This window comes from Vanessa atalanta, chromosome 9 (genome assembly GCF_905147765.1).
Source record: "Vanessa atalanta chromosome 9, ilVanAtal1.2, whole genome shotgun sequence".
NCBI classification, from domain to species: domain Eukaryota; kingdom Metazoa; phylum Arthropoda; class Insecta; order Lepidoptera; family Nymphalidae; genus Vanessa; species Vanessa atalanta.
Genome location: NC_061879.1, coordinates 339,093 through 460,928, shown reverse-complemented (window position 1 = coordinate 460,928; position 121,836 = coordinate 339,093). Strand labels below are relative to the sequence as shown.

Sequence of the window (121,836 nt, the reverse complement as noted above, 5' to 3'; positions counted from 1 at the left end):
TTTGCTTTTTAAATTACGCTTTATTATAAAAGAGTTAAAGAGATAACAGAGTCAAAATTTCTACAGGGCGACGCTGTAGAAATTTTGATTTAACTATATTCAGTCAATAATATCGGGCGTGTTAGACGAATATACATCACGATTGTATTATAACACTCATTTTCCACGGAGCTGTGATGTTAAGGCCGCGCAAAAGTGCCGCATGGAGAAAATTTAAAATAAGAACATAAAATTACAATAATATCTTGTAAAGTGTGCGAATGAGTGTCGAGTCGGTATTTGTACGAAGCCGAACCCAATTTAAATGATTATATATGGTTGAGTATACTTTAACTAATTAAAATATTTCTGATAATGTCTAATGAGATAAATAACTGTAAATACATATGTATCAAAAGAAATTTAATAGTAGTTAAATTATCCGGAATTTAATTTATAAATATCTAATTGATATAAATAAAAATTAAAAATATATCTCAATGAAGTATAAAATTCAACAGTGGTGAGCAGACTTGCAATGGGCTACATGATGGTAAGTGGTACCACGCATAGACTGCTACTGTGAGAAGTATTAACTATCCGATTGTCAATGTGACACCAATCTGGGAACCTTAGGTTATGTCCCTTGTATTTACACCGGCTCACTCACCCTTCAAACCGGAACACAATACTACCGAGTAGGTATTGCTGTTTAGCGGTAGAATATGTGATGAGTGGTTAGTACACACAGATAGGATTTATAACATTACTTCCCCTTGAACTAAATATTAATCTTTGGATTGAACCTGCTACTCTTAATGCTGTTATACGCTTAAACTTTAAATACTATAATACCTAAATGACATGTGTTGATAGTGCATTTTAAATATTTTAATTAAATCACCTCACAAGTTCACTCTTAGCAACTTTTGACCCTCCGGGACGTGTCCGCGCATAATGTTTAGTATTTTACACGTTTTTTCAACTCGATTGGACATTACTCTGAATAACATGTGAAGGGGCGCGAACTAATGAAAACTAATCAGTAATCCCACATTATTATCAACATTATTAACATTTATATATAATAAGAAAATATAATCAAAGTACCAATTAACAAATTTAAAAAAAATATTAAGACTAAATTAATTAATTTTATTATTAATTAAAAGATTACTTTTAGTAAAAGTCGCTTGGATTTAGGTTCGGTTTACATCACAGGACTGATTGAACACTAATTGTGAATATCAGCATTGAAAATCTACTTATTTGAAAAGAACTACTATCCGAGTTTCTCATTAACAAACCTTGGAACCTTATTCCAGCCTAGTATTCATTGTTACACTGTTTGTATATTGTATTTAATTGAGGTAGTTATCCGTAGTGATTCTTTTATTTAAATTAGCATTAAAAACTTATCTTTGTCTTATCTTTTTTTTGTTTGTCTTTATCTCTAACGTATATATAAACTAAACAAGATAAGTGGTCACAATTGCCCCAAAATATTCGCCAAAAATTCGGTCAATATCAGTGCACCACAAACTTCGTATTAAGATATTATATTCCTTGCGCTTGTAGTTAAACTGGGTCATAAGATTAACAAATTCAAAGTATTGCTGCTTGGTAGGCCCTACTACGAAGTAAATATTTTCTTTTTTAATTATATTAAGGTAATGATCTGATGACGATCCATGATGATCGTCAATAGACCAATCGTTTACCTTTATAATGTTACCGTAGCAAAAAGCTCCAAGTCTCAATATAAAAGAGAAAATGAATCGCTTCATTCCGAATCCGTCTCGTGCTCGACTTTGCTAAGTTTGTTTGCATTAAGAAATTCCCAAGTCCTTTGAAACAATTTCCGATTATTTCATCAACTTACGGAATTCGAGAGGAATATTGCTGAGAATATAAAGAATGTTCTCGAAAGGGTCTACGTTTTATACTCTGTAAATATTAATAACGTCATATAAAAAGAAGTATCCAGACTTTCTGACTATCAACGTTTAGCCATTTAGATAGAATACATTGATTTAATAATGGAATGCACCTAAATTATTTTACAAATACATATTTTTAAGGGAGGAGATACCTCTGTACTTCCTTAACTTTTCACATCCTAACACGGTCAAGACGTCATTTGTTTTAGCACACAGTGACAAATATATATATATATATATATATATATAGTAATATAAAGCAGCTGTCTGTGCATGTTTCACTGTGAGGTATGAGAATGTTTGATGGTCATTTAACCAAGCCGCTCCAACGCGGGTTCATGGATGCATACGCAAGATCCCTCGTGATGTTTTCTTTCACCGCCAAACACGAGATGAAAAATAATCACAAATAGAACACGTGAAAATTCAGTAGCAATTCTCATTTCATTTGAACCTGCAATTATCGATTGAGATTTGCGTGACCTGACCACTGACATCTCGACTCAATATAGGTTTTAAAGAAATAAAATTCTCATAAATTTAGATGATTTAATAAACTCACTTGAAAATAAAGCATCCGTCCTAGCTGAATTTGTAAGCAGATTGATTTCGACGGCAAGGCCATTTTACCTATAAAATTTCAATATCGAAGTTAAATGGGATTCCAGAAATGGTATCCTCATTTCTAGTCAATGAAATTGCATCTAATTCCCTTTCAATCTCTCGTTCTCTTTGTTTCGGATGAGGGAAAGAGATAGATAATCAATTGAACGATAAATTGTGGCGAATTTTTTCTCATGAAACATAAATATTTCGAATAATTTTTATGGTGATTTTATGCCAATGTTATAAGGAAAATTAATTTGGTCTGTTTACTTCATAAAGTCACTATCACAGCATCTATTTGTTATCACGCGGATATGGACAATTGCAATGTGGCTTACTTGTAGTTCCCATCATTTACACTTTTCAAAATAATATGCTATTTTTTTAATATATTCCATATTAAAAAAATCTAAACATACTTATTACTTTTGTCTGTCCTTAAACTATAAGATTCCATAATGTAAAAGTTACGTATGAATCGGATTAGCAGTGTTTGCTTGAATAAAAAAAAAACAAACTAAAGCATTCTAACATCATTGACGACCGGTTTTCATGGGTACGCCAATCCGAGGTCCCGGGTTCGATTACCGGCCGAGTCGATGTAGAAAAAATTCATTAGTTTTCTATGTTGTCTTGCGTCTATGTGTTTGTGGTACCGACGTTAATTTTGATTTTCTATAACACAAGTGCTTTAGCTACTGATATTGAGATCAGAGTAATGTATGTTATGTTGTCCAATATTTATTTATTTATTTATAGTTGCAATATTTTTAATAATTAACGAAGAATGTTTTTTTACTAACAAAACATTCGTCGTACTGCACGATCTAAGAACAAATTTCATCAGACGTCCAGGCGCGGTTGAACGTTATTATGAAGTAAACATTAATACACACTCTTATTTATTATATGCCTACAATTTTTTTTTAGTATTATTTTCAACCAATAAATATTTAATTAATTACTATTCCATAATTATAAAAAATATTTGTCTTACCGCTTTAAAAAAACAATTAATAAACATTTAGGTATGTTAATGTGTAAAAATATAAGGAGGTAGGTACTAAATTTATTTTATACTCAACAAACATAAACAATCACAATATATGTATATATATATATATATGAAATGTATTAACTCAAAATCGTCACGCGTTTTTTATTGACATTTACAACTATTTGCTAACGATACAATTTTATAGCCCCATGTTGATTTTTAAACATAATAGAGCTTCGCTTATTGACAACCCTAAATAAATACAGGGATTTTATTTGCTATTGCGAATGGCAAACTGCTTTAATGTTACAAATTAAAAAGGGGTCTAAACCTCAGCGCAGGGCCCACGGAAGTGGCACGTTGAGTCGAGTGTTTCCGAGCGAAGTGCATGTCTCATACGTTTAATCACATGCTTCAGCTTTACTTTCATGTCGTGAAGGCTATGCGTTGAACGAATTAAATCGCCACTTTATTATATTTTAATTAATTCATCATTACTGAAAAAAACAATGTACGGCCATGTTTCTCCTATAATTTGGAGTATTGTGAAAGTCCATCTTATTACGTATAACATATATAACAAGCTCTTACACGTTTCTCCAACATGCAGTCCCACATACCACGGGGAGATGTTTCCAGGTGCCATTTTGCGGTGCCTAAAATGCCTGGTGGGCCATAGCACACAGGAATACCCACTAAACTGCAGTGCCCACCCTGTCTCTCAGCGGATCGCTTGCGCTTGCTACTGTGTGTACCTTCTCCTAACTATTAAGTGTAGTGTAGTGTAGTGTAGTGTAGTGTAGTGTAGTGTAGTGTAGTGTAGTGTAGTGTAGTGTAGTGTAGTGTAGTGTAGTGTAGTGTAGTGTAGTGTAGTGTCGTGTAGTGTAGTGTAGTGTCGTGTAGTGTAGTATAGTGGCTAGATGTATAAGGTCCCATAGTCCGAGGTTCTTAGTTCAAGCTCTATCGGGTTGAATCAAGTGGGTTTATAAACCCTTGAAATAACGCCGTGGTCGAAATTGGTAAGGATGACATTTCTATCAGCTGACTTGCTCAACTGCCTTCCAAAAATACTGAGTTATGTTTTACAATGATGCCATTTCTAATTTAATTTTCAATCTAGATTGCATAGATATGTCTAAGTAAAACAAATTTAACGAATGAGTGGTTACATTATCGATTTTGCTTTAACAGATTCAAAGTAAAACTGCAGTATCCGCGATATTGTGTAACTATGTGCAGATCTAGGAATATGTTTAGTTATAGTTTGGTGATAGAATGCATCCGTAATTTTATCACGAAACAATAATACTCGGTACGACTATATTCCAGTTGAATGATGAGTAAGCTAGTGTAATTAAAGCCACAAAGGCTGAACCACCTTTGGTTTCATAATTAGTAGTGGATTTAGGTACGGAGTAAGTAGTGGTTCATACGAACAGCATTGAACAATTGCGGGCACTTACCACCAAGTGATCATTTACCTTCCTTAAATAATAATAGATTATGATGCTATCAATAATATTTATCCATTGATTTCCAGTAATATTCGAAATAAACTTAAAAAATTAGGTCGAAACCCCAGATACACAAAATATGCTGAGGGATATTCTCTCAACAAGTACGTCGAATGTCCCCGAGGCCATTGCCGTGTAAAACATTTTGTAGGCCACGCTAGTCAGTGTTTATAGAAATGTCTCCCGAGGCGGTTTGCGATTAGTGCTATGAATATAATTACTTCGAGAGTGATGACGCGTAACCACCTTACAGGATATATTGGTAGGCATGTTGCACACACGACTACACTCGACAATGCCAAAAACCCGATCTATTACTCTCAGAAAAAAAATTATAAAAAAAATTCAATTCCATAAAAAATATAATATCCTTATTTTGTCATCTTCAGATGTGGTAATTTTTCTTTAAATTTAAATTGGACCACGAGGGAACCGTTCCATACAAAAAAAAAAAACAATTCGGTTCATAAATGACGGAGCTCTAAAATAGCAAACATTAAAAAAACTGCAATCGAATCAGAAGCGTCTTCGTTCCACTATTTTCTTTTTAAAAAACAATCCTTATTACTTGAATTAATTTTAATTTTATTAATTCAAGTTATTTGCTATAAAACAAGCCACTTTAATATTCTTCTCTCAATCATTTCAAGCATCTCAAACAACGAATTCATCCGGTATACACAAGCAGATTTTACAAACAAACAGAACAGTAAATAGTATTTCAGATTTGTTTTACATTTGTTTTCTGTTTTAAAAAACGCGGTAAAAACTACAAAGATGTGCGGTTCAACGACTGTAATGTTATTTTTACACCTGCATTGAGTTAGACTATGTGTAAACAAAATAGGGCTACAATAATCTCGGCGGCTATTGGAGTATCGATTATATGAAATAATTATCTTTAATATTTCGACGTTTCCTTAAGACGCTATTTCGGTTTTACTAACTTTAACGACTCTTCAGAAAGTAACAAACATTAGCAACATAGTATATTTTGTTTATATAAAATATACTTTATTCGAGTAGACTTTAACAAGCGCTTTTGAATCATACTTTTACAGAATTATATCAAACGTACAGCTACCAGTTCGTAATGTAGATTCTACCGCGAATAACCTAACTTAGTAGTTACCTTTTTACAACATTTAAAATACAAATGATATCAGTTAAATACAATAAAAGGTTTATAATATGTCCTTCCTGAACAAGCTGTAGTTCCATGCTTTTTATTCTCCACAAATCAATATAATTTTGTATTGTTTAATGTTTTGTTTAACAAGCGAAATTAATGAATTAGCAAAGTGAAAAATATGTATTATTTAAATATATTTGCTAACCTCTGTAATATTACAAAATAGCAGTACTCAGACTAAAAAAAATGAAATAGGCATCGTTAATTTTGTCATTTGTGAAGATTAATATATAATCAATTATTAAATAAGTTATTAATTTACATATAATAGATGAGACAGCCCTAGGTCTATGAAATCTGTTTATGCGCACACGCACCGATGTCGGTGCGCGATTGATGTACGGAATACAGCTGAAACGGAATCAACATGATTTACATCGGATAAACTCGAAAGTAATGCGCTCTGTGCATCTGATACATACAGGCTTTGTTTGATTCAATAATATAATTCCTGTAAGCCAAATAAATTTAGTTCCGCATATTGTGGATATACAGGATAAATAATTCTTTTTTTGCCAGTTCTTCTCGGTGAATTTAAAGTCTGAAACGATACCTTTAAATACCTGCTCGAAAAGATTATGAGTGCCGAATTAAATCTTTATCATTACTTGCCCTTAATCGATTTAGATGAATGCCTGACTTTCCTCTGGGAATCCTTTTCCCGGTGGATTGGTTTCCCGCGGTACGAGTAGTTAAACGCTCCGCTCGATTGATAGATATACGTCACGAATAGTCCTTTAGTTGGTTCTTACAAACAATTCTCATTGACTGAGGTGGCCGTTAATTTGATTAACAACGTACCACAAATACATTAACAAAATCTGATGGCTTTTTATAGAGTACACGCTGTATACCAAATGAGATATCACATCGGAAACTTCAGAATCCATCAATTTTTCTTAAGTATTAGAGCAAGGCAGGATTGCTTATGGACCAATTTTCAAATTTGGAATTTTAAAAATGACGAACTTCTCTATACAATTTCAACTACAACGTAATCCTCTAAATTGATAAATTTAAAAAAACCGTATATATTTTGCTCATAAACAGACCCATAATGACCAATTTATATATATCTAACTTCAAATATGGAGAACTTCCATACAAATTTCATCCCCATTTCCAACCTTTTAGTTGATTAAAAAACGTATAATAACTTTATTTTACTAATAAACAGAAGTCCAGTGTGGATTTTCCTATTTCTAACATCAAAATGGCAAACTTCCTTACAAACTTTTATGCTGAATTTCTTCGTCTTAAGGGATTAATTTAAAATATATATACGTCACAAAAAAAAAAAAAAACAATTTATATAACATTAAAATTTAAGAATTTCCATACGAACGTTTTTGTGTACACCCTATTATGTAACGAATACCGTACACGCCTAAATAGTGATTTTAATATTTTGACATTAAAACAAATTAAAAAGAAATAATTTCGAAAAATCCTTCCTTAATTCTCACCTACGCTTATTAAGAAAATCCTTCGCGATATTTCATCTCATTAGACCCACTGGTTTAGACTGTATGTCGTAAGGCGCTAAGTTATTTTAAAATATGAATAATAAAATGTATTAGTACAATAAATTGAAATAAAAACTATCATTTTAATTTAAAAATCAATAAATTTTAACCTCGTTAACTTAACTTTCAGTGTATTGACTTATTGTATGAAAACAATAACATCTATGTAAATTTTCAGTTGTAACTTTTACAAATAACAAAATATTCGTTAGGTATATTATAACACTAAAATATACTTTGCTCTTACAACGGTCGAGTGGGCTGTTAATCTGCTATAGTGTTAGCTTTTGCATTCAGAATCTGGAACAAGCGATACTCACACTAATTAATATGTACATTAAGGATGAAATCCCCTTTCACGTGTATTTTTAAAGCGTTTCGCTCATATTTACAATGACTCGTGGCGATGTTTCGCTGCACTTTAAATTGATTGGTTACACATAACTACATACAAATGTATCCTCAATTAATAGTAGCTATTCATGTACATGTGTGTACGTCTATATAAATGTAGGATTATCAATATCAAAATGATGTAAAAATAAATCCCAGATGGGGATGTAATCTAGAAAATTACATGTGGAATTTATTAAAAATATTATATTTTACAGTAACATTTAATATCTAGATACAAGTCGTGGTTCCGTTACCTTTTATTTCATTTTAGAAAGGCGAAGCAATTCTGTTTAGTAATAATTTTTACTCCCTACCACTGGTAATTATTGCATATTGCATTAATTATAAAACACTATGAAGCTTATATGAACCTTATTAAAACTCTATTTTACACGCACAAATTAAGGACAATAATGAAAAAGGTTATAACTAATAGCTGAGACGGTCCAGGACTATGATTGCGGATTCAAACCCCGGCAAGCTCCACTGAATTTGCTTTATTTATGTTTATAATTAACGTGCTCGGCGGTGAAGGAAAACTTCGTGAGGCAAACTTCTTGTGTCAAATTTCAATGAAATTTTGCGACATGTGTTCCAACTAACCCAACGTGTCGCCCAGCAGTGGGATATTTACAGGCTGTTACGTTAAGACAAACAGCAAGCAAGTACAATGACAGCTGTATAATGCAATCAATCAAATTTCTCAAGACACATAATTATTGTAATCAAAATACCTAATACTTAGAAATTTGGAACATGATAAACATCCAAGTGACCAAGATTACAGGCAATGCAGATGATACAAGTTACTAAATCGTACAAGAAGCAAGCGACTTTAAAGAGCACCAGTAAGGCAGAGACATGTAATCACTCAGAAAAAAGCACTCGCTACGTTTTTTAACGTCTGCTAGAGATCTGTGCCGTGATATCCGTGTAGGTCTTTCTCAGTCACGAGTACGCCATCGCTTGTGCCGATCATTTGTAAACATTACCCTAATCTAAGTTAATTGAACAGGTCGAAAGATGTTATTAATATTTGTAAAACCTATTTGTGAGAAAAAAATATAATTTTAATCGAAGATTGCGTGTCGCAAGGAAGCTCTAGTGATTTTTATGTGCTTAATTTGTGTTTTTTATAAGAAAATCATCGTTAACTTGCACGCGTCGGATGGAATTCTGCCACGTCTGTTATTCACGAATATGAATTTGGAATAAGATCCAAGACTTCTCTTAAGGAGAGGAGATCTTTTATTTCTGTTATTACATACCTATGTAAAGAAAGAGATAGTTTTTTTTTTAATTTTGTCATAATACTACAGATATTAGGATTGAGTATCGGTACCATTATCCTCAGTAAAAAAGACAAAAAATAAATAATAACCAAAATACACCTTTGAGTTCTCATGAGCACTGTTGGACGTTAAATTTTAAATTAGGGCTGCAGCTTCATTTATACCATTTCTATTGTGACGATTGTGACTCAATCAGATATTATTTTTATACATCTATCTTTGATTCAGTAAGTCCAGAGTTTGCGAGATGTTTTTGCAACTCTTGTCACAGATATATCAGTTAATGGAAGTGGTCGCTGCTACCTATAAACTTTGACGATGTAAGAAACATAAAGCATTCCTTGTATAACCGATGTGCTACCCACTTTGGGGCCTTAGAGGTCCTTAAATCTGCAGTTACACTGCATCACCTACCCATCGAATTGCGATACAACAATATTAGGTTTTGTTATTTAGCGGTAGAATGTAGAAGTAGGTAGTACTTACAAATACGGGCTTGCACAAAGCCGAACCACCGAGTATAACATTACACTTATTAAAAATATAAGTAATAAAAAAAGAGATTCAGTAACATACTCGTAATCTTCATTACAAAAGGCGGCTTTATTGCTTGCTAGAGATTTACTTTAGGGATGATGAACTTTAGAAGGTATTTGATAATTAAAATTAGGGTGAGTTCTGCCAGTGTTATACCTACTTACACAAAAATCGGAATATACGTTACAGATAATAATTTTTTTTAAAGTTACACCTATATATACAAGTTTCCGGCCGCGGCTTCCCTCACGTGTAAGGAGGGGTGTATACTTTTTTCCGGAATAAAAAGTAACCTATGTACTATTCAAGACTATAATCTACCTCTGTGCCAAATATCATTCAGATTCGTTCAGCCGATCTGGCGTGATTGAGAAACAAACATCCATTCATTCAAAATTTCGCATTTATAGTATCAGTATATATATTTTTTAAATATGATAAAATGACCAAGATTAGAATAAAATACATTGTACAGGGTGCATATTCGTTCCTAAACTTATGTCACGTGCACAAAATAGAATAAATATCATTTTCTAATGATCTTTGCTATAAATAAAACTTTATGTGATTAAGAACTCAGCTCCTCATGCAAATGTAGAAAACATTCGTATGTAATCCGCCCAACACAAACATTTCTTTAAAATACACGAGGAGCCATACAACCACGTAACGCACAGTATAAAAACAGAGAGAGAGTTTTATTATATTCTTTTCATATTAGCATGGAATTTGTGTGTAAATATGAATTAACATATTTGTCAAAGGAATTACAATAAATACCACGCGTCTCTGTAATTCACATCACGAAGGGTTATAACTGAGTTACGAAGATTTATAAAGATCTAAATTGGACATATTAAATATATATTTATAATTAAATTGTGTCGTTTTAAGTGTAAATAAGCACTATGGATACAACATCTTAGTTTCTACGGTTCGCGACGCATTTGTGACGTAAGGAATGGTTTAGATTTCTTACTTATATTATTAGTAGCACACTATAAACATTTTATTAAAAGTAGTAATAATAAATAAATGTATCAGATAATAAAATATTCTACATCACACCAGTAAATTGTTTGGATTTAAATTTCATAGCCGCGACAGCCGTGGAGCGTGGTTTTCACGAGTTTTGACGAAAAACGACCAAAAATTTAGCATAGCGTTCAAATACGCGTGCGATTCTACTGTTATTTTACACCGTTCCAGTTCAATATTTTTAACGTTTAACGAAAAATTTATCATGTCCCGTGGACACAGTCGGTCTGTTTGTTTCAGCTGCTTTTTGAAAGCTCTGTTACAAAGATAACTCTATTGGTTTCAGTTTGGTAGTTAAATTCGTTTTCTTTTTTTTTACACTTTGATTATAACTGACTTTGAGATCAAAGATCATTAACAGAATTCAACTGGTTTATATATTTCATGCACATTGCTGTAAATAAATGAAATCAGTATATTATTTATTCAAGTAGGCTCATTAAGACACTTTTGAATCGTCGTGTTTTCACTATTGAATTAAATGTAAAATAACCACCGGTTCAGAAAGTAGATTCTACCGAGAAGAACCGGCAAGAAACTCAGCACTCTTTTCCACGATTTTAATTACAGAGTATGTCAGTGAAGAACTATTAATTTTTTATATATCCTGCCTAGAAAGATACTTTAAGGTTAACTGAAATGAGATTTTAAAGCAATAATTGTTAAATATTGTTATTATTAATTGTTAGAGGGCGTGAGTTCAAATCCGAGAAAACATTTTTGATCTTCATGTGGTTTATTTGTGATAATAATTCATCTTATGTTTATAATATTGTTAGAAAACGTATCGAAAGCCCTTTTTCTTAAGGAGAAGGGAGGAGCGGAGACTTCGATCAACAGTGGGATATACGGGCCGTTTCTAACTTATAATTATCTTTTTGAAAAAAATATTTTTAACTAATAATTATTTATTTTAGTACCAACTTGATATTGAATAGTAAAAGACTTGTAAATACCGTATTATTAAAAAAAATCCTAGAAATTTTCTCCCTTAATATTTTCAGGCTTTAAATCTTATTTCACTAGTGCACTTAACACTATTCTTTGCGTACCTCCTTGTTCTAGATATTTACAAAGGCCTTACAAAAGATTTAAAAAAAAAAATACTCAGACAATTTAACCACAAACTTTACACCGTTTGCCAAATAGTTACCAACTTAACCTGAATTTCAGACGTAAGCGTAAACCAAAACAAATGCGCCTTAACGAGCGCATTCCGTTAACGAGAACCACAGGAAATACTGAATACATGTTAACATATTATGGCTCTTATGGTAATGGTTATAAGGGCTATGGTAAAGGCTATATATCTTACGTGTTGGATGGAGAGTTGCCTTACGTTTCAGTTTTGAAAGCCTGTGTATATATTTGTTTTTAACAATACTTTAGATTATATCATTACTAGTATTAATATGTTACTATATGTTGCATCGCTATGTCAGGTGTAAATTAGAACAAAAAAATATGTTAATTCCTATCCCGAGTAATTTAAATTTACATCAATTTGAAAGATTTTATATGTTAAGAGCATTGAAATACCAACGCATGATACTATGTGTATAAAAAATAAGATATAAATGATAAAGGCCTGTAGTACAAATGACATATTTATTTATTTGGGAAATAAATCATTAAATATAATTTAATATATATGTCACCGTAAAATTGTAAATACCGTTAGATTATAATCTATCTCGCGAGATTGTGAACTGTTGAATAATTGTGAACCGTATTATACTGCTTACAATTTAACGCATTACTTTTCGGTAGATTATAATCTAACTTCTAAATTGTACCGAAGCTAATTAAAGTTACATTATAAAAACTGTAACCTAACCTAATCGAAATGTTTTCAAATTGTTGACGTTTTATTTTGAGTTAAATCACCGTTCACACTATTTCGACAGCTTACAATCTCACGAGATAGATTACAATCTAACGGTATTTACAATTCTACGGTGATATATGTATATAAAAAAGAAAGTTGGGAGGTGTCAAGGGACACCCGGATGGAACGAAGTTCCTTTCGATTAATTAGTGAAGGAATTGTAATTTTTTTATTTTTTATTTATAATAATAATTATTTTTTATTATTTATTATGTACAAAAAACCTGTATACACTCAACAAAAATAATCGTCGCGACAGTACACTGTTCAATGCGAAATTGAAATGAAAATATCTGGCTTGCTTTCTATAAGAGAGAGAGAGAGAGAGAGAGACAGAGAATCATGCGCACATCGCACAGCTTACTATAGCAAAAAGTGTCGTTACACCTTTTCGTGTGATTTTTTTCCGTCTAGCCCCCACAACGCGCGATAAGGAACTTCGTTCCAAAATACATGAATTAAGATTGAAACTTACGTTGAATTTATCTTGGTACACACAATATATGGTTTGTCTGCAGGTCTACAAAAATATTTCAATACCAAAATGAACTTTATAAATAAAGCCATATGACTTAAATTCACATCGTCGGAATACATTTGGGGATGATGCTAAATGCTGACTGACAATATCCCTCACGCCCTTTCATGTGGCTAAAAGCCTAATCTCCATCTTAAATGTACTTACCAAAAACAGTAATTTAATGCACTAGCCATCGCCCCCTTTTTAAGTTTTTTCTTTAATGAATTAAGTATTCTTATACAATCAACTTCGAGGTAAGGCATCCTACCGTCCTATTAAGCCTTCATAAGAATCTAGACCGTCAGTGGACGCTAACTGTTAATTCACTTTAGTTCTATAGATACTATTCTACAGCTTAATCAGAATCAACACACACGAGGGTAGAACTAAGCATAAGTATAAGCAAAACGGACATAGCATCTTAGCTCCCAAGGTTGGTGACGCTTGGCAATGTTAGGAATGTTTGATATTTCTTACAGCGTCAATCTCTATGTGCAGTGCACAGTTGTGATAGTCCATTTTCCCGTTCGCCTACCTATAAATCTTTTAATATAAAAAAAAAAAACAAACGAAGTATTTATTTGTGCTATTCATCGGTTGTTAATAATAATAATATCGTAATAACAAAGAGAACCAATCGCTTTTTTGTATTACAATCTTTTGTTAAAGGGATCAAAGTAAAAAAAACTGTAATTACGAATTCGTAGAGCAGAATTGGTAGGTCTATAATCCTAACATTGAATTTCATCCGATCCTCGTAACACCCTTGATTCGAGTAGAAAATTCAATTACAATCGATTACATTAAACTTGCAACAATCGTGTACAAAGAAACTAATAAAAAATTCAAATATCGATTCAACAAGGATCCAATTTGAAATTTCTTTGTTTATTGAATGAGGGTGAAATTTTTGTTCTGAATACAACATAAGATAACACATTCACGGACGTGCCTGTGTGCGTGTGTTATTCGACCCTCGATGATTGAAGTATTAGCACGCCGGTGTACGTTAGAAGGGATCCTAAACTGTACATTATATTAATAATTAATTTTAAATTAGTCTCTAACGTTCTGGTGCTTTCGTTGTATTATATGACCTTTATCATAATTAAATAATGACGAAGAATATTTATTCAAATATAATACACTTAATTACGGGCTTTTTAATCTGTGGAATAAAGGAAATGATCTACTAAAATGTCCGCGATGGAATGTGTATTTCTTAGCGATAATCCTCAATAACCATTTTTTTTTATCGTTTTTACGAGAATTAAGGACTTATTTACGAAAAGATTTTAAACAGTACAGCATTAATCCTTATCCAATTAAGTACCTTAAATACATTGTGCATTTAATATAGATCAATATAACCATTTACTTTACAGCATGTGATTTAAATAAATATATTCGAAGATATTACAGATTTCAAATGCAGGACATAGCGGTTTGTATTGTCTAATGACAAAAAGCTGTAAACGTTGTGTATAAAGACATTCTGTAGTATATTTAGTATCAGCATTGCACCCGTGCGAAGCCGGGATGGATCGAATAATATATTTCAATGGAATATTTAGTTTCCACAGAAAAAATTGTCTATAAAAACTCGCAAATAAATATAAACCATTGTATCAATTTCGACACATAACTAACTATAGTTAGTTGAAACCTTACCCCGTTTTATTTTTATACAATAAACATCAATCAAAAAGTCGTTAAATCAACGAGTGCCATCGAATACATCCACTAGCTGTTCAAAACCAAGGTCCGTTTATTGATATGTCATTCCAAACGCGAGCCGTCAGAGTTTAGTATTCCTGAATTCCACAGTGTAAACAGCGTGACTATTGTTCGGACTTTTCAAATGTTTTTCAATGGTCTCATTGTGAATCAATGGACCAGACGCCACATACGACGATTGTCGACAGTGTATTGTAAATTATACGTATGCTTATATTATATTTTTATGGACGTTTATTTTAGCAGAAAACGAATTGGAAAGTTGAAATAGTAGGTAAATAGTTTCGAATATTTATTTCAGCCTTTTGAAGGCTTTGTGTAGAGTCGTTGACGTGAGATTAATACTTCATACTGCCTAGCTCGTAAAATAACAAGTCTAAGATTTTTCAGTTGTTGGCGGCAAATTTATATTATATGAGGTAGTACGTGGATTCAACGACACGATTGCGGTAGGTATTCAAAACATCTGCGCTTAAGATAGATATTCGGATTGAATATAATACAATATAGAAGAGAATATTAATTAGTATTCCTGCGACAGTATTACCATTCGATTGCCTCATCCCATTTGGGTAGGGCGAGTGCAGTGTTTTCCCTGACAATTAATTCTACTTAAGTAAAATCCACCGACACAGATAGTTGCATACGTAATGACACAAACACTTCAATATTTCGGTCGTTCTCTTATCTCGTCGCCTTCCACACGTCTGGCTCTCGTCATGTAATGTCATGATCGGGAAATTTTCAGTTTCCAGTGACGACACGATTTAATAGTTTCAAACGATTTTTATGTAATCTTTTCTTATTCTATCTATTTAATAATTAAATATTAAAGGCATCTTAGATCAGTTGAATTAAACACTGCAATTTCTTTCAATAATTGTAATATATTGTTTCACTTTGGAGCTAAGTCCTCGATGATCGCTCAAGCCAAAGTGCCCGTCGTTACCCCGCCGTGCTCAACTATGATTCAGTAGTTCTGAACGCTTCTGATTGGTTATCGCAGATTTAGTCAAATTAACATCCAATAATCGAAACATTAATTGATAGGGTAGAAATCAACTTAATTTATTAATAAACATTTTTAAATAATTCAAATAGTCTGCAACGTTTTATGTTTTATGCGGAATACAAAGCAATTTTAACAAATACATCTATTAAAACCTTACAATATGATATTAAAAATAAACCGATATGGCTCTGTGGTTAGAACACGTACCTACATATATCTTGAATGAAAATTTCTGGTTCAATTTTGGGCACCACTGAACTTTCATAAGCGTTATTGTAATACTTCATATTTCAATACAATAATTAAATTAAATTTTGTTTTTTTTTATAACATCACCAGTTAGCATTAGCAGCCCGTAAATGTCCCACTGCTGGGATAAAGGCCTCCTCTCCTTTGAGGAGAAGGTTTGGAGCATATTCCACCACGCTGCTCCAATGCGGGTTGGCGGAATACACATGTGGCAGAATTTCGTTGAAATTAGACACATGCAGGTTTCCTCACGATGTTTTCCTTCACCGCCGAGCACGAGATCAATTATAAACACAAATTAAGCACATGAAATTTCAGTGGTGCCTGCCATGGTTTGAACCCGAAATCATCGGTTAAGATGCACGCGTTCTAACCACTGGGCCATCTCGACTCACATCACCATTTAATCGAATTAAATTAAATTAAATCGAATTTAGTATAAGATAATGATAAGGAAAATATTAAATTGTAATTCTGTAAGCACTAATATTCATTTCGAGAGTGTTGGGTGTTGCAGTAATTATACAGCGTGTGTTAAAGATACATAAAAATAAGTAAAGTGCGCTCTGAAGTGTGCTCCAACCGGTTGAAAATATATTTTTCTTATTTCTAATGCGGAAAAATGTAAATAAAAGAGTAAATGTAATAAAATAGTCATAATGTAAATAGAGATTTTGTTTAAACAGAAAAGCAGCAGCCTGATAATCCTCCACGGCTGAGCTAATCTTCACTATTTTTGAGGAAAAGGAGCTTATTCGACACGCTGCTTTAAATCGTATTGGTGGATATAATTATGTTCACAAGCAGCAATTTTATTTTTTTAAATGGTTAAGTAGCAAATAGACGAGATTGTAAGTGGTCACCATCGCCCTCTATAAGAAATGTTAACCAAATCATATCAATATTTAATACAGAAGCATTACCTTTACTTATTAATTTATTGTCAAATTAAAACTACTATCGGTTCGAAATATAAAATACCCTGACCTGAGAAAAACCGGTGAAAGGAACTCAGCGGTTTTCCCGTACTACTAATAGGTAGGCTAGGTACCGAGTTCTTTGGTGGTAGAATATGTGAAGAATTGCTGGTATCTACCCAGACACGTTGGTATAAAGTTCTACCACAGAGCCATTCAGCACCATCATCCAAAATATTTAGTAAACATTTTAAAACCGTTCAAAATATGATTTAGCAATAAAAATTAAATACCAATTAAAAAATATACATATATATCTTATTTTCAATACTAGATAAAGATATATTAAAAATACATAGAATTCGTATTTCTTGATTTTCATTCGGAATGTATAAATGCAATTGTATATATGTATAGAGAACTTGTGACCCAACCCGGCTTCGCATGCAATTAAAAAATGATATGATGTAAATATAATTTATACCCTGTAAGCACTCAGAAATAACGCAGCTCTGTGCCAGTGATTTCTTTTTCTGAATCTGATCATTAATTGTTGATTTTATCCCTTACTAACAAACAAACATCACACCTTAACCACCTTAAAATATTAATATAGTGTAGTTTCTTTATAGAAAACGAGTATTCCATTCTACCAGTCCTTCGTGTCATAGTCATTGATACTGTAAGAAAAAATTATTATATTCCGAACGGATGTTAGCTTTGAGTGTTATTATTGTTACTGGTTAAATTTACATAACACTAGATACAAAAATTTTAAGAGCCCGAAGATATGTTTCCATTAATATTTTCTAACTTTATTTTGACATATGTGTGTGTAGTAAACACATGCGAACCTCATTGTGCGTATTAACAGCACAATGGGCCCGAAGTAAACGCTTAAAATACATCAGTCGCCAGTAAGAAATAACTTGAAACGTAAAATCAATTCGTTGCAGTGCTAACTAGTGTTCTGAACGACCATAACCGATGTTTTGTTACTGTTGTTGAATACAAAATATTTAAAAATATATGTTTAATTCATAAATACATCAAATATAAGTTATTCAATAAGTTTAGGCTCACTTTTATGAACACGTTTTAATCAAAATGAAGATTATGGTCAGCTTAGAGACGAGCCAACCTCGCAGGACATATTATAGTGCACAACTGTTTGGTAAATCCGGTACGATCTGAATGAGTTCAGGCGTAGGACCAACGGCTGTACGTACTTACTACCAAATTCGGCTCGACATGAGGCTTGAACCTAGAACCTCAGGCACTGCGGTTTTTTTCTTTGATTACTGAGTTATTGCGCTGTCAAACCCTATTGTAAATAAATAAATAAACAAATATTGGACAACATCACATACATTATTCTGATCCAAATGTAAGAAGCTAAAGCACTTGTGTAATAGAAAGTCAGAAGTAACGACGGTACCACAAACACCCAGACCCAAGACAACATCGACTCGACCGGGACCTCAGAGTGTCGTACCCATGAAAACCGGTGTACACACTACTCGACCACGGAGGTCGTCTTTTATTGTCATTTATTGTAAGTTTTGCATGTGTCCGTTATCCACACACATAGTTAAATAGTTTTATTTCTATTTGTTGTGAACAGTTACGGTACAGACCTCCTCTATAATGCGATTAAAATTATTCCCTAACATTGTAATACACATTGATAGATTAAACATGGGGAAGGAGCCCATCCCGCACAAGCAGATTTCCTTTGCATCTCAACTGCTAATGAGCAAAGTCAATCCCAGCTTAACGCGTTCCCAATTAACCGAAACCATAGTTAAACAAGAAGCATGCATCGTATATGATACGCAGCACGGGAATGAGCTAATCTTTACATTATGATAGAACTAATTTCTTATAAAACTGTCGCGGTAATCTTCTTTGAAACTAGACTTTGAAAGATGTCATGATTTTTTTATATTTTATTTAACGTTCGTACATTTATTTCTTCTTCCCAGTCGTTTCCTCATTACTGAGGGTCGTGACCACCATGCGTGTGGCTCTCCTGTACACTTTGCACCACCTTCCTCCAGGCATTCCTATTCTCTGCCATACGTAGGCAAGCCTGGGCACTGGATCCTGTAGACGCCTTTACTGTGCCTACATTTATTGATATTATATTAATAATTTATATTACAATTAATCCAGGCTGTCAGGGCAGGTACCACACTTTCGTCAAATGTTCTACCACCAAACAGCACCACTTAGTATTTACTATTGTCTTCCAATTTTAAGTTTTGAATGAGCTAATGTACAGGAACAAGGGACATGGCATCTTAGTTTCCAAGGTTGGTGACGCATTGGTGATATGAGCAATAAATAATTAATCTTACAGTACTAGTGTTTATGGACAGTGGTGACCACCAATCAGGTTTTCCATAAATATATATATATATATATATTTATTGTCTATAATATTTATTTTCAGTAGCTTTTATTTAATAAATATATATTTAAAATCAAATGAAATTGCACCTAAATTTTTTAGCTTTTATGAAGCATAATTATAAAGTATAGTAAATATTTTTGTGATACATATTTATTTTAGACAAACTAGGGACATTAAACAATTTATTTTCGTAGTCAAAATTGGACGGTATGTTACACACGCATTAACTAAAGTTTCCGTTAAAAACAAAAAAAGGAATGTTGTTTATGTGGTGAATAATAATAAAAAAATGCTGTCTTTATCAGTCGAATGTCAAACCAATGTTCACAAGAACAAAGAAACTTAACGCCAATTAACATGAGGCCATTAATCTTTCAACAGCGGTCCGACATGCTAAAATGTCAATTCGTTGATTGATTGTTGACACTCTTTACTTAATAAATACGATTTCCGTTCTTAAATCTACATGTTCTACACGACATTGACTTTTTTTCATATCGGTAGGCGGACGAGCAAATGGGCCACCTGATGGTAAGTGGTCATCACCGCCCATAGACAATGGCGTTGTAAGAAATATTAACCATTCCTCACATCACTAATGCGCCACCAACCTTGGGAACTAAGATGTTACGTCCCATGTGCCTGTAGTTACACTGGCTCACTCACCCTTCAAAGCGAAACACAACAATACTGAGTACTGCTGTTTGGCGGTAGAATATCTGATGAGTGGGTGATACCTACCCAGACGGGCTTGCACAAAGCCCTACCACCAAGTAAACTATTAATATTGTCCATTAGAACACCAAGATTAAACATCTGGTTACGTTTCTGGCTTTAGGGATAAAATGTCAACTTTCTGCAAGCGCAGCCGCCACGGGCAATGGTTGTTTAATATCAAATATGTAAAAAATATACAAGTGTATTACACTTTCAAACTAACGCGTACGTATCGCGTACAAGAGGGGTGTCTAACGCAATTTCTTAATGAGACATGTTCCCCCACACGCAGACATTCTGTTTTTTTGTCAGCATAATAAAATTAAATAGTAACCTCTGAGAACACTATTCATACGGTTGTTTGAAAAAAATCATAAAATCTGTTTAAAAAAAAAAAACAGGACTAGACTCTTAATACTCGCTTACGAAGTGTCATACAGGAATATATTTACGGATACAATAAAAAGTTATGTTTTTTTTTTTAATGTAAAGGGTAGGCAGGCGGGCAAATAGGCTACCTGTTAGTGCGTTATACGCCTACAGACATTGGAGCTGTGAGAAATATTTACCATTCCTTACATCACCAACTTGTCACCGACTTTGGGAACTAAGGTGTTAGGTTGCTTGTGATATAGTTACACTGATTTATTTACCATTTAAACCGGAACGAACAATACTTGTTACTGCTATTAAACGGTAGAAAATCTGATGAGTGGACTGTAGCTATTACACGGAATGTGTTATTATTAAATAATAATTATTATTACCAGTAAGAATGTGGCGATGAAAAATAATTTATCTCAGTACTTCGTTTAATATAATTATATAATTGTCCCTGTGTCAAGACACAAACGTGTCGCTTTGAAGAGTTCTCGTCGAGCTCCTTAGACGGCTCTCGCAGAACTCTTGTGCTAAGTTAATTAGGCAGAAATACTTGTACGCGTAATGCAATCAGACATTTTTTTAATGTTAAGTGTGAGACACATTTGAATGGTCTGCGGTAGCTCAAGATTATATTTTATTTAATTGGGCTACGCCGTCTTACCCGCTCGATTTTGCTTGCTACTTCTGTATAATCGACTGTATCGTTGGTCTAGTGGTTATCTATGAGTCTTCATATCCCTAGTTCAAATATTGGGTCGGACTATTAAAAATGTATTATTTTTTCTATTTTTAGAAAGTTTCAGTGTTAGACAGGAATTTTAGTAGTCGGAGTTTTACCACCCACTTATAATATAATCTTCGGCAAGCACCAATACTTAGAATTGTTGTGTTCCTGCTTGAAGGGAGAGTGAACCAGTGTAACTACAGGCACAAGGGACATATCATCTTAGTTCCCAAGGTTGGTGGCGCATTGGCGATGTAGGGGAGGATTAATATTTCTTACAGCGCTAATGATTATGGGCGGAAGTGATCACTTACCAAGCGCATCTCTTAAATATTGTATTTACAGACTGAGCTTTAAACTATTTAAGTTGTAAAGTATTATTCGGAAAGTTATTTATGAAATGATATTTCCAAGTCGAGGAAAATCGTAAACCGTCTTGTCCGAACATTTAACATTAAATACAAAAACCGGTATTTTACACTAAAAGGGTTTGAACATGCAAATCAGACATTAGCATTCGTCAAAGTAAAGCTACAATTTGTTAAAATAAACCTTCTACTCTACTAATAACAGCCATTCTTTGAATAGGAATAATTTTGACAGAGAGTTTTTTTTTGTATCCGCAAATTATTTTTAAAGATTGCCGTTATGTCTTAGTGGTTAGAATACGTGGAGATTAACCGAACATTCGAGAGCCGAGATGGCCCAGTGGCTAGAACGCGTGCATCTTAACCGCTGATTTCGGGTTCAAACCCAGGCAGGCACCACTGAAATTTCATGTGCTTAATTTGTGTTTATAATTCATCTCGTGCTCGGCGGTGAAGGAAAACATCGTGAGGAAACCTGCATGTGTCTAATTTCAACGAAATTCTGCCACATGTGTATTCCGCCAATTGGAGCATTGGAGCAGCGTGGTGGAATATGCTCCAAACCTTCTCCTCAAAGGGAGAGGAGGCCTTTATCCCAGCAGTGGGACATCTACGGGCTGCTAATGCTAAAAAACCGAACATTGCGGATGCGGCTTTAATGTATGTTTAAAATTCATCTCATGCAGTGAAAGAAAACACATTTTTTAAAGGCAGATAGACTGGCAAACTGGTCATCTGATGAGATATAAGCACCACATATAAGCATTGGGTTTGTTATAATAAACAAACGCCTACATCTTCAATGTGCCAGCAGCCCTTTGAACTAATATGTATCCCTTGCGGTAGTTACACTGGCTAACTCACCCTTCAAACCAGAACACAAAAATGTTGTAGAATATGTAGGAAATATCTCTGCCCAACAGTGGTACATGCATACGTCATTACTTCACTTTTTACAGCGTCATAGAGAAGTTAATAAAATGATTTTGGAGTCAAGAGAGCGTGCACACAAATTGCCAACCAGACGAGAACATTGTCCAATTAACGCATAATTAATATTGCGTGACAATTTCAATCTGCCGTGAATTCATTATTTGTGACATCAACAAGCGGAAAACTGTAACACGTTTGAATTGCTAATTTGCAAGCTGAAAATATATACGTAACACAATTAGAATCAGTAACAATTATTATCGGTACTGATTTCAACTCCGAAAAGGAGGTACTCTGTTCCTCTGTACATGCGTACGGGTTAACTTTTTTATCATCTGATCTTAATTAATCGTTTTGTGTTGGATTCAGTACAACTACACTTTTTACTTTATAGTTAGACAGACGGGCAAATAGACAACCTGATGGTAAGTGGTCACCACAGCCCAGACATTAGCGCTGTAAGAAATTTTCCTTACATCGCCATGCGCCACCGACCATAAGTTAAGGAAAATAAGATAAAATGCCCTTTAGTGTAGTTACTCATTGACTCACTCACCCTTCCAACCGGAGCACAACAATACTAGGTAGTGTTTGGCGGCAGAATACCTGATAAATGGGCGGTACCTACCCAGACGAACAAGTAATATTCATCAATTGTGTTTTTTTTTCTAACAAACTTCCTATGATTAGATGTTTAAACAATGATAATGGATTTAGTTCCAGCCTTTTTCAGACATGGGCCACTTCCATATTAATATAAGCTGAATTCGTAGTCAATCAATTTACGTCACACCGCGAATCCATCAATTTAAAAACTAAACAACAAACTCATTCATATTGTATACATTGACGTTATAGCAAGAGAGTTTTTACGTAACGGTTGAACAATTGGAGCAATGAAAGTTCTACTTCTAAACACATGTATGTCGGATGCGCTTCATTTTTCATCGACTCTTTCTTATGCCGTCATGCCGTCTCTCTGATAACTCTCTCCTCCATTACGTCGTATCGTAGCACGTTATATACATCGTAGCTATATATAATTATCATAATTAGAAAAATAATTTTATTTATTTCACTGCATATATATTACATGATGTCGCGCGCGGCTTCGCTCGCGTTTTTGGAGTTAGTTGTCATGTGTTAGGCAAAAAAGTAGTTTATGTCCTTCCTTGGCGTTCAAATTTGCTACATACAAAAATTTCATCAAATCCGTTCAATGGTTTGATAATGAAAGAGCGACAGACAGACAGAGTTACTTTCACATTTATAGTATTCATTAATAAATTAATAATAATAGTATAGATATAGACTCATTGGTTTCCTTTAATATTTTAATACAACACATCAATTACGAAGTTCAATTATTTTAAAGAATTAATAACATGTCTAAATATAATAAGTATTTTAAAATCTGTAAGAGTCTAACTTTACGTCCCTAAATAACGCCATTGTTAAAAACTTTAGGAATAATTCATATACTTACTGAAAAGTTGCACTAAACGTTCGTATTAATTTCACAACTTTAAAACTGTTCCAGTAACATTTTCACTTGTAAAATTTTTATTTTAAACATTGATATATATTTCCAATAGTCCACAATATACTGTTCTTACATATTTTTGTTCACGTAAGTGTTGAATGTTTGTTTTTAGAAAGAATTATTCTTAAAAGATTACTTGAAAATGTACACTTAATCAGTAATGATTTAAATACCATTCGGCATTACCACACTTATTTACTGTACAATACATTAGTTAAAATAATTGTGCTCATGATAAATTAATTATAACATGTATTAAAATAGAGATATATACTTAAATATTTGAAATTTTTCTTGAGAAAAGTATTCAAATTGATAAATTTTTTTGATAGTATGTCCGCGTACGGGTCAGTTGGCTCGCTGATCGTGGTCACCACGATTGTATTTAAGATGCAAGAAATATTATTCGACCGAACTTCGACCATTTTTATATTATTTTCGTATGTATTAAGAGGCCTTATATTGTCCTTTAAACTACGCTGATTCGAATATAAATATATATAATAATAATTGTATTTGTCTGTTTGTCTTTTTTTTTCATAAACAAAATTTGCTTATTTTACCTATATGAGTATCATATTTCATTTACTTTCGTTTTGTATATTCAGAGAAAGTAAATTGTTATAAATAGATAAACAGATGAGATAGATCCAATATTTTTTTCATTGGGATGACATTATACGAAATTGTTAGATATAGGACACATAAATGTGGATTAACTTCTTGACAAACAATAAAAATTCTTTGCTCCCCCCTACCCCTATGATATTATCATTTTATCCGTGACATATTTAGATTATACACGCTTATTATAATACTAGCGACTCAGCCCGGCTTCGCGCTGATGCAATTTGATATAAAATAAAATTATATCTATCGACAGGAATGATATAATTTCCTAGCAGTGATTGTTTTTTTAAATTGGGTAGGTCTGTATATTATCTCTACATACAAACAAACACATTTTACCTCTTTCTAATATTAGTATAGATATTACGGGTTAAGAGTTTCCAATATTAGATGCTGAAAAGTCAATGTCAATAACGATAAACTCCTTTACCAACTATGCTTGGTGGCAATTTCCCTATTCCAAGAGTTTGTAAGTCCCTCAGTAAATAGCATGATTGTTGATATTTTTTTTCCGATTAAATATATGCATACGTTCCGAAGAAAATTATGCAAATTGTAGATTTCTTGCGACCTTACTAATAAATCTAGTTTTCATTTAAATAATTCTCTGTTTTGTTTTAGTTTTTTATTATTTTCCATTTTGTCATTTTTTACTTTAATTCGCTTCAGTACTTTCACAGTGTATTTTCTTATAATTCACTACATTTGTATTTTATTATAATTAATCACTATATTCAGATATTTTAATGAACATTTTTTTTGTTACTAAATATTATGTTTTGGTGAATGTAGTTAGTAAACCAAACTATAATTATCAAATTTGTTTATTAGTTGCTAAGATTAGTTCGTTCAGATATTTGAACCCGCACCACAGGGACAGGGAGGGATTGGTTTTCAGTACCCTGGAAATCCCCCCTAGGAATTAGAGGCCCGCATGGGCGGGCCGACCTTCAGGGCGTAACGGTAACATGCGAAAGCGATCCTGCGAAAACACAAAGAGTATAGCGCTGGTATTTCAGTGGCGCACTAGGCGTCCTTGGCACCGGCGAGTCCCACATTTAATTCCAAAAAAAGAAAATTTTGGGCGTTCAAATATACAATTTCATTAGCTTTTTATTATAAAATAGCTGCCGCGAGCTGTTTTACCCGCGTCAAACATTACTACTCCGCCCCCATGAGTACCAGAGAGCTCGGATATAGTTTTTAACAAATAGTATATATAACACAAAATTAATCAAAATAATCTACGACTAGTCTACCACTGGTTCGGGATGTTGTTTCTAGCGAAAAACAATCAGCAAGAAACTCAAAGAAATATTTTTTTCGGTAAAAAAATGTACAATACATTTAATAATCAAATATATTAATATTTTATATTTATTTTGTCGCCATTTAATTTACTATATAAATTCACTTGGTGCGAATTTGGCAAGCTCGTTTTGACACGTGACCAGACCTGTAGCTTACTTCACATGATCGACAGACGCTGACTTAACTTATTTCTGTTCTTTATCGGAGAAAACGCTTGAAAACTCAGTTAATATCTCCCTCGACAAATGTAGAAAATTGACTTACGTTGATACGCTATTATTATCATTATCACATATCACATTTTGGCATTCTACGACCATGATCTGCGGTGAGTTTCGAGTTTGTTCGAACAGAAAGACTGTACACAATTACAATGTTTTAAAATGATTAACTTTAAAACATTATACTTATCTAGACAGAATATATTTGTCCAAGCGAGAGGTATTCGCATATTGTTACTGTTACAGACAGACGGTTATACGCTGGAATATATATTAGGAAGAAAATAATTGACAATTTTTTTTTGGATATCAATGAATCAATCAATCGAAATACACTTTATTTAAGAAGACTTTTACAAGCACTTTCGAGTCTTCGTTTTAAAAGATTAGATTACATTTAGAAAAGGCAAGAAAATCAGATTCAACCTGATCACAAAAACTCAAAATCGTTTTCCGTTTTCCAAGCGTTCAATGTTTTTGTTAGTGGTACATTTATAATGAATTAAAAAAAAAAAGTATTTCGTTCCCGAGATTCGCAGAAAAATGTTAATCTCTTTCGTTGGAATAAGAGGTTTTCCGTCTGTTGGACAGTAATAGGCTTATGTTAGGGCCGGATTATTTATATTGGTACTTCTCTCATTCGTAAATCTGTTTGTATCTGTGGAATATAGCCGCTATGTATATAATGTATTAATCACTTCATGCAAGAATACATATGATACTTTACATAATTCGAAAGGTATGTTACAAAAAAATATATAAATACGGCTTATTACACGTAGAAAAAATCAAAGTCGCTTTCCACGGTCATCAGTGCGCTTAGATCATTTAAACTATGCTGTTGTCATCAATAAAAACAGTGATTCAAGAGGAAAGTTTGAATGTAAAATATATGGCATATTATATTAGAGAAAAGCCGAGAATTTCAACTTTCCTGTTCAGAAAAATAACTTGTATAGCTACCCTGACTTTGTCCTTGTGAAGTCGGTACGGGTAGCTATCAATATCTTTAGATATTCTGGAAAAAAATCGTGTCTGAGACGGTTGAGGAGTTCTCTCGTCTATAACCAATCCTGGGTATATAATCAGTCCATGCTTATAATAAAAATGCATTCAATTGGAACTAAAGCAAAATGCATAATTTCAACTCCGTAGGCTAAGAGGAAACTATACTAATTCAATTTACAAGATTTGACCGAAACAATCGATGTATCTTTGCAAGTTGAATGAAAATTATTAATGATATTTATGTATATAGCTAATAATATATATACTGTGTATTTAATTTAAGGATTTTTTCAGAAATATCTAGACACGCGGTAGCGTGTCAGCCAAGTTCTAGTTTATATTTCATAGAAAAGGTTTTTTATAAAATAATTTTTTTTTACTCGCCAGTAGATGGAGTTGCAGCATATCATCATCTATATGTTTAACTTATAAATATTGTAACTCAAGTCATATAGGAGATTTGCTAGTTCATTATAAACTTGTAATAATTTAAAGTATTATTAAATACAATTCAACGTGACCTTCAACAACCTAAAATAGGGTGTACGAAAAGAATGCATTGGTTGGTACTTTAGGGCTCGGGGCTTGTTTTATTTATACGTGAGGGCGAGTGCATTTGACGGCCGTGAGCGAGGGTGGTACAGATCACTTTGTATATATAGTCGTAGCTATTTATTCTGGACGCGGCTTCATTCGCATGGGCTTGGAATGTATAATTCAAGACTCTGGACCACCTCTGGGAACTGTTTCATTTTCCCTGAAATAAAGTACTATTTATATGTTGGAATTTTACTGATCAATTAAATTGTGTTGTTAAAACAAAAGGCGGACTTTATGCCTGAAGGCATTCTCTACCAGTTAACCTTTAAGTATAACAGAAATTTATGGAGGCGGTACTATTGCATTTGACATTATAACAACAAAAAAATCTATACTAATATTATAAAAGCGAAAGTAATTCGTTCTTTACCTCTTCACACTCAAATCCCTGAACCGATTTAGTTGAAATTTGATATGGAGATAGTTGGAGTCCCGGGGAAGGACAGAGGCTACTTTTTAAATTACCCCTCGAGGAGTTATTATGTGGGATGGCGGTTTGTGCGCTATAGGTAAAGTTTTATAGATTTCGCACATGTAAATTCCTATGATTGATATTTTTATTACAAGCTAAAATAAAAAATATTTTTTTTTTTAAAAACATTATGTTAATTTTTAATTATAAACGAATGATATCGATATTCAAAAATGATATGAATAAAAAAAAATATTTTTTTAATTAAAATCAGTGCAGTGACTCTCAAACTGTGATTGCACAGAGTTACATAATATAATTAAAAGAAAAATAGACTTATAGCCTCTATCGCTTTCCTCGGTCGCTCATTACGATTTCTTCTTTTTTATCAATTGAAAAGGAACCAAGTGAAAACACTGACAAATAAAGATTCCGCAATTAATATATTATTCTTAATAAAGTCGCAGAGCCTGATATATCGTACCTGAGTAAATGTAAAAATCGCGGATTATACGTGCATGCTTAAAGTATTATTAGCAGCGGATGACTACATCGTAGGTGTTTTTTATATTAAAGCTAGGTGGACAAACAAGTTGCCCACTTGACTAATGTGATCATCGCCGCCTATAGACAATACGCCACCAACCTTGGGTACCACTAAGACTTGCCACCAAGTACTGTCTGTAGGTAGTCAAATCAGATCAAATCAAAAAATCCAATAATATAAAAATAATCTTTACTGAAGTAGGCCCATAAAAGCACTTATGTTACACAATATTAAATTAATTGTAAAGCTAAATATTAAAATCCATAGTCTAGCTATCGCGGTTCTTGAGATACAGCCTGGTGACAGACAGATGAACGGACAGACAGCAAAGTGTTAGTAATAGGGTCCCATTTTTACCCTTTGGGTACGGAACCCTAAAAATGACCTATAAAACGCTTATTTTTTGCAAATCCATAATTCATATCATAATTGTTAACTCCTTATTTTTTTTTTAATATTGTCACATTAAATACTATAGAGCCAGACTGAAAAAACAAACGCGACCGTGAATTAACGCCAGTAATTGACGTAATTGAGAACAATAATTATAACAAAAGATCACTCATTAAAGTAGCGTATCACCGTACGTCGGTTTTCCACATTTCACGTGATATACGAATAGCGACGCTGATTATTAAAAATATCGCAAGAATATCAATGCTGCGTCTACACATAAGGAAACTTCTTTACAATGTTGTATAAACGTCAGCGACTTTACGAAGAACAGAAATTACTAAATATTACTGTGTAAACGTACAATAAGACATCAGAAATTGAAAGAGAATAGGTCACCTGCATTTAACCTAAGATTGTGGGTTCAAACCCAGACAAGCGCCTCTAAATTTTTAAGTGAATAATTTGTGTTTAAAAAAATTTCGTGTTCGGCGAAGGAAACATTGTGAGGAAACCTTCATGTATTTGATGAAAATCCATCATTTATATGTGTATTTCAACAATCCGCATCGGAGCACCGCGGTGGAATAAGTTCCTAACCTTCTACTCCGACGGAGATACCTTAACCCTACAGTGGCATATTTAGAGACACAATCACAGGTTTTAAATCATTAATCATAATAATTTCAAATCAATAGTCTTATTAATAAAATATCTATTTACTAAATAAACTCCACGTATATAAAATTTAAGTATTTCTCCATAAAATTAAGCCGTCTAATAGATTTCTAATATTAAGCCCATCTTGCGTTACTACAAACAAAACACAACAAAATATTAATTTAATTATACGTTGTTAGTATAAAATTTTGCCATAAAAAATATCAATTACCAAAAAACTTTTTGATCGACACTCGACAAGTCTGGCTGTACACTTATTAATGTCTATGGTATAAGCGCTATCGTGTAATTGGGTTTATCAAGAAGTTTATTGTTTCATTACAAACAGTTTTAAGCCTAGCTTATAGAGAGGCTAATTTTAAATCCCCCGCACATTATCGAAATTGGCTTACAACGTGTGTTTTACGAAAATCATAGAGAATTACATAATGAGAGCAAAAGTAGGAACTACAGTTGCCCTCTCGGCGATACGACGATACGGAGCTCATTTTCTGACCCGGAAACTATTGATATAAAATAAATAGAATTATTAGCTATCATATATAATGTCAAAGAGCCGAGATGGCCCAGTGGTTAGAACGCGTGCATCTTAACCGATGATTGCGGGTTCAAACCCAGGCAGGCACCACTGAATTTTCATGTGCTTAATTTGAGTTTATAATTCATCTCGTGCTCGGCGGTGAAGGAAAACATCGTGAGGAAACCTGCATGTGTCTAATTTCAATGAAATTCTGCCACATTTGTATTCCTCCAAACCTTCTCCTCAAAGGGAGAGGAGGCCTTAGCCCAGCAGTGGGAAATTTACAGGCTGCTAATGAAAATAATATATAATATTAATATAAGATAATAATAGTGGTGACGATGATGTCAAGAGAGACCAACCGACTACGGGGACACATTGAACTGCGCAAGTGTGTGTGCAAGCACAGATGCACCATCTAATCCTATGGGACGGTAAGTCTGACACGAACGGTAAGATTTCAGGTGCGGATTGTTACTGAAAACTTTCTACAAAAAACCCATTAACTTGTTTGCCTGGGGGTTTGAATACAGGACCTCGAGATCTGCGGTCTTACATCTAGCCACTAGACTAACGAAACCATATTTTGAATAAATATATTGGCGGCAATACAAACTAGAGCGATAAATTCTATTTGTCCTCAAAGGTCCTCACAGAGCAGAACAGAGCAGAGCAAAACGAAAAATGCTCTTTAGTAATAATTATTCCATTCAAATCCAATAAGTTCGTCTCGTCATACAATTTCGTCCTACAGTAACAGCGTTTTGTCGTAAAATTTTGGGTGTTATGGAACCATGTTTAAAGCCAATACTTCCGTATATTTTATGAGAGAGTTTATGAGATATTATCTGTGGTATGCAGTTATTGCCAAGTTTTATTAGGATTCATTAATAACAAGCTTTTGCCCGCAGCGTTACTCGTATTGAATGTAAGGGTTCTTTTGATGAATCTCTTTGATCCGATAAATGGAATGTTATTACAAAATGTGTTTGAAATATAAATTACAAGCAAAACTGTGGGCAGACGCTGTACTGTTTGACCGTGTATACATATATATATCACCTCTCCCTCTCAATCCTCTCCGAAATTCGCTAAATTTTCAGTTACAAGTTTTAAGTATATTGGTTTTGTAATTTTTCAGTTAGGCATTATAAATAAAAATAATCCGAATTAAAGAGCCACGATGGCCCAGTGAAAAGTACACGGGGTTCCTGCGGGTTCAAATCTGAACAAGCACCATTAAGTTATTATGAAACTTATATTCAGTATTTATATTAAAGAATAAAGTAGTTGATCTAATACTATGTCGTCTTTAGTAGGATATATATATATATATATATAATTTAGAAATACTATTCTACTAGTTGTACACCACACATAAAAAATTTAGCGATCATAATTTCACGTATGATAATGCTATTTTTTTATAAACATAAGTAAAAAGTTTAATAAAACGAAAAAAATATATTTATAAATAATAATAAAGTAAGTTACATCATTTTTTAATACAAAATAATAATAAGCATAGTTTTTGTTTTAAATCCGTCTAATTGAATACTCAAAAAGATTGTTTACGATTGATACTCTATGATTTTTTTAAACAAAATTGAGTTCATTTGTCAAAGCAAAAAATACCTTTTTTTATAAGAAACAAACATGCTATTAACAGGGCCTGTGATACATTTATAATAATTTATAAAAATATTTAAAAAAAAGAATGCCTTAAATATAATTAATAGCAAGCCCTTACCAACGGAAATAACTGCCCGGAAACGAACTTTCAATCCATATCACACAAACACAATTAAATACTAAACATTGAAAAATCTATCGAAGTAAGTTCGAGAGCTGTCAAAGTCGGCGCGACGGACATGCGATCCCGACGGACTACGCGCGATTTCTGCTGGGACTCGGGAGTACCGTGAACGGGATGCAGGATTGTGAATGAACGAACCGCGTCGGGGTTCGAAATACAAAATTTATACTTTTTTTTTAACTGACGCAATGAAATTGTGCATGGCTTGAATAATTTTTAGCTTTCGGTTGTTTCAAAGGTAATTGGCGTATTCTAATTTTGAAATCAAAATTCATAGTTAAAAGGCAAAACGATAAATTATACAGCGTACTAAGGTCTTTTACGATTTCTATGAATTTGACATTTTATTGATCGCAGGATCGATCCTGACCCCTTGGGCTAGTTTCGTACCCATTCATAACACAAGTGTTAATTTCGGGCATTGTTAATATTCTTTTTAAACAAAAAAAAATACATGTAAATAAGTACATATGGAACTTAAAGTCTATACGTGGGATGTTTTTAAGCTATTATCTAAAATACCGTAGATCTTTCCTGAGCTCAAGATACGATGAAGTCATTACCGGTTACCGGTCTTCTTTTAAAAGCTGCATTCATGCCTCATAATTTCTGTTTTGTGGGTCACCTTCAGAAGCTATGATATTATGCAGGACATATTATTTGGTGCGGACGTACATGCAATCTCTATTTCTTTCACTCCTAAAAGGAATCAGGTGCAAGACCAACGGCCGAACATGCTTTCCGTACAGGAGTAACAACGGCCATCAACAAGACTCCTGCTGATACTCGTAATTTTTAAAACCCGGGTTCTTAAAGATTCAAAGAACCGAACGGAGGATCTCGGATTCACTGGTCACCCTATAATCTAGCCACTCGACTTGGAACATATAGTTTTTAAATTATAAAGCAAATACCTATAAGGTAAGTATTACATATAAAATAATCCTTTGTTTTTGACTTGAGTACATTATACTTTATTTGATAGTAGGGATTTGATCAAGCCCAACTGGGTAGGTAACACCCACTCATCATATATTTAACCAACAGGCAGCAATACTTAGTAATATTATGTACTGGTTTGAAGGGTGAGTGAGCGAGTTTACTGGCACAAGGGATATGACAACATAATATCTTAATTCGTAAAATGTCGAAAGTGGTTAATATTTCTTGCAGCACTAACGTCTATATGCAGAAGACTACTTTGATGAAATTACTCGTTAGTCTCATTTACTAAGGTAATGTACTATGCAATTATAATTTGACCTGTAAGAAAATATGGCTTAAACGATTCCATTTTACTTTGATTTTTTTTTCATGATTTTATGCCATCTAGCGGTGTATAGTTGAAACTTTATGAAACTCAACAACAACTATACGTCACAGTTTCACGTCGCATCACTAGATGGCGTTAGCTGTATAATTTATTACTTCATGAACTTTAAATTTTACATTGAGTAAATTAAAAATTCATACACAAATAGTAGTTCGATATGTAATTTTAAAGTTTTGAAAACGTTTTTCTTGCAATTATCCTCCATCCATACTTTATGACACGCAATGTGAGCTTTGAACTTGGCCAAATTTATAAAATATTGATAATATGTAATACCAATACCATGAAGATTTCTTGGTGGTAAGGCTTTGTGCAAGTCCGTCTGGGTAGGTACCACCCACTCATCAGATATTCTACCGCCAAACAGCATTACTCTGTATTGCTGTGTTCCGGTTTGAAGTGTAAGTGAGCCAGTGTAACTACAGGCACAAGGGACATAACATTTTAGTTCCCAAGGTCGATGACGCATACCAATACGATCACCAAGATGTAAGGAATGGTTAATATATTTTACAGCGCCATTGTCTATGGGCTGTGGTGACCACTTACCATCAGGCTTATCGGGCCCCTATGCTCGGCCGCCAACCTATACCATAATAAAGTAATTTTTAAATGTAGATTATATAGTCATGAAACAAAAAAAAAATAGATTAACTCAAAATCGTCTGCTTATTGTTTTTAACAGCAAGTGTATATTGGTTTCTTACTTAGTAATAGTGACAGCTCAGAGTAATTAAACTCTATTTAATTCTAGGATTCGTTAATAACATGATTTCATTCCCGAATTTTCTGTCGGTATACATTGTCCATTACACATTAAATTTTACTTTAAACGTACTTACATTTATTTTGTCCAAGTCACCGAAAATTTACGATTAAGCGGGAAAGATAAGTAAGAACATATTAAAATCAGCTTCTCAGTTTGTCAATTATTACGTACTAGCGCAATAATATTATATTTTTAATTCCAATTATTCAGTATTGTGGATTTCCCCAAATGCGAACCACTAACGCCAATATTACCAATAGCAGTTTTTTTTTGTTTATACAAATACATTATATGAATTACGGGTGGAATCTTGACGATAATGCTAGCAACCTTATTAATAAGTGTGTAACAAACGCCTTATCATAAATCACTTGATCTACCATTTATTTGGAGTCGAAGCAGTCTGTAGCTACATAGTATTAAACGAAGTCGCTTCCCGCCGTCTGTACGCTTAGATCTTTTAAACTACGTACTAATTTCAATGCTACTTTCATGAATAAACAAAGGCATTCAAGTGGACGTTTTATATGTAAAGTACATGCATGTTATATTAGGAAAAAGCCGAGAGTTTCAATTTTCCTGTATATAGATCGTTATTGTACCCGTGGGAAGGGTAGCTTGTAACTCATAAAATATTTCCTTCACGCCCACCTTCATTGGGAAGGTTTTTATTGGTATGTTAGTTTTCCGTATCATTAATAAGTTCTGGTAATATTTATAACAGATAGAACTGCCTACGGCAGCTACATTGTTTAAAACAAAGTAATACCGTTAATGCATATTAACTTACGGTTACGACATAATTTGTTATTAAACGTTTATAAAACTAAATACTAAATAGTATAAAAATCATTAAACTATAATAATTTTAATATAACCAAACGTAATTACAATATATTTTTAAAAATAACTCTTTAGATTCGTATCTTCAGTAGAATCCTCATTTATCTTCCGTGACGGGTAGACTCAGCTTCACAGCGTCCGCGGTTAAATAACTAATTGGGAAAGAGTACCGTAGAATTTTACAGGACTATTTTGCCCAGCACGTCACTTTTTAGAACTGTAGAGATATGTGGTATTCAACTAAAAAATAGTTGAATTTATTATGTCAACTGGGATAGAAAATTAAATTAAACAAATGTCACTTGAGTTGACAAAAAGTTTTAAGAAACTCTATTAACTCGCTTTTTAACTACCACAAATAACATTTAGAAATAAATTAACATAAAATATTGAAGGTCAAACCCCTTTCCATCTCGAAAATATGATAGTGGCCAATGCTTATCGTCTATTGGAACTAAAGAGGACGAATTCCAAACCACATTATCATTGATCGAAAGCTTGAATAATCTATGATATTAATTATTGATTTACAAAAAATCTGTTATCGAAACTTTGGAAATAAATTAAAGTTGATATAAGTCGATAATTGGAATAGTGTTATTTTATACATATTGAACCAAAACTGTTAATAGTGCATAATATAGCCGAGACTGACGAAGCCTATCTACGCAGACACCATCCATGTATTCTACGGCCAAACAGCATTACTTCGTATTTTTGTGTTCCAGTTTGAAGGATGATTAAGCCAGTAACTATAGGCACGAGGGACATAACATCTGAGCTCCCAAAGGTGATGGCGCATTGGCGATGTAAGATATGGTTAAAACTTCTAACCGCGCCAATTTCAATCAAATGTAGTGACCACTTACCAGATGGCAGTTTTAAAAATATGTTCCTGTTATATGTGTTACGAGTTAATTGTAATTTTTATTGTTTTCTTAAAGTTATATCTGGATTTCTTTCTAGTCTAGTCTAACCTAACTACTTAAATTCTTATCTACATTCGATGTTTTCGTTATTTTATTTGAATATTTGTATTTATAAATTACGAGAAGAACTTATATGATTAAGCATCGTAGCATAAATACGAATTTAATGATATGATATATTTTTAAATATTAAACACTAATTAAAAAAACTAAATAAGTTTGGGCAAAGTTGGTTTATCTGTTGCAACCAGCTTAATTAGTATTTTAATTAAAGGCCTAACCGTTCTACTAAGCGGCGCCTCTCTAAATGTTATTTGCCAGTAGATCTTCAGTTAATAGAATAGAGTAATAAGCTACAAAAACTAAAAAGTAATTAGAGAAAGATTAATTAGACAGAGGATGATCGCCTTTTTTTATCTTGGTCAACTGATTTCGCCTCTTCAATTTAAACTACGTTGCTTAAACTGCTGTATAGCAATTACCTAATCGTTTATGATTTCTATTTGATTCTTATGAAATACAATCTGTAATAAAGCAATGAATTAACCCGCTATCGCTGTTTTTTATGTAACAGGTAGGCGGACGGTCATATGAGCCATCTGTTGGTAAGTGGTCACCACCGCTAACCCTTTAAACTAGAACGTTACAATACTAAGTGTTGACTTTAGTAGGTAGAATGTATAAGTTGATGTTAGTCTTATTGTTGTCATTTAAATTAAGTTTTACTTCCTTTCACTTAAGTAGATTATCTAATTTAGGTCAATGAGTTTCACGCATGCCATTCTTGATGGTTACCTTCTATGCAATCGTTAACACGACCTGACACAAATCAAACAAGTCTTAATTTTGGTCTGGTCATGTTTGCGGAAGGTCTCCGCTGCACATCTGACTCCATTCTGACGTATAACTCTGACCGTGTTAGCCTACTCATATTATATATGAGAATGGATCTGGAACCCTGGCTCATCAAGTGAGCCAGGGTTGTTTGCTAAAACGTATACATTATTAAAGTATTATTGAAATACTATGTATTTCTTAACAGGTGAGATCGACGAGGTCATTCGTCACCCTTATTGACGACGAGCGGACAACACCAAAGTTCAGGATTACTTTCGAATTAATATTTTTGATAATTATGAAAACTTTTTAGATTGAACTAAATGAAAACATCGAGAATGTCTAATAATCAGAAAAAAAATAAACCAACCAAAACCAGTTTTTGTTACATTTAACCTTTTTTTGTTCACATTAAATGGTCCTTTCCAGTATACAAACATATACTTACTTATGGATATGACACTACGCTGTTATGACGTAATAAATACTTTACGTACATATTAGCGAACCAAACTATAACTTTCAATTAAAATTTGTATAAAACTAATACTTAATACTTGGTTAAAATGTTTATTTCAAAGGCGTCTTGAACATTGATGCAGTTATGGTCCGTCAGTGTATTAATTATACATAAAAAGACAGTGTTCTTTTAAATAATAAATTAAAGAAACAAATTGGACAGAACAATTCTCCAAATCGGTACAAAAGTGACGGTGTTAACAAAGATAAAATAAAAACGTTCAAATTGACAGTTATATAATTTGAAGTAGGCAAAAAAGTTTAAATAGAATTGAAGTAAGTACTTTAATCAACCTTTTTAAATATATAACATAACAGCTTCCCTATTATTATACGAAGGTATAGGCACAGGTCTACGTATCTCCAGATATGGCTCATGTAGTGGTGAACCGTATATGTGGCATGTTTTTCTAAACGAACGATTGTTGCAAGCTATAAGTTAGTGAACGCAAACCTCTTTCGAATCCAATCCTGAACTAGATCAGTAATAAAATCTGCAGCCATGCTCTAAAAATAGAGGTATTTCCCTAATAAAGTAATAATAATTATAGCAGCAATTGTGTCACGGCTAATTTTTGGGCGGGTCACACTTTCAGCTTTAGAAACTTCTTCGAAAGGTTATCCAAAAAGTACCAAATGTAACGTTTTTTTAACGTAACTTGTAAATTATCTGTATATAAATACATATTCACTTCCAGATTTATATATCTGTGTAAAATATACAGTTAGTTTTTACAAGTTTTTATTAAACTTGCAATATTTGTTCTAGGTCAAATAATTTAAAATACCTTTTTCTAGAATTTTCATAATATCCTACGGAGTTGACAAGTTACATTTTGATTCAATTCCACTGTTAATGTAATAAACATAACCTGATGCTACACCCAGACGAAGGAACTCCTCAATAGCCAGCAGCAGAAACAACAAATTTTGTTTTTAAAAAGGTAAATTTCAAATTAATTTATTAGCTGTCTATTCCAGAGCGAATTTTTTGTAGGCATGTTGCACATCTATTTATATGTGCACAACAGATAACAACAGACATTATATATTATTCAATATGTGGAACAGTATATTATCATTTTGTATATATTTTTAAATATAAACAAAAACACATACATATATAATAACTTGACAATTCATATTAATGTGATTTAAAATCAAAATAATTGCTTAAAACAGTCACAGTTATTTTAACAATGCGTTAAGATTTATTAAAAGAAACAAAACAATAATTTGAGTTTTAGTAAAAATAAGTATATTTTACTCTCTGCACTTTAAACTAGTTGTTTAAGAGGTTTGTATTATAAGATATTTTAATAAATAAAAGTAAAGTAACTCCGTTAATATACATTGTTAAGGAAAGGTGATTGCAATATTTGAAGCGTATTGCACTACACATCTTTAAATGTGGTTTGGTGTAGTATGGCAGAATTGCATCCGACTCTTGAAGGTTTCCTCAAGTTGTTTGTATGCCTTTGCAAACTCTTTTGATTATAGAGGACTATGATCTTTCAAACACATGAAAAGTTAAAAAAGGCAGTAAGATCACGAAACAGTAAAGTAACTATCACGATAGCCTCATGTGTGTCGCTTTACCTTTATTAATTAAGAATTTCCATGAAATTTAAACTTGAGATGTAAAGTAGCAAGTCGCTATTAAAATATAATATACTTAGCCACTTAAAAATTCTATAAAACTGAATATATGTATTTACACCTAGAAACGTTATTTCGTGCACTATGCGTACATTTAAGATTTTACAATAAAATGTATTTATTTAACAGAGATGCACAACCCTTCGCAATCGCTGAGAACACTTTCACTATCATCTGTAACGTTAAACGCTTATCAGGAACAAAAAACAATGCATTGTGACTCGTATCAGCAGCTACCCGGTGCAAGCTTGTTCTATTTCAGCGGGCGAGGGCCGATACGCGCATGACCGACAAACGCCGCCATTCGTAATCTGCCATCGGAGCCAGGCGCTTAGTCCGCACGCCGCAGCCGATAGCGCGGCCGCGCGCTGCTCGCGTCAGTTGAACGAACAACCGCGTAAAAATACGATCACGGTGTTAAGGATACTGTTTAAAATCGCGAGTGTTTAAGTGTTAAAATGCGGCGGAACGTGAAGATTGTTTTCGGTCTGGGCGCTGCCTGGATGTTCGCCCTGTTCTATTACATGCAGCCTGATACGACACAAACTAAGGTAATAAGTTGTTTATAGGAGATCAGCTGTTATCCGCAGTGCGCATGATCGAAACTAGATGCAGTATTTAATGTGATTTATATTAATTGATGTTTCCCTAATATTCATAATTTGATGTGACATCCATAAAAGTCATATATTTAGATAATGTATTCAATAAAAACGTAAAATATCGCTCACATTTAATTCAATGTACCTTGAATGAATTAGTTGTGTGAATGTTTTAAAAATAGTTTTGAGGTAAACAGTGACTATAGGCGAGCAATAATATAATTAAGTTTTTTATCAACGTTATATCAAAGGGTGGCGCCAATTATTATTCCGTTCTCTTTAATTGGCCATTTTAATTAATAAACTAGATGGAACAACTCATACTGACTTATATGTCTTTTTGCGTTACTTGGTACTGAGTTATTCGCATGAACTTAGAAATCTAATCAGGAATGTTTTTTTCATAAATTAAAGTTTATAGATCCAACTATCATTCAAATAAAACATTGTTGTCTGTATCATGTTTGTAATACAAATAAAAATAAGGAACAGTTTAGTGACAAACATCTTGAAACATTTTTCATATTCCTTTTACATTCGTACCTGTTGGTAGGGCTTTGGGCAGGCTCTGCTGGGTACCAACCACTCATGAGATATACCGCCAAACAGCAGTACTCAGTATTGCTGTGCACACAGGGCCATCTTAGTTCCCAAGGTAAGTGACGCATTGGCGATGTAAGGAATGGTTAATATTTCTAACAGTACCATTGTCTATGGCCTGTGGTGACCACTTACCATCAGGTGGTCCAGTTAGTCGTCCACCTACTTATATCATATAAATAATACCTAAAATATAAAATTCCACATAGTACATGCTACATAATATAACGACCACGACTCGAATAATTATTTTAAATATGATATATTCCGACATGACTTTGTAATTCTTAATAATGTACAACAGCATAATATGTAGGTAAATTCATATTTAAGTTATTTATATGCTAATTTTGATTATATTAAAACTACCGTGGAGATAGTTAAAGTGTTACATAAGAATATATCTTTTTTATTATAAGTAAGTTAGTTTACGGTTTAGTGTTTATATTTTTGTTTATTATCTTAATTTTAAAAATACGTACATATATCTGATAAAAAGAGTTATCAAGTTTTTTGACCTCAGATCTCAAGCAAATAGTCATTAAACAATATTACCAGAAAAAAATAATTAATGCACTAACTTAGATAACATTGAAGGCAACTGGATATTTAAAATAATAATAAAAAAATTACATACATCCCTTGGAAACGCATCTTCAAAGTTATAAAAAAATAAAACGGAAATTTTGATAACGGTTTTTTTTGTAGTAAATAAGGGTTAGTATATTGAATATACGTATAAATGTTACTGTAAAAGGTCAAAATACGATAAATCTTAAGATTATCAAGTAAAACCAAAGATTTACCGATTATGAATGGTAAATGTCCATAAAACTTTGGGATTCGAACTTTTACCATCATTCACTTGGTAAATCATGATTTACATGTTAGATTAGTTTAGGTTGGAATGGAAAAAGTCCGAAAAAGTCGTCCCTTTATAATAAATACTTACATTTACCAACTAATGTCGGTAAATCTTAGGTTTTACTGGAAAATCTTAAGATTTACCTTAGTTCGAACTTTTACAGAAACATATACCTATACCGCTGAGACTTTTAAACTCAACTATTAACTTATAGAAGCCCTTATTCTACTACTAGGGTACATTTCTCGTCTAATTTAAATGACACCATCCTCAAGGTGGTTAAGGTTTTATATATATTCTGTTTAATCAATTTTGTAGTCGTTAATTGTAGAGGTAAGGTGAAACGTACTAGATAAGCTATCAGAAACATTACCACCGAGGAAACCGGTTCATAATACATACATACATACATACACTTACTTAAATATTTTTTTACTTCTCTACTCGTATATAATTAGTAACTTTTCAAACCTTTCTAAAAATATCTTGTTTATGAAAATTGTTATCTAGAATTCTATTCGATGAATTTAATTTATATTACATACATTACATTAACAGCCTGTAAATTTCCTGTACTGTACTGCTGGGCTGAGGCCTCCACTCTCTTTAAGGAGAAGGTTTGGAGCATATACGCTGCTCCAATGCGAGTTGGTGGAATACAGATGTGGCAGAATTTCGTTTCAGAAATTAGACACATGCAGGTTTCCTCACGATGTATTCCTTCACCGCCGAGCACGAGATGAATTATAAATACAAATTAAGCACATGAAAATTCAGTGGCGCTTGCCTGGGTGGAACCCGAAATCATCGGTTAAGATGCACGCTTTCTAACCACTGGGCCATCTCGGCTCTTCTAATTTTTATTATGATATTATAAAGAGGTAAAATTTGTTTGTATATAATCTCTTGAACTAATATCAGCATTATTCCTGAGTGTTATAGAGGATAAATTAGAATTATATCATATCATTTTCTTCATTTATAATTGGCACCTGTGCGAATCTGAGGCGGGTCGCTAGTCACAAATACCCTTGTCACCTGCGTCCAGGTTTTTGCACCAGTTTAACAAAGGGCTCTCTATTTCTTTCTATTTCCACATATTTATTACATATTAAATTATTTGATGGAGTCATATTGTCTGTAATATTTGACTCTAGTTTCTGAAAGGTTGGTCAAAGTCAAATTTGGCTTCAATCTGAATCCTCATTAGATTTCTATTGCGTCATAGGCTGGCACCAACTAGTCCCCGTTAAAATAAAATTGAAATTAGTCAATTTCCTTTAATCAGCGTTTCAGATACTGTTGGCATGTTAAGTAAATGATCCAATTTCCCGAGGATTTCTGGAAATCTTAGCTTAACTTATCTGTTAATATGTCTGTGATTCTGAACTCACCAGGGTTACTTCCCTCCACCATACTAATTGCTGAGGTGTTAGTATTGTATTGCTTGAAAGAAAAACTCATTAATTCTTCTCAAAAATATTTATTTTACTAAAAGTTTGTCATTTGCATTCGCGTGAAGGCGAAATGTGTTTATTTTAATCTAAATCCAGTTTTGTATATCCTTGTTACAAGTTTCAAGGCGCCTCACATATTTTACACGAAGCACCAATACAAGCTACTTTCATTTTTATCGAAAACAACATTCAGCTCGTAATCGCTTATCACGCATGACACGTTGACACTCAAACGATCACGTAATAAGTCCATTCACTTTACGTATCGTCTTCCTTTTTTTAATAAAATTGAAAATCGAAACACGAAGGCAGAACGTTTACATACCTAATCCTACTCATTGCATTAAAAAAATATCATTATTTTTATCATATGGTCTATAATATAAAACTATCGTATTTTTTTTTTGGTTTTAGTTAAATTAAAAAAACACAGTTAATTAATGGCTTAGGAATAAGGATATTATTCAATTTTTATTTAATATATTAAATAAACTTCTTTCACATCAAACAGTTTTTCAGTGCTAATTGTTTTAGTTATAACTTGTGTCAATATAAGTATTATAAATGCGAAAGTAGCTTTGTAGCTATCTCAACACAATCAAACCATACAGTGATCGTAATGAAATTTGTTATAAAAATCGCCCTACACTTGAATAAACTATGGATTATTTGGATTATCACTATTCTTACGTCCTTTTTAAAAGAGCCCTTATAGCGATTTTCTTGTAAAGCATAACAATTGGTTCCTAGACTTTTTTACTTCAGACGAACTTGCCCAAAATCGTATCACCAAGTAAAGAAAATATCAATCATCATCCAGATAAAAACCAGTTCCAACCCCTGAATCGATATAGCAAATGCAGCATGCTTAACATTGAGCATTACATAAAAAAATACTTCAACCACGTTGCTCTTGGTCTACTGACTAACTCATAATGCTGTAGACCCGACATTTGAGTTCAAATTCCGTATCGGGTATTCAAAGTTCTTGGGGTTTTCTACCAAGAAATTTTTAGTAGTAGCTCAGATTTTCAAAGTAAAAAGCTTCTACGTTTGCCTCTCAAAGCCCATGAAGCCTTTGACATTTGATCTCTTCAGAGAGTGCACTAATTATGTGCACACACGTGTGTTTTTTAATATATTCTGCGTAGCTGATGAAATTGGACGGAATGACCGAAATTGGTTCACGATAATTTTATTACATTGCATAATGTATTAACATAACAAGCGAACATTCAAGCAGTAGACATAAATAGTCAGATTAACTACGTGCGTCATAAATCAAGAGCTGCACCAGATTTTATGCATAGAGATTGCTAATTGATGAAAATTATTCTATTTAATAAATTTGAAGCCGAATCAACTGTTTAGTAAATATATACCAAACGTATTATGAATGTCTGATACGCTTTCACAACCAACCCACTGAACTGAAATTAATGAAATTCCGTTTTAAGCGAGCTAGGAAGAAAGGACATTGGCTTTTATGACTAACGACTACCCTCTATGCCTATCTAATAAATTTTACACCCATAAAACGCCAGTGAATCTGCGGCCAACAACTAGTATAATACTTATTTACTATATGTACATCTTGTATATTTCTACCACCGTTTACAATGTTTAATAGATGAGTAATCGTGAATGTTATCCAGCAAGAATATCTATTCTTCTAGTAATACATTAGATATACAGAATACTATATCCAATGGTAGGCAAAAGCCTCCCTCATTTGAGAAAAGGCGCTTCCACCGCACGCTGTAATGTGGGTTGGTGGATACACTTGTGGCATATGCGGGTTTGTTCAAAACATTATTGGCGAGAGATGAACCAAATATAATCTCCGATATTCATTCATAAAAATATTCTCCGAGGCATATCATCGCTGCTTAATCTACGATACTGATATGCATTTAACATACTTTGCTTCCACAACATAGATAGTTTAAAGTGTGCTAACAGTTTACTGATTTAATTATGATATAATTTTTCATTGAACCGAACATATTGAAAGTGGCATAGAAGTTTTGTGTAAAAATAGTGTAATTAACCTTATGACACAGATGAATGATAATTTAGGTGACTTTAATTAACGTGCCTCGGAATAATTAGAAAAATATATCTCTTGAGGTTATTGTCGTTTCTTCTCGGTAGAAAAAATACTGGTGAAATTTAATTTAATTTTATAAAATGATGATTAAAACGAGCTTGTATTCGTTTTTTTATTATTTACATTCATCTTAACACGACATTTGAATACTTATAATGTTTCTAACGCAAAAACGTAGACGTATATTGCGTATACAGAGTTAAACGCGCTTCCATTTTTTTATACATTATTATCAATTATAGTATAATAAATAATATTTTTAACTGAATACTGGCCTAAATTAAACATAGCCTTAATAGTTGATGGATTACAATTGTGTTTAAACAGTACTACTCTACATATGTTGTTAGTTGGTGACAGGGCTTTATGCAATGCCGTCTAAGTAGATATCAACCTATCATCAGATGGTAATATCGATTTAATATCGTTGCGCTCTTAAGGTTAATGGGTAGCCATGAATGGTTAATATTTCTTAAATTGCCAATGTCTTTAAGTGATGTGACCTAAGTGGTCACCTTCACTTAAAGACATCAGATTTTTATTCAGAAGTCCATTTGTATGTCCGCTTATACCATAAAAAAAATTAATCTCTACCTGACAATGTGCAATAAATGTAATTCTATTTCTCTGGTAATTTCAAGAGCTACCAAAAGACAATGACCGTTAACTGCAGGTATTCACAAATACGAAATAATATCGTGTTATAAAAACATATTTTATTATGAATCATTTTTTATCCATGCTTGTAAGATTTCCATTAAAATTGCTGATCTGAATACATTGTAGGCACTATTTACAAAATCTATCTTATCTAAAACAGCAGCGTGTTCTACTTAAATGTCTGATAAGATACTTAGTCCTTAAGTTGATACATATGACATAAGTTAATAAACCGTGCTTAGATTAAGAAGATGCAAATAATTTTAATGAAAAAGCTTTTTTTTAAAATAGCTATGGTAGTCAGGAAATTTGTAACCTTATGGTAAGTGTATATTAACCATTTTTAAAATCTTTGATGCATCACCAACTTTGGTTTTATATAAGTAAAATTTGGCATTCCTTGTGTATCTAGTAACACAATACTTATGATTACTGTTAGGCGGTGTTAGTGTATGCTACGTGTGAGTGGTGCCTACCCAGACAGGCTTGCACAAAGCCCTACCGCTGCGTGAAGCGATGAATATTTGTTTTCATAAAAATGTCTTTTTAATTATTACATATTGTGATGTAGTTTGTAACGCTGATGACATTATTAATCTGTGTTAGTTTTGATGTCATAGATATAAGGATGTATACTGTTAAATTCTTTATTAAAAAAAATTGGCAAGTTTCCTTATCACTATAATGACACAAGGGGATGGTGATAAATGTTTTTCTAATTATCTAATTTATATATAGTGTGCAGGCACTTTTAGACGAGTACCACCCATTTTTTTTATGTAATCGGTAGGAGGATTCCCAAACGGGACACCTTGTCGTAAGTGGTCACCACCGCCCAACTACCTCCAGAGCTAAGATGTTGGGTGTCATATTCCAGCAGTTACACTGGCTCACTCACGTCTCTAACCGGAAGACAACAAAACTAAGTACTGCCTTATATCTGATGAGTGGATACCGACCCAGCCAGCACAAAACCCACTCAACAATCGTTCTACAACCGATCACTATAACACGTAGCAGTAAAGACATTTATAATAAAAATTAAAGAATATATCTAATAAAAACTAAATTCAACACACAAATAGTTCGTTAGTTTATCCTTCTTTCACGCAATAAACGATCGGTGTGATTATTTATTCATAGTATGTCTATTTATAGGCCGGTGATTAAATTTATATGTTTTTTATACCGTGTAATGTACGCAAGCTGTCTTTGTAGTTAAATAGTATAATATATAATAAAAAACACTAGTTAGTATATATGACTAGTTCTGATACCGCGAACATGTAAGACATTATCAAGTTTCACGTATTACCGAGTAACGATAGAACAATGAACTCTTTCAATATATTAATTTATTAATAATGTAAAGTAATATTGAACAAAAGCAATGTATCCCAGTGGATAAAAGGCGTAACTTCTAAGTTTAATATTAAACAATCGTGTGCTAATTATTTATAATGAAAAATGGATATTCTATCGAATGGAAGTTTGCTAATTGTGTATCGATCATTACATTAGTACAGCGTGGTGAAATCAGCTCATTGAAAGCACACTCGTTAGGAGGAGCGGAGTCAGTCACAGAAGCCTAATAACGAGCTGATTTTTTTTTATGAGCCGAGATGGCTCATTTGTCAGAACGCGTGCATCTTAACCGATGATTGCGGGTTCAAACCCAGGCAAGCACCACTGAATTTCATGTGCTTAATTCGTGTTTATAATTCATCTCGTGCTCAACGGTGAAGGAAAACATCGTGAGAAAACCTGCATGTGTCTAATTTCAACGAAATTCTGCCACATGTGAATCCACCAACCCGCACTGGAGCAGCGTGGTGGAATATGCCCCAAACCCAGCAGAGGGAAATTTACAGGCTGTGAATGTAATGTAATGTTATAAATAAAATATTTACCCATAAAGTCTCCATGTAAGTATTATTGTTAAAAAATAAAACATTAAATATCAAAATCTTAATAATTTCTTGCATTATCGCATTAATTATTAAAATTTTTCAAAGATAACCGACTTACTTTGTAGTATATTTTCAGGATCGGTGCAGATACGAAAGTAATTTCGATTATAATATATATTTTTTTTTTATATACTTATACAAAATTTAACAGTAATTTTTGGAGTTGCGAAAAAACATTTTTAAAAGATATTACGTCGTCTTATTGCCTCCACTGGTGACAGGACGGCTGGTTTATTTTTTGTCCAGAGGAACGGAATTGCGATTCAATAGGGAAATGCCGCTAGCATTTTTTCTACCGTTATACGCGGTCATGATTTGTATTGTACAACTTTTTATTTTGATTTGTAAATAACATAAATAATTCTTATGAAAATATATATAATTTAATCAATAGTAAAAAAATGTATAACATATATATATATTATACATACTAATTACAAAACCATATTATTAATATAAATGAATTTAAAAATTTGAGTGAGCCAGTGTATTTATAGGCGGGGTATATAATTTTAGTAACTATGGATATCGGTGCATTGATAAGTGTATACTTCTTACATATCTCCAATAGTGTCATAATCGTATGGCCGAAGGTCAACATACACATACCAATAATAGCACGTTATTGACGTCATGTGTTTTTTCTCTTAAAAATTCAAACCTGTACAAACAATAAATATTACGCATTTTACTCTATTGTATTTTTCAAACGATTGTCGCCCTACACTTTTCACCAACCGGTAATTCACCTATTCAAGATAGAAAAGGACAACATTATGGACGAAAAAGTGAAATAGATATAGATTCGATGTTCAATAAATTAGGGGCGAAAAAGAGAGGAATATGTTTTGAATGTTTCCGTACGAATTAATGACTGGAGCGATAGACCGTGGGGTGTTTGTTTGGGGTATAATTCATAAGTTGGAGATATAAATAGCCGGCGAGGTTTTGTTTTGGATCGAAACATATAATCCTTTCGGTTGTCTGAGATAGTGTCAGTTTGTACGTGGTTTTAATACCAAATATATCTGAATTGAATTACTAGACAACAGGTAGAGACCAATAAATGCACTCAAAAATTGTCATTAAGTAATCTGTCGTTATTATTTTAAGTTCGTCGCAGAGAAATAGTTAGCAAACTATTTATTGCGTTTATCGACTAAATATTCTAAGTATCTTTTCCAAAAAAACCGAAAACTTAGATCTTTCATTTAGTATCCATAATAATATACCAGATTTTTATAGACTGTTTTCACATCAAGCTATTCACCAACGGGAATGTAGCGGCGAAGCTTAATACAAGTTAAACCACGCAAATCAACTTACTATATTTATCTTGTAGTGTCATAGCTATTATCAAAGATAAATAAATTTATGGAGTAATTGACATTATTTCGAACAAGTATTTCATAGCCCGAGACTTGAGACTATCCAATTGCGTGGGAGATATTACACTTACAAATACTAATCTATAGTTTGATTCGACTATAGAGTAGTAAAAATAAAGAGTAGAAACAACGGCTCTTTAATACATGAAGACCACGGAGGTCGTCGTCGAGTATTGTGTAAACTGGTTTTCATGAGTACACTACTCCGAGGACCCGGGTTCGATTCCCGGTCGAGTCGATGTAGAAAAAGTTCAATAGTTTTCTACGTTGTCTTGGGTCTGGGTATTTCTGGTACCGTCGTTACTTCTGATTCTACATAACACAAGTGCTTTAGCTACTTACATACTACGTAAACTTCAGGCCCTCAGTAAAAATACATTAGTGAAAAAACCTAATAATTAATCCAGGCTTGGAATCAGGTACTTCGGTTTAACCCCACAAGCCAACGCTCTAGTTAGTTACTGTGTTATTGAAAAAGGAAAGCCTTTTTCAACGTATTAGGTTAGGTATGTTGAGGATATTTCACTTGGCAGTAAAGCTTTATGGAAATTCGTCTAGATAAAGACCGCCTTACCCATTAGATATTTTAATTAAATCAAATGTCTTTTGAATCAGTCAATATTTCAACTCTACCGATATTTCATCAAGTCTTTATCGTCTTTCCAAGTAACCAGATTAGTAATAATGTTAGTATTCACAATTGTTGCTATTAATCAGTTCTGTGTTTGAACTCGAACTTAAATCCAGGCTCCAGTAAGAACTAATTTTTATTGATTATTTTGTCGTTGCAAAATTATAAGTTTATAAACTTTAATTGATTATTATTTGTATATCATTCCCCAAAAGCGTTCTGTGTACAGCTTGCAAGCGAAAGCAGGGGTTACAAGTTTGTTTTTATATCTAGAATTAAAGGTATATATATATTTATCAACTTTTTTGGAATATTATTGTGTCATTTTCCTTATAAACATTCTTTCATTGATTCTACAGCCAAACAGGAATAATAAGTATTGTTGAATTATGATTTTAAAAGCGAGTGAGCCAGTGGAACTGCAGATACAAGGAACATTACATCTTACATTTCAAGCTTGTTGGCGCATGGACGATATATGGAATGTCTATCATCACTTATCATCAGCTGACCCATTTGCGCGTGTGCTCTAACAATATCATTATTCATTACATCGTATAAAACGAAGTCGCTTACCGCTGTCTGTCCTGTATGCTTAGATCTTTAAAATGACATAACGGATTTTTTATTAGATAGTTTAATTCAAGAGGAAGGTTTATATGTATAATACATGTATAATATAGTAGAGAAACGCTGATAATTTTAAAGGTTTCTAAAGTAATGTTGTAATTAAACACATTTTTTGCGCTTTCATTGCAAAGGTTGGCTGAACCCTACGAAATAGATCAACATAATGTACTACAGTATTGTACACCTTAAAAAGGTCTTCAAAAAAGTCCGCAATGGTTTATGTCTATCATAGGCATAAACTACAATATTTTTTTTTATAATTTTTTTTTTTTTTTTTTTTATATTTATATTTATTAAATAATGGCTTATTTTCGAAGCGATTTTAAGCAATACAAAAGTTGTGTCTTCTTCTTTCAAATTTCAAATCAATCATAACTGAAATCAAACTTAACTAAATACTGAACGTTGTCTGTAAGTAGGCGTCGGTTAATACCGACGCCTACTTACAAGCGTCTCAACGCGTTTCAAGTAAGGTAATCCTTACTTGAAACGCGTTGCTATTAAGATCAATCAAGCGTACCTCATGATTTAAATACTCAAGCCTTACATCTGCCTCACCGGCTTATTCCAGTCGAAGTATAAGTAAAGGTAAACAAACCTTAGATTTACCTAACCCATGCGATTTTGTAATTATTATTATTATTATTAATACAGCTTTATTTAATTCTATCAGCAAATCGCTAAATAAAGCGATTTGCTAATAGCTCAACTAAATTCAAAGTTCATGTATCTTTGCACATTCCGTATTAATAATTCATAATATGTCTCCTCGACTAAAAATCACGACTTGAGAATTGAGATACGGGACCTCTCAATTTATTATTTCGATTGTAAATTTAATGTAGATTGTTGTAAGTAAATAATGTATAAATGCATGGCGCGTCCTTTTCTGATTTTGTAGAAACCATTATTTTCCTAGACGTAATAAAATAACAATTATTTATTTTAAACTTGATACAGTGCGTCCGTTAAAACGTTTATGCGCCGCAACAGAACCGGTTGTAGCAGAACAATGGATTTATAAACAGTTTATGCCATGTTTAGAACCTATAAAAATTTAATTAATAGGAAAGTAAGGATATTAACTTTTAAAAGGCTCTTATTTTATGGGGATATTGGTAATAACTGTGATTACTATTCCTTACGTTATCGTCGTATCATGCTATTGTCTATGGCATTTTTAATGAATGGACTTTGACGTTAATGTAAATTATTCAATTGTTTCTGAGATTAACGCGTTATATGTTTCACATACAAACTTTTATATTTATATTTATTATATAAACGATTGTCCGGTAGAATGTATAGTAAACATTTCCGCTTAATGAATTAAAACAACGCAACATATCTCAGGAAAATATAAAATAAACGAAATATTTTTGAACACAGATAACATAGTCAACAAACCCAGGCAGGCACCACTGAAATTTCATGTGCTTAATTTGTGTTTATAATTCATCTCGTGCTCGGCGGTGAAGGAAAACATCGTGAGGAAACCTGCATGTGTCTAATTTCAACGAAATTCAGCCACATGTGTATTCCGCCAACCCGCATTGGAGCAGCGTGGTGGAATATGCTCAAACCTTCTCCTCAAAGGGAGAGGAGGCTTTTATCCCAGCAGTGGCACATTTACGGGCTGCTGTAATGTTAGATTGTTATAACATTGAATAGACTAAACTGCTTTTGATGTAACTAAATTAATTATTTTTAGCCATTATGAAGCAGACACTATTATAATTCTTGTACAATATCCATAAAAATACAGATTTTGAATTATTAATATGTTTAAAAATTACCGCTATTTTAGCAAATTCGCTCCACTTTACAGGGCAAGTTGTGAAACGCGGAATTCGGATTATGATTGGATTATCGGCCTTATATTCACAACACGATCGAGAAAGTACTTTAACGTCAACTTATATTCAAACCACGAGGACGTTTTGATTCATTTCGGTGCGTTTACATTTGAATCTGACCTTTATTGCATACAACTTAAGGGTTACAGTTTGAGGTATTTTATCTGTACTAGTATAGAGAATGTGTGAACCAGGAAATATATTTTGAAAGCCTGTTTGTTTTGAACTGGTTTGTAAGACATTGTCTTTAGTCTAGGTAAATTAAATTGAAGTTAAACTTTGAGAAAATTATACATGGTAGCCTATGTGATCGAAAATCATTATTTATATATGTTATATGTTTCACCTTTTATCTTAATCAATTTGATTTACAATGCAATACAGAGTATAGAAAATTTAAATAGGTAGAACTAAGTAACTATTGCGTTTCTTGTCGGTTCCAACGACAGTTTTTTTTTTTAAATATTTATTTTTGATTTTTTAATGATTTATTTGTTAAAGACTACATTTTTATTTTTACTTTATTTGGTTGGGTATTGTATGAAAAGTTTAACATTCAGTCAATGTTTTTTTAAACAATTTTATCTTGAGATCACTGGTCGAGAGTCTAGACGATACGGAACACCGATTGCATTACAAAGTCGCAAGTGACCGCTTTCGAGAAAAAATTACAAAAGCACTTCTAAAAGTATTCAAAATCTGTTTTTTTGCTCTAATACTTTTATCATTGTTAAATACATCAAGTCAACGACCGTTTATGTTCGCCCTATAATTGAAATAACAGAACCAAACTCTATCGAAATAGTATAGGACATAGTTCATTGACCCGATAGAATCTTTACTATATTTCCAAATATAAACATCTTTGTGTGCGCATATTAAAAAAAAAATCAAATTTAAGCGCAACACTACACTTGTAATATTTTAAAATAAAACGTTTCTAACGCATTTAAATTTTAAGTTTATCGATTGTATCAAAATCAAAATATATATTTATTCAAGTAGGCTTTTACATGTACTTTTGAATAGTCATTTAACAAACTATATTAAGTAAAGCTACCACCGGTTCGAAATGTAGATTCTGCTGAGAAGAACCGGCAAGACCCCTTAGCCTAAAGAAGATAATGGTTTCGGATTGTTTTAATCAAGACAGCCATTTAGTATATAACGGAAAATAGATAACCAGAGACTATAGGGATCAAGCGTGTGCGCAAAAATAGTTTTTAAGGACACCTTCTCAATCCAATGAGTTTGCTATTCGACACAGAGAGTTCAGTTTCGGTTACATCGATTATACGTTCTTTGAGGGACTGGATTATTCACATCATTAACTTCTAAACTTCAATCTAGTAGTGATTGACAGAAAACTCCTGTAACTTTTTTTAGCACAACTCGGTTCGAACCAAGGACCTCGGGATCTGCAGCTTTATAAACTTGCCAAAATATCAACGGCAGTCCAGTAGCAAAAGACTTATTGGTTTTATCTAAAAAAACATTTTAATTAATCTCTGCTAATTAATTAATCCGCTTTAAATTACATTTTTAAAATTAACTGAAACGGTAACACATTTTTTTTTCATTCTCGTATTAATTGGCATAATATAATTATCTCGCTAAATGACACTTAAGTGAACTCCATAAGACATATTTGATGGTTGTAGAGATATTTATATTTATTGAAGAGATTTGAAATCGTAATGAAGAAATTTTGGCAAGTGGAATTCTAGGCAATTTAGTTAACTGTGCTCGGGTAAAATGACAAGTTCTCTCGGTAGCTAAATTATAATGATTGTTATGTTAAATATTAGGCACTTTAATACCTCAATGGGATAACGCCAAAAGGGTTGCCTATTCTATATCTAGACTCCTAAGCTCCTAGTACAAAGTCATTTTACAATCGGAATGTAGATTCTACCGAGAAGAACTGGCAAGAAACTCAGTAGTTAATGTTTTTCAACATATAAAATACAACGTTATGTTAGCCAAATATAGTTATATATGTACATATATAATATATCCTTCCTGGAAGTCAACAAGTATTAGGTCCACGCGTTTCTATCATCTATAAAATCCTTTATTGAATAATATGCTTTTATTAATATATTTTTTATCAAATGCATTGAATTTATGAATCGCCAAGTTAAACACAGTAAATTTTACGTAGAAAGGTCGAGGTAGAGATGAAAATCTGTAAATACCCACTGCTTGGCGATGGCCACACGTCTTAATCTGATACAAAATAAAACAATAATTTCGGTAAAATGTATATAACTAAAGACGTTACATATAAATGTGTATGTACCCTATAACATTAAATGATTATATACGATAGGTATATAATGAAGATCATTTTTCATTACATAATAATTTATATTCACGTCAGACCCAGAGCAAAGCTCGTTTAATAAAAGCTCTCAAAGGATTTCTCTCGTTAAATACGTCTTAAGGACGACAACACGCAATTTGCTCACGTCCGCTTCTACACGAGAATTTCGATGAATAATTTACCATGTACTTCATTGATGGTTCTATTGCATTGCAGCTTTATTGAAGTCAAAAGAATATTTATTGTTAACTAGTTGTCGCTAGCTGCTTCGCTCGTGTCCTGTCCTTCATTGGGGTTATAGTTCCTTTTCACCAAATTTCCTCAAATTCAGATCAGTGCGGTACATTTATAATATGAATACACCAAGAACAGCTCATTTGCCATCCGTCAATGAATGTTACAAGACGAATATCAGTATTTCGAAAGTTTAATAAGTAGCGTATGAAATAACGATTTTGGAAATAACATTTCGTATGACTTACCAAAGAGCTCGTAAATTAGAACCGTTCATTCAACCAACAAATTCATCTTTAACGAAATACCGCCATTCTTATCTAATTACAAACCAGAGCGCATCAAGCAAAAACGTTTATGCAACCGATTTAAATTTATCATTACGTAAGCAGATTACTTCACGGGGATTCAAATTGATTGTACATTAATCAATTCACGATTATAAAAAGTAAATAAACATCCAGTTAATGTTCTATTGCTAAATATCTTGGTGACAAATATGCAAAAACGTGCAAGGAATTGAATATCTGACGTGTAATAAACGCTACAACAACTCGCCAAAGATATTCAGACAGATTTAATTGCAATAAGTTGAAATAATGGTAATAAAAACGACCATAAAATAAACATACTATGATAAATCTATTATTAATTCAATCTTAATTACCTCGTTTGTGTAATGGCTAGATTATAAAACTGATCCTGTTCTAGGCACAATCCTCGGGTTACCTCAGTAAAAAGTTGGTTGGACTCTCGAGTTCGTAAAGCACAGAATCAGCTGACGTTACGCCGTGATCTGATGTCGCACTCTTCAGTTGCGTTAGAGACGATCCCCCATTTAGAGATTAAAGTACAATGCATTATTATACATACATGTATCCCGCGTAGTTGACTAATGTCCCTTGAGTGTGGTCGTGGTCGAAATCGATCAGAACGTCGTTGATATTAATTTAGATTTAAATTTACCAATGAATAAATTTAAGACTCAAGGTATTTTATTCTTGTGCATTTGATTCGTTATTCAAATTCGGGTTGATAAAAACGTGGCAGAATAATAATTTGTATTACCGCGGCTTAATGGAATGAGTTGGAAGACTAAACCACAAGAGACAGGAACTCTGGAAAGGTGCATAAAGGCAATATCTATCTCGTTATATAGTAGCTCGTACAGCACTACCCACCATTGAAATGTTTTAGATTAAATATTTGTCTTGAATTCACGGTGAACTGTTCGAAGTATTAATTTCGCCAACAATTTTACTATTCAAATGTAACAATGGAATAAATAGTTACTCGGAAAATATAACGTAAGTTTAAAAATGGTAACGTTGGCTTGAAAGTCAAAGTTGAAGGGCCAACAAACTCAAACACTAAACCAAGGTCGGAACGTTCCGAGTTCACCTCCATTCACTGTATGGGTATTTTTGCAATGTAAGTTGTAACGTTTTGCGATTTCGAATAGTTATGTGAGATTTGTGGAATTATTCTGAGCTATTTTTATTTATACAAAGCCTCTTTAAATTCGTTCTGAAACTTACAAGCCGAGACGGTTCGCTCTAACTAATGCATGTTGAGACTATATTCACGCACACGACCTCTACAACCACAGTAGTGGTATTTTTATCGCCTGTTACTGTAGGTTTTACTTATGACTTTTTTTATAAAGTTGTTTATTAATAGGGTATATGCAATTATGTATGAAACTGTGTTAGAGAAAATTCTCTCCTGCGTAAACAACTTTAATGGTTAGACCTATGCGCAATAAACACTCAACCGATCGTGAAAGCGGGTTCCGGTTGTTATCCTAGTATTTATAATATCTTGTTTAATCAATTCCTTGATAAACCTTTAGGTAAAGGGAAATTTACATATAAATATTCAACAGCTAACGAGTTGGAGTGTTCTGAAATAAATTATAAAGATTTTTTTTTCAAAGGCAGAATTAGATTTAAATTTAGATTTTGCTCGAGAATATTAATGCTTACTTAATTGTAAAGATGGGTTGCTTCATTTATTACTTTTTTCACCATTCTATTCTGTAAGTACCTAATAATATTGTATGTGATATGATTTTGTTTGTTTCGTCATCAGCGGTAGTCAGATGTATCAGGAAACATATAAATATTGGTGATGACGATATGATGGCTTCTTATTTTATAACTTTCTCTCGTTACTCCAGTGGATATTTTATATGGCCGAGAACTAAGATTCAAATCACTGGTCAGGCAAGGATCAAAAGACAAAACTGCGAATCAGCACGAAGCAGATTCGCTACGCACTGCTTCGATGCGATTTCGTACATAAACGCGTTTCACTGCCAAGGTTCGGGTAGTATTTAAATCACTTACGTATTAATTCGCATGGTTCTTGTGTGACGTGCGAACTCATATCAAGAAAGCTGTAAACGTAAAAAGTAATTTTGAGAAATAAATGTAACATGCAAAGCCGATAAAACGATTCGTAAATAATATAATAGTAATTTTTATCTGTGTTTTATGGTGTCGCGTTATCTAATTAATTTCAATTAAAATCAATGGGAAAAGTGCGGGAAGCTGGTGGCGTGTAATCGTTTTATTCGCTTTAAGAACTCTCTAGTAAAGCCTGAGATGTTTCCCATTAATTACACGCTCTTGCGTATTTTACCGCGTAATAAGATTATTGTATTAGATCACGATTGATTTTTTGCTTCAAAGCTTTTTAAAATGAAAGCAATTGACCTTTGGTACAAAAAGGTCAATCAGTTAATTTATTCATCCGTAGTGAAATCTTATAAACGATAAATTTGTTTAATTACTTTTATATAATATAATGTTAGTGAAATTACATTACGTTATACTATAATTAATTACGTTATACTATAATTACTTTTCTCTATCTCTCTCGCACTCTTTTCTTAAAAATAACATGAACATTTGACAGATCTCGAGTTTCCATTTTCTTTTTCTTTATTAACACACATCTAGTGACAATGAACACTCGTCGATACGTTTCTAAATGCAGCAAAAACTCGCGAAATTATCTCAGCGTGTGAGAACTAATACATTATACATATCAGTAAGGAAAATTGTCCCATTGTCTGATACGACACTGCCAGCTCACATTGACAATGGAATTTTTATTCGACGATGTTGTAATAGAACAGACTGTAAATAACAGAAACACCTAACTATATATTATTTTCTTTGAAATCCTTTATTTGTTGACCAACTTTATCAGAATACGTATTAACTCAGTTGAGTCTACTAGTTTGGAATGAATATCAAATAATTGAAATTGAATTTTAGAACAATAGTTTGTATCTCGCTGTATTACAGTTCATATTCTGACGAATTAGTACAAGTTAATACAAATATTTTTATAAATTTTTGATTACTTACATACATATATTCAATATCAAAAGGAAATAGTCAGGAGGCGATCGTTACATTCCGAGGTGTGTTATTAACCATGAAATAATAGTTGTATATATAACCTTTTTGAATTCTCTCAGATATATTTTTTAATTTGGCAACATAGGGAGTTTGATCACTTTCTAGGATTCTGTTGTAAATTTGTCCCACAAAAGAGTTATTGACTTTATGTCGTGTAATAGGAGCTTATGTTTGTTTTTTATTTACAAGCAGCATGACAATCCAAATTTTTGAATTATTGATGGCTTTAAAATATGTCGACGACTCTTCATTGACTCAGAGCTTCTTTCCTTTTAGCTACCAAGAAAGGATCTCCACTTTAACTGCCCGAAAGAAATATAGTTTTGGTTAAAACCGCATCAAAAACTATCGTACAACTTCTAAGTGAACAGATACGAAATACGTCATCGATTTATACAATTTAAAGACAACGGTATAATTACACGACGTATTTATCGATATGAATTATTTAAATATTAGGTGTTGATAATTATGCAAATACGCATTGCAAGTTCATGATATGTTGACAACAACGCTCAGTGGTATGTAATTGAGCGAGCGATCAAGGGAAATTACAGCCAACTTTTTGGATTGTTAAACACAAATTACATAAATACATACATAGATTGTTACATGTGTCCTTGACCCGCTGAGCTGTTTACGTTTTATATTTTAGAAAGGCAGATGAGTAAATAAGCTAGTGTTGAGTGGTCTCTTTCGCCCATAGATATTTCGCACTTGAAATCAAAAATCGATCGATCGATGTAATACTATGTACCGTTTGCTATTCAAATATTAGGATTTTGTTTTAACGTGACCCTTGATTTAAAGAAAAAGCCATGACTTGTAATTATAACACGACGTTATTTTATCAATGAATACATTCATGTTAATTTGTTTGTCAACGATCCTTATAATACTGCTAAGCAGCAAAAGACATAACATCCTGATCCCTCTATATATATTCGTATTTTATATCACATTTCGAAACTGGAGCAATAATATATTTTAATATATATTTATTTTACAATATTACAATACCAGAAAGTTGCATGCGATTGCTTTACATTATTTGTAGTGAATCTTCGTACGTTATTCATTAGCAAATTTTAGAAAATATTTATTACAGATTAATAAGATTTTTATATCATTAATTTAGAGTTGAAAAAATTGTCCTATTTTCCCAGCTGTTCTGTTAGTTGCGCGAACTATTAATAGGCGTGTATTTTATTACGTGGAGTGCTCAGGTGCAGTGGCGGAACGTGCGTCAAGTGTGTTTAAGATACATACGGGGATGTATCGTGGTATACAAGTGTATTTTTCAAGTGTGCCTGGCTAAACCCGAAGCCACCAGGAAGTGATAAAACTTAAATAAGTCTTAGTGCTGAATGTATTAAAAACCGATACAATATATTATACTATATTTCCGAGTTAAATTATATTATACCTATATGTTTTATATTAAAATTTAATGCATTCAATGATCACCTGTGTGATACATTTAAAAATTCATTTACTTCAATCCGAACTTCATTTGTTTCTTGGGATGAAAACATCTCATTTTTCCTCGGGATTCCAATTCCGTGCATTTTTCTGAAATAGAGTCAATGTCACTTCTTGGCATAAGCTACATTGCATAACAACGATCCAAAGCAAATTTGCAGCGCGAAAGTACAAAAGAAGTATTCAAGAATAAGGATGTTAATATGGGAAACGTAACAACATCCACAATAGTCCTCAAAAACTCTCAGATGGAAGGAAACAGTGTTAAAAACTATTATTATAATATTATTATAATACTATTATTATATATTAATATTTACAATACATTAAATAAAACTTCAAAGGAACTTTCTTAATATATTTAAATATAGTTATTTCGTTAATATAGGTTTCTAAGCGCTCTTGCTTCATATAAATTATCGTTTCGTCATAATTCAATTAGTTAAACAGAATAAAAACGCAAAACGACTTATAAACTTAGTAAATTGCATTACGATATGACCTTTTGACGGTATATTAGATTTATGGATTGCGAAAGGTCTTATTAATCGTGACATTACAGAGTGCAAAGTTGACCTAAGATTTACTAGATTTGTTTTTTTTTTAAATTTAGTAAATATAAATTAATTAATGAAATTCAACTAGTTAAGAAAGGCTTGTTTGTAATGACCCCGGTCCTGCGCAAAAAGCCTACGTCGAATAAATAAATGATTATTGGATTTTTCGGATAAGAAATTATCAGTATCCCGGAGTCTGCTAGTAGGATCAGAAGGTGTGTCATGATCATGCTATGATCTGGTTGTAGTCACTAACCTCTGTCTATTAAACAAAACATTTATTTTATTTAGTGTCTTACCGTCCCTACATATTTAACTGGTTCTCTGTACAAAGGTCGCCTTGAGGATCGCTGGTATTGCGATAAGGCCGTTTGTTGCAACAAATGCAACTCTGCAAATTTCAATAATTCATTATATAAGGATGTAATACATAATATACTTTGTTAATTAGAACTTAGAATGCAATAGATAATAAAATATATTAAGTCGTTATAGATGATCATTCAATTCAATTATTTTATCAATGATTTTAACATTAATAAATAACAATGGTAATAACATTAATAAATAAGGCATAATCAACACAAGATTATATAGATGATATAATAGCATGGAGCTGATAATTATCGTCTTTCAGGGAGGATATAATATATACTATAATTGTATTCAACTGACATAGTTTTGTAATTCAAATGTTGGAAATGAGTAACCACTCACTCCGAACCGATGTTAGCTGGACGTTTAATATAGTGATGTAAAATTATGACTCAACGCGACACAACACGTTAAAATCCTCTTATAGTATATATATAGTAGTATATACAATCTTAAAAACGTAGCACACGAATTCAACCTTCAAAGTTTACGCTAACGCATTATTTTTTAATTTAGTATACTTTTTTATATTTTAAAACTTCTCTATAGTTATATTATCATTATTTATTTTAAGTCGCTTTAAAAAGGAAAAGGAAATAAATATTTGTTTGATATACCTGTATTTATAATGATATATTTTTTTCTTTGGTGGATGAGTGACAAATAAAAATATTAATAATATGAATGATCATTATTAACGTTGTATAACATTATAATTTCAACTACTCACTAATGAAACAATGCAAAAAATAATTGAATTGCGAAATTCGATATTTAAAAAAATCCTTTCACTTCACATGTCAAAAGTAAATCGCATTAGAATTATATTTTAAGTTCACGTCGTGACCACGATCGGTTACAAAACTGACATGACATTTTGAAACCGTAATATAATTTATGACTTAAATTTATTTTTGACAAGCCTTTTTTATTTACTCTATGTCATTAACTCCATAATTTTATTCAGGGATGTTATGGAGCTCCGTAATCGAAACTATCGGATATCCGAAATAAAAATATATCCGTAACAGGAACCGAAAGCGATAAAAAATGTTTAATCGCTTTCGGTTACTACTAATACTTTAAGAGGGAATCTGATTATGTATTAAAGTTGTTAGTTATTTTTTTCTGTGATTATACCTAATACTACATAATAGCCGACAAATAAAGTTGAATTAATATCTTGTAACTTTTTTCTGCCACAATTTCTAAATAATCTAATAATACCTAACCATCTGAAACAATCGCTTAAAACGAAATAATTTCGTATCGGTATCCATATCCTTTTATATACATAGAAAGCAATGATTTTAAATAGTAATATAAATATAGTAAAAAGATTAATTAATTTTTCGTGGACGAGCGGGCCTTCGATGTGAATGTAGGCTATAATATATTTTATAAAAACTAACCAATGTATATAAAACATATCTTTACATATACATACATAAGCATTATTATGACATTAAGGTAAAGTTTTATTGCAGGTTCTCAACTAAAACAAATAAAAATTAAAACACAATTCATATTATAATCATTTTTTTAGCATTAGCAGCCCGTAAATGTCCCACTTGTTTGAAGGTTTGGAGCATATTTCACCACGCTGCTCCAATGCGGGTTGGCGGAATACACATGTGGCAGAATTTCGTTGAAATTAGACACATGTAGGTTTCCTCACGATGTTTTCCTTCACCGCCGAGCACGAGATGAATTATAAACACAAATTAAGCGAATGAAATTTCAGTGGTGCCTGCCTGGGTTTGAAACCGAAATCATCGGTTAAGATGCACGCGTTCTAACCACTGGGCCATCTATGACACGTTTTAAATGACATAATCAGTGCTTTTACTTGTTTCAAATATCTGGGTCGGTTTTGCGATCACAGATAAAACTAACGCTGTCATCCATTGAATGCTTAGAATATTACTGTATTATTGTCTTGCAAATAGTGGTAGCAGTAAAATATACAGCTGATTTTATTTGGTATTTGTTTGGTATTTTTATTTTTGTATTTATTAATATAAAATATCAAAATCTCGATAGTTATTATTTATACAAAGACAACACTATCTGAGGTTCTTAAAAGTTTTGTATCATCTTCAGTTTTGGGTTTAAGTGAAACGATAGTGTTGAATTTGAACCTTGAACTATGTATATTAAATCACAAAATATACGTTACTATTTTTTCTGTTAGCTAATTTAAGTTTTCTCGGGTTCAAATAGCTATTCATCTCGATGTGATCGCACTTTGGCTCAGGATTACGAATTCGTGTGCCTCGGTCGCTTAATAGTAAGTTTATAAACGCCAACCCAGACGGAAAAAAATACGCACTCAAAAGAACTCAAGAAAGTATTCGTGTCCGATGATCTTACCTGACAAATATTAAATTAAATATCGTCTAATAAATACGCACTATATATATTATTATTATATATATATATACATATATAACCCATCTGAATGTTTCCACTTTGTAAAAAATTAAAGGGCGATAATTAATAATTCTAATCCGCTTTGAAGCACTTAAACACATACAAAGGTGTAACAGTCAAAGTCTTACGCTTGTTACGCTAAGCTCTCCTACGCCAAGTGTCTAGTCGGTAACGTGCGATAAGAAACTTCGTTCCGAAATATGATATTTGTTACGTAAATCAAATGTCACGAATGGTAAAACGACTAGTATGATTTATGCATAGCAAAAGATAACGAAATCATTTCTAAAAGTAAATTAGTGTTGTTTAAACAATGGTTTATAGCGTCGCTCGTTCGGTGGACGCACTCGCTAACCAGTGTCGCAGAACGTTTATTAGCGTCACTTAGAACGAGCGGACAACATTCCATTTCGACGTAAAAAGTCGTCCTAACCAAATTGAAAGATGAAAGTTTATTTCCGTTTATTTTTATTTTTGTGAAATCTCTGCTAATGTGTTTTATGTGTGTGTCGATACTTGGAATTAAATTGTTTCGACTTTTTAATGTTTTTTTTTTTTAGCATTAGCAGCCTGTAAATTTCCCATTGCTGGGCTAAAGGCCTCCTCTCCCTTTGAGGAGAATGTTTGGAGCATATTCCACCACGCTGCTCCAATGCGGGTTGGCGGAATACACATGTGGCTGAATTTCGTTGAAATTAGCCACATGCAGGTTTCCTCACGATGTTTTCCTTCACCGCCGAGCACGAGATGAATTATAAACACAAATTAAGCACATGAAAATTCAGTGGTGCCTGGGTTTGAACCCGAAATCATCGGTTAAGATGTACGCGTTGTAACCACTGGGCCATCTCGGTTCTTTTTTTCGGCTTTTCTTTTTAATGTACCTATCGCTAAACAAATATAAATATTAAATTCAAATTATAAAGTACAGAATATAAATTTATAAGAACCAATTCCCTATAACAAAAAAAGAAATTTGTTCATAATATTTTGGAATACATATGTCGTAATGTACTGTTTTAATTGTCATTTTAACTAACGACTCGCCATGTTAGGACACTCGAAACGAACTCGTCAAAAACACTCGAAATCTTGATATGTCTGAAATACATACAATACGAAATACATTACAATAATTGTATATAATTGTCAGTTATACGCACGTAATTTTTAATACTAAAACATAATCTAGTACCACATTTCATTCATACAAAATAACTCAATTAAAAATAAATCGATTTAAGTAATCGATATTCTATATTCAAATAAAATGAAAATCGAATGATTACACGTTTCGAGCCCTTTAAGGCGATGTAGCCAATAGAAACTTGGTCCATTTACGTAGAAAGTAAATGCCCCGAGAGAATCGCTCTAAACAGTGAAAGCACCAAGGACTCCTAGTTACGTCACTTTCTAAACGAACTTCTTGATTTTTTAAGTTTATTTGGTAATGGAATCGGTGGGGCCACGGGCAAATGGGCAAATTGGCCACCTAATGGTAAGTGGTCACCATTGTTGTATTGGCTTGGGAACTCAAGTGTTATGTCACCTTTCAAACTGGAAAACAACAATACTAAGTATTACTGTTAAATGTTAAAAGGCAGAAAGCCCTACCACCAAGTACTTTTCTTCACTATTTGGTAAAGATATATCACAAAATTAAAGATTAGGATGATGACGTTCATGTGTTTGTATTTGAAAGCAGTCTTCATTTGTCCGATTTACATTAGTAGAAAATAAGAACGTGTTCGTTTTTTAAATGTGTAAAATCTCAAATAGCAGTTGTGTGTATAAACATATTTTATTATACAAAGTTAAACCTGTGCGCGTTCACTTGTATATATAATATAGATGTGTGTAATATGTGTGCGTGTGCGTGGATCAATTAGAATTAATTCGCGCCAATCTTATTTGCTCAATTATCAAAAGCAATCTTAATTATTATTCGGGTTACATAACTTTCTCTAATAAAATTTGTTGTTTTAATGAATGCCTGTTATGGCATACATTTATTCAAGTTTTGTTGCTCATTAACACTTTGTTATATGAATGTGTTTCAAGAAGCGTGAAAGGTTTTAACTATTATAGAAAAACTTTTAGTCGAAATATACTGAGTTGGTGCAAGTTATACTTGGATTCAGCAAATATTCAACTATAGATAACGTCATAATGATTGTCTAAGACCGAATAACTTAATTATTATCGTTCCTATGTATAATTGAGCCGAGATGGCCCAGTGGCGAGAACGCGTGCATCTTAACCGATGATTTCGGGTTCAAACCCAGGCAGGCACCTCTGAAATTTCATGTGCTTAATTTGTGTTTATAATTCATCTCGTGCTCGGCGGTGAAGGAAAACATCGTGAGGAAACCTGCATGTGTCTAATTTCAACGAAATTCTGCCACATGTGTATTCCGCCAACCCGCATTGGAGCAGCGTGGTGGAATATGCTCCAAACCTTCTCCTCAAAGGGAGAGGAGGCCTTTATCCCAGCAGTGGGACATTTACGGGCTGCTAATGCTATGTATAATTAATTAATTATGCTAAAAACATTAATAAATATTTGTATGTATGTTGCCGATTCAATTATTGTAGAAAAGAGTTTAGTAGGAACTATTATTTTCTATTGCTGACTCATTGCGGGATCTTCTCAGTAGTCATTCCAAACCTGTTGTAACTTTAAATTTAAATAATTCAATAAAATTACTATTAAATAGTAATTTTAAAGCCTAATTGAATAAAGAATTTTCTCTTTCTAAATTATTAGAATACTTTGAATGTATACATACGGAGAATTATAGTCAAAGTTCAAGACATTTTAAGCCATTTGAGCCGAGCGCGAGATTAATAACAAACTTAATCCGAGAATTTTAATCCCTGATCTTAGATTAAGATCTACTCGTTCCAGTAACTAGGCGTCGTCGGCTCAATCATATTTTAACGTTCGAAAACGTCTTCGAATCAAACGATGCCTACTAAATTTTTCATAATCCCTTGGCATAGACCTAGTGCCTGTTTCAAGTGATATACATTAGACGCAACAGACTTACAGAGTAACAACGTTTTTATATTAGCTGTGTGAAATGATAACTGCAATAATTGCATTAGTACAACGTCGGAAGTAAAAATACTAAGACAGGTCTTACTAACAAAGTCGTGGGAAATCTCTCGTAAACTGTTTTAGCAAACTAGAACACGATAATGTTACGTAGAGATACACCCAGCAAATTACAATTTCCTGACTCAATATAATTAAATGAAACCAATCCTTAGTTCAATGGGCTTAAAGTCCAAAATACTGAGTAACATTAAAATCCTTACTCGACTTTCTCCAGGCATATCTGATAAAACAAGTGCCAAAACGCGTATGACAGCATAAATATGCCAATTATATTTTGTAATTGTTAAAAAGCGTCTAATTCGTAACTTTCGCTTGATTTCACATGCGATTAAAACTTGTTATTGTCGTTACTGTTAAGCGAATTTGAATTATATAACTGTAATAATAGAATATGGAAGTCGTTGTCCGGCCTACGTATATATTCCACTAGTAGTCGCCTGCGGTCTCCTTCGTTTAGGGGTGGGTCGTAGAATGTTAGATGAGATTAGGTTATATGATATTGATGTACAACATCCTCGTCTACATACTACATTCCTCGTCATCATCAGTCGCTCCTCTTGTTCTTTTCGAAGTTGAGACGCTACTAGAGAAATGATTTGTTAGGGTTTTGGGCACGATTGCCTGCCTGATACGAAATCTAATTAGGTCTGCTTTTGCTACTAATGTCCCCTTGCTAGCCGAAAACCTTATCTTGTCTTTGACCTTATACCACAGCTCTTTTTGTGCGCGTTGCACGTGTGTCGAAATTTTACTCGTCATGTAGGTTTCCTCACGGTGTTTTCTTCACCACCGGACAAGATGATTTAAGTAATGATTGCTCGGGTTTCCCTTAATAAATCTGGGATCATTGTCATCGTCAGTTTAAATGCTAAGGCCTTCTCACTCTAGAGCTCTTGTTATGGCATTCTGGTCTCGCAATTGCTAGCAGTTATAAGCCGAGATGACTGGCTTAGAACGCGTGCATCTTAACTGATGATTGCGGGTTCAAGTCCAGGCAAGCACCACTGAATTTTCATGTGTTTAATTTGTTTTTATAATTCATCTCGTGCTCGGCGGTGAAGGAAAACATTGTAAGGAGACCTGCATGTGTCTAATTTCAATGTAATTCTGCCACATGTGTATCCACCAACCATGTATATGATATGATGAATTTGCTCCAAACCTACTCCTCAAAAGGGAGAGGAGGCCTTAGCCCAGCAGTGGGAAATTTACTGGCTGTTAATGCAATAATGCAGTTATCAAAAAGCGTCTAATGTAATAAATATTATTATGTTCTAGTATGATTCTATGTGAATGAAAGACTTACAGTTATGTCACGTCGTATCGACCTGTATAGATAACAATACCAGGCTGGTCTAACTGTTATAGACCATGACAATGTGCACGACTTTTTGTAAATATTGTCGTGCTCACAGGAAAGAACATGAAATCCACGCCTTATTAAATAGCCTAAATTTAAAGCGAACTAACCTAACCTTACTTCCTTATTTAATAATATTGCATATTAAACCTTATGCTAAACGCGTAATCTGGTAAAGGTTCTATATATAGGTATATTGGTTTAGTATTTCCAGTTAGCCATTCCGAGAAAAACATCTCATTTTTAGTACCTAGATATATATTGTTTTTTAGAACACTAGTTAATCGTCCTAACTTCGCGAGGGTGAACTATGTGCCCAAACTACGTAAATGCAAAATCAAAGGTGACGCCTCCTTTGATTTTGCATTTATGTAGCAGCGTATTTTAGCAGGAGGTCGTAAAAAACTGCCAAATTTTTATGGACTTACAATAATACTACGACACCAAACAAATCGTACGACTAGTGCATTTGTCACTAGTCGTACGATTATAATGTTAATTGTTGTTGTTGAATTATAATGATATCGATATTATTGTTTTTTTTTAATTTGCTGTCAATAAAAATATATTGAGTAATTACGTTGGGACATTTTGTTGAGTCATTTATAACACCTATAAATATATTTAATATACGTCATTGATTTAAATATATTTAAATAACTATACTTTATTGGCTAATAACATATAATAAATAAGCTATATAAACTACTATTGGTTTTCAAGTTCAAAACAGTAAGAATGAATTTCGCTTTCGTAATATCAATCAAAGAATAAGGACCGTCCTTGATATTTGTAATCAAATCAACATTCATAAGACATTTCACTTCCTGACAACGAGAAATCCTGCGTCCTATAGTCGGCAGTGCATTGACCATAAGTAGTAACCACTTCCCTAGCTTTGTCATTGGTCGTGCGTTTTTAGCGGACTTAATAAAAATTAAAAAATAATAATGCCAATTGGCTCCTGTCGACTCACTTCTTTTTAATTTTTTTTTAAATTGCGTGTAAAAATCATCATACATTGTTTTTGAAAATTTAGTTTTTTAATCCAAAAATTCCTTGTGACTTTTTCGATAAAGTAAAAAAGTAACAACTTGTTCCATTGCTCAGCCAATACCTCTTCTTCCTTTCGACGAGGACGTTTGACCTTACTCCACCACTCTACTTCAATACGAGTTGAAGAATGTACGTCGCAAATTCTCATCCCAACGTGCAGGATTACTCACGACGTTTTCTTTTACCTCAGCACGAATGTATTATAAATCCTTGTATTTAAACTAATTAATTGTTAACTTATTAGGCAGATGAATTCAGTCTTCCTTTGAACTCTGCATCACGGGTTAAGATTCACAGCTTGTAACCAGAAGTAAGTGTAACCAAAAGTGCCGTAACGGCACCAGTGCTTACCGTCATGTATGGTAACCCCTTTAAAAATTTAAGATAAAGTTCTAAGGTGAAAAAGGTTGTCAATAATTTCCATTTCAAGAGTCCTGTACTTTTTTAGTTGTGTTTAAATTGCCTTTATAATTAGATATATTACATAGAAATAGTTATCATAACAAAATAGTTATTTTATGAATCGACGTCAATCAAAACGAGAGATCAATTCTATGAGTTATTAGCTTTATATTTGCTTAGTTTCGTTCATGTTGATTAAAAATATATACGTAAATATAATTTAGTCTCGCCTCCTCCAAGAAAATATATAACAAAAAATATGACTTATTAACATTGAATAAAATGGAGTTTTAAAAGTGTAATTAAAATAATAGTAAGTACGGTTTCCAAAACGTAATGACACCACGTAACACACTAATTACATAATACTCTTCTTGTACTAAATAAAGTAGTTATATTTTATTAAAGTACTCTCAACCTTATCACGCATGTATTATGAGGATCAGTGATATAACTCTTTATGACCGGCGTATTATTTAACATATATTTTATGTAATAAATAAAAAAGAAAATTTGGATATTTTGGTCTATGCTCTAAATAAACCATTAAAACCGTTGTGATGATACTTCGGTGAGTTGTTAAGCATACGCTCGAAAAGGTTCTTGGCAAAGAAACTGTTATTGTTATTCAATATCAAAGTTTTACGTAAAACCTTTTACTACTCGTGCAAAACTGGGACAAATCAAAATCAAAATATACTTTATTCAAGTACGCTTTTATAAGCACTTTTGAATCGTCATTTAACAAGCTATTTAAAGTAAAACTACCACCGGTTCGGAATGTAGATTCTACCGAGAAGAACCGCCAAGAAACTCAGTTACTCTTGTTCAACATCTAAAAATACAGTCATGTTAGTTAAATATATGTATGTTATGTCTCCTGCCTGGAAGTCAAAAAGCATTAACTCCACGCTTTTTTATCATCAATATACTCTTATATCGAATAATATCCTTACCAAAGTATTTTTTACAATTGACTTGAGTCTATGAAACGGCAAAGTTAAAAATGTCTGCGGAATTTTAATATAGAAGCGGATACCTTGCCCCAAGCCTTCACTAGAAAGTCAGTAAACCTAGCTGTTATCCTCATTATTCTCAAAACCATCGATCATTTGTATACTATATGAATTTACACTAGTCAATAAAACAGTATATGACAACTTAAAGCATTTAGCACACATCTTACACACACAGTCCCATTAGTACCAAAGGTTAGCTGAAGGCTTACTGTTTACTTAAGGACTTATTAAGTTTGACATAAGGCCATGTATTTAACCAGCCCTCTCTGAGAAGTTTCAGAGTGATGTAATGGATTTCTCTATTAAAGAGGAAAGGAGGTTGTAGTCCAACGCATGAAACGTTATTATTTTAGGAAAATAGTTCAATTTGGAAAATTCGGAAAACTCGTTCAAATTCACACCATATTATATTAAAATTAAGAAACATATCAAGACGAAATTATATCAGCTTTTAACACGCTTAGTGTTTTTGCAATAATTGGACACTTTCAAATCAAAGCTAAAGTTCGAATGCAAGTAAACTTTACAATAAATTATTTTTTAACTCCAGCACCGTTTCGGAAAGCAGCCTCTTGATCAAAGCTTAAATCAAAGAAGCCTTATCCAAAAAGTATGCATTTAATATATTGTGTTAATTAATCAATCATTTGTAGATTTTTGACAATCAATAAGCAAGTGCAAACACTTCTATATTGAATAAAGATTTTTGACTTTTTGACTTTGATCACTGAAGGCTAAATAGAGTCATAATACTATCCACGCGGTCTCATAAATCATAGCCATCCTACTGCCATTAAATACCTTTTCAATAACCATTCGCTTAATAGCCTTTAACCTAGTGTTACAATTAACGACGTAACAAGTAATGCTAGTTACACACTTACGCAAGTGTAATAAAACTTTCATTTCGATTTAAGCGTCACTGACCTAGACTGAGATAATGCTTGCGGATAAAGAAACTAGATGAGACAAGACAGTTTTATTAATATTTTTTTTATATCTTATATTTATTCAAATGAATATATACACTAAAGTAATTTTTTTATTAGTTATACAAACTGATCTTTTGTTTAAAAAGATATCATGTAAAATATCGTTTTGAAAGTTTACACAATTATAGATATTTTGATATCATTTTAAATTTAAGTTTTTATAAATATATGTAATAGTAAAAATTTATACACAAAACTAATAACTCTATTTATTTGCGATATATTGATACATCAATAATAATAATAAGGTTATAAATTTATTTCTTAGACTCAAACAAGGTTGAGAACTTTCTAGTAAGTTTAAAAAAAAAGTGAAGATAGATGCTTCGCTTCTCCATAACTAACATCATTTCCATATTCGACAAATTGGTATATTTTAAACTAATTTAATTTATCTTAATGTTAATTAAGATGAACAGCAACAAAAAATATTTGACAAAAAAACGAAAACAATTTTTTTTTTATAATTTCAAAATTATGGAACATGTGGAGTATGTTTATTGCCTAAAACAACAAACATAATACTACAAAATGCGAATGTTATATATAATAAATATAATAACTAAATTTTTCGTCTCTTCCAGTTTAATATAGAGTCGTATCTATGTGTAAGACGCTAAAGTAGATCGTATAGGTATAAATGTATTATACTAACATTTGATATAATTATATAACATTTTATGTTAAAATGATTGTACATTACAGTGGTCGTTACAGTTATCATTACGAGTGTAAATTACTATAATGATAGACAGACTTTATATGTGGATAGGTAGGTAGTCTATGACATTTGTAACTGTTGAAATTGAATTTATGATCCGCTTCTTTATTTATATTGTTTTAATTATACGTTATTCAATCACATGTCTGTTGTACGTCCCGTACGTGTTCTAATGGGTAAAATATACAGAAATAACAAAAGCTTAAAGTTGAAATTTTCGAAAAATCTTTCTCGGTGAGCGTCAACGTCGTGAAAGGAGTAAGTATGTTAAATTTCAAGTCAATCGGACGTTTAGTTTAGGAGGTCTTTTGATCAATCAGTCAGTCCGTTATTACGCTTACATATAGGTCATATAAGTTCCAATGAATGTTTAATTACTAATTGCTATTTGGTATTCGGTGTATTCTGTCAATTTTATATTCGGTCGAGTGCTATTTTGTACCAACGAATGTACATTAACCAGGCCAGAGTTAAGCATGTTTCTTGGCTATTTCTTTCCTTTCAGCAAACACTAATTATTACAAAAATTTTATATCGGTTGACGTTAATGGTTATTTGCTCTTTAGGATTAAGTGTGAAATAATAAACCATATACCCTTTCTCAATAAACAAACTATCTTTTGTAAAATATTTATTACAAAATGGACAGGTAGTATAGAAATGATCCCGTTAAAAAATTCAAACTTTCCAGCGTTATGTATATATATGGGATACATTTCTTTTATTGGTGGCAGGGGCTTTGTGGGTAGGTACCAACCACTCATCACACATTTTAGCGACTTTCAGTTGTGTAAGGAGTTCAATATTAAGCGGACGGAAACGTTCGATTCTTGATTTATCGATTTACGTGGGAATTCATTGATTTCCTATTAGTTAGATGTAAATTTAGTGGAACTCATTTCAGTTTTGAATCCATTAAAAAACAAAGCAAAACCTAACGACTGAAATTTAACTGACTTAATTTTTATTCACCGTTCATCTTATCATTAGCTGATCCCCCCAAGTTTCTTTCGCCAGTTCTTTTCAGGTCTGAGGTGTTTCTTTATGAATAACAGGGAAGTGTTATGCTTCGTGTTGAATAAAGATATCTGAATTAGAGTAAAAATATTTCAGCAGCGTAAATCTTCAAACCTTCTTCTTAAGCGGAGGGGTGAACTTATATATAAACAGTACTAAGGTACTGTTTATAAATAAAAATTTAAACATTGACAAATAAGGCATATACATAAGGCAAATAAACATGATTAAAATGGTGTAAAAAAAGTAATTAACTTTCGAACCGGTGGCAACTTTACGAATAGTTTATTACTGTACTAAGACTTAAAAATACTTTTTGTGTCTTTAAAACCTACTTGAATAAAGAATATCTTAATTCCTTTATATATTTACATGATAACATTTAGCCTAGTATAATATTAACACTGCGTGTAGTCTAAAATAGATCACATTTTGAATTTAATAACAATTTACATATTAAAATGAATATAGTCGAACGATGTTATATACAACTATTGGGTAGGATATTGATATCGTACACGAGAATATAAACACATTCAGATATCATTCATTGAGGAAAACGTGTTCTAGAGTGGAGACCGCGTTTCGGCAAACGTATTATGTTAAATTTATTATTAACAATTAATTAAGTAATATATAATTTAAATTAACGAATTAATTGCATATCAAATTTAACCAAAGCATATAATTATTTAAATTTTAATGGTTCGTATTCGTAATGACTACAATAAACGTCCATCATTTTATCGACATTACAAACAGACTGACGTGATAGGTCAGATTTATCAATCGTCGTGTGATTGGTGACATCAACGCAATGATTATATTATTATTGGATTTTATCTTTATCAAAGAGTAAGTGGAACTTAAAACCATAATATACTTAATTTAAGTAAGTGCTTATAAACACTTCTGAATCGAAATATCACAGGATTTAAGAAACGTAAAGCTACCACCGGACAAGAATTTTCTATGTAAAACATTTTTCATATTTTAAATTTCTTAACTCCATGTTGCTGATAAGAATTTATGGACAGAATAACATAGTAGCTATTTAATCTGTATTTAAACCCAGGACCTCATGGCCGTCCGAACTGCTAACTAAAAGACAATAAGGCAGTTAACAATACTAAATGATATCCGTGTAAACTTTTAACAGCAATAATTGGATCAGTAAGAATTTTCTAAGGTTAACGTTTAATACCATAAGTACCTATAAAAAAGATGTATGTACTTATTGATTAACATTATTAGAAAAATATTACTCTTAACACTTTTTGATGTAAAATAAACCGTGAGTCACATATAAAAGGTTCAAATTTCAATAGCAACAAATAAAATGAACGCATCGTGACCAGAAGTAACGACACTAACTTTCAAACATGTTTGTAAAATCCGATCCAGTCGAAGCAAGCGAGCAGATTATAAGGAGATAGCTTAGTCTTACGTCTTACGCCCAGCCTGTAGGGTTACCGATACTGCTTATATATGACCTTTCTATCAGTCGTGCGATTAAATCACAGTAGGATTGTATCACTTCATCTTAATCCCAGCTAACTAAAAATGCTTTCAGAAAATGTATAACACCATGTTTCCGATAAGTTAATATAGGATATATATCCTGTGGGAAGGTATACGTTTCTTTAAGATGACTTCGCATATATTTTTACTTCCCCTGTTAATAGATCTTATGTTAAAACGCTAATTATGACGATAAATACAAAATGAAAAAATTGTGTTATCCAAAAAACAATAAAATTTAGCCAGCGTCACTGGCGATGGTTTCAGGGTTGGACGCGGGTGCATTATATCGAACCCACAGACTCTCCTATCTTCCCCTCAGGGGCCTGAGTACCTTTCTTAAGGTTTGCTCTGCGTGAAAAATTATTATCCCATAAAATCAAATCTGTTCAAGCATTTAAAAGTTATGTTTAAGTTTACAACATTACACTCCCATTTAAGGCGGTCGTGTATGAAATAATCATGAATATACAATACAACTCGATATAGACAGTGAAAAGCGCGAAGACCTTATTCGCTGGCTTTTAAACAGGAGTCACTACTGAGTTACTAACGATGGTCGAGTCGATATTAGTTTTACATTCAACTGAATCCTGTAACCCTCTCGAAAAAGCAATTGGAAGGGGTGAACCTAGTCTTCTAATAAAAACCCTTTGTTTTTTCGTGCAGTTCACGCTCTGTGTCGATCTCATGACCAAGGCGAGTGAACATGTCTGTTGCTCTGTACGAACTCACTTCGTATCTCAGTAGTTAGCTGTTGATAACCGACTCAGGGTCATACGATTTTAATTTGTACGATTCAAATGTTAATATTTAGTTAACGTCGCATTTCGCTTACTGACATTTCACGTTCGTGTTCAACGGTGAGTTTTTAGTTTTATACAAAATTAATCAACGATTAAATATAATGAAGTCTGTGTAACCAACTTGAGATATGAGAATTTATATCTTATTACTTTCATGTGTGTTCACCCTTAACTGTTAGGGTACGTCACCTGTTAGTTTTCTCTAAATTTAATTTAGGTATAAATCTTTATCAAAGACACTTTATTACGAAAACAACATAAACATAAAATAAACCAAGTTATTATATTCTCTTTAGCCTAAAATAGCTTAGACGAGATGGAAGTTTTTTTATGTAAATGGTAAGCTGACCAATGTCTATAGGCGGTAAGCCACCACAAGTGGTCACCACCGCCCATAGACATTGGCGCTGTAAGAAATATTAAACATTCCTTACATCACCATAGCACCACCAACCTTGGGAGCTAAGATGTTATGTGATGCTGTAATTGGTAACAAAACGTTTATATTAAAAATTGCGGCTCAAATCCATACAGTTCATTTGCCTACTTTTCAGCTTACACAATTAAAAAAAAACATTAAAAATAAATAATATAATTTAATTCTATTACAATACTTATCGATAAGAACGATTTAACTTTAAATAACAAACAGTATATCAAATAATGGTCATACCTGACCGTACGTAGTAACTGCCGCTCACTATATTATACTCGATGACGTAACACTTTAATAAAATACTAAAATGATTACTCAAAATCATTTAAAGCGTTATAATGTGACGTATAGCAATGGCAACACTAAGCATATAAAATAACGAATATTACCAAAAAAAAAAACAATGAAATTCAACTTCTATCAATTACACTTTTGAAACGTCATTTTTAACTTTGATTTTGAAGTTACTGGTTTTGGAATGTAGATTCAACGTAGAGAAACCTATTCGATTCGAAATTTAATCACATATATTGAAATATAGTTTATCTTACATGAAAATAAATGTATAGTTCCACGCTTTTTGTCTTTTTTATAATTTTTGTATTAACGAACAGTTCGTAAAGATATGTTTCCTTGATTAAACATGGTTTGTAAGTTACCCAGCGAATTGAGATTCAAGTCTCGAAGCTATCCAACCTTTGACTTGTAATAAGCGGTACGTTCATTCGATACATCACTAGAGAAAACATGCATTTACATTCTCACTGACAATATATGGGTGTCTAGTAAAAACAATTCTATGTAGAAATAGCGATGAATCAGAGAAAGGTGCATGTTTTGCAATGTACATCAAATTAATGTATAAAAAAGTAACCACTCGGTTATTAAATACGTAATTTCAACTAAAACCCACTTAACAGCAAGAAATTGCCAAAAGCAATCAACCTGAATCTGTATAACTAAACATAAACTAGTTAATTTAAATCATGACCACAGAGCTGCAATAGACACACACACGATATGTTATGTAATGACGTTTTTTTTTTTATATTATAGTCGTCAAGAGTAAGAAAAGTGGATAAACATAAAACACGTTATGTTGTCTTAGATTTTCGCGATTATTACACATTGAAATAAAACTAGTTTTTAACAGATTTAATCTCGTATATTAATTAAATATACTATTATATATATATATATTTAATAAGGTAGTTGTAAATAATATTTCTTTTTAATTCGAACAGACAAATGTCACCTTAGTCTGCCCGTGACCACGAACACTGCAAAGTGCTCGAAACGTCGGGATGTTAAAATAATTAATATACGCGATTAAATCCGTTAAAAACTAGTTTTATTTCAATAAAACACGTTGTTTTTTTTTAAATTGTATTCGTAAATGTGCTCGCGACTTCGTGCGTGTTTGAATTTAACAAAAAGTTATTGTAGCCTAAGTTACTTCTTATTACACCAGCTTACTGCCAGTGAAAGTCCCGTCAATAGCTCAGACAGATCCAACCAGATCCAACAGTCCTGTCAAAAGGAACAAACAGTCAGAAAGACAGGCATACACATATGCATTTAGTAAGAAATGGTTATTTTAATATTACAAACAGACAATCCAATTTTATTATATATATGCTCGAACACAATTGTAAGCTAATACATAATAATCTAACAATAGTTCTTATTTCATTTCAAAACAAGTGTGATCCACCAAAAATCATCACCTACATAGTATATCTTTTGTTCATTTCATCGTTTTTGTATGTATCATAAACTTTTGTCTGTATTTGTCTAAAAAACAAAACGAATTCTTAATTTAAAACATAGCATAGTTTTTTAAGAGCCATTGTTTGGCGTACATGAATGGATTTTTTTTCGACAGTCCTGAGCCCATTTGTCTGATTAATCAACAAAAACATCTATAATATCAGGTAAAACGTTACGCTGTCAAGTTGGTTTGCCAAACAGGATATCTCAACAATATAATTTTAGTTTAAATACAATTCCTACGAAAAATTGTGCGAGAAAAATAATCACAACAGTTAATATGCAACTACTACGTAATAAACAAGTGAGTTTCGTTTATTAAATATTACCAATATTATATATATATAAGAGCCGAGATGCCCGAGTGTTTAGAACGCGTGCATCTTAAAGTATGATTTCAGGTTCAAACCCAGGCAAGCACCACTGAATTTGCATGTGCTTAATTTGTGTTTACAATTCATCTCGTGCTCAACGGTGAAGGAAAACAACGTGAGGAAACCTGCATGAGTCTAATTTCAACGAAATCTGCTATATGTGTATTCCACCAACCCGAATTGGAGCAGCGTGGTGGAATATGCTTCAAACCTTCTCATCAAAGGGAGAGGAGGCCTTAGCCCAGCAGTCGGAAATTTACAGGCTGCTAATGTAATGTAAAAAAATATTATATAAAAGTCTCAGATTTCCGAGTGGATAAAAATAGCTTCGACCTCCGCAAATCTAAAAATATTCGCAAAGGAATAGAATATCAAATTTATACGACGTGCGTCCGGAATATGATTTATATTCCCAGGAGAAACTTAATGTACTAAAAAAAAACGGTTCGAATCCATTTGCAACGGAAAATCTGTGTTTACGTACACTTTTGATTAGAGCAAACCTACTTTCTTTGGTGAAATATTAAGCCGCTATACTTTTGCAATGAGTAATTATCCAAAGGACTACTATTTCCAATTTGTTTAAGAATATAATAATTGAACCACATATTAATAAATATACCACCTGGGGGTAAATGATCATCTCAGCTCCAAAACATAACAAAAACCCTGGTGCAAGTATTGTTTCGGTAATCTCCATTTCTCTCAAAAATATTTTTAAAAAACCTTTCGGTGCGCTTTCCATCTGATGCAAGACTTGAACATGATCGGCAAGACGGCCCAACGCGCTGATCCCGGGCTTATTGCACTCCCTGCACCCTCGGTTATGATGGGCTTGGATCCTCTGAATAAAAACGAACATTGTCGGAAATATAATCAACTTCAATAATTATAATATGTAATCAATTGTCTAATTCTGCGGTCAAACCGGAAAACAGTAATACTGCTTTTGACGTGGGCTAAACGGCTTGGACGAACACTCCACCAGTTCTCTACCGATTCAATACGAGAGATTTAAAAAATTACATATATTGCTTTTTATACTACATAACGTTATATATGTTTAGCTTTAGAAAAAATAATTTATAGACATGCTATCTATCTATTTACCATTAGTTGACATTGATTGATCCAACGCGAATAAATAAAGATTTAAATAAGTCTACTTTTACTTGAACTCGCTTAAGTGTTCGCTCTTATTGCCTTCTCGCCTTATATAATTTACATTTGAATATCTTTGTGTACTATCTGAAAGTAATAGTTATTTAAACACTTTTAATATATTCAGAAACGTATTCATTTAAATTTCATTAGCATGAATAATTATTACATTTTGATGTAACCTTGACATGTGAGCAGATGTTAGTAAAATATTAAAACTCTATTCTACTTCGAGAAACTCTGTAAGCAAATAGTACCATTTGTTCTTATATGTTTATGTTTTTATGTAAATAAACATTAATTATACCGTTTCGCCGCTTTATTAGAATTCAAGTATCATCCCGAAGAAGGTAAAGTTAAAGCCTCTTAGGGCGGTCCCTCGCCGGAGTTATAAGAACTGAGGATTATAGTACTCAAAATGTAATGATACAATTTTTAACATTACATTAGAGAAGAACCGAACTTGAACAAAAGCGACCTCGCTAATTTTGCCATTTTTTAAATAAGTAGTGGCATTAATATCGTATCTTTTGTCTTGTTTTTCATAATCGGTTCAATTTTATCCCACTCGTCCGAATACTTATACTTAGTTGAATATTATATTTTTACAAGCGAGAGCAGCCGGTGAGGGATTTCCCTAAATGTTCAATGCTACAGCTTGCCCAAGACTTGGAGCTTATGTCACCGCAGTGCTTCGATGCGAGTTGGTGATTTGACAGAATTTCGTCTGACTCGTGAGATAAACTATAAACACAAATGAAGTATATGAAACTTATCTAGTGTTCGCCTGAGATTGAACCTACAAACTAAGAATCACTTGTTTCTACCACTGAACCATCTTGGAGGTCACTCTTTAAGCAATAAGACTCCATATTGTAACATGTATTATAGCTCTAAATTATGTTTTATTCTTCTCAAGACAACATATTTGTATGTTTATAAAAATCCAATTAAAAACCTAGTTTATATTCAAGACTTAAAAAAAGCAGGCAATAAATTGCAATTTATATTCTACTCCTACATTAAAGAGAATTCTTTAGAGACCTGTCTACATAGCTTTGCTTTTTATATTTTAGTTCAAGAGACTAGGTAATATTATTTTTCTTGTTCTCAATTCTTATACTGAATACGATAAAACATTAAGTAGGTACTTCACTGATGACATCTTAGTGACAGATTTAGGCGGCTATTCCCAACGAAGAATAGTCAAATGTGTAGCTCAATTTATAGTGCACAAGTGGACCTGTGTACACTAAATTCTCTGTTTCATCACTTAATCAAATTGCATTCCAACACGACCGGATAGAGTTAAGGCGCAGGACCAACGGCTTTAAATGCTCTCTTTGCACGACACAGTTAATAGTGTCAAATTTCAGAGAATTTAATCATCAATCTGATAACTATTTATCCATCCAAGCTATTCATCTCTAGGACTATAGACTAGCCACAAAATCATCGAGGCTATTACTCGATAGTATCAATATGACTGATGGTTATGCAAGGTTAATCAAATAGATTGATTTCTTAAGCACCGCAATCATTGTAAATGGATATTTTATATTCATCGTTATTTTACACATCATCTATACAGCCATGCTTCGCAGTTTTATTCAAATTTAACTTGGAGATTTCCAGATAAGTCAAATTTTTAAATGTTAACAAATTATAACTGTTATGAAAAGTATTTAGCAGCGATCCCATGTGAAGTGTTCGGACCATGCATGATAATAATAATTATATAACTGATACTATACATTAAAATAATATGAATGTTCATGTTCAATATTAAACTCAAAATCCCTATTTAATATAGAAATCCAGTCCATTTCAAAGATACATTTGTCCTCATCGTGAAAACCTCGAGACAGACAAGACAGAGAAAGAAACTCAGTCGGATTTTATGCCAAAACAAAACGTAAAACTTTGTAATATTGCCATGATTTATATAAATATATTATATTTTTTATAACTCGTAAGGTTCAATGTCAGCGGCGAATGTACGATAAGTCGACAGCTTTTGAAGCCAGTTCGAGAGTACTTGTCTCGATACATTCAAGCCACTTCGTAAATTATTAGCATAAGTTAGAAACATAACAGGTGTATCAGCCATTGCATTGCACACATGTACGCCATTACGATTATCGCAAGAACGATCGCTGCTTAGCAACGAAGGTCTTTTTAAGGCAAAGTTATTTCTAAGATAGCAGATGATGTTTTTTTCTTATCTTAACAAACTTGTTATTAACGCACTTGGTTGATTATAATAATGAAGTAAAAAAGTACCTACACACTTGTCAATTTATGGAGATTTTTGGTAACCAGTGAAGATTTCCCTATTTACTTGGAGTTAGGGCTCTATCGGCTCAAGAGCCGAGATGGCCCATTGGCTACAACGCGTGCATCTTAACCGATGATTTCGGGTTCAAACCCAGGCAGGCACCACTGAAATTTCATGTGCTTAATTTGTGTTTATAATTCATCTCGTGCTCGGCGGTGAAGGAAAACATCGTGAGGAAACCTGCATGTGTCTAATTTCAACGAAATTCTGCCACATGTGTATTCCGCCAACCCGCATTGGAGCAGCGTGGTGGAATATGCTCTAAACCTTCTCCTCAAAGGGAGAGGAGGCCTTTATCCCAGCAGTTTACGGGCTGCTAATGCTAATGCTAAAAAGGGCTCTATCCCCATTTTGTATGTATAATACAATTATCACTTATTCTAACTCTCAACCAGCAATAATTATTATTGTGCCAGTGTTAAAGGCACAAGAAACATAACATCTTGGTTCCCATGGTTGGTGGCGCATTAACGATGTTGGAATGGTTAATATTTCTAACATTGCTAATGTCTATGCTAGTGGTAACTATTTACCACCAGATAGCTCATTTCCCAGTCTACCTACCTGTCCTAGGTCAGTACAAAGAAAAGATACCGTAATGTGAGATACTTTACATATTTGCCAAAAAAAATAACACAACAATTACAAGTGCTTTAAAGTAACCGCCATTTAAATACATTTTAAATTGTATTCGTTAGTTCAAACAAGTAACGCACAATAACAACAATTTTTTTTTCCGTAAAAATAGTTTGATCAGAATAGTGAGAGAGACAGTAGATATATATAGAGCATTTATCTTCACTTGTAAGCAATGATTGTAGTAGTAAGTAGTTTAAATAAAAACCGGATCTCGGACTAAGGCCACTTTCACTTGCCTTATGCAATTGTATTAGTGTGGTATGTGTTTAATAGTGGTCATTGTTGGTCACAATTATGCGTTGAGGGAATGATCAATCAAAGCTTGTTAGGCTGGTTAGATTGTTGACTTACATTCGATACTCTTCAAGACTACTGACTCGTTTTGACTTCATAAGGTTGCTTGAGATAAGAACTAATACGTATGTTTTGTTACTGTAACTTATATTCGGTTGCGGATATAAATATTTAGTTTATGTTATTTATTAATTATTTTTTTACCAAATAGCTGTCCGTCTATCTAATACGTAGCTTATTAGGTAGTCGATCCTGAGGTCCTAAGTTCAAAACCCGGATAGGGCTGATAACATTTGGTTTTTACGTCATTAAAATTATCTGACGTAGTTTGAAATTTTGGTTGCACTCCTATACCGTACTAAGCACGACAAGTCTGTCCCGCGTCTAATCGCTCTCCAGTCTTGCTGAATAAGCTCATAATATTATATTACAGAAAACGATTCAAAGCGTATTTGCTCATACTTGTATTGTATAATATTTAACAGTAAATACATTTATGCCGACGAGATCGCGACGACCGTGTCCGTCACACTCACTTGACCTCCGTAACACTTGCACTTTCAATATCACCAGACTTCCTCAGTATAGATAATACTAGTGTCCATCGGTCACATACAAGTAGTTACGACTATATCACCGTGACTCAGTAATCATTGGTATTATTTGCTTTCCATAAAACATGTAGCTAAATTCCACTTTCACGATAAATCATAAAATACTGCAATCCAAAAACAGGGAGCTGGTCACAAATTATTCGACTCAACATACACAATGGAATAGCAAAAGCCTAACCCTATCTTTAATAGTTTACGCTCGGCGATGATGACTCAGTCAGTCAGGACATGTTACTTTATAAGTATATATAATAAAAAAAGAAAAATAAACAAAAGGGACTAATTAATTATTTATGAATAAAGAATGAATTCCTAATTCAAATCAGATGAAAAATCCGTTAATGACAAAGAATTTAAACCTTGACATAGCTGTGTTACATTTCAATGTGTGAGTAATTATTGCGAGACTAGAAAATATTTTATCTTAGAGTCAGAAAGTTGGGAAACCAAGAACAAAGTGTCATTCATTCTGTTCTTATTACAGTTTTTAGTTTTGTACAAACCGCGTGGGAATATGACGAAGTAACTATCTTAATTCAAACTGTACAAGTAGTTTAAATGTATTCCAAAAGGTTAAGTTAGGAGCACAGCTTCCAATGGTGAACAATAAAATGAGTGCAATACTCAATTTGGTGATGACTACGATGATAATGGTCTTTTCACTGATTTAAATCTCAATGATGAACGCAATGCGTAGGTATAGTTCACAAGTGTGTGCGCAAACACAATTGGATTCAGACAACACGATCGATCATATCAAAGGAACGGTCTTGACCATCCGAAACAACCGAAGACTTACGGTGCAGACCCAGCCGCTTCACGTGATATCTGAGTCATGAAAGTTCAATGAAACTGAAAATTACATGACAAAAAACCCAATTACATATTATGAAAACATCATAATTAAGGGTTATTGAAATAATTTGTAAATAAAGAAAACCGATTAATGAATAATACAATATAAAAATTACTAATTGTATCACTCTTATTTGTTATAACAATGCGGGTAGCGAGTCTACACTAGAGGGCAGACGTCGAGAACCGGGAGAACTCTAATGGAGTTATACCTCATAACTCGATTAGAGTGCGTCATACCGTTCAACGTCACGACATCCGGGCCGGTCTTACACACAAGCCGCGCCAAAAGAACGTCAAAAATCAATATTTTAATTCACTTGAATTTAATGTCGAATGAAAATCGTACTGGCGCATTTTTTATATTACAAAGATACCTACATAAAAGTATATAAATCATGTTAAAATAATAAAGGCGAAGTCTAGGTGTGTCTCGGTATCCACGGGTCCAGGCTCATACATAATTAATTTACTTCAAGAATCCTCAGCTTCCTTCAAAGTGTTTTGAAACTTAATGTAATATGAATAAGGTGCAAATAGACGTTGCTTTATTGTGATTTAATTATTCACATCCCGAAACTTGCACTACAGCATTTTCTCTGTATATTAATTAGAGACTTGTTCGGATCACATAGACATTTGTAACCGAAGTAGATGAAAAATTAAAATTTAATATTATAAGTACGATTATATTTCAGATTTAGAGTATGAAGACTAATAAATAAATGTATATATACGAAATAATAATATAACCTATCTGATGTTTTATTAAATCTTGTTTATTTTTAACTTATTTGCAAATAAATCGTTCTAATCTGTAAAGTTCAGGTAACTAAACTGTCGATATTATTTGTAACCCCCACCAACATATAAAATATTAAATTATATGAAATTATAGTTAAACTCAAAGTCAAAAATGTCATTCAATAAATCATAATAACAAAACAATAACCGTATATTATACGAGCTTTCTTCCTTCTTAAGAAGTACTTCAATTTTTAACCAACCAGTAATAGTTAATACTTCAAAGTAAGTGTATTTCTGCATTGAATAAATGAATTTTAAATTGGTTGCATTAGTTATTAAATGCAGGTCAAGTTCATAGAACCGATTTAAAAATCAAGAAAATCACCAAGTCAATAGTACTGTGAGGATTTGTATATATCGAAGATTTATAAATAAATTCACATTAGAACCGGTTATTAAGACATCATAAACATTAACGTACACGTATGTTTGTATGTTATGTTAGTAAGATTATTAGTTTTCCTCAAAGGAAATATGTAAAGGTCAGCAATAGCTGTGATAATTATATATATGTATATAAAAGAAATAAACATTATTAAAGTTATATTATAACTGACGTTGAATTTTTAGTCACACGTATTGTTCCCAGTTTTTTGCGTTAGAGGATAAAATTTATTTTGACTTCGTATACAGAACGAGAAACAAACCGATTTACAGGTAAATTTTCCATGATTAGTTTCATATTTAAAAGCGATAAGTGATTGTTTTTTAAGATTAATTTTAAAGTTTATTTAGGTAACGTTTAGTAGGAAAGGATTGAACCAAATCGAATTGTACTTTATTTAAAGGAACCTTTGCAAGAAATTTTGAATCGCGATGTGATGGTATCGTATTAAATCGTATCGTACGTACGATTATAATATAAAAAATATATTAATAAATGTAAGAAAACGATAATCATATATCGATAAACATATTAATCGTTGCTAACAGTAACAATGTAACAACACTATTCGCGTTACCTTGACACATGACATGCCGCCGCTAAACGTATAATGTGTTGTTTATGTAAATAGTCTAGTTCTCAGCGATACCTGTTCACAGCTTGCAACAAACTTGTTATTACGAAACCAATTCGTTATGAATGACTCCACTAATATTTAAATTTAAGAAACGGACAGTGTTAGTTGTGAAAGGAAATACAAATGTATTATTTAATTGTTTGTTTCGCAAGTAAAGTCTAAACGAGATCAATAGTACAAAGTATTGTTATTTGGTGGTAGAAGCGCTCTTTTTTTGTAATATAGGTTGGCGGACAAGCAAATGGGCGACGTGATGGTAAGTGGTCATCACCGCCCATAGACAATGGCCCTGTAACAAGTGCCACTATCCTTGGGAACTAAGATATTATGTCCCTTGTGCCTGTAGTTACACTGGCTCACTCACGCCTTAATTTTGTCTTTAAGAAGGATTTACTAGTGATATCATATGTAATGTGTAAATAGCTTAGAACTTCGATTCGATGGTCCAATTGCCCTTCGTCTAAGTTACGTTATGAAAATAAGAAACCTCAACATCTATGAGCTATCAAAAAGGTAGTTACATAAAAAATAAGTGAATGAGCCAGTGTATCAGCACAGTGGATATAACACCTTAGTTCCCAAGGTTGATGGCGCATTGGTGATATGTAATGATTAATATTTTTTAAACCGTCAATGCCTATAGGCAGTCGTGACCACTTACCATAATCAATAAATAACAACTACACTCTACTAATTCCATCCAAGTATTCATTCGACTTAAGCGAGTAATTAAATAAATCATACATGATAGATAAAAAGAACCCCAAACATAACATCAATATCATGTAGAAAATATTTTAAATATCATATACTTTGTTACAGGAAGAAAATATAGCACTTCGACTCATAAAACAGCACTCAGATATAGAGGAGCCTGAGAGCAGCCCCGCTTCTCCCGAGGAGTACACGGGGAGCACAGGGAAGTACTTCGACGAAGCGGGATATGTCGCGGGAGGTGCGAAGGACAACGACCCCTACGTGCGGAATCGATTCAATCAGGCTGCGTCTGACAACTTATCCAGTAACCGCGCCGTTCCAGACACGAGGAACGCCATGTGAGTTTACATTACCATCGTGATAATCAATCGCGCTACATTTCCTAAGGAATAGATTCTCTTACTTCCCACACAATATCGGAATCAATTCAACTGGATAAATAAACTAACTAGGCTGTTAGGCTGTTCTTGAATTGCAATGAATATGACTCAAAGGCAGCGCCGGTTTCATTGGCATTCGTATGCCTTAACAAAGCAAAGTGATTGTTATTCAATTTGTCGGTAGCGTTTCAGTTCCAATTATATTTAGGAAAGATATCCTGTATCGGGTTACTAGAAGTTGAAATAGTGTTTGCTTTCTGCCTTAATCTATGTCTAAGTATTGTTGTATCTATAAAATTTCGTCAGTCTATCTTACAAAGATACAGACCGTAAGCTTCTGTAGACAAATCTTTTGTGTCAATATATTCGTATCTATAAATTGAAATGATATAACGTCGTAAACGTAACGTCGTCGTCGTCGTTGTAAACATAAATATATATATGTCGCAGATGCCATCTATTGCTTTATCTGACACTTAAAAGAAAGTCTAAATCGTATTTAATGAGTGAAGTACATGGAGCTGCCGCCGCTGGATGGGCATCGATCACGGGTTGACAGCTGTCATTGAAAAATAAAAAAATGATTAAAAAATATGAAAAGAGAATAAACGATTTTAAAAGAGTAAAACATTATTTGAGTTTGCTACGATGTCTCATCCATCTAATTACGAATCTCATAACGAGATCCTCATTTACCTCAGTTATATATATATAACGTCGGTTATAAGATGTCGGTTATTTTATCGTGAAGGATTTCCACCTCATCGTATTTTAAGAGAAAGAATAAAGAGTTCACCTTTGCTTTCACGCACTTACGCACACTATGATTTCTAATGAGTGGTAGCCCTTAAAGTTGGCGAATTGCCTGACTGCTTTATTACCTCGTTAGCTTAGTGGCTAGGTTATAAGACAGCAGATTCCGAGGTCCTATGTTTAAAGTCCGGATCGGGCCAATAAATACTGTGCGGAAGGCGCGTAAAGTCATTGTCTCTGCCGCCTTCGCTTTCCATCTGTCCAGTAAAATTGCGAAAATGTAGATTACACGCACATATCTACATTTTCGCAATTTTATTTTATCGTTAATGCTTCTAAGGTGTTGACATAATCGTAATGGGCGTGCATTACGTAATATTCATATATTATGACCTTTATGTAATACCGACTAAGCCCTGCGGTGTCACCTAGTTTTTGATTATGACATACTTATGTTTTGTATTGTTACTATCTCGCTCACTTACAAAACATTGTAAAAACTATAACAGATATTTCTGAATCATCAGACTGTCTAACCCGAAAAGCTCAAATCGAGCTGGTATTTTTTGTACTCCGCGTGGTCAACCATATAAAATCTTCTGTTTCATTTTATACGAGTAAACTAGCAATAGCCGTTAAAATAGTCCTGCTTATGTGAACACAAATTATATAAGAGCAATCGGTTGGACAGTATTAAGTGGATGTGCATCAAGCCGCGAGCTACAACTACATGGGTGGAATTATAACTTCCAAAAAAAAATATATTCTTGAGCAAACTCCATGTCACAAAGTTTATTAATCTCAAACAAATAAACAATTAACCATTATTATATATCAGTAGCAGAATTTCTTTAAAATTCTGCATGTAGGTTTCCTCACGATGTTTTCCTTCACCGCCGAGCACGAGATGAATTATAAACACAAATTAAGCACATGAAAATTCAGTGGCGCTTGCTTGGGTTTGAACCCGTAATCATCGGTTAAGATGCACGCATTCTAACCACTGGGCCATCTCAGCTAGGAAGGTGATTAGTTCAACAATACTGTCTTTCGCCTTCGAATGACAAATCAACTACAACTGAAAGAGTAAAATCGATATTAAATTAAAACACCCGCTACGCAGAGTTAAAGAATAGAGCCGTATGTTTTACAACAAATTATTTATGACCAATCATTCACAGGTGCCGACTAAAAAAATACGATGAAGATCTGCCCGAAACCAGTGTTATCATAACCTTCCACAACGAAGCGCGGTCCACGCTCCTACGCACCATCGTTAGGTAAACAATCAATTTGAATTACATATTTTATATCTCAAACATAATAAAAGAATTGTATTTTTAAGTAGACGTTATTTGTTATCATTTGTTTTCTGATATTATTAAAACCTTAGTTAGTAAAACCCGGTTATTTTGTTCAAAAACCAATCAGAATATTAGATATTTGATAGTGGAATTATCTTATTGATGTTTACACGTAATTATGATTGTATTTTGAGACACTACTTCTTCAAATATTCCACTACCATTCGGTATTAATTGTCTCCTGATCTATAATAGCAAGCTAGTGATAGCTTCTAAATAACGCCCCATAAACAATTATAATATCTCTTATTGTACATATTAACCGATTGTGATATGACTACAATATTTACGAAACGTTTTTATGTTAACGATTTTGAATTACGCCACATTGATAATTTAACCATTCGTAAGCAAAACGCGTCATTTACTGAATATTGTAACCGGAGATCAAATAGTTGCCGCAGGTGTGTTTTATCTCGAACGTGTTAGTAAATTTGTTATGAAATTATTTAAACAATAATACTATAAAATCCTTATAAATAATACAAGATGGTTATAGAAAACTTTTAGGGCTTAATCCACCACGCTGCGTTGCGACGCGTTGGATGCAATATAGCAGCTAATGTATCATCCATCGAGGAGCTCAAGATGAATAAGTTCGAAATAAGCAATTCTTATTACGACGCAATGGTTGGCTTGAACTAATCTGAACCCCGAATATTTCGTTTAATTAACTTATTCGAATTACTGGGCTTCTAATCGTTAATATTAATTACAGTGTGCTGAACAGAAGTCCGGAACATTTGATAAAAGAAATTATCCTCGTCGACGACTTCAGCGATAATCGTAAGTATTGTGTTGAAAGAAGTGTTCCGTAGATATTTATTATACGAATTAGTTAACATTTTTGAGTATTTTATTATTTAATTGTTCTTATGGAATTTATTTGATTAAGTAAATAATTAAATAAGGCTTTGTACTCAATACTGTGTATTTCTTCTGAGAAAAGAGTTACTACTGAAATTCTTGCCATTTTTTTTTGGTTGAATCACCTTGATCATGAAGTAACGTGCTCCTCAAAAATAACGAGATGACTTTTTAGCCCAGCAGTGAGATAGCTTATGTTACTTTATGTTTTCATAGAGACTATATACATATAATATAATGTATAAGACCGCAGATCTCGAAGTCCTTGGTTCAAACCCCTGGTCAGATCGATAAAAAGTTATTAAGACTGGAAGTTGGAAATGTGTATACTCCTATGCTTTCAAGCCGTTGAACTGTTTCCGCTCCGATTATGAGAGTGAGGTATTTCCTCCACTCTCATAATCGGAGCGAGTGAGTGTATTTGCGCACATACTTGTGCGATATAATATATCTTGCTTAGTTGGATGGTCCTATTGACTGTAGGAGTTGTGGCCGCAATTGGTCAATTCGATATCATCATATAAACACATTTTAATTGGTAGTATTACACAGATAGACGTAAAGACTGGTTTCATTATAATAGTGCGATTAGAAAACCATAGAAAATTGATGCTTACAAATAACAAAAGATCACCTAACAAAACGACACACGGGAGAGAAAATTATACATTCATTTTCATATAAACGCGCGTTTAAAAAGCGATTTCGTTTCGGTTCGCTTGCATTGAATATGAAAGAGTCGAATTATATTTTAAACACCCATCGTACGATACGGTTTTACGTTTGATGGAATGTGCTTTAAGGGGCAACTGTCAATAATATTAGGTTATCAATTTAATCAATGTACAAAACAATGTAATCGAATTCATGCTTTACTTGAAGCATATCATGGCTTCGAGTTTTCAATTTCTTATCCTAGTTAATATTATAAATGCGTATGTCAGTTTGTTTATTTTTTTACTCAAACGATCACGATATTTTACAATTAGTCACCAACACATCCTCCGTCCTCGTACTCACCCGCACTCACCGGCAAAGCCTTGGAAACTGGTCTATAATAATATTATAAATGTGAAAGTAACTTTGTATGTCTATCTGTTGCTCATTCATGGTTAAACCAATGAACTCAATTTGATGAAACTTTGATATGGACCAAGCTTGAACTGCGAGGAAGATTTTTTGAGGAAGGAGGCTTTTTATGCATAATGCCTGACGATCAAAATATAAAATTTGAACAATGACGCGAGCGACAACTAGTATTTGATGTAATGTATCAAGGTCTTTATTGAACATAGACGCATTAACAGATGTTGGCTTAACTTGAGAATACAATTTGATTAATTGCCTAAATTCTACCATAACTTTACAATGAAACTCAGCCGAGTTATTTTTTCGTGTAGTTTCATTTCTTTTAAAAATATTGTGATGTCAGCGAAATGATTCAGTTGTTATTGTACACTCAACGTAAATCTCGATCGTAAAATGTTTAAAGACATATACGCATCTAAATAGTGACAATAGCATATGTATGTTTGGCACATAACCTTGGTGGTTGCAGTTTAATAGTATGGCCGTTATCTGACTAACGAAACGAGCAATTTTCATTATAGTTTTTATGTTGGCACTCATAATAGGATGACACGAGTAAATAGCTACCAGAGTAAAAGATCAAACCGGCAATAGGATTCTTTCCAGGTTCTGTAATGAAAAATAAATTAGGAAATGTGATAAAAATTAAAAATATATTTAGAAATCTCTCAATATTCGGATTTTGATTATATTGATAAAAGCCCATTATTGTTTCATTATATTTAAATAAAATATCGTAATTTTCACGAGCCGCTATGGTGTGACGTCATATAGGCAAAAACTGTTATTTCAATATCATCTGGCACTTTGATAAACAACTTTTCTGGAGTTTTAATGCTATTATTTATACAACTAGACACGCCATCGATAGCGATTGTAATTCATTATTTTCTTAAAAACCACCAACTATTTATAGCTTTTAATGTCGAATGAGTATCGGTCGTACATACACAACTGTTGTTTTTACCAATATTACGTCACCAAAATGACTGACAGCGTTTTTTCATTTCATTATATGGCAAAAAACGTGTTTATTTTGCCGAAATTTATTTTTTGTGGCTTTTTATTGGGAAATAAACATTTTAAAGTTCTTTTTTAAACATAGAGTAAACTATTAGCAATACCACGAGAAATAGGATGTTGAATCTCTCGTCTGTAATTACACTGGCCCACTAAAGAAAAGATTTGATGTATAGAAAAATTTAACTTCGTTGTAGGTCGTTAGTAAGTATCAACTACTTTTCACATATTCTACTCCCAAAAATAATACTCAGGCTTAAAGGATGAGTGGGTCAGATGGATGGTGAACATTTACCTTCAGGTGGCCCATCAGTCTACTTGTATAAAAATAATACAAATTACTTACCACTAATTAAATTTTTTTTTATTAATTAAACTTAGTAGTATAAGTTACTCTTAACTTATAACAAGAAAGATTTAATTAAGCCTGTTCTATTCTTAAGACAAATCACACAATACATTAAAATACATTTGTGCAATAAGAATATTCATTCATAAATCCATTAAACTAAAATCTCTATGGGAAATCAGTCAAGCTATTACGACTTGCATTATTGTGAGCGCATAGAACATACGATTATTCTACTAATCTAACGACGGGTCTAAATATGTATATGTATATTATATAATATAATGGATATTAAAATAGAAGAGATATCTAATACATTAAATCCAAATCGGGGGGGATTTCCCCCATCTCTTTCAAAAGCTTTCTTTACAATAGGTAAGAAATAGAAGGACAATGTTTTGAAACGTCTTTTGAAATTCCACCCTTCTTCATCTGGAAGAGTTTTATCTCATGCATTCAAATTACTCGCGATGTTTTCCTTCATATGAGATTCAATTTATATTAAATATTATGTCAAATTATTTTCTGTCCCAATTGCTAAAAACTTAGGAGAAGTAGTACAAAAAGCTTCATTGAACGTATAACACCTTATTGCCTCCACTGGTGACAGTGGAGCTGAGGGGGCTGGTTCTTTGCCCAGAGGATCGGATTTGCGATTCAACGATGAATGAAAACGATATTGCTAGCATTCTTGCCACCATTCCACGCGGTCAAGATTTATACAGTAATTATTTTTAATTCATATTTGTATATATTTAAGGACTGTTGAAAATTGTCCATTAATATCAAGAAATACGTGACGAATACTAACTTCATGTACTTTAGCATTACATCCTGTTCATATATTAAATATGACTTAACTATTGAAAGCTTATTAACTGACAAATGATAAGTGTCTGCGGGACCTTACCTTGCCCCAGGAAGAAGACGTACTCGTCGACTTGATGGGGTTAAAGGCTATCTGTACGTCGCGTGTTTCTAACAAAATAATCAATATTATTGTGCATGTACATATTGAAAGTATATTTTAAGTGAATCGTTAATATTTAATGGTAGATTTTGATGCACAAGTTGCAAAGACGGATTACATTAAAGTTGTATGTAAACATTTTAAATCGTTAACGTATTCACTGGGAGTCTACCTCGTCGGTATATTGACTAGATGCAAATCCTGTTTCGGGTCACTACAAATCAAATCAGTTTTATTCAAGTAAACTTCACAATGAAGCGTTTTTGAATCGTCAATATTTAAATACTACCACCGTTTCGGAAAGCAGCCTCCAGCGAGAAGAAACGACAAGAAACTCGCATGTTGCTCTTTTCAAATAAACAGATTTACAATGCTGCTTTTACAATAATTAGTGTCCTGTGAGCCGACCCTAAATCCAGGCGATTTTTTCTACATAAGTATTAGTGATTTCTTCTGACGATTTTTCTGGCGACTTATTAGCAGAGGGGGTTTTGCAGTTAAAATTGCTTGCACTTCCGTACCATGAAAAGCCGCGCGTCATGGATCCCAACAATTTCCAGTCATGTTAAATTTGTCATCCCATTGAATTATGAGAGTCAGGGTGTCCTTGTATATGTCATCGTATTTTAGCCCTACTGAATATATTTCATTAACATATACATTGTATCATGTAGCTTCGATCGACGAAACAATCATACAAGTATATGGATTATCGTTACAATAACTTGTATAATATACACACATTGTATAATATAACACAAATCAAATCCTCGTAGAAAACTTTACACGGATATATAAACATTCACAAAAGCCACAATATTGTTTCTATTATTATTTATTCGATTCATACAAACATAAAACTAGCCATGAAAATCAGACCTCCGATAAACTTAATAACTTATTTCTATTGTACTATTAATAACAAACCATTCGATGTTAAAGCTTTTCAAAGGCTTTATTGTTGTGATCAACATGCGAAAATAGAGAGCGCTCCCTCACAACATACTTATGAACTGTCATATCTTGTGTGCTAGTATCGACGTCGTTGGGTCGAAAATAAAAGTTTATAAAGCATTTCTAAATAAATTTTTCGCTATGTTTGAATTACCATATTTTTTTTTTAAATTAAATATATATAAGAAATATATGTAGCAAAGCAAATATTCCTTGTCTAAATAAACTTCAGACCTATTATAGACATTTATCGTCTCCAGAATTTGTAGCTCAGAGCAGCTCAATTTAATGAAGGTTAATTTTACAGCCGAGGACGGCGCTGCACTGCGGGCGATACGCAAAGTCCACGTAATACGAAACTCCAAACGGGAAGGTCTCATGAGATCTCGAGTTCGAGGCGCTGATGCTGCAACCGCACCAGTTCTCACCTTCCTCGATTCTCATGTAGAGTGCAATGTACACTGGCTGGAACCACTGTTGCAGAGAATTAAAGAGGTAAGGCTAACTTATGTTTATAAATGCAATGTAATTATGTAACGACATCCGATTACAATAGGTAGGAGTAACACGTATAAACTACTTTGACCTCGAATTGATACGTCACAATTCGAGATCGAGATGTAAAATTATCTACGGTATTATTCATTACGGATTCTTGAAAACAATGTTTTGAATGTCGCTGATTTTGTTAGCAGACCTTTGGAAATAAAATTAAAGTTTTGTAAACGCATTTGTAATATAACAAATCGATTCGCAAAAAACGTGGAAATGTAATTCCAAAGTTTTGTTATATATACTCCACTCTTCAATTATACTTTATCTGATTTAACAATTTATTAATTAATAAATATTCGTCAGTTTCGCAAAAGTTTTACCGTTTTTTAATTGATAGTTCAGTAATGCTCGGATGTGCTAACAATGTCAAATGTCACCATTTAAGTTCTGGTAATTGTTCTTCGAAAACTTTACCAATTAATATAAGGCATAAACATTCATATTGGACGAGGACGTGTCCCAGTTTAGAAATAACGAGCAGAGGCCGCGAAATATGAAACTAAAAGTACGAAGGTCTATAAGGTGTCAAGTTTGGGTCAACATTAAATGGGTTAACAGGGTCTTGTAGTAATGAAATCACTACTGAATTTAGCCTGACGTGTTTCATCACCAGTTTTAGCTTAAATAAACTCTAACATTATCTTCTATTATAAGTCCATATAACTAAATGGATACATTACGTTTATTCACCAAAGAGTGTAGGTTCAAATTTAGACAAGCGTTATTATATTTTGATGTCCTTACATTACATTAGCAGCCTGTAAATTTCTCACCGCTGGGCTAAGGCCTCCTCTCCCTTTGAGGAGAAGGTTTGGAGCATATTCCACCACGCTGCTCCAATGCGGGTTGGTGGATACACATGTGGCAAAATTTCTTTGAAATTAGACTCATGCAGGTTTTCTCACGATGTTTTCCTTCACCGCCAAGCACGATATGAATTATAAACACAAATTAAGCACATGAAAATTCAGTGGTGCCTGCCTGGGTTTGAACCCGAAATCATCGGTTAAGATGCACGTGTTCTAACCACTGGGCAATCTCGGGTCATCTCCTTGTGTCCTTAATTTATGTTTATTATGAATCAAGAGAAGATCTTCCTAGAACTGTACTGGAAAAGCATGGTTGTATAAGATTCAAGTCATCTCCTTTTAAACAAAGATAAAATACACTATTATTAAAACATCGATCAAAGTTACAACGAACTACAAGAACTTTTATATTATGTTACATGCTGCTACGGAACCCTTCATGGGCGAGTCCGACTCACACTGAACATGTATTATAATAACATTGCAATGTACAAAATGTCCCACTTTTTTTACATTGTATCACAAATGACTTACAAGCTCCGTGGTATCGCGTGTAATAAAAGTTAGAACACTATGTTTCCCCTTATAATTACATATATTATAATATAATACGGCAAAGTAATGTAACTTTAATTTAGTCTCGGATATTATGAATAAACTGAGTAGATTTATTTGAAGCATTATACTCGTGATTATTGTTTACAAAATCTTTCTAACTATCGAGACGATGTTTAAAGCTGGATTGGCGAGGCCTTAGGCAATGATTACAATAATTCTGAGCTTAGAGTGAAAGGGAGTGAACATATTCTGATATGTTGTTGCAATTCTTTGAATAAACTCCAGAATATTTCATAATCCAATTCCCATCAAACGACATCATATTGCATTGTAGTTTAATAACCATTTGACTAACACGATTATTGAAAAATATATATTTAATTTGACCTTTTTAATGTGTAAATGGATAAAATAACCAAAAGGAAGCTCTTGAGCATGGACGTAGCTTGATATATAGGTAGGGGACGACCAAAGTAACGATGGATGGGTTGTGGGAAAGACGATATGGCTAGAAATAATGTTACTTGTGAGATGACGTCAGACAGAGAAGTATGAGAGAAAAAGACAAGCTGCGCCGAACGCAAATAAAATTGGGATTAGGGGGATGATGATGATGGATAAAATCACCAAATAATAAGAGGTCACCAATACAATGTAAGAAATATTTATCATTGATTACATCGTCAATGTACTAACCGTGGGTACGTTTGGTCTATTGTGTCTTCTAATACACAAACATTCGACTAACCAACGTTTGAAATGGTATCAGAACAAATGAGTGTAAATGATCACAGATTAAATCAGAAAACATTTGAAACCGCAACACAATCGTGACATGTCAGTAAGTGGTGATTTACGACGTTGAGTTATTTTTATATAAAATAGTTAGGCGGACAAATAGGCCCACTGATGGTAAGGGGTCACCACTGCATTAGCACTTAAAAAATATTAACCAAACCTTACATTGCCGATGCGCCGTCAATATAAAAATCTGATGTTATGTCCCCTGTGCCTGTAGTTACGTTAGCTCACTCACACTGATTGAAACACACTTTACAATACTTAACATCGCTGATAGGCGGTAGAATGTGAAAATCATCATTGTGAGTCTTTTATCAACATTTCACAAGTGAGATAAATCGGTGAGTATTCTTATAGAATAGGTTTGCAGCTATCAGCTCACAGATAAACAAACACTGTTACCAAAATTGATATTGGATATCAACTTAACGTGCTTTTTATTCTATCGAAGGGATCAAATTACACGTAGCAAATATTACTTAATAAAAATAAACTATAATATTTATATCCCAGTAACAAAATAACTGTTTGACGCGCAAATATTATCATTCAATATCAATCCCTTTGTTTCTCTATTATAATATCTGAATCATTCCATTCAATACTGTCATTCCCTCCCTTTCTTCCATTACTGGTTATTGAACTATTATTCAACAGAAGCTTATATAGTTTTATCTGCATTCATTGTGACCCGTATTGAAGGAGCGTGGTGACTTCAAATCTTGTTTTAAAGAGAAGAGCGTCTTAACCTTAAGATGAATCGAAATGCTTCTGGTCAAATAGCCGAGATGGCCCAGTGGTTAGAACGTGTGCATCTTAACCGATGATTTCGGGTTCAAACCCAGGCAGGCACCACTGAATTTTCATGTGCTTAATTTGTGTTTATAATTCATCTCGTGCTCGGCGGTGAAGGAAAACATCGTGAGGAAACCTGCATGTGTCTAATTTCACCGAAATTCTGCCACATGTGTATTCCACCAACCCGCATTGGAGCAGCGTGGTGGAATATGCTCCAAACCTTCTCCTGAAAGGGAGAGGAGGCCTTTAGCCCAGCCGTGGGAAATTTACAGACTGCTAATGCTAAAAAATTTTTTTATCAAAAATCTGCTGGTGTGCGTGCTTGCTTTGTCATCCATCAATATCCAATAGGCTTCTAATTAATTAAAATTGTTTTGTATTTTCTCTTTGCCTCGTATCCGCTGTGGAGCAGTTGATTACTCTCCGCATTCCGCTGAGAAGATTTACTACGAATAGGACATTTATTGACATTCGCTTCATTTAAAACATTATATATAACTAATGTAAATTACATCTGTCTGTCTACTGTCTGTGATTTAAAAGAAACTTTTTTTCTGAGACTAATCCTCGTACAATTTAAATATGTCATAATTTTTTATAACGTTAAATGTTATCCGTTTAAACTATCACAAGGTAGGCATATAATATTACTAACAAATTTTTCAATTTACAACCGTAGACGAAAAGGCTTTATTTTCTTTACGTTAATATTGTTAGGCTTGAAACATTTTTTATCATTTCATTTATAAAACTTAATTGACGAGAGTAAAGCGCAACGCACAGACAGCATACAAATTAACATCTCAAGTTTAGAACGAACCATTAATTAACTCAGTATAACGTTAAGTAACGAATGAGTCGATTTCTGTGATAAGATCTAATGTCGCACCTATTTTGCTTGTCAACGGTTGTGAAAGTCGGAGCTTCAGGTAGATAGAGTAAGGTGTGGTAACTATTGAATTATTTTAAAAGTTATATTCACATTGAGTACAATTTTACTTTTAACGCTCGTGTCCACACAAGCTGCAATACACTCTGCCTATTTGCCTTATTTAATACCCAAAAGGTTTTTTTTCCATTCGCCTCGATTATCTTGAGTCATTTATTTCTGGTCGTCTATAAAAAAATTAAATTGTCATTCTGATTTTTGTATCAATTTTGTATTTTTGATTTGTTTTTAAAATTAAAATATTATATTGTACTCAAGTGTGCTCACACAATTTAATTTTATAATATAAATTAAATGAACTTCCATCCCGAATAACGGTCAATGAACTCGGTTACTTTTTTACTCTAATTAAAAAAGGAAGTGGATCGCAATTACACTGTTTGATTTGATAATTACTTTTTATGTTAGGATTAGTCATGTAGTCACGCCGTTAAAAGAACTTTTACAAAATAATTTGAAACAAGATATTTTTTTATTTAAAATATTTAATATCTACGTGTAGAAAACATTTTTGTTACAAATATTACGTAACAATATAACAACTTATTGTCGATAAAACAGTAACAGAGTATGGTTATAGTTTATATTTTTTATGTCATTGGTTGGCGGACGAGCATATGGGCCACCTGACGGTAAGTGGTCACCACCGCCCATAGACAATGGAATGTTTAACAATTGAATGTAAGAAATATTAACCATTCCTTACATCACCAATGCGCCACCCACCTTGGGAACTAAGATGTTATGTCCCTTGTGCCTGTGATTACACTGGTTCACTCACCCTTCTAACCGGAACACAACAATACAGAGTACTGTTATTTGGCGGTAGAATATCAGATGAGTGGGCCAGAAGCCCTACCTGCAGTGTTACCTGCAGTGTTATTCTATGAGACACAAGGGCAGTCCGCACGTTTGATGCTTCGAATGATATTATAATTAATAATAATAATAATAATAAGTAACTTTATTCACCAAGAAGAAACAAAAACAAAATTAAGGTACAAAACCATAAAAAAAGTTAACAATATGAGATTTGATGATTTGGTGAAAAGGTCGTAGTCTCAGCTAGGCTGCTTTTCAGTCTACGCCTTGTACATATGCTGCCAACACAAACGTTACAGTAATTGCAGTAAAAGGTAAACGAAAACATAATTACCAAATAATAAAAGTGAATACAATTTACACGCCCAATAGGCTAAAATAAAAAACATGCAAGCATTATTAAAACAGAGAGGTTTGTTTTTTTTTTATTCTAGTAAAAGGAAAATATTTCATATTGAATAAAAATAATAATATTTAAAATGTATAAGTAAATAGCGATATATATTTTAATAAGTTACAATCAAAATAATAATTAAATATATTAGGTTTATTTACACACATTTGTCCAGACACATTGCCTCTTTTGCATTGATAGAAGCCATTGCTTGCATTGTGCCTTAAATTTATTTTGAGACGTACTGTTCTTAATCGGAGGTGGGATATCGTTCCAACACTTTGAAGCTGCGAAGCGAAAGCTACCTCTAAATGATTGCAAATGTGGTCTAGGCAGTATTAGTCGCGGAACTCGACTCAATCTACAATTGGATTCATTTGTTTCGGACCATTTAAGTTTATCCGCCAAATAATTGGGAATTTTACGATATTTTAAGTTGAAAGTGATATTATTTAATTTAAGTGTACGGCGATTTTTCATATTTAATATATTCTTGGAATTTAAATAAGGTGTAATATGTGAATATCGAGGTATATTGTAACAAAATCTTAAACAAGAATTTTGTATCCTCTGTATTTTCCTTTCAGTCTTTTTATAAAGGCGGGGGCCATAAAGAATATCACAGTAATCCAACTGAGACAGAACCAAGGACTCCACAAGTTTAGATCGCGCTGATTCACTCAAAAATGGTCTAAACTTATAAATCATTTTGAGTAAAGCGTAACACTTCGAAGTAACAGATGATATGTGTTCTTCAAAGCGCAATGACCCATCCAACTTCACCCCAAGATTCCTTACTAGCTTAGACTCAACTAATGAATGACCATCTATATAAATTCTATGACATATTTGACCAATCGATACCATTTGTTGCCTAGTACCAAAAATTATGTAAGTACATTTTTGTGGATTTAATGACAGGTCATGGTTCTTCGACCAACTGAAAATTTGAGAAAGATCATCATTAACATTTTGGATAGTTTTATCATTATTTATATATGGATTGATGTTCAATAATAACTGTGTATCATCTGCGTACATGTGGACTAAACTAGTTTTGACACATTCGTGAAGATCTGCCGTATAAATTGAGTACAAAATTGGTCCAAGTATAGAACCTTGGATAACACCTCTATTAACTTTTATAGCGCTAGACCTTGTAGGCCTTCCATTAATGCCAGAGACTTCTACTATTTGAAATCTATCTTTAAAATAACTAGAAAACCACTTGCATACTAGATCAGAACAACCATAAAATTTCAATTTGGCCAGAAGTAAATCTATATTAAGACAGTCAAATGCTCTACTGTAGTCTAATAGTATCAAAATTGAAGCCATATTATTATTAGATGCAGAAAGAATTTCATCAACAATGTGTAATAACGCTGTAGTGGAACTGTGTGACTTTCTAAAACCGGATTGACATTTCGGAATAATGCAATGTTTTTCAAAATAGGAAACAATTTGTTCATTTACTGCCTTTTCCAAAACCTTTGATAAAACAGGCAAAATTCCAATCGGTCGTAAGTCTTTCACTGAGTCTACATTTGTCTTTTTCGGAAGAGGTTTAATAATTGTAGTTTTCCACGATGTTGGAAAGTATCCCGTGCGTAAAGAAGTATTTATTATATGTGTAATAGCAACTGACGAGTATGGGAGGGTAAGTTTTACCATTTTAATAGATATGTCATCAATACCTACGGCATTAGAGACTATAGAATTAATTATTTTTAAAATGCTCTCGGTGGAAAGTTCTGTAAAATCACATCCAGAATAAATCGGTTGGTTATACTTATTTATAATGCTACTATTATTTGAAACACTAGGTACAGAGTCAAGGAATGCTTTATTTATTATATTTGGATCACATAGATGAGCTGGAATTGTGTTAGTGTGAGTGCCTAAAAACTTTTTAAGTTCACCGTGCATTTTTTTCGGATTATTAATAAATTTATTAATTTTATTTGTGAAATAAAAAGATTTTTCTTTTTGAGTTACCTCAAATACAGTGTTTCTCAATTGTTTGTATGAATTTATATCACGATCAGAGTTCGTTTTTTTAGCAATATTACAAGCCTTATCTCTGTCTATCATCATTGCTTTAATTGTATCTGTAATCCATGGGGAAGGGGGATATTTGAAACGCTTAGTTTTCAAAGGAACAAAATGATTGAAAAGGCCCAGAATTAAAAAATTAAAACAATCTACCATAGTATCGACATGGTCAAACTGTAATATCATGTCCCAAGGTGTAATAGATGATGCGAATTGGTATGTATCAAGATCAAAATTATTAAATGGTCTGTACTGAATAACTCTTGGAATTGGTTTATTTACTTCCAGAGGTATAATTGCCGTAATAAAAGCATGATCACTCAAATCATCATTATATTGAACATTAATTTCACTTATATTTAAGCTATCATTACAGCAGATAACATCTATTAGAGAGCTAGATGTATTCGTGACTCGAGTAGGTTTGTTAACTATTTGATTCAATTTATATTCCGCTATTAAGGTTAAAAATTCATTTTGAGAAATACCATGCGAATTTAAATCAATGTTTATGTCACCAGTTACAAATACGTATTCATATTTTGGTGTTAAAAATGATAGATTGTCATCTAGCCCAGATAAAAAAGTGCTAAAACTAAATTTAGGTGGTCGGTAGATGACTCCTACAGCAATTATGCATCTTTTAATCTTAATTTCAAACCACTGTTGCTCAAGTGCCGAAGAATCCACTGGCAATATTTTTACTCTCAAATTTGAACGTATATATGCGCCTACTCCTCCTCCTCTACATTGCGAGCCTGATCGTGGTTCATGAAAAAAATTATAGCCTGGGATATTGTAACTTTTTAGCGTGACATTATCAGATAGCCATGTTTCCGTGATAGTAATTATGTCTGGATCAAAATATTTTATAGTGTGTGATAATTCATCTCTTCCAGTATTTAGTGATTGAGCATTCAGCACAGATAATTTCAACTTTGTAACTTTTTTACCCATTTTTTAGTATTAAGCGTATAAATAAATATATATAAAATTACATAATATAAAATAACATAACTTTTTTTTTTTCTTAAAATGTTTGCATGAAATATTTTCCTCATAATAATTGCAATATATTTATATTTTAATTGACCGATATCAATTTTGCAATTGCCTCTAAAAGTACCAAAAAGAATACAATATTTTTTTATTTCTGCTACTATAGTATATTCGCAATAAACATAGATTATAAAAAATAGTCATAATATAAAACGACTAATGTCGCGTATGGAGTTTATATGAAAAACAGGTGACTTTGTTGATTCACGCACTAAAATTTTGCAATCTTTAACCCAAACAAAAGAAAAGTTTCGTTCGCGAGCCTTATCCTTTACAGTACGAAGGAGACGCTGATTTGCGAATGTCAAATTATCTCTTAAGAAAATTTTATGGGAAACACCGCTTATTCCTATATCCGATGTTGTAAGAAGCCCCCTTTTATTCGATTTTTGCCATTTTTTTACTGAACTGATTACTTTTTCTTTTATTTCCTTGCTCTTAAAACGAACTAATATGCGTGATGGCTCTTCTCCTTTTGGTGTTGAAGCTATATTAGCAAACGTCAAATCAGTTGTGGGTTGTTCTTCATCATATGCAGATGCCATTTGGGATTGATGTTTTCTAGTTTTCATCCTATATACACATTCTAAGTCACTGGGTAGAATCGACATTCCCGTGGTTTTCGCTATTAGACATACAGTATCCGCTAGGTTTTCATTAGGAGTTTGTGTAACACCGCATATCTCCAAGTTATTGATACGATCTTTTTGGTCCCTTTTATTTATTTCATTTTGTAAGTTTTCATTTTGTAACATTAAATCAGATAATTTCTGTTCTATTTTTTCGATTCTTTGTCCCTGATGTTCGACTTCTAAGACTTTTGTTTGTAATTCAAATAAGTCATTTTTCATCTCCATAACACAAGTTTGTAGCTTTTTGAATTCATTATCTTGTTCATTGAGCCTCGCATTTATTTCTGCACGAAAGTTTCTTATTTCTGTCAATATTAAATCATTGAAATTTTTGTTTCTCATGTCTGCTTGATCTCTTGACGTAGCTTGTGGTATAGGCGACTTGTTACTATGCAATGAAGTGTTGATATCCTTATTACTCACTGTTTGCACTCTTTTAGAATTTGTTTTACAAGTTGTACACTTCCATGTAGATCTAGCGTTATTCGAATCACTGTTAAAATTAACGCAATCCGAATGAAACAAACAGCTACAACTATTGCACTTAATACGTTTTTGCCCAACTCCTATGTTGACCTTACATATCTCACATGTATTAACCATCTTTAAATTAATTATTTTTAAAAATTATAGTGAAAATAAATGTGTGATATACCGGGGTTTGAACCATCGACTTCTACGAGTATAATATTAGAGCCGTTACCAATGCGCCAAACGTCAGTTAGTAGACGATGTTGAAAATATGCAATACTGTTTACTGTTCTGTCACTTATGATGTTTACAGAGTACGGTAACACTTATATTGTGATTTATGACGGTAGACAAATAATTATCTACACTGATCTCCGAGCCACAAAACTATATGAATGTTATTTATAATGTTAATTCACAATTTATAACACTATTTTAATGTCAGATATAACTTTCTGACATTTCACAATCGTGTTCTGCGTTGAGATTCGAGATTGTTCTCACAGAACAGGCCTGTTTCGTACTCTGCGCTATAACTTCCTACATCATAATAACTCATTACGGCATCAATATAGCAGGCGAGATGCTTGCAATGGATATTAGAACTTAAATGCGATGTATAGTTAAATATTATAATATAATATACTCGACGACCTCCGTGGTCGAGTAGTGTGTACACCGGTTTTAATGGGTACGCCACTACCAGGTCCCGGGTTCGATTCCCGGCCGAGTCGATGTAGAAAATGTTTATTCGTTTTGTATGTTGTCTTGGGTCTGGGTGTATTTGGTACCGTCGTTACTTCTGATTTTCCATAACACAAGTGTTTTAGTTACTTAGATTGGGATCAGAGTAATGTATGTGATATTGTAAAAAAAAAAATATAACAAATTAAAGGAATTATAAATGATGATGATGAAGGGATTTAATTAGCGAGCTTATTCAGGGTTTCGGACTAATTATAGTGTTATTAATATATAAGAGGTATCAGAATTTCATCTGACGTAAGTGAGTCCTCGCGTATCATTAATATTAAATGCATGAAAACTTAATAGTGCTTCCGGTGTTTAGGTTTTAAGTTTACGTATTCCATGTTATTCTTAAGTGAGATTTTGGTCTTAGAATTACAAGCCAAATAAAGATAAATGATTTACACAAAAAATCCGTGTATCTTCTTTATCTAATATTTTACATGCAAGGAATTTCATAAACAGAAATATAATTCAAACAATACTTGTTCTATTGCTTTTTTGTTATAAATCAAGCAGACTACTTTTACTATACTTCCTACAAAATAATCATTAGTCAACTCAATACGGAATGAAGGCGCTTCCTCCATTGTCCACGTAACATCACTTATAGATTAGACGATTATGTAACATACAACATATCACCGTGCAATAAACATTGCAATAAGTACATTTATTTAAAACAATGTGGCTTTCGTGCAAGCCCGTCTGGTCACTCATCAAATTTTCTACCGCTGTACCTACTGTTTTGAAATGTAAGTCCGGAAATGTAATTACAGCCGTTAGTACCAATGTATATATTAAAGATTATGAGTATATTTAAGGAAAAAAATGCCTATTTTCTGTACCGACACTATCTACATCCTCGGTTTAATGGTATTTAAGACTAGGTAGAGCCGTAATTCAACGTTAATATCCCGCTGCAGAGTAAAGTACTTATACTAAAGTAAAATTTTAATCATACACGTGGAAGAATATCATCAGACACGTGTTGTACGTAAAGCTTTTGTGGTACTTCTCCGAATTGGAGTCGTGATCTCCCATTAACGGGTTATCCTTCTCTTCGGTTTAGGTCTCTCGACTCTTACTTCGATGCTACAAACGTACAATATTATCTAACACATTCTGATTTCCTCACGATGTTTTCGTCCACCGCCGAGCAGAAGATCTAAACCATCATGGGATTGAGTTCTCATGAGGATTGACTTGTAATGGGAAGACTGAACGAAGATTCCTTTACATTGCTGATAATTTAATATCATATTTCAATGATTAGTCATTGTCATGTCGGCATGTTTCGGCTTAAGTCTGTTCGTCTTGACAAGGTTACCAAGTAAAGGCCGTGAGTGTATTGCTATTTAATTATATATTAAAAAAACAATCGAAAGCAAATAGCGAACGTTCGGACGTTTTTCGTTTTTTAATTAATTTTTTTTTAAATATTCTTTTAAAATTTTCACGGCAAAATTTACTCGGCATATTGATAAACGCTGTGCTAAAAAGTTGGCAGCTTTGTGACTGCCGCATTGCTTATTGAAGTACCGGCGCAACATCAACTTGTTGTAGTAAACTTATAATACTTAAATCGTTTTATGAATACACCGATAAATCTGTAGTCACTATTTATGCAAATATATCATAAAATTGGAGTGTCTGTTTGTAATATTAAATAATCGTTTTTATTAAATACATATGTATATACGGTACATGAACCAAAATAACATCTTTTAAATTTTTTGTCTATCTGTTTATTCGGGCTAATTTCTAAAACGGCTGGACCGATTTCGACGGGACTTTCACTGGCAGATAGCTGATGTAATAAGGAGTAACTTAGGCTACAACAATAACTTTTTTGTTAAATTCAAATGCGTACGAAATCGCGGGCACAGCTAGTCCACTAATAATTTACTACTCAGAGTAATTACCTAAAGAAGTAAGTAATAATAAAAGCAAAAAAAACCTTTTTAAAAAAAGCTTTACTTACAGACATTACGTTCGTATATATTAAATTTGAATAAGTTCTACGGTCAAACCGCATTTATATATAAGGCTTCTCGGCTAGTCTGCTCGGTTTGGAGGGTGAGTGAGCCAGTATCATAGTTCCTATTCTTAACGGCTGGTTGGTTAAAAGACTAATTTATATTTCTTAAAGTTCAAAAAAACTGAATACTTATAATCGACACCAACTTTCAGCAGGTGGTTTTACAAATATATATCAGAAAAGATAATTGCTTACAGTCTACATATGACTAAAGCCTATCTACCGAAAAGTTATTGTGGTGCGTGCACGGGTCTAGTAAAACTATCCCACGCTGTTTCAATGTTGCATCAGTCTTAAGAAAGCCTGATGCTGTTCCAAAAAAGGCGATTAGAGATCTCAACATAAAAATGATCTTCAAGATTAGGGCCACTGCTCGGTAACAGAAGCGATTTTTAATGTAAACTTAATCTGCGTGCATGTATCTCGTTAGTGTAACATAAAACAGAAACAAATACTAAAAATAATACTAGAATGCATGTTACATGTAATTTATACTAATGTAAGTGTATAAATATACTTTTATTTTAAAAAGAAAAAGAATAAAAATAAACTGAAACGAATCGGTCACGAGACTGTAGAAATAGAAATAATTAAGGATTAAAGTATATTAAAGTTTGTATTTTAATTAAGTTGTGTTTAAGCCTTGGCGTCACGTCGCGGAATGTTGGCTGGAATTCTAGCGAAGTATTGTTGAATAATAATTCTAATTCTCTGTTCGAAAATGCATAAACATAATTCTACATACATAAACACGCTTCGTACTCCGCTAGCACTCATCTACTAAACTTGGTGTAGTTAATTAAAGCATTTAATAAACAAAGAACTACAAAGTTCGTCCTTCGGCTCTGAAAACGTGTATTTTTTTTTTTATTGTAATTAGTAATTAGTCGTTGAATACCTAAACGCTTTCCTTAATTTGGAAGGCTGCCAAGTGACTGCGTTGTAACATGTGCGTATTAAAATACTGACACACTTCCCTGCGATCGCACGTACGTCACAAAGCCGTTGTTATCGACGTTATTAAATCTGTGTCATAAAAACAATTAAAAGGAACAAACAATATCAACAACCTCAAATTTTTCACCTTAAAGTTATATTTATAAATGATTCAGAACTAACAAACTTTGCTTAAACGGGTTTAACTATTTTATATTCGATATTGTGTATTCCAAATTATTTTTATTGGAAATTAAACACGTATAATTAAATGTCATTACATTTATTTTAAAGTAAATTCGGTGTCATCGAACTTTTATTTGAAATAAATGAATGTTTTAAATTACTCGTAAGTAATGGTAGTAGTAGATATAAAACGAACCGTATCATAAACATGTAGCTGAGATCTCAACGCAACTGCACGCATTCTAAACCAATGATTGCGGGTTCAAACCCAGACAAGCACCACTAATATTCATGTACTTAATTTGTGTGTGTAAATTCATCTTGTGCTTGGCGGTGAAGGAAAACATCGTGAGGAAATCTGCATCTGTTTAATTTCAACGAAATTCTTCCACATGTGTATCCACCTACAAGTATTGAGTAGCGTGGTGGAATATGCTCCAAACCTTTCCCTCAAAGAGAGGCCTTAGCCCAGCAGTGGGAAATTTACAGGCTGTTAATGTTGTTGATGTTATTGTATCATTAACTTTTTTTTTAAATTGAGCCAAAATAAATATTTTCTCTGTGCGATTACCGTGAAGGCGCTTAACTTTTTTACCCAATGTTTTAGAATTTGATTATTTTGTAATATAACTATCACATCGCTCTACATTAATGAGAATATATTTTATCGTCATTTTTTACATCAAGAGTTTGTATCCTTATAAACATATATGGATCGAAAAACGTCGCCTGCCTCAAAAATAGCGGACTACTGACATTCATTCGTTGCATCGTTCTACGAGTGAGACGTGATCTGTATGGTAATGTCAAGGACTGGTTATGGCACCACTTCTCGACAAAGGTACCAATTCACCTAACACAACGCTATACAGCGCTATAAAAAACTATAAAACTTTTTTTTATCTGTTCTTCGGCTCGTGCGTGAGATAATCCGCATATATCGGTTGGAAATCTGCCTCACGTGTAATCACCAGCTTGCATTGGAGCAGCGTAATGGAGTAGGCTCCTAAATTTGTCTAAAGGAATATGTCTTAGTCCAGTGGTGGGACATATATATTTCTACTTACGACTGCTAGACAGCCAGCACAATTTAAAATACAGTCTCATTATTTTGAAAAAGCAATTGAACGACGAAAAGGTCAATAAGAATATTTATTAAGCTGTCACCAGACATTCTTTTTTCGTTTGAATATAAATTTTCCACAGATGTGTTGCCCGTGCCTTTTATCTGTGTGTTTATTTTGTTTGGGTTTATTTGATATGTCTGCACGTTTTTATTCCAAGGCCAATACAATTTAAATTTCAGAATTAAAATTTTATTTGCCTTCTGTAATTATTTGATCGGGACATACCTAATGGTTATCGCCTTTGGATTGAAGTGTTGGACAACTTAGCTAATAAATTAATATTATTATTATATCGCAGTACTTCATGTGGACGGCATACTTTATACGTTTGTCGACATGTTGCCTCTATACGAATATTTGAACGTCTTCGTGTTCGAAGAATTTATTTCTAGATCTCTCGATACTCGATTCGGAATTCGTAATTTAGTAACTCTGTGTTTATAGATTTTTCAATTTGTATAGCACAAGAAACAACCAACTTCCAGATTCCGAGCTGCTAAAGATAATTTTCCGACCCTGAGTCTACGACGATCTCAGGATCTAAGACTTCTAGTCTCTAATTAACAGCATTCTTTAATTATTATTTTAACAATTAAATTAATTGCTTTACTCCTGCGAACTATGCAACAATTGTTTTCAAATTAAAATCCCGAAACAATTGCGTGTTATTTTGATTTGATTTCGTATTTCATTGTTTGGTTTTGTTTGATATTACAAATTCCTACGAAACAAAGCCTGTCTGAAAAGGACTTGAGTGTCAGTTTCATCGAATATATAAACGAATTCATACAATATAATAAATTATTTTTATTTGTTGATCTTTTATTTGAACTGTAAGAAAACAATTTATTAATTATTGAAATGTAAATTAAAATAATTCATTCAATTCTGTTAAAAGCAATGTGAATATTCTATTTTATTAAAACTTTTAGTATCGTGTTTATGATCAAAGGGAAGAAATTTACTCGAATTTCAACTAATGCATTGAGTAACAAAATATTTTTGTAGATATGTAAGAAAATATATCATTGAATATAACATAACATTAGACATGCTGCCCCGCACATCACATCATCATCAACCCATACTCGTCACGTCACGTCACCCAAATGCACGCCACTGTGGTCTTTCTTCGGCAACTTGTGCTGCGCCGACCCCAAGTAAAATTGGGATAAGTGCAGGAGGATGATAATGATGATAACATAGCTTTTCGTATTAATTCTTTTTTAATTATTTAACCAGACAATTCTTCTAAGATGATCTAACTACCAAATTAACATAGATTGTTACAGTTAGGCGATTTAAAAATAATTCGTTATGTAGTAATGAGGTGACCGATCCTTGTGTTTTGAAGCTTTCACTTATTTAAACATAACGCTAAAATGTTTACTTATTTTGTACTTGTATCAAGTTACTCAAGGCCAAATCCAAGCTTTCAATTCCATTGAATGACGTGGCAAAATTCTTGACAAAGAGCGAAGACAATATACGAAAAAGGGATTTTTTTTAATAATAATATTTAATATTACGTAATTTATCTGCACGTCAATATATCGCTGAACTACACCTAACAAGTTTGATAATTTTTTATGTGGTTGAGATGGTCCCTGGATTCTGTAGATTACATAAAAAAAAACTTATTCTTAAAACTTAAATCAGCCTCATGAATGTTAAAACCGTCAACCTCGTGTTTATTTCAAAACTCAAAACAATGATTCGTATAGATTTCAAAGGCGATTGTGTATTTCGTGTATTGCAGAGTGTAGTCAGTTAGACTTAAAATAAACTTTAATCGCGTAATAAATCTAATGTATTCGAGATTGCATGTTATAGTAGCGGCTGCTAGCGGTTGAGTCAGGTTAGTGTTTTGTATGATTGTAATAAAACTAGATTATGATAGTGTTATTGTTTTGTATAAAACGAGCTTGGCCGCAATTTCGTTGGGAAATTTAATATCAAGCGCTTTGACAGTGCGATCTTTTTTTTTAAAACACAATTGTTCTGTAATACGTATATATTAACATAGTTAACAAAAACACATCGGTTAATAATATTATACTCCACTAAATCTTCATGTTTAAATTTTTAATATATTTTTCCAAACGTTTTGAACGATATAAACCCCTAACCAATTACGCCCGAGGCGTAGTAACTGAAGCCATAATTAAAATTTCATTAATTTTGATTAGATATGCAGAACTTTATAAGTTTGGCGTAAGTCGTCATGGGATTCAAGTTTGCTAAGGTATAAAATTAGGGAATAAATCATTTACAATGTTAATTTTATGTAGAGAAGTTACTTTAGTTTCTGAAACGCTGATCACTATCAGATTTACTAAATTAATTAAACGTGGATTAAATTAAGGCTTTTGGTTTTGGTAACTTGTTGCGTCAACGGTTGAGATCGACTAGGGACTTCAAATTTGATATGACGCGATTGGCATTGGCGGTATAAACATACACTACGAATATTTCCTGTTAAATATGTACATATGTGTTTGTGGGTCAAACGCATTGTAGTGTTATTTTTTTTGGATTGAAGTAATATTAGTTATTTTGACTTTATTCAAAATTTCTAGAGATCAGTTGCACGAAAGAAGGCAAGTTTTTTCTCGTTTGTAACTTTTAAAATATTATTTCGATAAAATTGTAGAATATTGTCCACAAAAAGAGCCTTTGTTGTCAAGGTTTGGAAGAAAATTTAGTAAATTCAAAGGAGCCTTATAATGAAAATAATTAAAGCAACATTTATTTATATTAATAAATTTCTTGACACCTGAACTTATGGTGTATTTGTTGAGGTGTTAAATAAACCTAATTTACTATAGAATTGACCATCAGCTACGATTAAGGTTTATTTGAGGAATTGTCGAAGTTGGTTTTTGTTTTGTTTACCAGCTTCGCGCTACTCGTGTATTATATTCGAAAGTTTCACTGACAACTCTGCAGTTATACTCGACCGCACGTTCAGTAATATTGCATCTGTAGACATGGACATAGTCACGACCTAGTTAGGAATTTAGTTATTAAACAACGACCATCTAAATTGGTTCATGAATGAGACGGACTATGCATTAATTAAGCATCTAATTTAGTCTTCGCTTCTAGTATGAATATGAAAGATAAATATACCTATATGTATATATTGTTTAAGAATCTGTTCAAGTGAATATAGATTGAGGTGTTAAGAAGAATATCTCATTATTGTCGGTGCATTCGTATGTGTGTTTTTTGTTTAAAGATTAAAGTGACCTTGAGTTTTATTTTTTATTTTAAACAATAATTAAAAACAAAGCTAATAATGTCTCTTCTAGTAATAGTTTTTACATATATGCTTGTTCTACACGAACGTTTTATTTGAAGTATTTATGTAATTATATTATTAGAAGTCACTGACATTAAATTTTTTGCGCGTCCAATGTCCATTATAAGATGAAACGCCTTGAAGATACCGAGTTGCAAAACCGATTCAGTTTGAAAGTGAGTTGCCTCACATAGGAGGTTACAGGTACGGTGCATTTTCAGCGATGGTCCAAGTAACTGTGTTATGTAACTGTCGGTCGGCAGCATTATTCTCTGTTTGGTCTAATTTAAGTGTAGATGTGTAGATAATACGGCTTCAGATTGTAAAAGTCAACAAAAATATTAAGCTTTAATTTTTTCCGTCAAGAAACTCGCCGTAGTCGGAACCATGAAGTTGACAGCGATCCACTACATTTTTTTTATATATAGTACATGTGTGTTACAACGCGGTGCAAAACTGATCTAAGATTTGATGTCCCTTGTACCTGTGGATGCACTAGCTCACTTACCATTCAATCCAACACAACAATACTAAATATTGCTGGTTGGCGGTAGAACATCTGATGAGTGAGAGACAGTTATCCCAAAGGCGTTAGGAAATAGAGTGCCTATGAACGTGCACTCCACTGAACTATCTCATGTAAACATTTCATATCAATTCATACCTTCTAAAACTTTCTGCCTGTTCAATATTATCCAGATATAACTAGAATATTTCATACAACTGTCTTTACCTTTTTTTAATCAATTAATAAATATTACAATATCAAGAGCTCAGTGATTTTATTATAGATTAATAAAAAAACAGAGACAACAAACAACAAATAAAATTGTGCAACAAAACAAGAACATTCGCTCGTGACCGAGTCCACTGTCTAAGTTACTCAAGCGGAGTGAACGGAAGATACAGCGTTACGCAAGTTGGATCATCGTCCCTTCACCCTCATGTAATCGTACGATACACTAACATTGTCTCTGAGCAATATGACCTCGCGTCCATCGTTCTAGAATATTCGCAGATTCCATACATACACGATTTAATAGGATAGAATACGTACCTATCTACATATTCAAAATCAAAACGGTCCCTTTCGTTTGTACACATTATTACTTTTTAATTGTTATTTCTTAACATGTCAAATTTTAATAATATTTCAAGTTAAATATGAAATTGCGATATTCAGTTTTCAGATCGTGATTTACAATCGTAGAATTTGTTTGTGCAGAATTGCATCGGCCTTGTCAAATCTCTTTGCAGTTCGTGAACGTACATACCTATGTACGTATACATATGTATATTTTATCACTAGTGTCTTAATAATCATTTTCAAAATTAATTCAAATAGGATCTTACGGACACTTTTGAATCATTTTATGTGACAATTTCAATGTTAAACTCCGGTTCGGAATGCTCATTGTATCTAGAATCTCAAAAGTTAATCTTTTCCTCAAATTAAATAACACATGTGAACAATAATTTCAAAGCCTTACAAAAGAACAAGAATTTATTGTGAACTATTTATACAATAATCGCTTTTTAGATTAGATTTGGAAATGTCATAATTTTTTTATTCGCTGCCTACTTGACCTTAATTATTTTAAATTATACCAGTTGACCTTTTTCTTAATGTTAAATACATATCGCGTTAAGTGTTATCAAGTTGAACACGGTATAGCTTAATAAAGTTACGAATTTTATTATTTTACTTATTTAATATTCTACAACACAGAAGACAACTCTACCGGCAATTTAGATTAAATTATCTCCTGTAGCAAAACTTAATTACAAACTGCGAAACAGGCTTGTAATTCAATATCTTAATTACAGATGACATAACAAAACCGTTTCCACCAACGTAACTCAAGCGAATTAGTGCAGGCTAATTTGGAACGTCACTTTCTGTAATACCGTCTTGTATCGCTTGCGTAACATCAGCACGTGTGTTAGTGTGCCGAGCACTTTGTCTCTGTGTCAAATCCGGTTTGGGCCCGTGACATTCGAGCGCGACTTGGAATGACCTTGACATAAACATTCGCAACAAAAGACGTATTAAACATGACAGATGGTGATAAGATTATTAACCTTGTCAGTGAATCATATTATGGTCGAGAAACGGGAATTGTTATATGTCTATGTCGGTTACTCATTGCTAGTGATAAGTACTACTAGAATGGGCGTAGTCGGGTAGCGGCACAGGTGGGCACGGCTTCGTTATTAAAGTTCCAGCTCCAGGGCTCTACCCCAGATAATCCAAAAAATATTTGATTCACTTATATTAAACTAGTGGTTGCCCGTGGCTACGCTAGCATTTTAGGGATTGTTCGCTAGGGGTCAGATATAAAAAAATACCTTTGGTTAAAAATAACCTAACCTTGAGGTTCAAGCTTGCTTTATACCAAAATTCATCAAATTGGGTTCAGTATTTTGACCGTAAAAGCGTAACAGACAGACCAACAAAGTTACTTTCTCATTATTATATATATTTTAACATTAATATAGATTAATGTTTAAGTACACAAAACTAAAAAATCTTGCTATTCTAAAGATTCTGGATACAAGCAAAAACTATAAGTTTCTCTCTAGGGTATCGTATAGTAACAGTATCGAAGTTGATGTATTGAAGCACCAACTAGCGGCAAGTTCAAACAAAATGCTTTAAAAATATAATAATGATAAAAATATATGTAATAATAATATTTGTAAAATTTTAATATTGACGATGTTGAAGTTTCTCGATCTCAAACAGATATAACTACATCCATATACAAAATCAAACAAGAATCTCATACATGTAACCATAAAGAATTGAATAAATAGGTATCTGGCAAAAGTTTTGCAAATAATCAAGGTCAAATACAATATAAGTTTTAATTACCGTCAAGCGAAGACATACTTACTTTCAAAGCCGTGTTACGTCATGATATCCTATGATAAACCTCGCTGCGATTACATACATTGTTTATTTTTTTAATTAGATGAATTATATAACAATACATAACACGATTTCTGTTTGATAATCTTTGAACTAAGCAATTCCCAAAGTCCTCATTGCTATTATTTTCAAATTTATTATTGATAAGCCGACGTGCAAATGATGGGCGGCGGTCGCCATTGCAAATACATTGGTACTGTAGGAAATCCAGGACTTCTTACAATCAAAACCTTGCTTATAAATCAGAACCGAGATGTTATATCTGTTGTCCCTGTAATTACACTCACTCACAGGAATATATCAATACAAATAACTGGACCAAACAACGCCCTGCCCGGTGTAAGAATTCAATATCTTTCATTTTGTATCCATTTCGATAATATTCATCTTCCAAGGGACATAAGTTAGTGGTGCATTGGTGATGAGAGGAATCATTAATATTTCTTAAAATGCCAAGATCAGTGTGTGTGTACTGAAATAATTTAGCTTAAAGTTCGAATGAAATACAATAATGGATTTTTTATATCAAACAAACAAAAACCATACTAAACATAATTGAGTTTAACTTATGTGCGCTATAACGAACTGATCCATTCGAATAAAATATTATTAACCTTAAACGTGTGTAGTTAAAAATGTTTTAGTAGCCACTAATGCCGTAAGCGAAATAAGTCTGCCTAATGTCCCACATTTAACCAGTGTAATTAGACTTTGGACGGTTATTGCATTTACTAACAGTAGTTCCAATCCGCTCGAAGACTACCACTTACTATAAACTTAAAACCTGCTTATATCTATGCCAGACTTATACGATGTTTTACAAAACAATATTCTAAATTTAAGTGCCTAACTACTTAAACATAAATACTATCGACACGTCCCGGCTTCGCTCGGGTGCAGATTATTAATAAAGAAAATTATATAATATAAATATAATTTACTATAGAGCTCAGAAATAACGTAACTTTCTACTAGTGAACAAAAAAAAAATAGAATTGGATCTATTTCTCTATCTTTACATAGTGTAAAACAAAGTCGCTTACCGCTGTTTGTCCCTGTGTATGCTTATCTTTAAAATTACACAACGGATTTTAATGCGGTTTTTTTAAGAGATAGATTGATTCAGGAGGAAGGTTTATATGTATAATACAAGCACAATATGGTAAAAAACACTGTTAATTTTAGAGATTTCTAAAATGATGTCGTAAATAAACACACTTTTTGCGCTTACATTGCAAACGCTGGCTGAACCCTACGAGATAAATCAAAATCCGCGCTGGTATATGTCTATCTCTTAGGGATAACCCACAATAACCATTTTTATCCTTTACTTTTTACGAGAAATAATGGTTTATTTTCGAAGCGATTTTGAGCAATACAGCATTAATCCTTAACCAATTAAGTACCTTAAATACTTTTCCTTTTAATATAGAGCAATATAGCTGAAACAATTTATTACAAGTCTATATAAACCGCTATGATATATTCCCCTGAATTTGATAAATTGCAAAATTTGAAAAACTTATTTATTTATTTAGTACAAAATGATTTGCTTAATTATACATATTATAATAATTCAAAATTACGAGCCAAGTCCACAGTAAGTGTTTAAATGACCACAATTACTGGATTTTGGGAAGCTGTAATTACAATCCAAATAAAACAATCGTACGAAAACCTTCGTCATGGAATTTATACAATTGTATTTAGTATGATGTAATTGATAAATTACAATTTTATATGACATTGATATAGTATACGACCTTCAGCTTTCACTAAACGATTGGAGCTGAGATTGGTTTAATTTTTTTGATACTTAATGTTAGTTAGGCAATTTATATGAATTATATGTTGTGATATTGTCAACAAACCTTGTATTTAAAACACATGTTTTGGACGACTGATGAAAATAATAGCATTAAAGACGTCATCACGTTAATTTATACAGCTGCACATCTAGAGATCTGAGATGACCATGGTTTTTCTATATTAATATTTAGTCAAGGTGGCCGAGCGGTTATAACGGTTGAACCCGCAATTCCGTTGAACCCAAAAGGTACCCCTGAATTTCCATGTGCTTAATTTGTTTTTTTAAGAGAATTTCATCTACATTACTATTCTACATTAATCATAATTTCGAGATAGGCTGTATATTTTATTATGTATGTAAAATGTTGTATTTTACAAGATATACAACAGCTTACTATGTTAATGTAAATTTCAATCGGTCGCTTCCCATCGATTAAGAATTGACGAAAATAACATCGATGCACTAAAATACAGTGAACTTGACATTTCCGACATTTTAATATCGTATTTCTATACCGACATATTGCAATTACTATTTTATTAATATTATACTTTATAAATAATCTTCGGTACCTTTCGGATGTTTTTCTTAATCTCCTAAACCATAACTGATCTACGCTACGATTATATATTATTGTATTTATTTGTACAAATCATTATAATCAAAATTATGTTCGGATAAAATGTTTCATATATACACTTTGTATGTAACAAGTGTCTGAGTCATACAGTGTCACAAGTGTCGGGCTGACATTGTCCGAGCTATAACTGTTTTCAAAACCATGAAACTTGCCATATATGGTTCACGCATCTAGGAAAGTCTGGTCAAGTACAACTGGGTTTTAGAATTAATTTTCATTTTACCTTTAGGATACGCGTTCCCGTCTTAACCATACTTAAGAGACGCCTTAAGTAATTCTAACTGTTCTCTCACAGGACCCAACACGCGTGGTATGTCCAGTCATCGACGTAATCAGCATGGACACTTTCCAGTATATCGGCGCGTCGGCGGACCTGCGGGGAGGTTTCGATTGGAACTTGGTGTTCAAGGTGAGCTACCTCTCGAATCGCCTCGCTGAAACCACTCAATAAATTCGAATCTAATTGCTGATTTGGGTGTACTTTTAAAATCTATGATAGCGATTATTAATAATTTACTATTTATATGGTGAGTTGATACATAACATTCAACATGTAACAACGTTATTTGAAATTCCATTGGCATAAATATAGTAATATATAAAAAAAAATAACTCAAAGGTGCAAACGTATTTTTTTTGGTTTCACACTGAGATGGCACGCTTGATCGATCATCGCAGCTCAAACAAAAATTCAACTTACATAAATAAATATCAATTCGAAGCCATTATAAAATGATATTTTTTTTTACTTATTCTAACCAGCTCACATATAATATATATGTAGTTATGGTCTATAGTTATACGTTTTGAAACGTTATTTTTTTATATATAACTCTGATTTTTATAATTTATTTCTTGTACTGGTTTCTTAATGTTAACATTTTAGTTGGAATAGATATATCTTAGGTGATTACTTTGTACTTCAGTGGGAATATCTATCACATGCGGAACGAAGCACGCGTCTCAGTGATCCAACGCAAGTCATAAGAACACCGATGATAGCTGGAGGACTCTTCAGTATGGATAGAAAATATTTCAACAAGCTCGGCAAATACGACATGAGAATGGATGTGTGGGGCGGTGAGAACTTGGAGATTTCGTTTAGGTAAGTGTACAGTTTAGTATTTTACCTGATTTATACGGTGACATATTGTCGCCCACGGCTTTGCACTCGTTTTAGTGGTAGGTCTTTAGGTGTTAGGCAAAAGTTCATGTCTTTCCTTCCAAGGAATGGTTTTCTACGAAGAGAGCAACAGACAGACAGAGTTACTTTCGCATTTATAATATCAGTATAGATGAATAATTTATACTTAATGCCACTACTGACGCCATCTATGAAAGAATACGAAAACTACTTATTTGTTTTTACAAATCAGCTGGAGGGCAGAGCTGATACACGCCGTATGTCAGTCGTTAAATCGGAGTTGGGTGAAAAAAAATATTATTGAACCTAGAAATAACTAATCTTTGATGTACTTTATTAAACATATATCAAACACAATAACACCGGGTAAGATATTCGATGAAGGCTACAAATTACTAATTTCAGCTTCCCCGATATCCTGAAAAAATATCATGATTAATTAAGTAAAAACTAAATGTTTTATTTCAGGGTATGGCAGTGTGGCGGGTCACTAGAAATAGTACCTTGCTCACGCGTCGGTCACGTATTCCGCAAACGCCACCCATACACTTTCCCTGGCGGCTCGGGGGCTGTATTCGCTAGGAACACTAGACGAGCAGCTGAAGTCTGGATGGATGACTACAAGGAACTGTATTATCGATCACAACCTCTCGCCAAACAAGTTGATTATGGAGAGTGAGTCACAGTTTCATTATCCAAATTATAAAGGCAATATAATATAACGCGGTATTGAAGTTTTGCTATATTTTTACATCAGGAACTTATAAGCTTATAGTTAGTGATATTTACCTTTACCATGGAAACTAAATTAGTACTTATTTCGTGCCTACAATATTATTTTAATATTATTTTGTTTGTCTACTATACTTCAAAAAAAAATAATCAAAATATGGGTTTAACAATGCTGCATTCTATATTAGCTATATAGAATATTAGCTATATATATATTAATAATTGTTCCGCACGACTGTACAAAAATAGGTTCAAAAATAAATGTATCCCCAATCAAAATTTGTCATTAAAGAAAACCGCGAATATTAAGACGCCAAATAAAAATTATCTTTGTCGTTGTACATATATCAATTATTGAAATGATTAACATTAATTTGCTTTAATTTCAGTATATCAGAACGTGTCGCCATTCGTGAGAAGTTACACTGCAAACCATTCAGCTGGTATCTAGAACATGTATATCCAGAACTTCAAGTTCCTGCGTTAGGAGGTGCGTCTTACGCCATCAGACAGGGACCAAGATGCTTGGATACAATGGGTCATCTTGTTGACGGCACTTTGGGTGAGTAAAGATAAAATGAAATAATAACGTCAAATCTATCTTGAAATTAAATTATTTTGATATTACGATATCATTTACGTAGTTTATTAAGTATTGGTTACTGGGAACAATTAACCTATGCGCACTGCTTCTATCCAACTGTGGACGGTTGCTGGCTGTGTTTGTAACTACAATATAAAAACTTTAAAAGTACAGTATAAAAATCAATGCAATAGTTTTAGTTAGTAACGAAATACATCTTTCCATCAAATGTCACTAATAGTTCCACATTTCCTTTAAAATCTGACAAAATGATGAAACCTTGGAGTAAGACTAAACTCACATCATCTCGCGACATATGATTCACCTAATAATGTATAACGTGTATAATTACGTTTCAGGGATGTACCCCTGCCACAACACCGGTGGCAACCAAGAGTGGCGTTTCGAAAACGGTCTCATCCGGCACCACAGCCTCTGCATCTCTCTGTCACCGGATGACAGAGTGACGGCCATCCTAGCGGCTTGTGACCCGTCCGATGACGCTCAGCTGTGGCGGAGGCGCGGCCTCCTCATCAGGCACGCGAAACTGGACGCGTGTTTGGACTCAGACCGAGCGGCACTTTATTTAAAACAGTGTGATGACGAAAAATTAAGTCAACAGTTTACCTTTTAAAAGTAAAAATAAACCTTAGGGTGCGTTTATAATGAAATACTTGGAAATTTCTGTTAGCAACTGTTTGTAATTCTTCAGAAAATCACCAATAACTATCATTACTGTATTTTTTTAATTGTATTATATTACAACAAAGTAGGCACCTCTTTGTGGATATCACAAAGTTGCCCATGTTCCTTTAGTAGAGACGCAGCTTATTATAATTAGGAAAAGTTGATTTAGTTTTCGCGTCTTTAAGTTACACATAAAAAGAAGTATTAATGAAAAAAAGAAAAACGGTGAAATTACATAAAAATCTTTTGATCAGTATTTATTTCTGTCTGTAAACTTTATATGCAAAGTCTTAAACAAATAAATAATAGTGCCTTGGATATATAATTCGTGATCAAGTGCCACACTCACTAGCATTACTATACATATGAAAAATATATTACCTAACTTTTAATTTTCAGAAGTAAGATAAAAAACCAGTTTAATTTTTCTCTTTGCAAAAAAAAAAACATTCCATGAATGTATTCGAATTATTTTTATAAGCGTTCAGTTAAGTGATATATAGTTTTAAGTTTTAATTTTTTATATACAACATTACATAATTTTCATTCTCACTGATTATATCAAATGTATATTATATCTACAAGTAACGATTCCGTATTTGCGTCAGGTTACTTACATTTTTAAATACATTATATAGACATTTATAGCTTCTACATTTGTATATAATCATAATCATACTCTAATAAGTTTTATATATAATCAATAATATAGTTACCATAGTGTACATAATTATATTATTATAAGCGCCGGGGATGTGGAATGAGAACGTAATGTTAATAAACACATCTGAACAGATGTTGCCGAGTGATTTGAGAAAACGATATTTTAAATGAATATTAAATATAACACTCTTATAATTTAATATAGACTTAGGTTACATTCTATTATATTTTTTTTTTTGAAAGAACAGTGTTGCCGGTTGCTAAAAATATTTGATTCGAATAAAACTCGAATGTTTCTTTTTTTAATTTTTTTGTTATTGTATTATCGTTTGTAAATAATTGGTCTGTTCGCCTAAAAGTACAACTTTGATATTAGAAATAAAAATAAACTATTGTATAGCAATAATTTTTCTTTTTTTTAAATAATTTAGTGTGGCAGCATTTTTACGATCATTAAAAATCAAAAAAAATGGTACTGTTAAATTTATTTAAGTATTTTTACAAATGTTATTATAATTATAATTATTTTATTATTATTATTATAGTTTTATAA

The 121,836-nt window shown here is 32.8% G+C and overlaps 1 protein-coding gene across 1 annotated transcript; it reads left to right on the top strand.

Moving 5' to 3' along the window:
* The first annotated feature begins 39,770 nt into the window (after positions 1–39,770).
* LOC125066518 (polypeptide N-acetylgalactosaminyltransferase 2-like) lies at positions 39,771–121,234 on the top strand. The gene is made up of 10 exons (XM_047674619.1): positions 39,771–40,004; positions 86,208–86,440; positions 88,417–88,515; positions 89,318–89,385; positions 94,156–94,343; positions 117,770–117,883; positions 118,401–118,579; positions 119,087–119,293; positions 119,740–119,912; positions 120,293–121,234. The coding sequence occupies exons 1-10, from the start codon at positions 39,912–39,914 to the stop codon at positions 120,565–120,567; spliced, it is 1,629 nt and encodes a 542-aa protein (XP_047530575.1). The 5' UTR covers positions 39,771–39,911; the 3' UTR covers positions 120,568–121,234.
* Positions 121,235–121,836: the final 602 nt, after the last annotated feature.

Bases quoted from the DNA above. Each gene is read 5' to 3' on its own strand.
- LOC125066518 (XM_047674619.1), top strand. From the start codon at position 39,912: ATGCGGCGGAACGTGAAGATTGTTTTCGGTCTGGGCGCTGCCTGGATG. The intron at 117,884-118,400 runs GTGAGCTACCTC...TTTGTACTTCAG, and splicing joins ATTGGAACTTGGTGTTCAAG to TGGGAATATCTATCACATGC. The intron at 119,913-120,292 runs GTGAGTAAAGAT...ATTACGTTTCAG, and splicing joins TCTTGTTGACGGCACTTTGG to GGATGTACCCCTGCCACAAC.